Source organism: Salminus brasiliensis, chromosome 12, assembly GCF_030463535.1.
Source record: "Salminus brasiliensis chromosome 12, fSalBra1.hap2, whole genome shotgun sequence".
Lineage (NCBI taxonomy): Eukaryota > Metazoa > Chordata > Actinopteri > Characiformes > Bryconidae > Salminus > Salminus brasiliensis.
The window spans coordinates 9,616,171-9,758,768 of record NC_132889.1 but is presented as its reverse complement, the minus strand read 5'-3'; the positions used below and the strand labels follow the sequence as shown (position 1 = coordinate 9,758,768).

Here is a 142,598-nt window from a genome sequence, read left to right as displayed (position 1 = left end):
CCCCATTGAGAATCTATGGGGTCCTGTCAAGAGGAAGATGAAAAACACCTGACCCAGCAAAATGAGCTGAAGGCGACAGTCAAAGCAATCTGGGCTTCAATAACATCTTGGAAGTGCTATAAGGTGATTGCCTCCATACCACACCACACTGATTTGTGGTGTCAGAAGTTGGACATTTCTGCATTTTACATGGCTTACTGTTTGGCTATAAGCCATTCTGATCACAAGTAAAAGATAAAAAAAGGCTTTGCAACAAAAATGAATACCCCCAGGCAGAGCAGGCATTACGTGCCTCTGATAAGATTGAAAAAAAAATGTGTGTCATGTATTTGCAAACTGAATGTAAAATCGTAGCAGTCGCTAAAACAGTAGTTTAATTTAATTTAATGTAGTGTGAATGATCAAGCTGGACTGCACTATACATTTCAAAGTTTGTAGAACTCTGCTTATCCAGCATTTCTTTTTTGGATAAAGAATTATTTATGAATTTTTTTTTGAGAAGATATTAATAGGGAGTCTGTTTCTGCAATAACAGCCTCAACTTATTTGGGAAGGCTAAAGCAGATGATGGAACGTAAGTATTTGCATTCAGTCACAACAGCAACAGTCAGTACTTATGCTGGACAATTTGACATAAATAATGTAACTGTCAGGATAAGTACTAGGTAACAAAAATTGAGTTGTACACTACAGTGTCTCATGAGGGGTGATGAGTTGTTGTTTTTTTTTATGAATTCCTATAAAGCTCCAATGAAAACATACACTTGTTGGTAGAACATGGATAGATCACTTAATTCTCCTGTTTAATAAATGGGTATGCATTTGTCTGTGGGTATGCATTATTCTGTGTATACAGTTAAACTGCTTCGCTAATAAAAAAAAAATTAAAAATATGCCTGAAACACTGCAAACTCACTGCAGTCAGCTGTTCATTGTGTAGGACACATATGATGTTAGACACATACCATTTCTGTGATAGAGGAAACATAAATGTCGGCCAAAACAAGAGTAGGAGTTCTCCAGTGAAGAACAGGGCGCAAAGATGTCATCTTAATATTGTCTTTGTCCAGGCCAAGGTACTCTTGAACAGCCTGGTAACTGCAATTAGACAAAGCATGCACCAACCCTGTAGAGGCAAGAAGCTTCATATGTTCAGAAAGATGGAAGAGATTGTTTAATGGGTTCAACTACTCCACTGGCGCTTTGAAGGCCTATGGTTGCACTGACTGTGCTCATCAGATGCTGCACAGGTATCAAAATCATTAATGAATAACCAGCTCTTTAGGTGTTGGTTACTCAGATCTCCAAATGATGATCAAATAATACATTTATTTCTTTAAAAGAAACCTTGTCTTCTTCCAAACAGATATAAAATGATTAACTTACCAAATGATGCAGTGAAGAGCCATAAAAGGTACGCTGGAAAAATCATTTTCCCTGCTCAGCTGTGTTAATATTTAAGATTCACAACACTCACTTCATTTAGGACGTTTGCAGATCTGATGTGACATTTATGCTTTTAGCATGTAGATTCTGCCCCACCCTTTCTGCTTTAACAAAGCTCTGTTTGCTGAGCTAACAAGGAGATACTTTGCAAACAGCCGACATCCCTGATGTGCTCACAGTGAAGAGCTTTTGAGTTGTGTACGCAACAAATTAAATGCACACATGCACTTGGAGAAAATTACCTTATAATTACAATACACCAGTTCAAAGTCAAATGGCATTCACTGATAAGACATGAATGCTGTTGTTCATGCTGGGTTACTGGAAAAACATCACATGCAGCTTTGAAGATCTGTGTGTTATGGTGCTACAAAGCAAGTTAACTAATTCTTCTAAATTGGTTCCATGAAGTGAGTTTCTTTTACTAGGTACTGTGCCGCTGATAACAACTCAAAGTCATGTTGTGCAGCCGTTGTGTGCCTCATGGATGGCCAGTAGTTCAGTAGACATCAGTGGGCAGCTTGAACTCCTTGAAGCAATAGAAAGAGATGTCTCCATGATCAACAACAGCAAATGTCACAGGGATGTCCCCGCTCTGCAAGGACAGCTGCTTCATAACAAGGAGGTCAGGCATTGGACCATCAAAGCTATGTGAAGACAAAAAGCCCAAGTCAAACATTACAGAGTAAATTCAACCCACAACTCACATAGATAAGGGACTCCTGTCACCCATATTCAACTCAAGAACAAAGGGTGCATGGCACTGCAAAACATGCACTACATAAACCAAACACCTGCTCTGAAAAATTATATGCAACACAGACTGTGGTCACTCTATCGTGTCTTTGTTTACCTGCAAACACACATGCGGGTATAGGGATTTCCAGGGTGACTCTTCCTAAAGTCAGCCACTGTGTCAGGCTGGTAAACATTGAAAACAATCCTCCACTGGTCTGACTGAGGTAACCTAAGAGCACAGAGGCTGAAGTAAGATGTCAGATAGTGCAGTACACAAGAGCAGGAACACAAGAGCATACATACGTGAATGAGATGACAATAACAACAAAATTAAACATTATTTACTTGGATGCTTCATCCAGCAAATCAGAAGACTGAATAATGCTGACTTCTTCCAGCAGTTCACCTACCAAATAAAAAGAAATAAAAGACAGAACAATCTTTATAAAAGACATAGAAATAAATAGTCCCATTCTGTGCTTTTGGCTCATATTTGGTGTTCTGATATGATGCAATGAGGCATGCATTTTTTTTTTATATACATTAAGGACTACTGCTACTGCTCTGTTCATCTGAAAACATCTACCATTTAGACCATTTATTTGAAACTGAAGTTGTACAGTAGTAGCAGCAAAGTATGAAAAAAAAATCAGTGGTTTTCTTTCACACAGAAGAATGTGCCGGGAATTGTTTGCTTAATTTTGAACATCACTTTTCTATGTGCATTGTTCTGAAAAATGCAAAGTGGTAGGGGTTAATTAGTTTATCGCTTATCCTTCTTTCCCCTGGATACAAACACTCAAGCAGCGAAGAACAGTGCTTTCTGGAATCATGGCATTTCACGGTGCAAACAATGTGCTGTTCTCATAGGTGAAGGTTGAAGCAGTCACGTGCTTGTCACGATGCCTCAGACCGTACAGTGAGGACAGCTGAGAAGATCATAGGGTTCTTTTTCCCCTCTGTCACAGACATTCACACTACACGCCGCACCCATAAGGCTATCAGCATTGTGAAGGACCCCACTAATCCCTCATATGGACTTTTTTCCACTGCTTTCGTCTGGCAGAAAGTACAGGACCATCCGTGCTGTCGCTGCACGGTTCTGCAGTAGCCTCGTCCCTCAAGCAGTCGAGACTTTTAAACTCACAGAACAGAACTAAAGAGACAGAACTAACCCCCCCACCACACCGACTCACGTCATAGCATGTTAATCTGTCTGCATCTTATTTATCTTACTTCTATATTCTATACTTTACTATCTTAGTACCCGTTGTGTTTCATGTTTCATGTGCATTATAAGTTGACTGCATATGTCATAGCATGTTCAATTTCTATGCACCTTATACTTACTACCACTACCTCAATTTACCTAAAAAATCGTATTTACTGTATTGCCTTTCTAGTTTAATGTCACCTACGTCTGCACGTTGCACTTTCTGCAGTCTATTCTGTACTGTATTGTTTTTTTCTTGTTTTGTTCCATGTTGCACCCTTGTTCTGGGAAAAATGTCATTTCATTCCATGGTGTACTTGTACAAAGCTAAAATGACAGTAAAAGCCTCTTGACTTCACATTACTCTTGACTTGACAAAATGAACCATGCAACCCCATACGTGGTTCCGTGAGTAGATAGGTTTCACATGAGGAGCAACAGAGATTGGTTCTCTGGGCTGTTTCTGGGCTTGAAAACAACAGCTTTTACACTTGACCAAATGTACTGAACTCTCAGAGCAAGTGCTCCTGGGTCCGAAATAAAAAAGCTAGTGTGAAATCAACCATCATTGAAACACTGGTTCCAAACTTATGAACAGTGTGTACAAAAACAAAGACTTACGGTGTGAAGTACACTGCCCAGGCTGACTCAGAGGTGTAACATCCTTTTCCCAGAGGTGAGCAGGTCTTTCCCTGCGTTGACGACTTTTCCTCTTCTCCATCAGCTTTAAAAACTCAGCCCAGTTCTTGCAGCGCTGCACCTCTCGGTCATCGTTCACATCACGCTTGTATTGCTTCCACTCCTTCTGCCTCTCTCGCTCCCGTCGGGACAGTCTCTCCTCCTTTAGATTTAGTTTCTTCAGCCAGGGGGCTACTTTACACTCTCCCACCTGCAGAGCCCCTGGAAGTAACATGGGGTTAGGGGCCTCAAGGCAGGTACGGCTGGCCCGGGACGAGCCAAGGTCAGGAAAAGAAATGCAGCTAAAGTCCCACGCCGGGGCTGCAGGCAGGCCTGATGTAAATTGGGATTGGCTTGATTCATTTGTCCACCAGTTCCTCCCAGGAGTTCTGGCCACACATGAGTGGACAGAGTCCATTGGCTTGTCCTGGGGAGTTTGCTCTGTTTTAGGCTGGAGCTGGGCTGTCTGGTCTAAATGTGGGTCTCCAGTCATAACTTCTTCACATGGTCCCGCAGTTGTTATCGTCTCAAGAGGCATAGTAGTTCTGTCTGGCCTAAATAACACAAAATCTATGATTCCTGCCATTGATATGTATGCTGTATATGTCAGTTTAATATTTACTGGCTATAAATCAGTCATTTTTATTTCACACTTCATTTAGTTTAATGTTGAAATACATTAATATAAATACTTTGGCACAAAATCAGGCAACAATATACAACAGGACATCATTGTGCCAAATCCTCCGAATAGGGGAGCAAAAAACTTCCCAGAACAATGTTGTACAGAGAGCATTTCTAGCATTGTGCTGTTTGTATTTAAATGACAAACAAATATTTGGTGTGATTTGAAGAAGACGGTTGCAGCAAGAGGTTGCTGTACTAAATACTAAAAGCACTCATCATGAAGGACTTGAACAATCCTTAAACTGCTGTCCCAAACTGTCCAAATCCAATGCAGTGACTCGGGATCAGGGCAATTATTATTACTACTATTATTATTATTATTTATTTTAACTGACAGGTACGGGGAGCAGTAAGCAGCCAAAACAGTTCTGAAAAAGAACTGAAAAAACAGAAACAGAAAAAGTTCACCCGAACTTTCTGTTTAACAAAATAACTCCCCCCCCGCCCCCATCAATGTGCACTAAATACCTTATAATGTCAAAGTGACTGTGAGGTTTATAAGAGTTAATTATCAGCACGTCTTACCTAAGTTGTGGGGCTGTATTATTCGTATTAACACAAACATCAGATCAGAATCAGAATTGACCGTCAGGCAGCATTAGGGTACTCGGATCAAAGAGTAAAAACTTGATCGGGTGTCATTTTGTGTTGAATTTGGAATAAACATATGTTACATTAGTTGTATTAGCTATGTAATTTTTTTGTGTGCAGTGGAGGTTGAATCATTTCGACTGCAATTGTATTATCAGTATGTTGCGGTGACACTGAACAGATAAATATCTTCACATTGTTTTATAATTATATCTCTAAAATTTTAGTATTTGAATATTGGAACCTGAATATTGTTAAGCAATTTCTTGAGTAGCTGTGCACAACCCTTCTTTAAATGATGTCAAGTTGTGAAGAAACCACAAATGTACCATATGGCTAAAACCGCAGTTGCAGCCACCTTGAAGCATGTACAGAATCTCAAACAACGTCATAAACAAATGAAATGGATTTTTACCCCAACCAAAGGCAGTTACTGAGCAAATTCAGACACATTGTGGGTACCTTGATCCAGGGCTGTGGCTACGCTTCCTCTTCAGCTGCTTATTCTGCCTTTCCCGGTACAGGGGCAAATTCAGCTGCCGTTCATAGAGGGACGGCACTGCACTACAAGAGAAATACTTTTTAGGGGGGGATTACTCATTAAATATGGTGCATAAAATAGATGCAAAAATACTGCATATTTACCTAGGATTAAATCTGTTCACCACATATCCCAGTCTCTTTAAATGACCAAATACCTACAAAAGGAAGAAAAAACACTCTTGGTACCTACAGAGTGATGCAATCACTGTAACTATATACAATATAGTGCATTATTTATAGTAACATTTGATGTAATGCTTTGTGGCATATGCCAGTAAGCGCGATATAGACCAATGTGTTTCTTAATGCACAGCCAAAGATAACCAGCAAACCTTTACACAAAGTAAACAGTGATGGGTGTTAGAAGTCCTTAGTAAAGAATCTTGAGGCAGAGTAGTATAAATAGTATAAAGGTTAAAGTGTATATGTGGATGCATGTCTGTGGACACACACTACTTTAACAATCAACTTCGTGCTTATTGGGAAACACATTTTGTTTCTGTACTGGAGTTTACATTTATGACATAATCCCTTAGATCAATGACTGGAGCCCCTGGACATCACCAAATACTGACTTTCCTTCCTTGAGATGCTTTGCCAGGCTTTAATGAAGCCAACTTCAGTCACTAATTCTTTGTGGGCCCTTTCTGTCTTCAGTTTTGTCATTCTATTCCAAGAACCTTTAGGTTACTTCTGCAGTATGTTTTTGGTCACTGTCCTACTGTACGGTGAAGTGACTAAATTAGACAAAATGTATCCTACTCAAGTTTGACATCACTATCACTTTGCACAACCTGTCAAAAGAAACTCCATCCTGGAGTACCAACCTGGTACTGATGAAAAGTCACTGTTTCTGGGGAAAGGAAGCGTTCATAACCCTCCTGAATGGACAGAGGAAGATCCTGATAGAACACTTGCACACTGCCCTGTTATGTTTAACAGATAAAAAATACATACAGTTTTATTCAGCATAATTACAAACTGAAGGAAAAATTTACAAATAAAAACAAACTTACAAACATTGTGTATCCTCCGTGGTTCTGCACATGCACACATCAAACCATGACATCCCACCCATGATGATTCGGAACGAATACAGGTACAGTTACACCCCTACTACTTACACATTCCATGAGATAGAGAGCCTCTTCTGGAAGTAAGCACTGCTTCCCATGATCTGAAAAGCCCATAGTCTGCCAAAATTTCCCCTGCAGCAAAATCAGTTCAAAATAGTCACCATTATTGGCAGTAAATCAACTGCCGTAACAGGTTTCAAATACTTTTGCTAGAAAAATATAAACTCTTAATACTGATGTAAAGAGTGTTCAGGAAGAAATTCTCAAAAATAAAAACTGCACAATTTCCCCTTATATCCACTGCCGGAAATTAGTGAAGACATGTTCTGTGCCTTAATGCTTTTGGCCCAATGTAGCTAACTAGTAATGAAAAAGTACTGCCACATGTGAACAATGATGTTCGGTTTTTAGTTCTGGTTCGGTATTCTCATGCATACATCTGACACTGAATCAAAAAAGACATACATTTTGACACCCACAATAACTGTAATAATATCCAAAAGCATTTCGAGTGTAAATCAAGCATTTCATAATGGCTTCAAATGTTGCCTTGAGTACATGAAAACATGATTAAACATGCCCAGTGTCAGAAACCTGTCTTCTGCATGTTTTCTGTTTTTCTGGTATGTTGTAGAATGTGAATGGCAGAATTTGGTTGTGTAAATGAGCAGAACTAACAGAGGAATCCCATCAGGTTGCTTTTGAATTAAAACAAAACTTTACACTCTTGCCTCAAACTGTGCCAGGTTAAGCAATCTTAGTTTTTGACATTATCTATCAGTGACAAAGTACAAATACAATACAAATTTCAAGATGGCTGCTGCTACTGTTTGTACACATGGAACATTATTTTGATCACAATCAGCAGTGTGTTACAGTGTCAGAAACCATTCAATCTGATTTATGGCTGAACCACTGTTACCATTAGCAGCTTACTGTAGTGTTTCCCACCTCCCACCCCCCAGTCCTGGATGCCAGCCTGCCCTAACTCATCCGATTCAGTTCTAGAAGTATTTGATAATTAGCTAACAGAGTCAATGCTGTGCAGGTGACCTTTCCGGACTGAAGTTGGGAGAGCTTTTTATGAAAATGCTTTCTGTAAGGAACTCACTGCTGGCGACTGCAGCTTCACTAGCTTTTCTTCTGGAATCCATTCCGCACATACAAGGTTTCCACTACACAGGAGGGAAAATCAGAAAGAAAAACACTTTATCTTTGCATATGCATGTTTGTCAGGTCTAGCCCAGTATTAATAAAGTAACATAGAGGTAACAGTCTCAAAATCACCAAGTTCCATAAGACTGGACTTTGATCTTGGTTCTCACTCATGGAACAAAGTGGAATTGGCTCTGACCATCAGCATTATACAATGATACCCAAAAATGATGATTCCAGTCTAATTAAATCTACACTACATGTCAAGGTGTTTGTGAACATCCCTGCGAAAATGCATTCAGCTACTTGAAGTTGCACCCATTTTTGGCACAGATGTGCAAATGCTTTTCGGAAGAGTTGAGAAGATGGAGATGAAGTGGGGTGGTGATCATCCAACATCCTGACCTCACTAATGCAATCAAATCCTCAAAGCAATGTTTCACAATCTAGTAAAACACTTTCCCTGGTCTGTAAAGACAGACAGTATAAACTTTCCAAGTGCTGACAGGGCCCAGCAGATGATCCACACTTGTTCTCTCTTCCACCACTCAACAATCCTGAGTACACCTAACACAGATGTAGAAGGGCTAATCCAAAGCAGAACAGTGCCCACATACACTGCCCTTAGTTATTTTGTTCGTAATGGGTGTCACTCACAGTCTCTCGACTCGTTCCTCTGCCACAAGCGTCCAGTGCTCATCGAGACATTTGTGCAGGCGCGCCCTCTGCTGCTCAGATCCAGTGGGCAAGAACTCTTTTTGTCCTTTCACGGGAATCTTATGACTTCGAGATCGAGCATGAAACAGCTCTGACGAACTGCGGGTCAAAAGCGGACATTTTATGAACATACTAAACAACTACTGGAACGGACTTCTTATAAGTCTTAGTCAGCATTCCATGGTGGGTCAGACATGCAAACCTGGTACATATTATGCTTTAAAAGTCACCAAACTGATTAGAAGATTTATGAAAAGACGTTGGTTTGTCACACTGAGCAGCCTTATTTGCTACGTACTTGAGAAGGCAGTAGTTTTGTCTTAGCATTAAGTTAGCTAGCTAGCTAGCTAGCTAACGCTAGTTAGCAGTTTTGCGAGAGGTTGAGCCCACATGTGCTTAGATAATGGTCTGAAATACTACTATGTCGGTTAAAAGGGCTGTGTTCAGAAAATCAAAACGGAAAGTTCCTACTTCAGTCACAACAAAACTATCATTTTTGCCGCTTACCTTAATAACTCCTTACTAAAGTCTACCTTTACAGCTTCAGAGTGAGTGTCTTCGGCAGCCATGTTTACAGCTTATTTGGCAGCCCCTGGGCCCTAGTGCGTACTGGCAGGAGGTGTAATTGTATACAGTTACTATTGGGGGCAGCATAATACTACACTTTATTTGACCGAGACACAAGTTGCTCTCTATCTTAGGTTGATGAAGTTTTAGTAGGGCTTCCTACTAGCAAGTACTAACAAGTACTGTGACAGTTAAGGTGGGGGTGCTTTAATTGCTGTCGTTACACAAAAGTATTTGCTTCCAAAAGTATCTGGGCGATTGATATTGTGCTGGGAAAAACACATAGCATTTCCTTTACACAGACCATTCCACCACTGTTATCTTATTTTTGGCAAAGTCTGTTTTTCCAAACTGCAATTAGATTTGCATTTAGAGTGCCTTTGATCATTAAAGTGTCTCATATCCCAGTTGTTTTTTGCTGTAACTTGTTTAAGCAGTATTTCTACTGCAGTAGTATTTAAACACTGTGTTCACTCACTGTCCACTATATTAGACACTCCTTCCTAGTTGGTCCACTTTGTAGATGTAAAGTCAGAGACAGCAGCTTATTTGTAGCTGCACAGTTTGTGTTGGTCATCCTGCCACAGGACGCTGTTGGCTGGTTATTTTTTGATTGGTTAACTAGACAGATAACTTTATTAATCCCAGGGAGAAAGTCATGTATTACAGCAGCACAGAAGTATAGTGGAAATGCTACTGAACTATACGCAATCCAGCAGCGACGCTGAGGTGTTCACCATCTCCAGCAGCACAGCTGTGTCTGATCCACTTGTAACAGCACAACACACACTAACACGCTACCACCATCATGTGTGACTGCAGTGCTGAGAATGACCCACCACCCAACTAATACCTGCTCTTCGGTGGTCCTGTGGGGACCTGGCCTTTAAAGAACAGGGTGAAAGGAGGCTAGCAAAGCATGCAGATGGAAGAAACAGATGGATTACAGTTTGTAATTATAGAACTTTAAAAAGTGGACAATGTGTAGAGACTACTAGGATTACTGATGTTATGGCTGATATATATTATTTCTACTTCTACTAACCTCTGTGGAAGCTGTTTGATGTGATTTTATCATTTTCAAAAAAATTTAAAGAAATGAAGTTACCTTAGGAACATCTTTATATCTTCATCTTTATTCCCTTTAAAGACTGTTGGGACCCACTGTATTATGACTATAATGTTTTGTTTTTGTAAAAAAAAAAAAAAAAAAAAAGAAAACCACTGAAAATCTTTATATTTTCACTGATATTTTACATCAGGAGGCTGGAGACCATTCCTCAAGTCTAATTCTGGAAGATTAGAAACTCAAAGCCTAGTCATGGACCAAACTTCAATATCAGTAGTAATACACCACTGATAAACCTCAGCAGTCAGGCACAAGACTGCCAGTGACAGGTTGAGCCTTCTGAAATACACATCTGTGTCACAGGGGGCCATCCTCTGAGAATTAAAGCTGTGCTGACTCAAGTGCCCATTACACACCCAGCAACCAACATCAGAATGTGTAATGGCCTTTGTTTCAAATGCTTTTTCACGGCCATTCAAGGCAATTCTCTAAATCCTCTAAGGTGTTATTAGGGGTATCAGGTGGAAAGTGGACAGTAACGTGTGTGGCCACCATGCTCAAGCTCTCCTTTGTTTGGCCACAAAGCAAGGCCACCTGACCCCAGAGGTGAGGGATGCATATCAAATGAAACAGTACCTCACAAACCAAAACATGGACACACAGCACAAGGAAGTGAGCAGTCGCTCCTCCCATGGCTCCCCCTGTCTCCCCCGCCCCTGACAGAAAGTCAACAATGCAACCACATTTCCAGTAAGCCAGATAGCTTCCCAAGTGCTACTCATCACCATAGAAACAAACGCCTCAAGCTGACAGTGGTGTCTCTCCTGTGGCCAAATGAGGCCACCCATGCACCAAAAATGTTACTTTTCAGTTTTTACCACAACAATGCAAACTCATGTACACAGGTCTATTTTCTCCTTTGTAAACAACATATGACAGACAAAGGGAAAAACACTTGGTTAGTAATACTTTTGTACCCTGTGTTCTTGGATAAGCTTTTAAAACTGCCATGAAGACATTTATAAAGATTTATTGAAACAAGCATCATAAACAAAAGCGACATTTATGAACACTTTATTAGAACAAGCACTCATAAAGATTTATTTTTTGTAGGTTTTTCGATTGCTAGCCGTTAGGATTGACCCATATAGGATTAGAAACTCAAAGCCTAGTCATGGACCAACTTCAATATCAGTAGTAATGCACCACTGATAAACCTCAGCAGTCAGGCACAAGACTGCCAGTGACAGGTTGAGCCCAAGCGTAGTTAATGTAGAAAACATATTGTTCTTTGACAGCATTACCACCCAAACTATACATGGTAAATTATTTATTAACATGTACTGTATGATTATTTGAATAGTTCAGACCAGAGGAGGATGGGTCCTCCTTGTGAGTCTTGGTTCCTCCCAAGGTTTCTTCCTCCAGCTCTGAGGGAGTTATTCCCTGCCACTATTGGCTTTGGCTTGCTCACTGGGGATCTTAGGTTTTCATGTCTTTTTATTTTGTTGATTTATTGTTTTTTTACTGATTACTGTTTCTGTAAAGCTGCTTTGTAACAACACCAGTTGTAAAAAGTGCTATACAAATTTAATTTTATATTGATTTGGTGATTTAATGTTGACGATCAGACTGACTGGTGTTCTGGGAACATTCATAGTAGCCATAATGTTACAGCAACAGAATATCTTCTGTGGCAACACAGAAAAATTGATGAAACTAATGGGTTGAATGTTTTAACCTTGCAACATCATCCAGCCCATTGTCAAATGTGACAGTGACATGGCGACTTGGTATGACATTCTCCATGTCTTATTCACCCGTGCTTAACCCCATGGTCTGGAGTTGCATGAAGGCCTTTCAGAGTATGTGACTCCTTAATCCCTTGGACCAAATGCAGTGAATTGGGCTCATTGCATCTAAAATCAGCAGAGCTGGTTGACCATTGACTTGCAAAACATGCATGGCCAAGTTCGGTGAGCAGGGTCATCTTAAAGCGTTAGCCTGAATATTAACACTGTTACATGCTGGTAGTGAGGTTGTGAGTGTGTGGATCATTTGATCATCCTTCTAATATGATTTTTTGTGGGTTTTTTTGAGGTTTTTGGACAAAAGGAGCAGTCTGTGTGGGACAGGTCACTGAGTAACCAGAGTAAACACATTTCATATTCTTTCAACAATGTGAAGAAATCCGAGATTGTCAGCTCCTTGGTGTCCAATCCTGATTAAATCAAGTAGGAATCTGTGCACATCTGAAGAGTGTCAAAGATGCTGACACCAACAAAGCCATTAGCAAACAAAGCCACGCTGGGAACTCATCCACAGTTTGGCTTCCTACAACACTAATCTGTTAAATCTTTGTTTTTTTACCTCCACTTTCACTGATACTGTATCTGACACCAGGCTAATCCCCAAACCCCCTTCACCTCATCCCTGAAGCTTCCTGACAGCAGCTGTAGCTAGCAAAGCAACACCATCACACCTGTTAATTGTCTTCTGTAAAAAGCAGATTCCAATAGCACAATTATTTTACCAATTCATTATACCATCTGCCCTCATAACTATACACACTGAATAAAAATAAGAATAACAAAAAAATAGGATATAAATAAGAATGTGTCCACACACATGGCGTAACATGGTGACCTCGTGCAAAACATAGCATCACATTGAGGGTTATACTGCCTTAAGCAGAACTATGTGTATTTGTAGTCACAAAAGGTTGTGTTGCTTTTAGCCATAGGAGGGGGTGATGGTGGATGAGGCATACACCTCCTTCCTTTTTCTTCTTTTTCACTGTGTCTAGCCTTTAAGCTCTGGCTTGTTTGCATTCCTCTCAGTTAATAAGTGTTTGTCTGATCCCTGGCAGGGGCTAAAGATCACCCCACACAAACACACTGGGCTCCTCCCATACACCGCTAGAAAGGAAGAAGCAAGAGTGACGCTAGGCTAATGAGCATCGTAAATTTCATGGGCGTCCAGCTCACCTATTAACCATGTTAATAACCTGAGGACGTGTTTATAATAACGTGTACTTCCAATAAGTGTAACACATTTTACATTTATTAATTGATTTCAACGAGCAAGCGTGCACATGAACGTTTAGTAAGAGTCCAACACTGTGAGGTGATTCCATCAAGCTCTGCTGGTCGCAGAGCAAGTCATGCTGCTAAATCCTTGTCCATGGCGCACAAATTCAGCCTTGTACAGAGAGCAAGAGGGCTGTGAGAAATAGCCATTGAAGTCTCTGTTTCACTTTATCCTCCGTCTGTTCCAATCAAGCCCTTTAAAGGCAAGTGCCCAGCACAAATTACGGGTCTCATTGCAGTGTTTGGTGGCCTCAGAATGCATAGCCGTCGTGTTCAAATTAGCAGATAAAAGCCCTGGCCGGGCTACTCTATGAGGGGGTCCCATTTTGGATCCAACGTTTGGGCCTTTTGTTGGGTTTTGTGTCACCCCCGGCATCTCACCTATTGAAAGGAGAACCTAAGATATGTAAAGCAGCGTCGTTTCAAAGCGTTCACTCTACTGGGAAACAGGCAAAGAAATAAAGAAATCGAATAAAACTTTTTTTAGAGAATGGGAGTCTGAGTGTATGTGGAGGAGGAGATAAAGATGAAAAAAAGAGTGAGTATTTTCTGAAGAAAGTGTCAAAAGGGCCCTGGCAAGCTGTGTATGGGAAGCCAGTGACTGTTTGGTTCTGAGGCAAATAAATATATAAATAAATGAATGAACAAATGGAAAATATGATGCAGGGTGCAAAGAGCTTACTATGGTCTTGTTTGCCTAAAGTGGGCAGCTCTTTTCTTCTTTTCATTGAGGCTTGGCGACATCCTGCAAGCAGCTTGTTATGCCTCCCGCCCAGCATTGAAAGGCAGGCCTGGGCTTGCCCGTCCAAGGTCATGCCATGGCCAGCAGGACCACACTATAAGCTTTAACCTGGCTGCCATGGCCTTTGTTTATGTTTGTTTTGTTTTTTTCCTATCATTCTCTGTAATTCTCTCTCACCACGGCACCCTTAGAGATAGTCTGCATAGAGATTTTATTCTCTCTATGTCTCTCTCTCTCTCGAGGTTAAGATCAGGTGTCAGGTGAGTGCTCCTCTTCCTTCTAAGGTATGTGATAAACTGCTCATGTTGAGTTCTGCATTGTCTCTTTGTCTCCACAGCAGTACACAACTAGCATCTCAGGCTTGGTGCACCTGTCCTGGGAGGTAACAATGGAAGCACTGTAACTGTACCATTTTCCTCCACCTATAGCAGGGATTATCGTATGTACTTTCTCTGTATTTTAAATTGCTGCTGACTTCGAGTCAGACTTGTTGGCATGGAGATGATGTGGTCTGATAACGGAAAGTAGATACAGGCCTCAGGTGCTGCTCTTAGCTAATTATAGTAATAATAAGAATAAAAATAATTAATTAGAGAGGATGATGATGTCATTTATTTATTTTTGTATTGCATACAAATCTCAACCTTTTATGATAATTATTGAGGTTCAGTGTCTCTGATTTGTAATTTCTTTGCAAAAAGTAAGTTTAGCATATTAGCAAAAAATCTAAGTAGGTGGAATTCAGTGGTTAAAATTGCAAAATAGTTCGTTCTGACCCAAGGCACCCTTAGAGATCTACAAGGTTCACTCTCTCTATGTCTCTCTCTCTCAAGGTTAAGATCAAGTGTCAGTTGAGTGCTCCTTTGCTTTCTAAGGTATGTGATAAACAGCTCATGTCATGCACGTGCTGCATTTTTAATTACTAGTGATGTAATGGATCACAAAACTCATGATTCAGATCAGATTAAATGTAAAAGTAATTTTAGCTTTCAGTTCAAAAGTATTTTATGTTGCTGCTTTGCTTGCATTGATGTCTCTTATTTTGGCACATTCTGTTTTTTGTTTGTATCAGTGACTTTTATTTTGTCATTGTCTGAATATAATGGTTTGCCTCGAAACAATTGCCTCGCTCTCACACTTTTTTTATTTTATTTATTATGTCACACATAAAAAGTTAACAGTCCATTATGACTTACTTAAAGATTTCTCCTTTTTATACTCAGTCCTTGTCCATATGAGACATCCACAGCTCACACAAATATAATTGTGCTCTACTCACACACCAGAGTGATGTTGTGCTCAATGTGTTTCCCTATGGCTCTTGTGGCACAATGTTTACAAACTGTAGCAGTTTTATTCATTTGCTATGTTCGATTGACAGCTGCTCAGTCTTTAACTCTGTGTTGAAATTAATGTAATTATCAAATGCACCTCTAAGTTTAGATACGACTAAACACAAGTCAATATGGAGACCATAATATGCTACACTTCACCCAAGAACACTTCACCAAGCATTCTCATAACTCATGGCTTGCTGTCACAATATCCATAGCTCTTCATTATATAATTCTTTCTGTACAGTTATTCTTGTTGTTATATCTGTTAATATATATTATATTATATTATATTATATATTAGCTCCTTTGATGTAAACCTCTTTTACAACAAAAGGTTGAGCACCTTAGTTCTTTAGGGAAACAAAAATGGTTATTTTATGCCTTTGGTAAAAGACCCTTTTGTAGTACATTTCCTGACAATAGTTATACTCTACCCTGTTCATTAGGAAAGGGACTACCATAAGACCACTACTGGCCAGATGTTATTTGGCAGTAGTGTTATCAGATACATAAGCATTCCTGTTTTGTTTGTTTTTTTACACTCCTCAAGATGCCAGTGTAACTTATATATAAATATTTCCTAGTGTGCAAAAGGAAGTGGGAATATTGTTCCAAAATACAAGCACAACATAGGCCACACTAAGACTAGAAAAGTACTGATAGACACTCCCAATAGTGGCACCTGCTTCACAGACACTTGTGGAATTAATTAGAGCTTATCGCTACCAGACACAACAATTCCTATTAATTAGCAATGATGGGAAACGGCTTTGTCATGGCAATGTTTTGCAGTCTCATCTCCCCCTCCTGAAAAAACCTACAAAAGAGCGTCACAGCTTTGTGCAATGAATAAGGGGCCTCCCACTGTTTCACTGGGTATTGTTCCCTCTGCGCCTGCTCACCGTGTGTATTGCTCACTAAGCTGGTGATGAATGTTGGATTACCCTGCTGCTAGTGTCTCACTAACAAAGAAGCACTGGCTCACAGAACACACGCACATACACACCAAACATAAACCCACCACCACCAATTCTGCATACAATAGCTAACAGCTCTGACTCTGACTCTTACTTTTTGGAAGTCCATATGGCAGGGATACAGAGGTTACTTTTCTTTTTCTTTGAATGTATTATGCCAGGAAGTCCCTAACTGATATAGAACGTTTACGCTGGTTTATGTTGTGTGATAACATTGACCAAAATCTGTAAATAAAAGCTCTTTAAATAACCATCAATTGAAAACTTCCTTTATACCATCACCTTAATGATTTTAAGTCTGTGAAAATATAAGAGAATGCACGTCATGAAAAAATAATATGAGGAGGACATTCCTTCCTTTAGGTTTTAACTCCGACTCAAATCTAACACCATTCTGCCAATCAAGGTCTGGTGGATAGGGGCTGGATCCAAAGTCTGCAGGAAGGTAATTCACCAGGAGCTGTGTTTGGAGCCACTGCTTTAGAATCATTCAAATCAGGTGTCATCCAAGTATTCCCATTAACGGAGGTGTATGTGTTTGTGTGAAAGAATCGTTGTATTCTTTATTCTTCAAAAGTGCCTGAACTACTTGGTAAAACAAACCTGGGAGATTTCTTTGTGCTTCGTCTGCCATCTAAGTGAAATAAATCAGAAACTCATGAAAGTTCTACCCACATCACCATACCTTCCCTGCCACAGGGGTTCCTAAGTGGGACAAATGTGTAAGCGTTGGCCCTATCATCGCAATGTTGTGAGTTTGATCCCTGGTGATGATACAGTCATCTGTGGGTGGGCGTCTCAAAGAGCAGTTGGGGGGCTTTTCTTATAAAATAACCTTCCAGATAATGTTTGTGAATCTTTAAATCTAGGCTGAAAACTCATCTGTTTAGTTTAGCTTTTGGTAATGAATATTTCCCCTTAGAAAAAGGTTGTAGGTCCAGGGGTTCTCAGACACAGGGAATTGTAGTACACCAAGCTGTCGTCTCGCTGCTTGCACACGATCACTCAGGTTTGTAAACGGTGGAGCAGATGGATGCTAGGGTTTCAGGGAGCTCCCGTGTCTGTATTACCTTCTGGCTCTCTCCTTTTAATTAGGCTGTTATAGTCAGACCTGCCGGAGTCGTCAGACACACTCTGATACTGCTCAACATTCTCTGCTCTCTATAGAATCCTTTCAGAACTAACTCTGTCTCTTTACCTTCTCCGAGTAAATGGTCACCCAGCCCGACCTGCTGAAAGATTGCCCACTGAGGTCCCCTCTACCTGCGTCAGACCAGCTGCCACCTACCAGCAGGCCCCGCCCCCACCACCATCCATGCCAGATCAGCGGCACACCCTCCTACCACTGCTACCTGTCTAAAGACCATGTTAAAACCTAAATGAAATCTAAACTATCTGCCACTATTAATATTACCACTATTAACTATCATTACTCTGACATTCACTGCCATGACTATATTAAGTTATACTACACTATGATTAATATATTATGATTATGATCAGAGCAGTTTAACAGTATAGATGGTTTGGAAACTTTTATCAATAATTTATAATTAGTTCTGACCAGAGGAGGATGGGTCCCCCTTGTGAGTCTTGGTTCCTCCCGAGGTTTCTTCCTCTAGCTCTGAGGGACTCTTTCCTTGCCATTGTTGCCGTTGGCTTGCTCACTGGGGGTCTTGGATCCTTCATGTTGGATCCTTCATGTTTTGTCCTTCATATTTTGTTTTTTTTCTGTCTTTTACTAATTGCTAATTATGTAACGCTGCTTTGTGACAACAACAGTTGTAAAAAGCGCTGTACAAATAAATTTGACTTGACTTGACATTATTGGCCTTGGTCTCTTTCTGGGTGGTCTCTCTTCCCCCATCACTGAGCATGATGGTAATCATTGTGCTCAGTGATTGGGCATCTGAAATTGTAGAATTTTGACAGTTATCATTCTTCTCCAAGTGCATTGAGCGCTCTATTGATGTATTAGCATTAGTACCAGTTTGAAAAGATGCAGTTGGCTGGCTTTTCGCACCTGCAGATGAGGCATGCACTAGCCTTCACTCCCCCAGCACTGGTACAAATACAACTGTAGACTCGCAGATCAATATTATGCATACTGTGCTGACCTTTTACCAAACAATTAGCGTGCTAGCTTTCTTGGTAGCCTGGTAGCAAGTTGGCTAACTTTCACCTTCTTGCTAAGCTTAATTTGCTAGATTCAAGCTCTTTGAAGAATTCATGAATTTGTGTTTTGTAGAAACATTCACAAATTTCTTAATAGTCACATAGAAATTTGGCTGAAATACAATGAAGTATTGTTGAAATGGTTTGTTGTTGCCATTTAACAGTACTGATAAATATGTCATATTATAGCTGACAGATTTATAGACTTTCAAGTGCGCTCACATGAGCCTCAGTGGTTAAGAGCTGTACATCTAAAAGTATTCTTGCTCTTTCAGTTTGCTGCTATTTGGCCTGAAAAATTGACATTGAACTGTGGAAAATTCACCTTGCCAACTAAGTATGTTTAGTCATACAAATATTCCAAACCTATAAAATGTAAACGAAACTAAACTGTAAACTAAAGCAGAAAAATCTTAGTAGAGCTCTGGGGTTGTGTGATTATGGTGTTGTAGAGTAAAAAATGATTCGCCAAGATTCGTTAGAATTAGTGAGACCAATATTAGTGCACAAAAATCTATCTTCTACAGTAAGTGTAAGTTGACCCACTATAGGTGTTAATTTATTTTTTATTTCTCCTTCTTGCTGAGGAGCACTTTCTCCATTAAAGGCACTCTCTCGCAATTCAGCAGAGGCTCCAGCAAACAGTAAACCTTTGAGTGGAGAAAAAGAAATCCAAGGTTGTGAATCCCCCTACAATGTCTTTAGGGGTTCACATTGGCTAGATAAGTGTAGTGACAAAGCATCACTGTAATAAATCTTGGTTAACACCAGGGTCTTTCTCTCTCTGTGTTCCTGATGGACAGTAATGTGCTCACTCACATTTTGTGTCCAGCCTTCATGACAACAGCACCCGCAGTTACCTAGGAGACTAGGGTTTTTAAGGAGGGGGGTGCATGTCTTGAAAAAAAAGATGTATTCCACCTTTCTTTCCACTTTTACTTTTCAGGAGGGGATAAGTTAAGCTTTGAGGGGATGCCTGAAGCAGTCGCTCTGTGCTTTCCTTGTGTGCAGCACTACAAATAGCAATGGGGTTGTGGTGGCAACAAAGAAATATTCATTCTAAAGCCCCAGCATCCCCTAATGCCTGATACTTTCATCAGTGTAATATTTGTATTTGATTTTATTTAAAAGAACATGCTTTAAGACATTTTTCATTTATTGATTTAATTGATTATTGGACACATTTATTGCTGTGTATGTTCATGTATTGTTGACTTTAAAGGTGATATTTTTTATAAAGTTCACCCCGGGTGAAATTACATATTTTAAAAATTCAGCTTCATTTTTTTCACTAACTATCTTACAATTGGTTCCAGAATGTGTGGATTCAATTATGAATTAAATTATGAAAATTATGATTTGGAGAGGCTAAATCATAATTCAGGCCAATTTGTTTCATTCCATGTGGACTAACTGCATCAGTCCACATCATTTATTCAGATCATTTTTGAGCAAGCAGTGATATACCACCACTCATGTGTCAGCCAAGCCTTCCTGCAAGTCCCTTTCCCAAAGTGTTCCCAAAGTTCTATTTGAAAGGCTTTTTTGGCCTTCTAGATTTCATAGACATTTTAGAATTTGTAGGTACATTTTAGCTTAGTTTTTATAGATCCTCACTCAACTCTGGGTATGATCAGCTGACAATGTCTAATGATTACTCTTGACATGCTCAACCAACCCTAGGCCTAGTGAGTTAATTGCATTCTGAGACAAGTGGAGGAGTGTCCAAACACATGCCAAAGTTAGTACTTATTTAGTTATAGACTTGATAGGAAATATATGGCATTGGCATTTGAAAAAATACCATAATAACAAGCAACACACCAAAAACAAATATATATGCGTTTTTATGCAGGTGGAGGACGATGTTTTATACAACCATGTTGTATATGCAACCATGTTGCATTGAACCATGTTACTGCTTAATAAATCTTATATTTTAAATGCTGTTGTAGCTAGTTTTTGAGCATTGCTGGACTTGGAGAAAAAATGGAGCGGTTAACATTTCATCAGGGAGCTCTCCTTACGTGCAGCCATCAGCAGGGATGGAGAATAATGCCTGCATCAGGTTACCCAGGCATTCTCGTTTGACCAAGCCACAACATTATAATTACCAGCCATGCACACTACCCAGAAAGACAACTCCATTCCAACATAGACTGGTAATCCCAGAATGGAGAGATAACCTAGCCAAGAGACACATCAGTCTTCCTGGAAAGAGAGACATACTGTTATATCTACACTAAAAAAATAAGAGTAATGTAAAATTTACTTATGGACTTTTTAAAAAAGTGGTTTGTTGCAACTTAATTAAATTACTGATTAAATAGGTTCTTAGATTTGAATTAAGTAATTAAGTAATTAAGTAATTAGTCTTTAATAAATTTGAATCAATCAAACTGATTACAGATAAATTACACTAATATTGAATGACATTACATTTACTTCATAAATATATATTTTTTACATTTAATTAATAAAAGCAAAAGAAGCAGTACAAGCTGAATCTGAGTTAGACCTATGCTATTTAGCAGCAGATCCTTAAAAGAGCAGTGTGATTTCTTTGAGTGTCCATTGATGGTCAGATCTGATCTAAAAAAAAAAAATGTTTCTACATGATTTTTGGCTTTGATTAATAACTCTAGTCAAAACCTTAATTGGTGGTATGTTATGCAGTGATGTGAGGTGTGGCAATTAGTTGGCACCAGTGCTTACTGAAAATTAGATTAGCACAGTCTGGAAGGGCTATATCATATTGTGTTAATAAAAAATAAAACAATACTTAAGTTACTTGACTAGCTAACAAGATAGTGGATTTTGCTGGAGCTTCCTCTGTTTGGCTACTGAATAAAATGTTTGCATATTTAAACATGGAAGTATAGCCAAAAATATACCTGCACAAAAGTGACAACGTATTTACATTTTACCACACAGTGAATAAAAGGAAAAGCTTTTTTTAAACAAACTTTTTAAAGGTTTTCATTGTTTAGTTGTGATTTTGGTGTGGTGCAGCAACTAACTGTACAAAGCATAGCATAGTTGAGAAGTTGTGGATGTACCATTTTACAATGACATGAATTTGGCAAAGAAAAAGAAGAAAAAACACAGAAGTTGCAATGAAAGAATACAGTCGCAATGCACACTATCTCAATTATTTTCCACAATGGGACGCACTTTGATGCCTTCATTTTAAAGAGCATATTGTTATTTCATAGAGAATGTGTCATGGGGTCACTTGTATATGCTTACAACATGCTGTTCAACAAGTCAAAATATCATTTTATGAGGTGCAAACCGCAATGAATGTGTGAGTAGATCCATTAAGCTAATCGCTTTCCATCCAACCCCCCCAACTAGGCTGACCTGATGTGGTGTGGAAACACAGTGATATATGAGGGCGTGGGACGCTCGTCCCCACCAGACCCTGCATGGCCCCACGGAGAGGACGACTGACTGCAGCTCCAGGGGGTGCGAGAATTTGACTGAACACAGACAAAGCCCTCACAGCCTCCCTACTCAGAGCCAGTAGAAACAGTCACCTAAGAAATAAGACAACCTAAACAAGCTTGTGTAAATCACACACACAAACACATATACACGATTCCCAGCATAATAAAATAGCAAAGCACTTTTGTAAGTCGCTCTGGATAAGAGCATCTGCTAAATGCCTTAAATGTAAATGTAAATGTAAATGTATATAAAAGCAACGCCCAAAAGAAGCAGAATCAAGCTCACAGAGAGAGAGAGAGAGAGAGAGAGAGAGAGAGAAAGAGAGAAACAAATTGTCTACAGTTGTTGAGAACAGTGAATCTATCTTTTAGGAGCACTTATAAGAGACTGTCAGAATTGTCAGAAGAAACCAGTCTGAAGAGACTGACTTAAGTTTAAATAATTAGACAGGAACAATTTAAATGTCTCTACTCATTTAACTAATTTAACAAGTGTTTTAATTTTCAATTCAACACAAAATGCCACTATAGCAGTCTCAGAATTATTGAATCCCTTCATGTCAAGCATCTTTAGTACATTCAACACAAAATGCCACTATAGCAGTCTCAGAATTATTGAATCCCTTCATGTCAAGCATCTTTAGTACTTAGTAGAACACCCGTTTGCTGTTATGACCTGCTGCAAACAGGGCAGTGTGCTCCAGTTTACTAATGTTCTTTGGGTTTGCAAACTGCAACCACCTTTTGCAAATCTTACCAGACATTTTCTATGGGGTTCTATAGTGTTGTTTAATTGTTTTATCCCAAGCACAACAGATGCAACTAATCAACTAATTTGAAAATGTGTGCTTTTATGAGTGATTCTATTCAGGGGGTTGAATAATTCTGAAACTGCAGTAGTCATTAAAAGTGGAGAAAGTTTGTAGATGTTGCTAATATAAACTTTTTAATTTTAATTTAATTGTTTATTCATTTAATCATTTTAGTCAGCTGTACAAAATTTGATTGCAACTGTAAATGAAAAGGTTATGTATATGATATGTCTGTCTGTTTTGCAATGGTTTAAGATACAAATACAGTATTTCTGTAATCCACTGATGGTGGGGAAATGTATACAGTGCATTTTAAGACATTTTTAAGACATCATGACCCCTGAGTCCCTACCACTGTAAAGAAGAGTCAGTAAGTTTCTCTTCAGGACAAAATCAGAAAAAATATTTCATGCAGCTATGCAAAGGTTTTGTTCTAAATATTTTTGTTGAGTCTGCTTACAGTACAACTGAACTGAGATAAAATATTAACTGGACTTATTGGTCAAATACAGTAAATAATCACAATAATGTATGCTTTTAAACAACAAATGCAATCTCTAAAAAGAATAGAGACTTCCTGAAGCAGTTTCGAAAGTGTATGTGTTTACTGTTGAAATATTTCTTTATATTGTTCTTGTTGGACAAATACATCATGTTTATTACACTATGAGGGAGACATAGCACATCTGTAACAACAAGTGTTAATCAGACATAACTGTCCTAGACTGGGTTTCCCAAAAGCCTTACAGTGTTCAGATTATCTTAATTGACTGGCAGTAGTGGTAGAAGATATTTCATTTATAAATAGTTCACCTGTTCTCAACAAATAAAATTTCCTAAAATAAAATTAGACAAATAAAACTCAAATATAAGTATATATTGTAAACAATGTAAACAACAACTGACAGATTCAAATTATTATTAAAAAGTATAATGGTGAAAATAATGGTGGTAAAAAGTAAAAGTAAAATGGATGTGAAAACATTATACTTATATATGCCACCATCAACTCAGGTTACTCAGTTTTATTCGCAGTTCAAGCTCATTTATCTAAAGTGAAGTGATTAAATCATAAAAAGTATCTAAACAATTAAGTTGTTCATGATGGAAAAAGTCACTTTGCAGACTTTGATAACACTCACAATAAAATGTACAGCAAAGTAAGTAGAATTGAGAAGTGGTTTAATCCAAAGAGCTATCTAAAATGAATTAAAGAGCTTTGAATTTGGGACCTAGAAAGTTTGGCACCTCATTTTTACACAGCATAAAGTAATTATTTCTACTTCACACAATTACATTCTAGGATTCTTAGATTCTCGGATCCACTGTATATGTACATCAGCATTCTTCAAGCACGTAGAATGTAGTATGTAAGCAAGTAATTGCTTTCAGAGAACTATATAAGTGAAAAAGAAAACAATATATGTAGTGATTTGGTTTGTATGAATCATTTGAATAATTAGAAATGTTAGACAGGTAGGTGTAATAGTTATTCTTCATTTAAATGAACAAGGGTCTCTCTGAAAAAGTCTCCCAAAAGCAAGCACAAAACTAATTATAAGATGCTAAGATTAATCTCAACCCAAAATCGAACCCTCTTAGTAAATGTCAGGGTGAACTGAACATTACAATACTATAGAAACTGGACCCAGTTCTGCACAAATACAGAATACTAAAGGGAAACCCTTCCTACTGCAAGTTCATTCTGTAATAGCTAACTGCGGTAATAGCTATAGTAATAGCAGTCCAGCATTGTCATTGTTATGCATGTTTATTTGCATATTTCATTTTGTGATAAAATTACAATAAAAGAATAAACATGTACATGTAATCTTGTTTTGTTTGTCAGTCTTAAATGTTAAGAAGTTTGATTATTGCTAGATCTTTAAATGCAATTAGTTAACATGAGCATCCAAGCTGTGAACAAACACAAACTTGCTCCTGTCTTTCCACATGCGCTGTCTTCATTTGTATTTCCGTGGTTGGTCAGTGTCCAGGGCCCGTTGATCAGTGGCTTTTAGATTAATAAAGGTAGACAACTCGGTGTGCGAAATATAAAAAACCTAATCAGAAAAATGGAAATAAGAAACAAACCCATGCTTACAATGCTATCCTTGTGACAAAAACAGAGTTCTTTGGGATAAACCAGTCTTTAACCCTCTTTGTGCCTTAAAACGTTTCCTGGATTTGGTTGGACAAAACTCACACTTTAAATAAGAGACTCAATTTTGCAGTTAATGTCAAGTGAGTCTCCTAGATCAAACAGCTGATCAAGGTTAATGGTGGAACTGCAGAGAAAGTCCAGACGATTCCCTGCTTCATCCTCTGCCCATGGACTCTGTAGAAATTCTGTGGCCAAAAATGTCTCCTCATCGAAGTCTACGTCGTTGTTTCTTTGCGTTTCTATCAGAATGCTGCTTTCTGCAGTGCCAGCAGAGGCCTCCAGGGGGCTGATGTGAATGCCATGTATGGTGAGGTCCTCTTCTCGCGTGATTGGGCTTAGCGGGCCACCTTCATTCAGGCTCAGCTCCCCATTCAGGGCTGAATCAAGCAGGGCATCCCAGTCAAAGTTGCTCTTGAGGGAGCCTACATCCTTCGGTTCCTCTGTAGCCAGGAATGGGGAGCTAGAGCGGCGCAAAGCTTTGGGACCTCCAGTCCTGTGCCCATATGGCTGTTTTCTTTTGTGGCCCTTTGCCGAGCCCCAGAAACTGAACATTGTGGCGTCGGCTAGGCGAGGGTCCCGGTTCTGATCAACTCCAGTGGCTTCCTCAAACTCTTTTAGGAGCTGCTGGGACTCAGGGCTAACACAGAGACCTCCCGGGGCACTTTTTGGCACAGTTCTATCAGGCTGTAAGTTCATCCTAAGGCGGTTTTGAAGAGCCGGGTTAATCTGTACTGGAGGCGTCCTCCGCTTCTTATAGGCCCCACTGAGGAGACGCTCAGCATACTGGGGGTCAATCTTCCAGAACCCTCCCTTTCCCGGCTCATCCTTCTGCCTCGGAACCTTGATGAAGCACTTGTTCAGGGAGAGGTTGTGTCTGATCGAATTCTGCAATTAAACATTAAGATAGAAGACAAAAGCACCACAGCTTTATTCATAATGTTAATCCTAAAGGCATTAATTTGCTTATCATTCATTGTGTTTTTTTTCTGCAAAGCAAGAAGTGCACGTTTGAAATGCATTCTAAAAGACTCAGCACATCCTGAACTTAATATATAAGACAATAGACTGGCCATCTACCACAAAGCACTTATATTTAAATGAAGCACTGACCCTTTGACCTTAGTTAAACATTGTTTGTTAATGTTTTGCGTTAGAATAACTGAAACTAGAGGAAACATCTGAGTTGTCCTCAGAAAGGCTACAGGGTTATTTAATCATTCACCACACTGTTTTTTTTCCTGAAAATTCCCCTATTTTACTGTAAATATATTTAGTTCATCATGTTCCTTTGGTCAGTACAACACCCTTTCCTTTTCACTATCTTCTGTCTCTATTGGGGTAGCTTAAACACACCGTTCAAAGACTTCTGCTGCCATTCCTGCACCATACCGTTTACTTGTTAATGCTATTTTACAGTGTTGCAGGCATCCTAGAACTTCCCAAACATAAAGTATCTAAATAAAAATAATAATAATAATAATAAGAAGAAGAAGAATAAATTATTACAAATATTTTTAAAAATATTTTTTAAACAATTATTGCTCATTTTCATAGTATTCACTAAGTCTAAAGAGCAAAAACTTACCTGCCAGGTGGGGTCAGCATGGCGGAAGTAGCAGAAGTTCTCAGTTATCCATTTGTAGATGCATGAGAGAGTAATTTTGCTTTTCTTGCTTGCTTGCATAGCCATGCAAATCAGGGTTGCATATGAGTAAGGTGGCTTAATGTGGGGGTTGGTCTTGTAGTCTACCTCGTCTGGGCAGTGGCCATGTGCCACCAAGCCGGGTAAAGCCGACAGGGATGGCCCGCGGCAAAAGGATGCCGCAATGGGCTTACCTGGTGTCAGAGGCATGCCTGTGGAGGCAGGGTCACCCGCTAGTGGAGAGGCGGGGGCTTCTGCACCCTGCTGCTGCCCAAAGAAGGGGCTGTGGTGCTGGCTAGTGGTAGACACATGTTGCCCTCCACTAGCATTGAGGATAGAGAACTCTTGCAGCCACTGCAGGCTGGTAAGGCTGTCATCCAGGTTGTCTGAGCTGTTACTGGTGCTGTTGCTATATGCCGAAAAGCTCTCATCTAGATTCTCGGCCTGAGCAGCAGCCATCACAACCTGCTCCTCCAGTCCCACAGAACCATCAGGCAAAGTGTCTGCGCAACTCATGGACAGCATAGTCCTCTGTTAACCTCTCCCTGCACCTCCCCAGCCAAAACCTGCACAAGGACAAAATAGCAGTGGCAGTCAGTCCACAACCTGTTTTAATCATGCATGAGGTAGGATGTCATTGCAAGGACGAGTTGCAACACATTAAAGTAGCACAGATGAAACTGTAAAGTAGTGTACATAGTATATTATATGGAGTTGTTCGGGGTAGAGCAGCTTAAAAAGTGTAAAACAACAAAAATGCCACAAAAAAACTCCCCCTTGGAACTTCCCCCTGGTGGTCCTAAAAAGACACAGCTTGCAGTTCCACTTTTCCATGATTTTTACAGATACCACAGCAGCAAATATTAGCACAAATATGGTTACAAATTTAACAGACTTGTTTGAATCAGAGCCCTTCCAAACAAAATATAGGACAGAAATGACAACTAATGATGACAACTGACAATTTTGTTTGCAAAAAAACCCCAAAACAAACAAACATTTGAACCAATAGAACTACTACAAGAGACCTCTAGTTTCCTGCATATTTAGATCCCAGTAGAAAAGCATTTACTGTATTTAGAAGCACAGGTTATCTAAACCATTAGAAACACTGGGATATAAAACTATTAGGGTAACACAAAATACCATAAACCACAGAGAGCTATTTTTTTCTGAAGGATGAAAGATGTTATGAATGATAGAGAATTTAATACATAACACAAAGTCGCTTTTACAGCTTTTACACGCATTCTAAAAACGGTTAATGCAGCTCACCTGTTTTTACTAACTTGAAATAACCGAGGAAAACATCCACAAGGCGACAGTTGCGTGTATTTTTAATCCTTATTCGACTTTGCGTGAGTTAACGAGTTGATACGGCGCTAAAATTCCATAAGATGACGTTGCTCCTCAGTTTCATGTCTCCAGGGCCTTCCGACCGGGGGGCACTTTAATACCTGCTGTACGAGGGCTGTCCGGTAACCGTGGCAACGGTACACCCCCTTGTAAACAGCTTGCCGTTCTTCTATTGGCTGGGCGGTTGCTATAGAGCTTCATTTTTAATCAACCCCTTGCACAGGTTTGCTCGTCACGCCAGTGAATCCAGGCTAGCTCGCAAAAGAGGAAGAAAAGGGCAAGAAGAGAATAAAGGTTGTTGTTTTTGGCATTCTGAGGACAATTATAGAGACAGGTGAAAAGAGCCGAATGATGTTGGATGTAGCCTAGGTTAGTATGACATCTGGGCTATACGTTTTAAAACATTAAAAGGCCGTTTTTGTATTTGTAACATAGCTAGCACATAAACCAGCATAGCCTACAAACTGAAACGGCGAGCTAACTAGCTTCTTACGTTTTACTGTTTTGAGAGTTATGAGCATACAGTCAATGATAAGGCTGTATTTATATCTCAGACCAACGCAGATGAGAAAGACTTTTTTTTACACTTGCTTTTGTGAAGTTCTTCAGGAAGCCACTCAACCACACTAATGGAGTGTTTAAGAGGCCATACCGTTTGTGTGCCACCCCCCCCCCGTCCTCCTTTTTTGTTCTTCTGTCTAACTGAGAACAACTTGAATTCCTTTACAGACACCTTGCTTTTACAAGTCTGGGACATGCTGAATTTTTTTTTTTTTTTGAAGGCTTCTTTGAAATGACAACTTTTTAATGCAATTTTCCCAGCTGAAATGTGTCTTGCCACTGAACCTCTCTAGTGAACAATGTGACAATGAAAGTGAGAGAAAAGGAGCAGCAGACAGTGCTTGGAGTACTTTCACCTTTCGGCTTTTTTCCAGCTACCCATGAACTGTCCAAATGTTGTTTTTTTTTGTCCCACCTTGCCAGTCTCCCTTTTGCCTCATTAGGGTTGTTGTAGACATACATTAGAGCAGCATAGTTTATCATGAAGCATAGTTATTAGGATATCAACAAAGTGGCTCAGTTTATGGTATCATGTTTAAACTAGAGTACCTTTTTCAACTCACACACATTTCACAAATTCATCTACATGTTATTGTATAAGTTCATGTGTTTGCTTTTGTCCTGTGAGCTCTACCACAAGCATCAGTTGCTGTTTATTCTTTCTACTTCATTTAAACATGGCAGCTGCCCTTTACATTATATTTTTTCCATTTTTGCCTTCTCCATTAAAATTTAAAGTTTAGAGGTCTTTGTTTCCTTGTTTCTTTGAATTACTTTATTTCTGGCTGCATTTAATTTTTGTTCAAATTACATATACTCATTATTTCTATGATCACTTTTAATAGAAACAAAACTCATTATTAAGCAAATCTCCAGTGCTGATTAGAGCCCTTAAAGGAGAATTCTGCTGACTTTATTATTCAAATTTCAAGGAAATGTTATTGTTAGGATGTAAACAAAGTCTTTAAGAAATATTTAATGTGGTAACGGGATATCCAGATATCCAGACAAAGTCACAGCCAGACATCTAAAGAGTATAGTTGCTCTAAAAAGTTAGTTCATAAAACCTTTAATTTGTCACTAATCTCTACTTGTTTTGTGTAGTAACAATGTCTAAAGTATTTTACTTTTGGCTTATGATATGATTTCGGTCTAAAACTGATTTACACTACTTAGCCATTAGCTACACTATGTATTAAACTCAGAAGACATGTGGAGTCATTTTGTAAGCAAATAATGGTAATAGTAAATCAAATGGTTGTATTTGTGTTGTAGACATTGCAGTCTCTGATTCTTATCACTACTACTGGAAAGAAGTTTGAGTTGGTAAGTTTCCCAATACATTTTACACCATTTATGGTAAGCTGAGATGTTGGTGCCAGTGTTTCAGGGTGCTAGCCACCTGCTAATGTCTATATTCTCTATACTCTAAAAATAAAAAACATAACTAAATCCATTTTTTACTCATAACAATGCACCTATGTGGTGTCAGGGTGACCTCATACCAGTAATTTATTTAAGTGGTTTTGACCAGAGCAGGAGGGGTTTCTCCTTGTGAGTCTTAGTTTCTCCTGAGGTTTCTTTTTCTTTGCCATTGTTGGCTTTGGCTTTCTTATTTAAGTTTACGTGTTTTTTTATTTGTTTATTTATGTCTTATTTCTGTAAAGCTACTTTATGAAACCATCAGGTTGTACAAAGTGCAAATACAAATAAATTTGACTTCTGTTGACAAACCACTCTGAATGACTTCAACCATAGAATTATGCAGAAATGTATGATAACTGTGGATTTTATTTTTAAATTAATTCATTTGGTGGGATTATTGCCACTCGTAACCATGCAAACATAATTCAGACACTTGTCTATACAATGTCTTGTGGCAGTATACAAGAGAGAACAGTAGAGGGCAGAAGTGGATAACGTGTGGCAGCTTGCATGTGATTCTGATTTCCAGCACAGATCTGTGATTTCCCTGCCCAAACTCACCTGTTAATTAAACAGTATTACAGTAGTACAGGTAACTTGGGCAGTGACACTTTTTTTATATATTATGTTGATGTGATGTGATTCAATTGTAGATTTGCAGCCATAATTCAAATGTTTAAAATAAAAATGTTGATGATGTGGTATGCTTCAGATCATAAATTCAACCTTTCCGTTTCCACATTCAAGTTAATATTGCTTTCATCTGTCCAATAAATCTTGTTTTAGAACTGAGTGGGCTATTTGTATGTTTTCTAGTGCTCTAAACTGGCCTTTGTGGTGTGTGGTGCGAAGTGTACTCCGGTAGTTTACATTTTAAAGTAAACTGTCAGCATCGAAATAAATGACGCCTGATGTCTTCCATGGACTTCCAGGCCTTTAGATGTTGCTAAGCCCACCCGTGCATTCCTCCTTTTTAAAGTATTTGATTTGGCTGCTGCTGGTTTCTGCTCTCTTTGATGTTTTGTTGAAATTATTGCCTCCTTCATTTGCATCCACACCTCTTTGGACCACAAATTGAGAGTTTCCATGAACAGCTCCTAAATGCAAATTCCTTGCTTGGAATCAATTCTAAGCCCTTTATGTCCTTAATTTGTTATGAAATAATGAGGGAACGGCTCACACCTAGTGATGAAACTGACTTATCAGTCAATTGTTTGCTTACTTTTTGGCTATATCTGAAAGTCTACAAAACTCTTTACATAAAGTCTGCATTGTTAGACTATTGTGGTGGTAAACAGAGTGAAATACCTAACAATTGGACTGTATTTGTAGCAGGAAAATCATCAAACCGTGCTAAATACTAGCACTACAGGATCACAACAAGAGTTCTGCATTAAGCTGTATGTTGTTAAATATTTAAATAGAGAGCACATCTTATTTACAGCTTACCATATGTGCACATAAAGTAATTCAGTATAAGAATTTTACTATAAGTGTAATTAAGAAATCATTACACAGTGTAGAATTCCACACGGTGTAATGAAAACATAACCTTTTTAACTTTAACTACAAGATGAAAGTACAAGAAAGGTGGTGACTTAGTATGAGTCAGAGTCTAAGATGCATTCATGCATATCATCTTAATTGTGAATGCATTACTGAAGCTTAGCGAGAATACATCATTATCTTCCAGTACAGTCCAAAGTCCTTAATCATTCAATCATTTACCATCCACTCATGTTAACGGAAAAGAAGTAACAAGAGTAGCAAAGACAGCCTGTATATGAGACATATTTTCACGGATTAACATATTTATTTCTGCTAATAAATGTGAAGCACCTCTTTTAAACAATCTTTACTTACTGTGCTATTATTACAGTCTAAACAACATGTCATATGTGTGTGCATTTGGCATATTTAAAATAACAAAAAAGCTGTCTTTGTATTTTAGTTCATGTTGACCTAAATGTGAAATGATTATTTGTACTACTCTAAATTGTTTGTGTTTTGATAGTGTTTCAATAAAAAAGTCCTGTTTGTACAAAGGCAATCTGCGCCTTTGTTTTTGTATGCTCTTTCAGGCCTTGTTTGATTAGTCAGTCAACTGTAAGAGAAATTTTACACATTTGAACAAAACACTTTTCTTTCTTCTAAGTGATTTGGAAAAGCATGACATACTTTTCTTAGCTTTTGATTTTGCATGTTGATCTTATATATATATATATATATATATATATATATATATATATATATATATATATATTTCTGTGGATTCTATTAGCATTAATGTCACTGTATCATCACATCCAACTTAATATGCCATCATTCAGTACTGAATACAAAGGAAACACCCAGCTCCAATACATTATAGATAACCTTCTCCGTAATAGGCTTTCTCCTACATCCAGTCTGAATTATTCAGTTTTACAGCTGGGAAGGTTGACACTCCTGAGCCGGTCTCAAAGTACTAAGCCTGTCAACACACTCTCTGATTACACTGTGTTCAACAGAAATTGATAAAGGAAGTAAACGTCTAATACTGCATGTCTTTATTCTCTGTTTATAGAATTATTTTGTTTTAGTTTGAGAGCAAGTATAAATACTTTCAATCACAACAGTATATCAAAACAAAACTGTCAATACAGATAATATATATATATATATATATATATATATATATATATATATATATATATATACCAAATATTTTTTTCTCTCAGTGTTTTTCTTTTTACGTTCTGGTTTCTGGTTTCGAATTGAGGCGTCTTTATAAAAGCATCATAGTTTTCTGTTAACCAGTCATCATACTGTACTCCAATACCTTTATTCCGAGCTGACCAATGAGGGGGTTTGTTGGATTTTTTTTCAGTATCCAATCACTGAAAGAGAGTGTTTTAAAATTACGTCACTCGAACCGATTAAAACTGTGCCAAGTGGCCAATGGGACACCGGTATGTAGCAGTTACTTTGCACTACGGTCCAATCAGACGCTGAGGTTGCCTTGTTGTTAGTGATGACAAAATATGTGTTGTTAGTGAAGGCGAACGGCAGAGAAGTGGAAGCGAGGCCCTAGTTGACGATTCATTTTGAAAATTGAACCTCATCGAAATACATTTATATCTATTACCCCAAAGGCGTGAGTCCTGGAAGTGTGGAAAGCGGTCATGTCGGTGAATATGGACGAACTCCGGCATCAAGTGATGATTAACCAGTTTGTTTTGACTGCTGGTTGTGCCGCTGACCAGGCAAAGCAGCTTCTCCAAGCGGCGCACTGGCAATTCGAGGTAGCTCAATTAGCTGTGTTTATAATGTCTGACTACTCTGTGGAGGGGGTTGCACTGATCAAGTTTGTTACTGGAAAACCGTATAGGCTACTTCATTCCAACATCAACGCTTTTCCAGAACTTTCCAGAGCGTTTACCATTTTATTTTTACACGTGTAACTAGCTAAGTTTAAAACGAGGCACGAGTATTTAAAGCTAATCCGGAAGACGTACTGAGACGGGAAGGAGTGTTCAGTTCAGAGGTCCGGTCCTTTTCCCCGTTGGTTTGATTGACTTTCGAATCCAACTAAAGTCTGGAATAATTAAGCTAGCTAGCTACAACTGCATTTCTGCAGTTAGTGGAACCATGTTTGACTGCGTTTGTCTTGTTGTGAGCACAGCTAGTTAGCTAGCTTTTCAACGAGTTTTCCTCCATTGGGTTTTTTTTTCCAGAAATGGTCAGCTTTATCGTAAATCATCCACACATTCGCTGCTTTCGCGATTTAGCTATGTAGCTAGATAGCTAAATAGATGATCATCAGCTATATTTATTCATTTTAGCGAGCGAGTAAAGATGAGAGAATGTCATGGAGTTACTCGGCCAGCAGTCGCTAGTTTGAACAGTAACGTTTCAGAAAGGTTAAAAATAAACTTATTTGTGTCGCTGCATGATTGTGTTGTGTGTCCTGCACAGGGAAAACATTCTCGGTGTCTCCACAATTAGCGAGCGTGCTAAACAGTGGAGCCGTTTAATGTTTACATTCCCCACAGGTCAGTCGAATAAAACGTGACGTGCTCTGTTTACTATTGTCACTCTGTTGTTTGTGTACAATAAGTTAGATAAATCGGGAGATGGTTACAACTGCAATAACCTGATTCGCCAACCATGACAATACACGCTTTATTTTTGCTTGTCGGGCGGGTATGGTAAGTTATGTATGAACCTTATAGGAGGCGATGTTAACGTGGGCCTTGTGAACCTACCAACCCCTGGTCTCCATGATGCATTGTTCTCCTACATTGTGAGGGACGTCCCTAAACGTGATTGGTAATTACCTGCAAAATGCATTAAAGTGGAAATGCCAGTCATCACGGATATTTCGATTGATTGATTATAATGGTTTATAATGTAGTAATTTGTGAGCAATACTGAAAAGAATATTACCAAGCCAGATATCAGTCGGACAGGATCAGGAGAAGGATTGATCAGGTATTCTAAAAATCAACTTAAATGTTTATAATAGTTCATGTCTCTTATGGGCTGTATACGTGTTTGACTGTGTTTGTGCATCTTGCATGAAGGACCTAACTGAGGTTTTCTTACGGTTATTTGGGCCATTTTCTGCTTGACCACAAATTGTGAAAGTTTATCTGAGTGTGAAGGAAGTAAGTAAACCACACCTTATTACCAGCACACAGTCAGGGCATGGCGGCTTCATTGTTGCTTCATTCTCAGATCACTCAGTTAATGGCTGATTCTAAAATGTTGTGGCTCTGGCAGGGGTCGGCACAGAAGCGTTTCCTACTCCCAGCCTTAGTCTCCAGATGATTCTTCTAAAACAATGTCTAATAAGGAGTGTGTTGATGGAGCAGTAACTTGTGGAGGTTTTCTGAGAAAGTACTCTCTCTCTCTTTCTGAATTTCTGTCTTCTCATGATAGAACTGAAAGACCTGTCCAATCATGCACTCACTAAGAAGGGTACATGCAAGCTGTTGTAGCTAGCTTTACGCTATACTCTTCCTGAATTAGTGTACTTAGCAGCTTAGTAATCCCCCAATCCAAAGTCTACAGCTGGACTTTTTCACTTGGAGACTGAATTGTTGACATATGGGTCTTTAGAATAGTTTAATGGTACAAAGCATTAAGGATATGAAACTTATATTCTTAACTTTTGTTTGAAGTTCTATATCAAAGCTGATTTATACTTATAAAATGTACAAATTTGGGCCACACTTACTCATTGTTGTTACAGAGCAATGTAACATTATTTTTTACAAATACTATATTAAGTAATAAAATATTATGTCAAATGAATTGGGGAGGGGATCCTAAAATTGAGGAATAATGACAATACAATAAGTACATCTTAATTTCTTTTTGCGTCAAATCAGTCTACGGTATTTATTTTCATATTTCTAATGTCATTGAGCATCTGTTGCGTGCACAATTTTGGATTCATTTTATGCAGCTGCCCTCAAGTCATTATGAAAAAAACCTATAAGTAATCTTTAAAATCTCTATTATTGGATACTGAAATCCTGCCTTAAATTATGAGGTGTTCACTGGGTGGAGTAAATAATGATTATAATGCAGGTTGTCGGGCCTACAGTTTTCTTTTACTGTTGAACTATGGGTGGCAAAATGTACCCTGTGGTTTAAAAAAAAATATTGCTGGTAAAGAAATCAGTTAGCATAACCTATAATAAAACCGTGGTTGTTCACAAAGATACCCTTTACCACATATAAGCAAAATGCAGCCTATTCTCCCAAATGATAGGTTTCACTGCAGTGGCAGGTTTGTGCATGCTCTGTTTTCTCCAGTTTCAGAGACCTTCGCAACCTATTTAATGTGTGTAGTTGTGCTTTCATTCACAATTTGTGCTTGTACTCTCAAACGGACACTTGGTAACGGGAAATGTAAAAGCTGTTGTGACCCAGACTCTGTGTTTTGCTGCGTGTGGTCTTAGGAAGTGAGCGTCAGGCTGGCAATTGAATGCGAACAATTCGCATAAACAAAACTGACTTTGGGGTGAACGAGGACGGGAGAGAAAAGGTTTCATGACAAAGAGGCTCTGTGGTACTGTTACTGCCAGAGACAATAGCGGTTTCTGCGCGTTTGCGTTAACATGTGTGTCACGTCAAGCAGCAGACATTCCTGCACTAGCCACTGCTGTTGTCAAACAGCGAAAGGGGAGCGTGTGGGGTTGGGGGAGGGAGGCTGGCAGGGAACAGGGAGAGCCACCATACACTGCAGGAAGTGTTGGCAGTGGGGGAGGTTTGTAGTGAGAGAAAGCCAGGCATTCACTTAAAGGCCAGTGATGCTTTTAGAACCACAGCCTACATTGGAAAGGCAACTGTACCTCTGTCTGTTTTCAGAGATAAATAGAAGTGTCTTGCTTGTGTCTGGCTCCGAGTATGAATCAACATTCAGTCAACTTCTGTGATGCTGGAATGTCACTATTCCTCAAAATACAGGCAGACTTAAAGGCCAGGCATTATGATGGATATGTAACATTGCAATACTTGTTCATGCATGACAATGTTTACCAGCAAAAGTTTTTTTTTTTTTTGTTATGAAAAACAGTTCTGTTTTTTGCAAATAATATGCTATTTAAAAAGATTAAGAGAAAGTTGGCCAAGAGAAATAGAGAATACAATGATTAACACAAAATGCCTTTTAATACCTTTAATCAGCAACATTTTCCATTCTGCACGTTCCTTTTGCCTCCCAGCTATAGTCTAGAGGAGTGATTCAGAACTTATTTTTTTGTTTCACACAGAAGAATTTCATTCGAACTGTGGACCAATTGCATGGTTTTGATGCCCACTTTAAACAGTTTTTTTTTATCCACACACTTGCTGTTCACCATGTGTCCACAACTCTTTATGCTAAAGCAACAATATTCTTGTATTGATTTCTTCAGCTGGTAGTTAAGGCGTTATCTGTTATGGTTAACGTCTGTAGTGTTGTCACAAATAAGCCTAACCTTGAGGTATGTGGTAACATTTGTCAGTGTTATCTGAAGTAAATTTACACACGCGAGATACTTTAATTCTGAGGCTGACGCTGGAATGCTTTTTGAAACCTGTCACTGTTTTAAGCTTCTTATTGACTGTATTTTAATTATTTTGCTGACCTTTCACTGTTGACATGTTTTTACATGGTTCTCTCTCTTCCCTCTTCCTCCACACAGACTGCCCTAAGCTCCTTTTTCCAAGAGGCTAACATCCCCAGTCACCATCACCAGATGGTAAGTAAATTTGCAACAGTCAGAAAGACCAATTCAGGCCAAATCCAACATCTTCTATTGTTATGTAAGCTAACTAACCGCATAGGGACTGCATGTTTACAAACTTGTATGTACATATATATTCTTAGGTTTGTTAACAGGATGGAATAGACACAGTGTACCAGCAAAACTGCAGTCCATTTTGTTATTTAACAGAAAATATAGCAGCTAAAACAAAAATTGTAGAACTTAAATAAGATGATGGTAAACCTAGTCTCCTTCTTACTGTGCATTTACTATAATTGTTTTTGTGTTTTTTAGAAATAGTGTAAATCTCTATATTGTAAAGCATGTGTAGACTATCCAGAGTCCTAGAAATACTGAACTGTGATGTGTTCAGCAAAGTGCATTGTGACAATTTAGCATAAGAACATACTGTCAAATCAACTACTTCTACTTTTAGTAATGTCTGTCGTTAGTCTGTCATTCAGATGTTATAGTATCATATCAATGCATGTTGTTCATTCAGCCCTTTGCACTGTATACTGTTGAAATGTACTACTTACTAAATGTAGCTTTACAGTTAAAATGAGAAGCAAATTAGCTTGGAGCATTATCTGGCTTGGAGAAGTGTTAGAGCTATTTTCTGTGGACAAATAACTGTACATATGCAGATATTGATTAGTCATGCCCACTGCTTTCTGCCTCAATGTGTTTGCAGCCAATAATGTCCGCTGTGTATTCCTTTTACACAGAGAGGGAGAGAGCTAGACCACAGCCTATTTAAACATCTGTGTGTCTGCTCCAAAGCGTTTGTTTTCATTTTCAGTCCACCCCCCCTTTCCTCTTCAGTGTACGTGCATGTTGGCTGTTCTGGGAGGAGCATACTTGAGCAAGACATTGGCAGGAAGTTTGCGTGTAAACACGTGTGTCTGAGTGTGTATTGGTTGGGGGTGGGAGGGCAATGGGATGGTTTTGTTTTTATTTTGGGTGCAGCCATTACATCATGCTGCCAGAGGCCTGGAGGCAGAGCAGTGCAGGGCAACACAATACGAGATTGGCTGGAGGGGTCTAGAGCTATTGTCTCAGGAAGGTGGTACACAAGCAGGCATAAGCAGTAGCCACTGTTGTGTAGTGAGAAAAATGCTCTCAAAGTAGCGCTTCCATCCAAATTGCCAACATTGCTGGACCTGAAGGAGGGCTAATAGGTGGTGCCTAGCATTGTGTAAACATAAGTGATTGTTAGGCAGATTAGCATTTTAGGGTGCGGTTATCTTTGAACCTTTGCTCTTTGAGGGACACATTTGTCCCAGCGAAGTTGCAATACAAAACTGCTTGGTGCATTACGAAGCTTAAAACATGATCATGGACACACGTAAACAAAAAATATATACTGAACATTAGCCATCAAACTGTTTCGACTGTCATCATTAATTAACTAAGCCACATTAGCTGATTAAAATTATGTAAATTAATTCAACTGTTCTTTTATGGGGATTGCTGATGCATGGATGGTTTACAAATGTACAATTTGAGACAGCATATGGGAATTTTGGGCCCATATTTTTCCAGTAGTGGAGTGCGGGGCACAAACTATCGTTGGGTAAAACAGTGCATTGCATTCTCTGTATGTTTGGTCAGATATTTCATCCATTATTGTTTATATATATATATATATATATATATATATATATATATATATATATATATATTGTCTGTAAGCTAGTGAAGGCACACCTATATTATTGTATTTACCCTGCTAACACCTATTATTTGTTTTAATTTTTTTTTAGCAAATAGCCTACCTCACAGTGAGCTTAATGAAAACAGACAGAAGTACAAAAATAGTTACACAGCTTATTTGAACTTCATATGTGTTTTGTTGCAAATACCCTTTATGTACTGAGATTGTAAACCTTATCTGGTTCAAACAAAATAGTATTAAAATAATTATTAATAATAAAAAAAACATTTTGGTTTCTCTTTTATTTTACATTAAAACACATTTACTTTTGGCTGGTTTATAAATGACAGGTAAGGGATAGGGTCATGCTTTTATTTGTAGCACAGGTTGTATAAAATGCTTGCTCAAACACATCCTGCATATCTACTTATGAACACAAGTTTAACGCCCCAATACATTTTTATCTACCTCTATCTGGTTTAGGATAACAGATCATTTTAAAAGCAATGATCTGCTTAAGATTATTTTCAAAAGTGAGACATTTTATATATACTTCAATTAATTGTTTTTAACTATATAAAATCTTTTTTCAATGAAAGAATTGTGAAGTACTGTATTCTGTGCTACCCTAACGTGTGTGTGTGTGTGTGTGTGTGTGTGTGTGTGTGTGTGTGTGTGTGTGTGTGTGTGTGTGTGTGTGTGTGTCCACTGTAACCTGAGCAGCATGCTGATAGGCCACTAGGGCCCTCAGTCACATGTCTCGATGAATGTTCCTTGAGAAGAACTCTCTAAACTCCGCTCTCTTTCACTCTTAGTCTCTCCACCCCCTCCCTGCTTTTCCTCTGCCAGCACAGGGGCTGTTATTGTCGCAGGCGTGCTCTCCCAAGGTTAGGCAGAGCTCTGCTGCGAGACCTCTTTTAAAGGTCTCCTGAGAGACTGTGTGCAGGTCATGTTTACACTAGCTCATGCACACATTGTTGTGACTGCCCAAGGAAAAAAAATAAAAACCTTAAACTGAAAACATGCCATCGTGTGCCAGACAATGCAGTGCATTTCCATTGATTAAGCTAAGCTTGTTTTGGATTGTAGCTGTTGGGAACTGGCTTTGCTTGACACCATTACAGATTTCGTCAAAAGCAAGTCTGAAGTTGCTGTGGTAAGATTTAAGTGAAGTAGAGTCCCTGCTATAAGTCAAGCAAGTCTTAATTCAAGTCAAAATGATGATGCTCTAACTCCAGTTTCCACATTTAGATCAGATAAGACAGTTGTCATGAAGAGCTAAATTTTATTTTCAACAGTAACAAAACAAGAATTTCTTCATAGCCTTTTAATGCATCTGTTGTCAGTGCAAGGAAAAAAATTGAGATACTGTGTGAAGTCACTCCATTAGCCATACTAGCAATTCCTTCAAACCACGATGTACAGTTGCTCCAGCAAGCCTCTAAACCGCAATATGAAGTTGCTTTGGTGGATGACCCATAAATCCACAGTTACTCTGGCATGGAAAGTCTTAGATGTTCAAACACTCAGCCATGGGGCGACACCAAAATAAACACATTAAAAACAAAAAAGAAACTTTTGTTGGAACACCTAAACCCGCACTCCACTACTAGAGATGAGCCAATCATATTACAGATACCGATAAAGGTTAAGACTGAATGCCACATTAACCTTTTCAGGCAAACGTGGTAAAGCATCATCCAGCAGGTCTTTTGTAATGCTCTCTGCATTGTGTCTGAAGATAATTTTTTTTCTGGTGTGTTCCTGAGTGATTATTTTGTTTTATTTTATTTTTATATTTATGGCTGTCGTTGTATATATGTGTGATAATATTTAAATGAAAAATGATCAGTCCCTAAAATTGGCTATTGATGAGGTGGCCTACTTTTCTCAGTACCACATGGACAGCTATGCAAAGTTGCAGCACATGGTGAGGCCGGATTCATTGCTGCGGCAAATAAAACTTGACCTTAATTAAGATCTAATACTTGTGTTGAGCATAATGCCGACCGCATACATCCTGAGCTTAGGGTAAAGACGAGCAGAACTGAACACTTGACCCTGGTCAGGTTGGGAGAGGGGTAGGAGATAAAAGTCCTTACAATGCCTCATCTGTTTATGCTTTGTGTGCAACCTTGTTAGATTATTAAAAATCTCGATTGTCATCAAAATAAAGTGGAGTCAGAATCTGAACTTGAAATTCACGTTAAAGTTTTAGAACAAGTATCAAGTTGTTTACCTAAAGCAACGTTTATGTAGCCTTTTTTGACCTTTAAAATCATTGTGATGCTCCACTGAGTAATAGGGAGAATAGCTCCTCAATAATTGCTACTTCGGGTTTGAAACACCACTGAATGCACTATGTAACTTTGGAGAGACGAGCAGGAAAAATGCTTGCAAGAAGTGTGACCAAGCTTTCTGACACTGGGCAACACATTTCTCTGTAGAATCCATTGATAGTCTTGAGATTTCATTGTACCCTGCACAGATTCAAGACACCCTGTGCCAGATGTAGCAACGCAGCCCCAGAACATAACAGAGCCTCCCCCATGTTTCCCAGTAGGGACAGTGTTCTTTTCTTTATGCTTCATTTTTTCATCTGTGAACATGTGCCTGAGCTGATGTACCTTGGCAAAAAGTTCCATTTTTGTCCCATCTCCATAGGACATTCTCCCAGAAGCTTTGAGGCTTGTCAACATTTAGTAGTTTGGCAAATTCCAATCTGGCTTTTTATGATTTATTTTCAACAATGGTGTCCTCCTTGGCCGTCTCCCATGAAGTCCACTTTGGCTCAAACAATGATGGATAGTGAGATCTGACACTGATGTTCCTTGAACTCAGCGTTCACCTTTTAATCTCTTTAGAAGGTTTTCTGGGCTCTTTTGTTACCATTGTATTATCCGTCTCTTTGATTCGTCATAAATTTTCTTCCTGTGGCCACGTCCAGGGAGGTTGGCTAGAGTCACATGGATCTTAAATTTCTGAATAATATGTGCAACTGTAGTCACAGGAATATCAAGCTGCTTGGAGATGGTCTTATAACCTTAACCTTTAACATGCTTGTCTATAATTTTCTTTCTAATCTCCTGAGACAACTCTTTCCTTCGCTTCCTCTGGTCCATGTTGAGTGTAGTACACACCATGTCACCAAACAGCACAGTGACTACCTGTAGGCCTATATAGAGACCCACTGACTGATTGCAAGACTGTAGACACCTGTGATTCCAATTAGTGGACACACCTTGATTTAACATGTCCCTTTGGTCACATTATTTTCAGGGGTACCATCATTTTTGTCCAGGCCTGTTTAATGGGTTTATTTTTTTTTAATAATTCTGTTGAAGCATGGTTCAAAATCTTTGTTGGATTTTCATCTGTTAATTTTCATAGAAATTTTATTTATTATTACTTTTGTCAGATCTGTGACCATTGTGGGTTTTTCTTTCATTAACTGAGTGGTATTTTGTCCACGTGTGTTTTTCAGTGAATGTGTTTAATCAGCATTAAACACATCCGTCCCGTCCCTTTAAAATTGGATATACATATATATTATTGTATTTTTTTTTTTTTTTTTTTCCTGGAATTTTCTTTTTGAATGAAAAAAGGAACCAGATTTTTGTTGTTTCATTTTAAAAATGGACATTAATAAAATGGCTTCCCCCCCCCCCTCTGTTTTGAATTAGATGTGCACTCCACGCAACACTCCAGCGACGCCTCCCAACTTTCCTGACGCCATCACCATGTTCTCCAAGCTGCGGGCATCCGAGTGTACGAGCGGAGGTGGCAGTGGTCCAGGCCAGGTCCCCATGGCTTGCTCCCCTCCCCCCGCCTCCACTTCAAGCTTCGGCTCCTTCTGGGCTTCATCGCCGCCCAGCCACCAGCCTGCCTGGCTGCCCCCCTCCTCACCTACGGGCCACCACACACACCATCACCATCACCATCATCACCACCATCAACACCTGCATCAGCCACCCACGTGGCCCCCTGTCTCTCAGCCCGGCAGTGCCCAACAAACCCCCTTTATTTCAGCCCTGCACGGCCAGAGATGAGACTGTACTAATGCGAGTGGTGCTAATAGGATTGGCATTGGCAGGGGAGAGGAGGGGCGGAGCTTATATTTTTCTATTTTGTTTTTTGCAAATGGGCAGGTTGGAGGAGAGCAGGACTGGGCCACAGGAGTGGATGAGAGACAAGGTACTTTTTTTTTTGTTTGTTTGTTTTTGTTTTTTTTTGTTTTCCCTAAAATTATGAACAATCTTTCTTCTGTCTGCAATCTTTTTTTTTTTTTTTCCTTCTTTCTCCATTGTTGATGTAACAACTGCCGAAGCCTAGGAAGAACCACTATGAAAAATCAAGGACATTTGGGGTTAGGGTAACGGACTGCTGCTGCTGCCGAAGAGCATTGGTAATGGTTAGTTTTATACCATGGAGCCATCTGAAGCCAAGCAGGAATGTGTGAAAATCTTACTCCTTGCGGATACCCTTTCCCTTCTGTAGCACTGCGTTAACAAGCACTCAATGAAGCAGCTGGCAAGAATTTAAGGCTGGAACACACATGATTGTGTTTATGCTCTTCTTCTACAGGGCATATAGGGGATTTTTTTTATTTAATTTCTTTTTTTAAGCAAATTTACAGTAGTTTTTTCAGATACCAAGAAAATGGACACTATTCCCCCCCCCCCCGTTGGTAAAACAAAGCCTTGTGTGTTCCCTCTAAGGAAAGCTGGAATAGTAAGTAAAGATTTGATATGTTCTGCAATAATTTTGATGTAAACAGAACTTTTTAGGTGTCACAGTCCTGGTATGACCATTTCCATGTGATTATTGTGTTAGAATGTTGGATTTAAATACAAAACAAAAATGCATAACTGCATTCACTGTGCTGTGCTGTTTTATTAGCCATGTCCTGTTGTGTTGAAATTAAAGCTGAGGGAGAAATACACAAAACCCTCAGATTTCCAGTAGACTGTTTGTACTCTGCTCTGGGTTGTGTTTCAGTAAAGATTGCACAGATGCAGAAGGAAGCCAGAAAGCTCCAGATCCTTCATCCTTAAAGCAATACTCCTGCGCTTCTCACCCTAATCTTTATCTGCTGCATCTTTAGCATACTGTCCATTACCACGGACAGTCATTTTAATGCGGTTTATCTGTTCTCCAAAAAGAACTGAAGACATTGGCTTTAAACACCCTTATAATAAAAGCCAATGTGCAGATGCTGAATTTTGTTTCAATGATTGAAATGTGCAAGTCTATCAAATTAATCTACAGTTCTAAAATTTATCTGTAGTTATTACGCTCTAACAGTTGCCGTCTTGAGATGAGGCAGACATAGAACATGTTCTTACATAAGAACGCAAGAACTTACCAAACCTGTTCTTATTTCGTGTTTGATACGGGTGCAGCACATAGAAATTTGGTTGTAAAAGCTGGAGTAAGCTGGATTGCACCTACCCCTCAATGTCCGCTGCTAGCTAAGGCTTTGCTTTGCATAAATCACACTGAGAAGGAGGTCAGTCATGCTAGCATCTTTTTAAAAGTTGTCTACTGGGAGTATTTCACCCCCTAAAGCTCACCCTTCAAATATGCTAAACCATGACAAACAGTGAATAAAAGCCCAAGTGAGCCTAAGCCAGTGATTTTAGTTTTAGTTTTTTCCTTGTAATCACTTGGTTTCTTCTAATTGTTTTATCGAACGCTCTAGGAGGAGGAGATGCTTGCCAATTCGGTCACGCCTAGCACTGTTTAGCATTGTGCTGAGTGATTGGGGAGAGCGAGGTCCATCTTACAGATCGAAAGAAAGTCCAGTTATGTTCAAGTGGCTGTGGCTATGAGGGGGAAGACATGTTTACTAAAATGAAGGCTTTTCAAAATACATTTAATTTGCTTTCAACAGTCACTACTCCAAATTGGTTTATTTGCCAGCCTCCTTGTTGTTTCCATGACCGTATGAACTACTGATGTGGTTTATGTTCTATGAACTGGACAAACTGTAAAGTGAGTGAATTTTTCAAGCCATTTGGAGTCACTGAGGTCATTTCCTGCTGGGTACATTAGCAGCCTAGCACCATTTCAGCGGCACACACACCCAGCAGTGGAGCTTCAATCCGCTGATCTGTCTAATCTCACCAGGCCACTCAAAACGGGAAACCTGTTCAGAACATCTACTGCGACATTGATGCCACTGCTTTTGGAGGGCCGTTTTAAAGGGAAATGCCACAGATATTTCTTTGTTGTCCTGCAGGATTAAATTAAGATAACAGATACATATTCAGAGTGGTTTACTCATGTGGAATGCAACAATCTGGAGAAACCTACTATGTTAAAATCACAGGACTGATAGATGCTAGTCGTTCAAAGCAATTAATGCCTCCAAAAGCTACCTCAGATAATCTATTACAGGAAATAGTTCCCAACAAACTGCCTGATATTTTGGATATTGATTTATTATAATTTGAGAAGTGGAAGGATGTATATGTGTTTTCTTTTAATAGTTATCAATAGAATGCATGCATTGAAATAAATAGTGGATAAAGGGGTGTAATTTGACCTTTGGTTCCTGTCACCACCACCACCACCTTCAGAGTCAGTAAATTTCTCTTCAGTGAACAATTTCACATCAAACCACTTTGAATATAATTAACTTATGCTGGAATTTTGAAATTGACATTTGACCTACCATACGCATGCCCAGTTACTGATCTCAAAAGTTACGTAGCCCATCTGTTACTGAACAATTCATCACCTGGCCTTTACCCTATTCATCAATTTAAAGGGGCCACCGTAGGGCCACTGCTGTCATGTTGCAGTTGTACCTGTCCACCAACATGCCTCTAACATGGGGGCCAGCATGTATGAGCCACATATGCAGCTAAATGTAAGGTATAACTGATAAAATCACCAATGAGTCTAGCTACAATGTAGTTGTGTTCACCCTGTGTACAAAATCTGTTGTCTTTGTACACACACAGGTGGTCACGCGTTGGAGCACAGAGAGAGAGTGAACGAGAGAAAACTAAACTTCCCAGTTCATTTAGAAGTTGTAACATTAGGAGATCAGGGACACAATTGGCTTGGAGAGATTATCCAGCGGACAGGGATGCCTCTGCATACATGGCGAGTTGTGTGGCAAGTTATGTGGAAAAAAGAAAACAAATCCATCAATCCATTCAATGCACAACTTTGTATTTTTTTCCCTTCTCTCTTGATTTCTATTCTTTTTTTCCCCCTTGTTGCAAAATGTATTTATATTGTTTGACAAACAAGCTATGATCTGCAACTATTTGAGGTCATTGTGGTTTTTATTAAAGTCAAATAAATGATTTAACAATTAAAAGCCTTTTCTTTTCAGTGTGTGTTTGGAAATGATCAGAAATCACATTGCAAGCTCTTTTTCTGAGAAGAACTGCCCATTAAACATACTAAGCATTTCAGAAAGGGTTTGACTAGATGATCATGTTTTAACTAAACTATCATGATGATGTTTTAGCTAAACTAAATAGATGAGTTTTCAGCTTAGATTTAAAGATTGCGACTGTGTATAACGATATGGGAGGAGAACTCTGAGAACTTTGGGCTGGAGTTCGGGTGGCTTCTGCTTTGTGGTGGGAAGACAGTTTCATTCCCACTCTAATAAGAGAAACCGGGAATGACATGAGGGAATTAAAAGGGAGGAGACTTTGTTGTAGACGGGGACCAGCTGAAAAAGGAATTTATAGGACGTTAGATTGGGAGGAGTATATAATAACACTACATGCTGAGTTAAGGGGAGTGTGACACAAGAAAAGGGTCACAGGCAAGGATCACAGCATATGTGGAGGGACACACACTTTCTCTCAATTCTAAAGAAGACACTTTGAGGAACAGGGCATGCTGCAGATGCGTAATGATATGAAATAGCAGTCAGCCACCCCCCAGCCTGCACGTTTTGTCAGAAAACAAACCTCATCAAACCATAGTGCTGATGGAGCTGCTTCAATCTGACATAGAAAGGATGTGGTCAACTTCAGAGAACTGAGAAAGTGCACATGTAACCTGAGATCATTACAGACTCTGGTAACACTATAAAAATGACCTAATCATTCTAACTCATACAGTCTGTTTGTTTGGAACCAAAGTTCTCAACAGCATAAACTCAATTCTGCTGCAGGTAAGCATGCACAACTGACTCTAATTCAAAGTTCTGTAACACCACCTTTTTTTTTTTTTTTTTTGCTGTAAACAAATAAATTAAACATCAGATGCGTTTAGAATTATGAACAAAGAAACTGTTAAAGGCTATGAAATCAGTGATGTCATGTTCTGTTATGCGTTTATTACTTCCTGTGGAATACTACAGTGTAGATCTACACTATATGTCCAAATGTTTCTAGACAACTCTGAATGAATGCATTTAGCTTCTTTAAGGCTGCACCCATTGCTGACACAGATTTTCAAATGCACACAGCTTGTCTCGTCCTTGTAGGAAAGTTTTGCCAATAGAATATACATGGGTCCTCTAGAGCAGATAAACATGAAAATATTGGCACCATGCCTAATGGCAGGCATGGTCTGGGGATAAAGTCTGCTTTATGAGCAATGGCAGAGCAGTGGAAGTAGTAAAGGGATCTCTGGGATGATTTTGCTCTAGCCAGTATTTGTCACTGAATGCAATCAAATACTCACAGCAATTCTCCAAAACTAAGTAGAAAGCCTTCTTCCCCGGACCGGAGAGACAGTTATTTCAAAAAAGCAGGATACACTCTTTTTTTAAATACCCTTGATTTCAGAAGAAACAATGAATGTGCAGGTGTTCATATAGTGTACTTCAGTTGTCCATGATTGAGTCCAACTCAAAAAGAAATATTAAAGGTATTGAATATAAACTGCTTAAAAAATTGACTCATATATCTGGTTAGTGGCTCTATGGGCAGCTGTGGGTAATGTGCAACATAAAATATCAGCACCATATACAGTCTACCATAAAATATATTATGCGAAATACCTCAGCCATGGGCTAAAGTTAGACAGCTAGAACACTGTGCGTATGCTTGCACTGTAACACCCTGTTGATGGTGTCAAACTGACGGGCACTGCCGTTATCACTTGCGCCATTTTATTCTGAGAACACACACCAGCAGCACTCCACCCCAGCCCTCAGACAGGGCACTTGACAGAACACTGTGTCCTTCATGGTATATTTAAACCATACATCCTGCCACAACCTCTCACTCTTCTGAACAGTGTGTACACTTCTCTTCTCTGCTCAGGGTGTCAGGCATCGGCACTTTGCAGCTTTGGGCGACTGACGTGCCAGCACCGCTGTGTGACTGCATCTGTCACAACCATTGAAAGCAATAAAGTCCTTTGTGGGCAACTTGTGCTTGTTTGGCCCTGAGCATTGTATGCTTTAGTCTGGACATGTTTTGTAGTACAAACAAGTGAACAAATGTAATATTTTAGCCATTTCGTAGTAACAGTGCAAAGATTCACCTTATAACGCATTTATTCACATTCAATAAACCAATAAAGAGTAAGGTAAGAACATCGAGCAACATCACATGACAATCCTCCAAACACACAAACCCAATTATCCACACATCCACAAATCATTGCTATTCCCACCCACTACCTAGGACTCCCCAATCATACAATGCTTCCAGCGCTGAAGGGTGAAAGCAGTTCTTAAACCTTCAGTAACGCAGTGTCATTAAACAGCTGAAGGCGTTCGGTCCTGTTACGTCTCTTAACAGACATCTAGCTGGCAGGTGGAATTGGAAGTTTCATGATCTACTGAATTGTCCTCGAATCGAATCATTGTGCATTATTACCCAAAATACCCAGAAAATAATAGTACCTACACACCTGTGTAGTCGATATAATAGTGGCGGCATGCTGAAGAGAATGTATGAAAGTTTTTTTTTTGTTGTTGGTGTTTCTGCTGGTTCACTACAGCAAATAAACACATTTGTCAAGTTGGGGAATCCTATACTGGAGGAGCAGACTCAAAGAACAAGCTTGTCAAAACACTATCAGAAAGTGACTAAAGGAGGTACTTAAAGGCAGCGTCCATGTTCATCCGACACTGTGAGGCTCAAATAAACAATGTGAGGTATTTATTGCCAAGACACAAAGGATGTATCCACACACGGTTTACGGACATGAAGGGGCAGCTGATGTGCGGAGTGCTCCAACAGCTGCAAAAGCAATACTGAGGCATGGAAAAATTATACTTCTGGGAACCTATGCTTGTTTAAGAAAGCACAGCCTGAGTATCTGTGATGCTGTCTAGCTTAAAGCATGCTCATGGAGCATGGAGGTACTTACAGTGAGTGTCTCATTTATTAGATTTACATTAGATGAACAAAGGCCCCTAACAGTTGACATACCTCTACACAAAGTAGTTTTATAATAACTTGTGTATATTTGCATTTGTGTGCAACTTGCATGTATGTGCATTTCTTATTAAGTGTTTACATCCCTTATATTTGAAAAATATAAAACTCAAACTTTACACTGACCATGCACAGACATATGCTCTACACCATAAGAATAACAGCAAAATAATGTCAAGGTGAATCACAGATGATTCTGACTATATAACAGCGCATCAGATTATAATGTAGTTCTTTCCAGATATAGACAAAGGAACCAACAGGCTGCACTCTAGTTCAGGGTGTTCACTGGTCCCATCTATATCTGTATAGTAAAAACTTGATTACCTTAGGAATTAGCTTGATCTGATTTCCAATAATAAGAAAATAAAAAAGCATAGTAGGAATACGAATAAGAAAAGGTATATAAGCTTTTTGTAGTGCACTTTGAAGTGGTAACCAAGTCTTACATGATCTTGAATGACCATAATTGCCTTAATGTCTAAATAGGTGTATGGAAACAGTACTATGCAAAAAGTCTCTCTCATTCAGAAGAAACTTGTCCCACTTTTTGACCAAAATGTTTTAAGTGTAACAAGAAAACGTAATGTGTGACACCTTGAGCAGGTGCAGTGCCTATAAGAAGCATTCAGCCCTTTAATGTTTTCCACTTTTATTGGTTTTATAAATGGAATTTGGCTTTTTTAACAAAAAGAATGAATGTTGAATTAATGATTGTGACCCCAGACAAACATGGAGAACAGGGGGACAAGAATGTGTTCCCAAAGAATCTGTCCCAGCAATTAAATGCATAGTTGTATAAGCTACACATGTGACCTTTTAACATTGAAAGAAAGTTCCAAATCCTTTATTAAGCTTAAATGTAAAAGTAAGTACAATACGTATGCAGAACACAGTACACCAAGGTACATCAAGTCGCTAGTTTATTGTTTTAACTTATAAGGGCACCCAAACATCCTTATGTGTTTGTTAACATTTGGGGCATTTCTTTGGAGTTCAGTATAAAGCCTTCACTCTGTTGAAAACTGTGGGGATATGTCTCCATTCAGGCACAGGAACATTTGTGAGGCCAGGCACTGATATTAGGCAGTAAGGCCTTGCTCTCACTTCAGTTTGCATTCCAGTATTCCTCCTCTGCCAAACTTTACACTTTGCATTCAAGCAGATTGAGCTCTGCCGCAACCACCAAACCAAGATTTGTCCTTTAGATTCTTCAGATAAAGCAGGATTCAATCCAGAGAACCTATTTCCACTGTCCCAGGCAGTAATGGCAGAGTGCTCTGCAATGCTCTGCATTGTGCAAGGTAATCTTATGCTTGTGTTTTGCTGCTCAGCCTCTCAAGTTGCCATAAAATCCCAACCCATGAAGCTCCTGATAAAGAAATTGTGCAGGTGTTTGTTTGAAGTGGATGTTTTTATTCCATGCTTCAGGACTCAGTAGTCCTGTTCTGTGAGCTTGTAAAGTACTTTATTTAATACTTTTATTTAATCTGTGTTCTGTGTCAAACCAATATAACTGGTGACTGTTAATATGTAAAGACAAACATATCATTTATAAACCTTGTTTTTTTATTTATCATAATGGTACAAAGGTTTGCACAAACATTTTGATAAATTCAACTTCAACCTACGGCACAAATTTGTCAAAAAGAAAATTAAAATAGTTAAATAAAACTGACAAGATATCAGTTTTTTTTTCTTAATGAAGCATATGTTTCTGCATATGCAGTCGGTGAAAAATGTTTGGGACAGTACAAATAATAATTAATTAGACACCTTTTGCAGTATACAATTTTTAGACATTCATCAATTTAAGAAGCTAATCAAAACTAAGGCCTTTTGGGGAATTTGTTGCTCTACTATGGGTTCACTTTGTAGGTTTACAGATCCAATTCATTTGCACTGAAACTCTTAATATGCAGTTCAGGGGTGTCGACACAAGTGAAGGAGGACATCTTTAAGCTGCAAAAACAAAGTGGCCAAATAAACAACTGATGCATTCTTTAAAAAGAAGGAATGCACAGACAAGCTCAGCAACACCAAAAGAATCTGGAAGACCATGAAAGACAACTACAGCATGATGAACGGAAAAATCTTTTCTTGATAAAGAAAATTACAATTAACAACATCTAGTCAAGCCAAGAACACACTCTAAGAGGTAGGTGTATTGTTCTCACAATCTACAATCAAGAAATGCCTTCATATAAGTAAATACTAAGCATTTACTTTAAAATCCCAACCACTGGTAACACTCAAGAATAGAAAGGTCAGATTAGACTAATAGAATACCCTAAAAATAGTTCTAGAATACCCCTTGTTCAGTTCTGGAACAAGATTTTTGGCCAAACAAATTAAACATTAAATTGAGTATGGAAAAGGAAGAGGTTTTAAGCATACCACTTCGTCTGTCATGTACTCCCAGATACTTATGAACCTTCCCATGCTCAATTTATGCTGGTCATCCTCTAGCCTAGCCTAAGGGTCATTAGAGGGTCGGGATACAGAAGAATTTGATCATTTCCCTGAACAAACACATCTGAATTAACAATTATATATTGATATATAATTAACAATATCAGGTGATCAGCAGAATTAGTTTGTAGTTTGGTTTGTAAACATAGGACAAACCACCAAACTGTGCTGGACAATGGCCTTCCATTGCAAGAGCTAATGAACCCTGATGTAGCCCTTAATTAGTGATCTCTTTCTGAACCACTGTAGTCTGGATATGTCTGGTTGGTGGACTATTCTCTACCTAGAAGCAAATTCTTAACCACTCTTATAATATCTAATCAGTGATGGTTCTATGGCTGTTCCTCTTCTTTGCTGAGCAGGGTAAAAGACGCCGGACAATTACTGCAGCATTGTTAGTACTGAAGGGTCTTTTTCTTGCATGTTTCTTACAGGACAGTCAGACATGATTACTGCTGTACACCGTTTAATAAAACAATGTAGGCCTGTACTCAAACAGGACTGCAGGAGGTCTATAGCGAGGTCACTGGTGCATTCTGTGATTGGCTGAAGTCTCTATGGAGCTCTCTGTCCTGCAGAAGCTCGTTGTCCGGTTCAGCAGAGGACTGAGGCGCACAAGGCTGAAATAAGCAGTCCATGGAGGGTACGAGTCGATCTTTCACAGAGCTGCTTGAGGCTGGGGGAGGCAGAGGTCAAAGGGTAAAGGTTGCATGAGAGACCAGTCTTGCTTGAGTTACAATCACAACTGGGAGAACTTTTCCATTCCCAGTTTCATAGTGGTATTTTAACAGTGAGAGGAATAACAAACTCTAATGATCAGGAAATAATTTCTACTAGATAATGGAGCACTGCTGTCAGGATTTATCTAACTCGTCTCAAAAGTATTGGAAACACCATCATTCCAGAGAAGATAATTCCACTGCTCCACAGCTCAAGGCTGGGGGGGCTTTATAACCCTCTAGCCCAGACCTGGCATTAACCACAGTGCCAATAGGTTAATGTTTATCTGCTCCAGAGAGGCCTATTCTATTGGCATTATTTCTCTACAGGGACTGGACAAGAGTGTATGTGCATTTGCACATCTGTGTCAGCAAAGAAATGCATTCATTAGAAAGGGTATCCACAAAGAAATAAATGAGTCCTTTAATGTCTGACTCCTCTAACTATGGGCTTGGTAATTTTTACATGATGTTTTTTCATAAAAGTGCTGGAGTTCATTGGAGTCACTCTATCATATAAAACCCTGGTAGAAAATACATCAATGACATCTCCCTGTGATCTTTAACTTGGAGCTATGAGGAGGAGAATCTGCTTACTAAAGGAGGCGCCACAGTGCTAACAGCACTTTTACAGCTAAGTGCTCTTACAACATTTAGCTTCACATAGATTTTGGCCTTAAGGAAATAATTTATCTACAAATGTATAATATTGAATGAAAACTAGTAAGGACCAGTAAACACTGTGCTAAAGATGTTTATAAGGAACATTTATACTTACAAAATGTACAAAAACATAAATAGCTAAAAGTGTAGTTATGCTTTTTTTTTTATAGATGACAGTGTAATAGTGTTGTAAAGCGTCAGAAGCCCATGTGAGATAAGCTCGACATGATGTGAGACAAGTGTGTGATGGTTTAGGAATGCAGTTTGCAAGATGCCAACAGGTGGCTACATTTCGGACACAAATATGTTCTGGCAGACTGATTACGTTTAGGATACGAGCATACCTGTAACCATAAGCATTGGATCTTATTTTAATTTATTTTAAGAGGAACACCAAAATGTGAGCAACTTCCTTATATACACTGCTCAAAAAAATAAAGGGAACACCTAAACAACACAATATAACTCCAAGTAAATCAAACATCTGTGCAATCAAACTGTCCACTTAGGAAGCAACACTGATTGACAATCAATTTCACATGCTGTTGTGCAAATGGAATAGACAACAGGTGGAAATTATTGGCAATAAGCGAGACACACTCAATAAAGGAGTGGTTCTGCAGGTGGGGACCACAGACCACTTCTCAGTACCAATCCTTTCTGGCTGATGTTTTGATCACTTTTGCATGTTGGTGGTGCTTTCACACTCGTGGTAGTGGACGGACTCTACAACCCACACAAGTAGCTCAGGTAGTGCAGCTCATCCAGGATGGCACATCAATGCGAGCTGTGGCTAGAAGGTTTGCTGTGTCTATCAGTGTAGTGTCCAGAGGCTGGAGACGCCACCAGGAGACATGGAGGAGGCCATAGGAGGGCAACAACCCAGCAGCAGGACCGCTACTTGCGCCTTTGTGCAAAGAGGAACAGGAGGAGCACTGCCAAAGCCCTGCAAAATGACCTCCAGCAGGCCACAAATGTGCATGTGTCTGCAGAAACGGTTAGAAACCGACTCCATGAGGATGGTATGAGGGCCCGACGTCCACAGATGGGGGTTGTGCTCACAGGCCAACACCGTGCAGGATGCTTGGCATTTGGCAGAGAACACCAGGATTGGCAAATTCTCCACTGGCGCCCTGTGCTCTTCACAGATGAAAGCAGGTTCACACTGAGCACATGTGACAGACGTGAGCGATCTGCTGCCTGCATCCTTCAGCATGACCGGTTTGGAAGTGGGTCAGTAATGGTATAGGCTGGCATTTCTTTGGAGGGCCGCACAGCCCTCCATGTGCTTGCCAGAGGTAGCCTGACTGCCATTAGGTACCGAGATGAGTTCCTCAGACCCCTGATTCCTCCTAATGCAGGACAATGCTAGGCCTCATGTGGCTGGAGTGTGTCAGCAGTTCCTGCAAGATGAAGGCATTGAAGCTATGGACTGACCCGCCCGGTCAAATCACGTTGTGTGGATGCTTTAGTCCAGGTCTGGGAGGAGATCCCTCAGGAGACCATCCGCCACCTCATCAGGAGCATGCCCAGGCGTTGCAGGGAGGTCATACAGGCACGTGGAGGCCTCACACAATACTAAGCCTCATTTTGACTTGTTTTAAGGACATTACATCAAAGGTGGATCAGCCTGTAGTGTTTTTTTCCACTTTAATTTTGTGTGTGACTCCAAATCCAGGCCTCCATTGGTTAATAAATGTGATGTGTTCCATTGATGATTTTTGTGTGATTTTGTTGTCAGCACATTCAACTTTGTACAGAACAAAGTATTCAATTAGAATATTTCATTCATTCAGATCTAGGATGTGTTACTTGAGTGTTCCCTTTATTTTTTTGAGCAGTGTATATCTTCTAACTAACCTACACTATTATGTGATCCTGTTCCCACGTGTCTCTGGGACCCACCCGAGCGGCTGCCACTCTGTGGCCGCAGAGGGGACCTACGGCCAGGCTCGGCTCCGCTGCACTTCTGTGATTGACAGTGCCTCCCCCAGTTTTTGCTTTTGCAGATGCCTGCAGGGACAAATACACAACATCAAATGTGAAATGACACTGATAAATGACATTAGAACCACATTGGATCCAGGAGTATTATTGGTTGTGCTCAGCAATGAGAAAACACTAAAATATTTTCCAGACATAAAACATTAAATCCAGCAATGTTGGAGACCACTGATATTTCCTAACAACTTCTTCGCATTACAGCAATTTGTTTACCGTTTCTGCATCAATGAAACTCAGATTTCTTAACAATGGTTAACAATGGTCAATGAAACTAATATTGCCATTTTATTTGCTATCCAAAACAACCAGTGGACCTATGTCTTTTCATATGTGATACTTATAGTGGTAGAATCTGAAAAAATAGGTTTTCTCTGAGAGTTGTTTTAACACCCTGTATGTGCAGTTATACCATAAAAAGGTTTTTAAAAGGGCACCTTTATGTGAGGGCGCTTTTAGATGCATTTTAGAATTCAAGGGCTATTCATCTAGTTGGAATGAACATAAAAAATGGGCTTTTCAAAACTTAAGGCAGAAATCTTGAATACCTTTTATATCAAATAACAGAATGATATCTATCCCTCCTTGAATTGTTGTTAAAGTGTTAAGGACACACCTTGTATATAAACCTGCTTCCATTAAAATTTAAGATAGTTGATCTTCAAAAATATGTTAAAACAGAACAAAATGATTGTGCAGTTACCTTAGTACGAGGAATTCAAGAATAAAAGTATTTCCCATCTGAAAGTGGCTCGTTAATTTCTTATCTTATTTTCATTAGAAGAAAATATAATTTGTCTGCCAAATGGGCAAGGGATATTAAAAGCACAGAAGTCCACATTTTTGTAAGGCTTTATCCAGTCTGGAAATGTTCTGAAAAAGTGCAACACAATATGTGAAATGAAAAGGGGAAATTTAATTATGAGTAAAAAAAAAAAAAAAAACCTCAAAAAAGTATGTTTCTTTAAAATGACACATTTCACGTTTATTCACTCTGAATGACTCTAAGACCTATTAATTAAAACACCTTTCCAAAATCTCTTGACTATTGATATAATTTCTTACTGCACCTTCCAGGTCTTCCATTTCCCCTTCAGGCACTCTACAATGAATAATAAGGCTGGTGTCACACAGTAAACAGTGTGAGACAACTATTTGCACATTGCAGGTTTTCCACACCTTTTCCACACAACTTTACAGTAACATGAAGTGATTTAAAAGCAAGCTGCATTCAGGACATTCACTTTACTCTGCCCTTCAGTAAGACTAGTAGCTAAAATTGTCCTATATTGTACCATATATTGTATCTTAGACATAAACGAATAAATAATCAACTTGTGATTCTAAAATATATAAGATGAAAAAGCACATGCTTGTCTTCAGTCTCTTTTTCCTATGTAACAAATAGAACGAAAAAAATGAAAGATTGGCTTGGCTTATATAAATGTGTGGTAAGCACTAGAATATACAAATATATTTATTATGCCCATTTTTAAATAAAAAAATGTGATTATTGTGCATTTTCTAGGCTTTGTGAGCATTTGAAAACAAAAAAAAGAAATCAATCACAGCTGATTGACCAGTGTCTGACTGAAAAATTGGCACCATCAGCCATTCAAACAGCTTTGATGTTAGCTTAACTAGCAATTTAAGCTTCCAGCTGATAGGTAACATTATTTGAAGACACCATCCCGTGTTTCATCCAAGATGTGTCGATTGACATCAGTTAGTTTAAATGTAAATTCACCATATAACGCCAGTCACTTCCAGCTCTGAACTCACACTTCCAACCAAAGGAAACTTAATGACATGTTCCAAAAAATGGAGTCTCAAAGGTATAAGGAGCAAGTGGAAGTTGACTCAGTTGACCACAAGAACTGGCAATGTGGACATGGCTGATGCAATAACAGCAGCTCATGGCTAACTGCTTTTAAACACCCAAGCTATCCGCTTCCATCTTTCCATCACTGGAAGTTAAGTCTTGTTGCAGCTCTAAAGAGAGGGTAGTTTGTACTGTAATTATAATAACTTCTGTTTGCTTTTGTCAGATTCATTTCATAAATGTGATGGCCTTACCTTCTTTGGAAGAGATGGTGGGCAGTCTAGACTCCAATGTCTTCACAGCCCTGGTGTTTAGACGACCCTTATAGATGTGTCCATCTAGGCCCAGGATGTCCACCTCCTCTGGCTAAAAAATCAGAGCAAGAACAGTGTGATATCAGTAAGGTATAGGGATGATACAGCTATGCATTTTCACTCATGTGATCCAATTATCCAGTTTTCATTTACTGTATGTATATGTGTATATGGTCTAAAAATTGTTAGGGATGTAACACTATAATATATTGAATTTTATCACACTGCACGTTTGTATTTTGACTAGCTTAATGTTAGCTTTTGGCTAGTGTTAGTTTGCAGCTATTAGTTTGCAGTATTAGTTTGCAGCTAGACAAACTGTTTCAGATATTGTACTTTCATACTGCTAAATGTGCTAATTATCTGAAACATTAACATTAATGTAAGGCATGTTTTGATTATTCAAAAACTCACATCAACACTCCACTGTAATTTGTCCATTGTATCCAATTAATCTTTACATTTTTATACCCCATAATGTGTAAACAACTGCCCCAAATGTAATATATTGACAGGCTTTTCTTTTCCAATCAGAATTAGAAATACTTTATTGATCCCAGGAAGGAAATTGCAGTTGTTATAGTTGCAACTGTTTGTGTAAGAATAAACACTCTATAAAATAAAATATAAAAAACAGCATTTTTAGCATGAACAAGATACACATTTTTAACCTGAACCCTCAGGCCTGAGCTGGACATGGCAAGGCCATCATCTTCTGTCTGGATCAGCTGTGTAATGTGTTGCAGGCGACTGTAGCGTCGGTTGGTATAGGTGAGAGTGTGACTGCCTCCACAGCTGCGGGACATGGCCAGGTAACTATAGGTGGCCATTTCTGGGATGTGCTCACTGGACGGCAAAACAAGGCAGATCATGGGCATCAGGTTAAATCTTGAGATGTCAAACTGGTGTCATGCTGTAAAAACAGTAAACTCTAGAGCTGTATAACTTCACTGCTACACACAGAATATATTTATACCATTACAATTACCAGTTTTGTTACTATACATAATTAGAATTTATTTGTTTTAAGTTTTGGCCAAAAGTTTTGAGACTGACTTATGTTTTTCACAAAGTTTAACGCCTTTAGTATGTTTATTGACATCCAGTTTAGGTAAAGGCTTAATATTTACAGTGTCTTTACGACATCTGCAATTCGCCTTGGCCTGCTGGATATCACTCCCTTGGATGAAAAGCAACCCCACACATGAACGGTCTCAGGATGTTTCACTTTTGGCATGACACAGGACTCATGATAGTGCTCACCTTTTCTTCTCCATACAATCATTTTTCCAGATGTCCCAAGCAGTCTAAAGAGAGGTACAGCAGAGAAAATAACCCTGTCTTCTGCAGCCAAATCCCAGCAGAATATCATGTTTTTCCTGGAGAGAAGTGGCTTCTTTGCTGCCCTTTTTGACACCAAGCCATCCTCCAAATGCCTTTGCAGATGCACTCACACCTGCCTTCTGCCATTCCTAAGCAAGTTCTGCACTGGTGGTGGCCTGATCCCATAGCTGCATCCTTTTTAGGAGTCGGTCCTGTCGCTTGCTCGACTTTCTTAGGCACCCTGAAACCTTCTTCACTACAACTGAACCTCTCTCCTTGAAGTTCTTGATCAGTCTGCTCTTCTAATCAGCATGACTGAGTGATATCAGCTACCTTGTCCTCAGTAAAACTTCTCCCTGAGCTAACGAGAAGATCACTGAAATTATGTTAGTAGGACATTTTGTGGCAGGGCTGCAGCCATTTTTGTGGTTAAGTTAGTTTTCATGGCAAGGATTGACTTTGCAATTAATTGCAATTCATCTGATGACTCTACACAATTTAGAGATGAGGTTGTGAGAGGTAGATTGCAAATTGCCAGCGAACTTTGTGAAAACCAGGATTTTTGTCAGTTGTAAAACTTTTGGCCACAACTGTTCTCTCTGTCAGTAAATATTTTTGTTTGTGTATGTTCTGTTTGTGCGTCAAAATAATATTTTATTGTGAGCCCCCCATCACCCTTCCTCTTTAAATGACCATTAAAACCATTACAATTTTTATTTAGAATGTATTAAGATTAGTGCTTGTGATTGCAATATTTTTGCGACAAAATGATTTTACTTGATTATGCTCCAAGTCCTGCACCTGGAGTCTAAGGCTACTAAGTGTAATAAAACAGAATGTGAGAAATATCTGATTTTACCTAGACAAAGGTTACAGGGACAAATTTATTAACCAAGATTTCCTGTATTGCAAATAAAACACAATTTCAATATGTGTACGATATTTGCTGTCATCTATGCATCTACTACTTAAAAACAAAACAGCAAACACAAAACTTTTACCTACATTGATGTTGTTTGGTAACTTACTGAAGATAAGCTGTGCACAGAAGTAGAAGTACCTGAATCACTCTTAATAGACAGTGACAAGCTTAGTGAAGAGATAAAAAGTAAAAGGTTCCTTTTAAACACTAAATCTTTCAACTTTTAATGCTGTTACATCTGTTAAGTTTTTAAAGGTTCTACTTGCACAGTACTCTTTACATTGTACATGCTTTCTATAACTGCAGCATCTTATTTAGATATTAACCCCATAAGCCCTGAAGGCCTGAATGTGTACCCACAAATTAGAGACATTGCTGACTTTTTATGATTATCCTTTTCAGATCTGCACTAAGCCCCTTTGGTTCGAAGCTAAGGTCGTGGCTATGATGATGATGTTTCCCAGGATTTTAAACTAAATAAAGTAGTTTTGTTATGGTGTGGTGTGGGGTTTGGACTCAAGTGCAGTTAAACTTTGTTTTATTATAATTAAATGAAACTACCCCTCTTATGGTGTGTGCTTGGTGACTGTTGGGCTTGAACTCCGAACCCTGATAATGGGCGCCCAGTGTATTTCCACTGCGCCACCACAGCTGTGAGAGGTGGCAGTATTAAACACTGATCATAAGCAACATAGAAAACGGCAGGAAAACAAACAAAGGAAAAACCAGGAGTGATGTTTACTCAAACAAAAGAAAACAACTCAAATGCTTTTCTCGTTTCACTTCAGCTTTTCGCTGTTCACAACTTACACTTTTCTCTCTTAACTTCAGCTTTTCGCTGTTCACAACTTAAACTTTTCTCATTTCACTTCAGCTTTTCGCTGTTCACAACTTACACTTTTCTCTCTTAACTTCAGCTTTTCGCTGTTCACAACTTAAACTTTTCTCTTTTCACTTCAGCTTTTCACTGTTCATAACTTGAACTGTTTTCTCTTTTCACTTCAGCTTCTCTTTACTGTTAGCAACTTAAACCCACTGTTACCGTTCGCCCCTCTGCAAAGGTGCGACGGGGTATTATGTTTGGCTGGGTGTATTTATACCATGCCACACAGATGGGTCTGGTCAGCGTTGATTACCGCTGGGGATTCTGGGGCTTGGAGTTCTTTGCTCCAACCCCACCAGCTTTCATACTTTGCTGGCCAGGCCCCCTGCTGGTGGCTGACGGTACATGCTGCCTGCTCACAGTACCCCCCCCCACACACACACACATACCAGGGACGGCACCCGATGGCCCCAAACCAGCCGCACGATCATGCCTGAAATCCCTTATCAGCGTAGGATCCAGGATTTGGCGCGTCTGAACCCAGGAACGCTCCTCAGGCCCATAGCCCTCCCAGTCAACCAGATACTGGGTACCACCCCGGACCGTAAGCACGTCCAGCAAACGCTGGACAGTGTACGCTGGGGCACCCCCCACCATGCATGGGGTAGGGGGCAGGGCCTGAGGTGCAGGGGCCCCACATATGAACGGACGCAGGCGGGACACATGGAAGGTGGGATGTACCTTCATATTTGCGGGCAGTTGCAGCCGGAAGGAGACCAGGTTCACTCGCCAAAGTATCTTGAAGGGCCCCACGTACCTAGGGGGCAGTTTGTGCGAGACACCTTGCAGTGGGAGGTCTCGGGTGGACAGCCACACCCTTTGACCCACATGGAAAGGTGAAGCACAACGCCTCTTGCCCTCGAAGTCGCCAGTAGGGTGGCCCGAGCCTTCTGCCAGGTCCTACGACATCGACGGACAAGCTGCACAGCAGAGGTTGACTGTGGCTGACTGTGGCTCCAATCAACCGGCAGAAATCTCTCCAAAACCGGCTGGCGAATTGCGGTCCCCGATCCGACACTAGGTTGCAAGGAATTCCGTGCACCCTCACCACGTGCTGCAACAGTAGTTCTGCTGTCTCTTGGGGTGAGGGGAGTTTGGGCAATGCCACAAACTTGCATGCTTTGGAGAAACGGTCCACGACCAACATTATAACTGTATTGCCTTTGGATGGTGGAAGACCAGTCACGAAGTCCAGGGACACATGGGACCATGGACGAGCCGGAGTCGGCAATGGGTCGGGAGCAGGCCAGGTGGTCGGGACCGGAGTGCCTTGTTTTTGGTACACACTTCACAAGAGGCAACATAGGCACGTGTGTCCTTGTCCATTCCTGGCCACCAGAAGCGTCTCCGGAGGAACTCCAATGTCTGGACTGCACCTGGGTCGCCAGAAAATAGGGAGGAATGTCCCCATTGCAGAAGTGCCTGGCGAACTGCGGAGGGCACATATTGCCAACCATGAGGACCACCCCCGGGGTCGGGCTCCTGTCGGAGGGCTTGCACTATGTCCTCCTCAATGTTCCAGTGGAGGGGAGCAACTATTTGAGAGGCAGGGATGATTGGTTCTGGCTCTGGATTGGATCCCCGGGGTTCCCACCGCCGGGATAAGGCATCTGGCTTGGTGTTTTTTGAACCCGGCCTATAGGACAGTGTAAAATGGAAGCGGCCAAAATACAGTGCCCATCGGGCTTCCCCCAATGGGATAGTTGCGTTCTGCCTGGGTAAGTCTGTGGGAGTAGAACGCACAGGGATGGAGCTTTTTACCTGGCCCCTGGCGTTGGAACAGGACCGCACCTACACCTACAAATGGTTCATTGGGGTCTGGTAGCTGTAAAACCGGGGGTCAACCTCACTTTAATCTTTTCAAAGGCCCTTTGAGCCTCCGTGGACCAACGAAAGGGGCCTGGGGTCTTTCGAGTCAGGGCAGTGAGGGGAGCTGCCACTGTACTGAAAGTCTGCACAAAACAGCGAAAGAAGTTTGCGAACTCCAGGAAGGACAGCTTCTCTTTACTGTTAGCAACTTAAACCCACTGTTACCGCTCGCCGCTCTACAAAGGTGCGACAGGGAATTGTGTTTGTCTGGGTGTATTTATACCATGCCACACAGGTGGGTCTGGTCAGCGTTGATTACCGCTGGGGATTCTGGGGCTTGGAGTTCTTTGCTCCAACCCCACCAGCTTTCATACTTTGCTGGCTGTGCCCCCTGCAGGTGGCTGATGGTAGATGCTGCCTGCTCACAGTTTACCCTTATCTTTTACCAAAATATGTGAAAACATATATTAACGCAAGTGGCCTTATGAGACAATGATGCTACTTAAGCAATGATGCCAGTTAAGCACCATAAACTTGCTTACACTGACACTGTAGAGTTGGACTGAGAACCAAAATAAGCCATGCAGTGTCAGTGTACCACTACAATCACAGTGACATCAAGTCTTTCAATGCATAAAATGATGGTTAATTTGCAATGTTATTTTTCAAACATATAAATCCACTACAGTCTCTCTTTATTGTCCCGGTTCTCCTGATAACCAGTCCATCCCTTCCAACCAACATGCTCATGTGGGGATCACAAGGGTAGACCGTGGGCTAGGTGGGTTCCAGGTGGGCATGGGCTTTGAGTGGGTTTGTACCCAGTTGGGCTTCCCAAACTTGCCCCATTTTGTTAAGGGCAACTATTTAAAAACAAAAAGTTGAGAGAATGTCTTCTTCCTTTACACCTTTCACTTTAAATGTATATATTTTTAAAGCTTCTTAAGGCATGCTGTTTTATCGATTGGTTTAGTTCTCACCTGAACAATAACACAAAAAGGACTATATTCACTTAATTATAGACTGTACAGTATTTAAGTATTTAAGTATCTAAGTGAACTTGGTATCAGATGCCCCCTACAGGAGAAGCATGTTTCTAATTGCTCTTTACCTCTTGCTGTGCTGACGAACTTGCTCCAGCTCATAAATAGTGTATGGTCGGTTTGACTTATGAGAAGGTAGCCCAGGAGCTGAAGGCACTGTCATCAAATGTCTGAGAGATTTTAAAGACAGAAGGAAAATGAGTGTATTTGGGCAGAGAGCATGTATACAGTACCTATAAAATCCACCCCTTTGAATGTTTCCCCATTGTTTGCTTTAAAAAAAAATAAAAATGTATCCATCCCCTTACTCTTCAATATTCTTTTCTCTGAGTTGTGTGGAGTGTTATTTTGTCTTCATGGTGTATTTGTATCCAGGAATACTGATTAACCAGTGACCGGGCCTTTCAGACAAATGTCCTTATACTACAATCAGGTGATCTCCATTTCACTAGTTGTGAGACTACCAGCAGTCTCTGTTGAATGAGGTCAGTTACTTTAAAGGGACTGAATATTTATGTAATTACTTATTTGTAAATAAAAAAAAAACCAATTATACTGACTATAATTACATTTATAAAAGCAATATAAGGGGGTGAATACTTTTTGTAGGTAATGTATGTTCAAATATAAACTAAACAATACATAAATATAATAAATATTAATCCTAAAACAAAACATTGAGTTTATGTATGCAAATAATTTAGCATTTGCAATTTATGTATTGTATGAATTAAACATTTATTTTTATATATTTATTTTATTTAGCTATTTAAAATGTCACTTTTTATGACTACTGCAATCTCAGAACCCCCTGAATAGAAGAGCACACATTGAAAATCAGGTGTTTATTCATTAGTTAATTAGTTGCATTAGTTGTGCTTGATACAAAAACATAACAAAGGTATTCCTACAGATACAGCTGGAAGTTAAAGGGATATTAACTACACTACCTAGACATGGCAGAAAGAGAAAAGCTATCACCATCTGTCACCAGATTCCCAAGAAGGCAAGTGGTCAAAAACATAGACTGCAAAAAACCTGCAGCAATATTTACGCATACTAAGCACTGAATGTCTCCATGCCCAAACTCCAAGATGTACAGCTCTACTGACCCAAAAGCACAAGAAAAGTTGGCTCCAGTATGCTGAAAAGCATGCAAATAAACTATAGAATTATTTTGTGATTCTGTTCTGTGGAGAGATTAAACAAAACTAGAGCTTTTCTTTTGGATCAGCGGTAACTCTGGAGGAGGAAGAATTAACCATACGTTGAGAAGAAACCTGCAGCAAAGTATCAGGAAATCCTTAACCCCATGGAAAATCCTTAGTAGGATCTGAAGAAGGTGGTTGCAGCAAGCAAACCCAAGATTATTCGCTAAGATTATACAGGAATGCATGAAGGGTCTAGAGTAATTCTGAGACTGCAGTAGTCATTTAAGGTGTCATTTTGTGTTGAATTTGGGAAAAGCATTTGTTATATTAGTTGTGTTGAGCTATTGTTATTTTATTGATTTATTGCAAACAGCTGAAAGTTTGTAAGTTTTGCTAAGTTTGTAAGTTTTGCAATGGTGGTTGAATAATTTTGTACTGTACAGAACTAAAAAATATATACATAATTATCACAATCAATTACTATCCAATACTATTAAAAGGTAACAATACTATTTTGTGAACAAAGCCTGGTTGCAGATTCCTCATGGACAACCCCAGCCAGTGCATGGATTTTTTAAAATTCCATCATCAGCTCATTTGATTTAACATCATTCAGCACTGATATTCCAAACCACGTGCTAGGTAACTATAAATAATACTACACCCACATTATTATAGTTTCTTGTGTTTCTTTCCAAATTATATTTTTCACAATGTTTACTTTTGCACATTAGTAATACATGCAAACATGAATATATATTGTGTGATACATTCAAACTAGTAAAAAGACTTACGATCCTGGAGTTGTCATGTCAACAGGGCGATCACAGGAGATGCAATGAAACCTCGCTACAAGCTGTCTGCGAGAGAATGAAAGAAGACTTGAAAATTATATTTATTGCATATCTTAATATTAAGCTTCATTGGTTTCATTCTGAAAGATACAAAAATTATTTTATAGTATAGTTTTATTGGTAATAAAATATTATACATGAATGTAATAAAAAATTTAATAAAACCAAAAACAAAACATAAAGTTAGAATCCCAGGAAAGACCCAAGTTAAAAAAATAATAATTATAGTTCTGCTATAAATATTACTATAAGCACTGTGTAACTATAATTATTGTTACAAACACACATATATGGACACTTCATATACAGTGGGGCAAAAATATATTTAGTCAGCCACTGATTGTGCAAGTTCTCCTACTGAGAATTTGCACAATCCTACTTTTCTCCTAGTGAGATGAGAGAGGTCTGTAATTTTCATCATAGGTAGACTTTAACTATGAGAAACAAAATGAGAAAATAAAATCCAGGAAATTACATTGTAGAAAAATTTAAAGATTGTATTTGTAAATTATGGTGAAAAATAAGTATTTGGTCACCCACAAACAAGCAAGATTTCTGGCTCTCACAGACCTGTAACATCTTCTTTAAGAAGCTTTTCTGTCCTCTACTCGTTACCTGTATTAATGGCACCTGTTTGACCTCGTTATCTGTATAAAAGACACCTGCCCACAGCCTCAAACAGTCAGACTCCAAACTTAACCTTGGCCAAGACCAAAGAGCTGTCGAAGGACACCAGGAAGAAAATTGTAGACCTGCACCAGGCTAGAAGGAGTGAATCTACAATAAGCAAGCAGGTTGTGTGAATAAATCAACTGTGACATACAAGACCATTGATAAGCTCCCTCGATCTGGGGCCCCAGGCAAGCTCTCATCCCGTGGGGTCAAAATGATTATGAGAACGGTGAACATAAATCCCAGGACTACACAGAGGGACCAGATGAATGACCTGCAGAGAGCTGGAACCAAAGTAACAAAGGCTACCATCAGTAAAAAACTACGCCGAGAGGAACTCAAATCCTGCAGTGCCAGGCGTGTCCCCCTGCTTAAGCCAGTACATGTCCAGGCCCGTCTGAAGTTTGCCAGAGAGCATATATATGATCCAGAAGAGGATTGGGAGAATATCATGTGGTCAGATGAAACCAAAATAGAACTTTTTGGTAAAAACTCAACTCGTCGTGTTTGGAGGAAGAAGAATGTTGAGTTGCATTCCAAGAACACCATATCTACTGTGAAGCATGGGAGTGAAAACATCATGCTATGGGGCTGTTTTTCTGCAAAGGGGACCAGGCAGCTGGTCCGTGTTAAAGGAAGAATGAACAGGGCCATGTATCGGGCCATGATTTTAAGCCAAAACCTCTTTCCATCAGTAAGAGCACTGAATATGGAACGTGGCTGGGTCTACCAGCATGAACAAAGATCCCAAACACACCGCTCGGGCAACAAAGGAGTGGCTCTGTAAAAAGCATTTCAAGGTCCTGGAGTGGCCTAGCCAGTCTCCAGACCTCAACCCCATAGAAAATTTGTGGAGGGAGTTGAAAGTCTGTGTTGCCCAGTGACAGCCCCAAAACATTACTGCTCTAGAGGAGATCTGCATGGAGGAATGGGCCAAAATACCAGCTACAGTGTGTGCACACCTGGTGAAGACTTACAGGAAACATTTGACCACTGTTATTGCCAACAAAGGTTATGTTAAAAAGAGTTTTAACTTAACTTTTATTATTGACCAAATACTTATTTTTCACCAAATTTTACAAATACATTTTTTAAAAACCCTACAATGTGATTGGATTTTTTTGTTTGAACTAATGTTCCTAAAAATTAAGGTTTAAAAAAATTACACTATGTTAATTGTGTGCTACTTCATTGTTAGCAACAGCAGCATCTCCGGCACTAAAATCAAATGTCAACAGTCAATGTCTGATTAACAGAGCATTATACATATGTCTATGTGTTTGAAAAAAAAAGTGTTTGGGTGTCTTACTTTCTGAAACCGGCAGCATCGTCGTGTTCGGGGGCCGGTTGGATCTGTAGCTGCTTGCGAATGCTCTTCCAGCGATCCTCCAGCTGCTTCTTCAGAGGGTCCAGTTCAATGCGGTTCAACTGGAAGCACCAAGCCATAGGTGAAATTTTGATCTAGAGCTTGTTGTAAACAAAGCTCACAGAGGCTACTTCATTAACAGTGACTTAAAACATTCTGCACACAGCACAGACTGTGAATATGATATGTGTGATATATGTGATAACTATGTGTTGTGGCAGTGGTGGCTCAGCAGTTTGAGCACCGGGGCTATTGATAACAAGGTTTTTGGTTCAAAACCTGGGCTCGGCAAGCTGCCACTGGTTAGCACCTGAGCATGGATGTGTTAAAGGCGGAGGCCAAATTCTTTTTTGAACACAGACGGAATACACGACTGGAAGAACTGGGTCTGTATTCATCAAGTGCTGATTCTGAATCAGATCCTAACATTCATGTGAAAAAATAAACCTAATGTGTTTTTTTTTTCTTTACACACTACATGTTATGTTTGTATTTTTAATGTCTCAATGTCCCAATACTTTTGTCCATATTGTATATGAACAAGTTGTATGTGAACGTTTGGTAACATTTAGAGGTAAAATAACTAAACAAATTGAACTAATAGAAAAATAATTAGTAAAATGTTATTATAAGAAATGCAATTCAAATAAAAAAAAAATTACATTACTTTCAAATGCCTAAAATTAGAATCAACTGCAGCACATCAGCTTAGAGGATTCTGGAGGGGCCTGTCTAATTGAAACCTCAGACATTTAGTTTTGTTTGCTCTTGATTGTTGAAGTGAGGGGGGTCACCATGGCTCGATCCAAAAGCTCCCAGAGGCCCTTAGAATAAAGGTTCTAGATGCTTATGAATCAGGGAAGAGGATTTAAAAAGACAATCGGTAATCAGCTGTTCCACTGTCTGATCCAACATGGCCAGGTCAGTTCGTCCTAGCAATTTCAGCCTAAGAGCACACTGCAAGATGTGTAAATATGTCTCCACCAACCCTAGAAACTTATCATGGATTTCACAGGTAGCTCTTGCCATTGTTGATGTCAAGGAGCCTTCATCTACCATCAGAAGGAGACCCAAAAGCTAGATTTTCCATGAGATGTAAGTAAACCCTTGGCACCAAAAACAAACATCAGGGCAGGACTTAGGTTTGTCAGACAAAGACCAGGACTTCTGGAACATTGTGCTTTAGATAGATGAATCTTATCTCTTGACTGGATGCTTCTTTTTGACAGCTCCTATGATGTGCTGCACCTGATTAAATTGTAAGGCATTTAAAGTAAAAGATTTATGTATAACATTTTACAAACTATTTAAGACATTTCATCAGTTTTATTTATTTACTTCTAATATCTCCCAATATTATTAAAGTTTTAAAGTATTAAAGATCCAGTGTCTATATGTTTAAATATGTTAAAATAATATGTTTTTTCACATGACCTTACGGACAGGAATGCTTTCTTGACTCCAAATAGGCTTTATTAAAACAGATATTGATCCCAAAAAGTTTAATTGCAAAAGATTATATCTTCGTGAGTAAAACCATCTAAAATGTGGTCAATATAACTGATATTTATTAGAATGAGATAGTTGTAAGAATATTCTAAGATTACTTATTTACTTATTTCTTGACATTTGTATGTGTTTTAAGTAATGTAGGAAGTAAAATGATCTTGTCAGAATGTGTATGTGTGGGATCTGGTGTTATTCCATTTCAGTGAATTTAAGGAGAAGGCAAGTTATATCAGTAAATTATATTAATAAATTATATAAGTAAATAATACAATTTACTGACACAACATGAAGAAATTACCAAAGTGTGTGTCCTCCAGAACATACGTCACACTTTTGTTCTGCTCACCTTGGACTCCATCTCTGTAGAGATCTTGTTGATGACCTTGTTCCAGTCCTGCTCCTGACCAGTAATCTTACTGAGAAGCTCCTGAAACATCCCATTCAGCTGCTCTGTCATGGTGTCAAACTGTGTGCGGCTTACTTTGCTCTCCAGGGCCCGCTTGTCTGCTTTCTGTATGGGGGAGATGAATTTTAGCTGTGACTTGCTTTAGATTTGACACTGTGTTAGAACATGTTAGTTAGACTTTAGGAAACTCACAATGCCAATCTCCATCTCCACCACCTCTCTATCTGCTTTCTTCTCATCCAGCTCTTCAATAGCCTTGTACAGGTACTAAAAACAAAGTTTTCAGAGAAATTTGACTCTGTCGTGACCTATTATTTAGCAATTGAATTGAATGAAATATATAATTTAAGTAAGACAAGTGTTTACATGCACTTAATAAGAAAATCATAACCAGATTTCTGTTCAAGTGGTCATGTTAACAGCACACTTTGATTTTTTTTTTCGAATTAAGGCCTGTTAGATTAATAAAACCAATACTACCATTAGCTGGATTAGGGAAGCCAAAATAAAAGGTTGAGTGCCCCCCCCCCAAAAAATTAAGTCTAAGTCTACAAAAATCTAAACTAAAAATTAAACTAAAAACACTGCAGCCCCTATATAGCTGCACTATTATCTTGGATGTTTGCCTTTGGGATTAACCCCCAACTTACATCAATGTGGTTTTGTTTCTGGCTGTGATCCTCTATCAGCTGGTTGGCTGTGATGTGAAGTTTCTCACACTCAGCCTGGAGCTGCAGGATGGCGCCCTGGACATCACCCACTAGTTCAGAGGTCTGACACATACACACAAGCAGAAGTGAATGAAAGAATAAAGAAGCTATTAATACCTTTAGCAAGAGAGGTTTAGTGTGCAAACATTCTGGTTATAAAAATTGCAGTGAGAATGAAAAAAGGCTTAAACCTCATACATTATTAATAAGCTTCTAATTTTCTACCATTTAAGAAAAAATCTGACAGTCAAGAATGCTTTTATTTTACCTGTAAGCTATACAAGGTTTTGTTATAACAGCGAAGATATGTTTATTAGTGCGCTTGTTTATCTGTATGCGCCGTACTCACAAAATCAGTGTCCTGTGCCATCCTGCTGCTGGCCTGCTGATTAATGAGGCTACTGACCATGTTGTGCAGTGTCTCATAGCGCTGGAACAGCTGACTGACCTTTGTGCTCATATCCACCAAGAATGAGTGGTGCGCAGGCAAAGTCTGACCTCCCTGACCTGACAGACCACCTTGATCTCTTGGCTGACCCCAGTCTTGTCCCTGACCCTGACCAGCAACCTGACCCTCATCACTCTGGTCTAGCTCAGCTGACCTCTGTTGTATATTTGACAACAGCACAGCAGAGGACGGTGCTCTAATTTCCTCTGGCACGGACTGCAGGTGGTCCAACTACACACACATAGCAAGTACTTTACCTCCATATATTAGCCTAATGGACAAAATCACCCAAGGGTTAGGTTAGATGCAAGGTTACATTTAACAGACAGTCATTTACATTTAACTTAGGGTTCAGTTGCATTTTATACATATTCATATGGGTGGTGCACTATAGACACTATGAGGCATCTATAATGGACCATACAAGTGCAAGCAATACCAAGTGATCCAGATCTAGTGATTGGTTTCTTTTTTCTCTCCCTCTCCCTTAGTTTCTCTTTCTTTTTTTTCTTTCTGACCTGAATCTGTTTATCTGTGCTGCTTTTCTGTGTTAAGCGCACAGATGCTACGTCTTGTTTCAGCTGCTGTCCTTCTTCATCCAGCTTCTGCACAGCCTTCCTGGGAAAGTGTTTGTGTATGTGCACATGTTTAAGGATGAGATGCCCCATCTTCAAAATACTAGTCATTTTACTCCAAATTCCCCCCCCCCCCCCCCCCACATAGTACTGTATTTTGAAAATCTTGCAAACAGACTACCATTAGCCATAAGCTTGCAATCGTTCCGGCATGAACCAATAAAGCTAAAGCAATAATCAAACCACCATGATTTATCACTTATTCTAAATGCAGACAATTAGCCAAGATGCGCTTGACTTGCAACATGTGCTTCTGTAGCTTTCTATGGAAGATACTAGGTTAATGTTTTTACAAACACTGGATCACTGCCTTCAAAAAACCTATATATATAAAGGTTTCGTAAAACAGCCTGGATAGACCCTGTAAAAATACCAAATGTAAGCAACAAATCACGATTGAACAATAAGCACAAATGGTGCCCACTGCTGGCAAGAGCTGGTATTTACCGGAGATTAACAATATGCAGATGCTGTGGCTGCTGCTGCAGTGCCCTGGTGCTGTCTTTGCCCTGGCTGTTCGCTGACTCAGTCTCAATCCCCTCTTCACCCAAATCTGAACTCTCTGACACACTTGCTGTGCCCATGATCAGACTCTTCATTTCAGTCACCTACAACAACACACTGTAACTATTTGCTGTGAGTGTGTGTCTGTGTGCACGTGTTTGCTTGTCCCTTTAATACCTTGTCTCTATCTGTCAGTACAGTCTCCATAAGGCCATTCAGATGATTCACTTGCTCCCGTATATTTTCAGGGATGTCCCTCTCTGCTACACACAAAAATCAAACACAAATGCTACTTTTGAGTTCACACAATTTCTAGAGTTATTGAACAACCAAGGCTTGTTAAATGTCAAAAGTGCTACTTTGGTTTTCTACTGGAGCTACTTCCACCAGGTACTTTACTAGGAATACTGCTTAGGTTCTCATTTGGCTCTCAAAACAGTGTAAATTCTCAAATTCTCAAAAACAATATTTTGATATTTTAATCCATGTTGGCATGGCTGCACCACTTAATTCCTGCAGGTTTTCAGGTGTGCTTTTCTGTGGCTTCTCCTGTGCTCCACAACCAAAAGGTGTTCAATTGGATTAATATCAGGTAACTAGGAAGGCCACTGAAGAATACTGAACTTCTTGACAAGTTCATGGAACCATTTTAAGATAACCTGCATTTTCATGCTGGCAGTAACCTTTAGGAGATGCACATATTAAGGCCGTTAAGGAATGCACATGGTCAGCAACAGCCCTTAAAGGTTGTTACGAACAAGTGCTCTGTGAGTGCATGAACTCAAAAACAATGTTAACCAGTTGTCTTGCACACAACAGTGCATAGGATGTGCACACTGCATATCTATATCATCACATACTTTTCCCAAACCTTAAAAATTTTTTAAAATCCCCAACTTGTTTATGTGGTTTCCGACACTGTTATCTACAACAAAGACAGTGTAGACAGATGATATAATAAAACAAAATTCAGATTCCAATATGTTATTAACAACTATGTTTACCACTCAGTGATATAAATGTGTGATTAAGGCATACAACCAGTAGGCTATAAGCCATACATGCCAAAGTATTCCATGAACTGTTTATCATTAGCCTTACAGCTCCGGTACAAACCTACAGAGGCCAACTTTTAACAGCAAAAGTTAGCAAAGAGAAAATATTACATTGTCAAGTTTGCCAACACAATATCAACACTATAATGTTTCTTATTCCCTCTGTTGATGCCCCAGTGGATGCCTTACCACTATCACTGAGCAGCTCCCTGAGCTGCTGGACCTGGTCACGATCTGCTTTGCACCCCTCCAGGCACTCTACACGGCTCTCCAGGTTCTTGTGCTTCTCCTGTAGACGACCCACGTCCCTTAGAGCTTCCACCGTCTCTGGGTAGCGTTGGGCCCCGCTGCTTATCCGTGACAGGGGCTGGCTGACTAGCAGAGGCAGAACCCCTTCAGACTCCTTCAGCAGACCCTGCTGAGATGGTGGGATTTGTGAGCTACCTAAGACAGGACCATCCGAGCTACGAGACTCAGCCATCCCCGGCAGACCAGCTGCAGGAGATACACAGTTGCCAACGTTCAAGGCCATTCGTGTCAGTCCTGTACCTGTAGCGCTGTCCTTTGGGTCCTGTACATACAGCAATGATACAGTAATGGCCACCTATGTTTCTGTTTTTCTTTTACTGTGCTAAATGCCAAGAGCAACACAACATTAACTGTGCTGCTCCACATCTCGCACCCCCATGACTGCTAAAAGCTGTCTGCAGTCATTACCTCTTATCATTTTAAAAAGAATGGGTGGGTTTAAAACATGCTGTTGACCTCCTGGTCCAAATTATTCATATATGTAATAAAAACTGCAAAAATGGTCTAGAAAAATGTTTTATGCATTATTGGCAATCAGAGAATGGAATTAATAAAAACATAGCTTATCAATTTTGCTTTTGAATAAAGCAGTCGCAGCAAGCTTTGTAAACACCAAAAATATTTCCTGTTGCAAACTGAGGACATGTGTAGTACTACAGCACCAGCATACCTTCTTCGTCTTTTGTCTCCCACTGAAAAGAGCTGCCTGCATAACCTCCCATGTCACACACTGGGTGAGATCTTCAGGTTCAGGGTAGAGTGCTACTTTGTCCTTCAGCACTTTCTATAAACAAGAAAGAGAGAGACAGAAAGAGAGAGACATAGAAAGGGTAGACATAAAGGAATAAACATTACTCTGGTGAGGCAATGACATGGTAAATGGCAAAAGGGACGGTTAAAAGCACTCAGTCACAACCATCCATAGCAAGAAAGACATCTTTGTCCCCATGTCGCTTGCTCTCAGTACACAAATAATTTCACTCACCGTGGCACTCTTCAGGTCTTCCACATGATGGAGGCAGTGTTCAACAGCAGTGACTCTATCAACCAGCTGGTCCACATTAATCTGTGTGATAAAAAGACTAACCAAGTCTCACGTCTTCATCATAGAAAGGATGCAATAACTTCAATTCCAGTCAACAACAGCCAATTCTGGTCATGCAAGTCAATTGGTTGAGAAGTGTTGTAAGACAAACACCGCATCACAACACTGCATGGCATTGCTATAAATTATGAACCAATAATGAACTATTCCAGTCAAGTAAAGTAAATGCCCTGAGCAACAGAAAATAAGAATGACCTTAAACAAAACTAAAAGGATTTGACAAGAAATCACAATAACAAAAAACAAACTAAGAAGATAAGTGGGAAGCAGAGTTTAATTTGGTCTATGTAAGGAGCTGGAGAATAAACTGTGGGCTGTTCAGTGATTGAGTGGAGTTCATTACTGTGACAAGCTGCATGTGAGGAACTATAATTTGGCGGAAGGAAATGCTAACATAAAAACATATTGAATGCTACGTTCATGGTTCAATTAATTCCTACTTAAGTTTTTTTCCATCACAAATTTTATAGAAACTATGTTATATAAGTGAATAACATAAGGAGGGGTCACCAAGGTGCAATTTTTTCATGTTTTTTCTTGGCTATGCTAGCTTTAGTGATAATAAGCTAGCTACATGTTGTAACACATACCATTTGTTGTGAATAACTGCTTTAGGTTAATATGAGAACTGTGGTGCACTATTGTGTTTTTTTCCTTTTTATTTATTGTTAGATGTATATTCTTTACCTTGCTTACTATCAGGCTAACCACAGAAAATAAGTAAAGTATAAACAGCTATTTCATTGCTGTTGTTTCTGGAAAGTTTAGATCCATTTGGAGTTCAGATAAGGGCAATTCTCTGTTTAACCTGGTGCAAGTTTTACGGCTAAACTCTCAAGTGTCTAGCAAACTTCACCTGAGCTAACACAGTATTGTAAAAGCTATAGTCTAACAAGAGACTGGAGCTGTTAAAAAATACTGAAGTGGAAGGATGAGGCAGGAAGGGTTTTCTGTGTGTTTGTTCACCTGGTTGCATTGAATCTGAAGGTTCTCAACTTCCTTCTTCAGGCTGTCTCTCGATTCCTTGAGTTCCCGAATCTCCATCAGTAAGTCTTGGATAAGACTCACACACTGAGGGAGAGAAAATGTGGCCTCTCAGACACTTAATTTGACTTAATTATAAACCTTCTCCACTAAGAACGCTTTTGGAACACCTCCACTATAACCTCTTCTACCAACACTTTTAAAGGAGACAAAATATTTGCAGCACACTGCAGACTGCAGGAAAGTAATATTCTAACTTTTAGAGAGAGGCCCAAGAAATCCTCCTGCCCTCTGACCCTAATGGTCTATTACCAGGGCAACCAGAAGCACAGAGAATGCCATCAGTTCTGGATCAAACACTGCCCACTGTCTCCCCACAATCTGTGTGCGTAACCTCTGTTCTTATTTGGTGCCTTATCTCCCTTTTATTGATGTTTGGCTTCCCTGTGAGATGCGTTTGACTTGGCAGACAGTCAAATTTGTCTTGGGGTTTGGCTCATTAGATTCGTGGGATGGGTCAGGTGCCCAAACCAGAGAAAAGTGATGACAAAGGCATTCCTCTAGCAGCTCTTAAACAACGTCCCTAGCTTGCTAGTGACATTTGTCACAGTCCTTCATTCATGTCCAATGTGTTCTCAATGCTGTGAAGCAGATTGCACAGGCAATCAAAAAGAAATACTTAAATGTTTGTTAGATTTTTTGACAAGAAAATGGTGTAGGTCCTTGATGTCTGCCTAATACTGTATTGTTATTTTTTATTCCTGTACATTTTCCTAAAATTATACAAATTCATTTCTTCCCACACACTGTTGTTATCTACAGACCTCAGAGGTCTCCGTACTGTTTAAATCTAGTGATAATGCTGACACCATCTGAGCTTTCTCACTCCAAGCACTTACATACGTATATGTGAGCAATTCTTTTCAGCTGCTAGTGTATATACATGGGCTTCACCCAATGACCTTTATAATCAACTGTAAGATATAAGTAATCCATCACAGTAGAAAAAAGTCCATCACACTATACTTGATATATTTTCAAAAAAGAGACATTTTACATGTACTTCCATGAATAAAATGCTTTAATTGTGGCAAATAGTTTGTTAAACTATTTTTGTTTTCATTTCTTTTCTATGTTTATCTTGTTTTTTAAGTATAAATAATCCCTGTCTTTATAAGAATTTCTACCTCATGTGTCTTTTTATAATCCTCTATAGCTCTGTTCATCATTCTAGACTTTTTACAATTTTGTGATTTAGCTTTCTTACAGCCTTCTACTAATGAATTGCTATTTGTCTATAGGTAACTTTTATAACAATATACTGTCCAACGATATACACCCCCCTACCCCCCCAGGACCCCCAACTGTGTTTCACTGATGATGCATGAGGCTGATCAACCGGTGTTTCCTACTCTCCATGTCACTCGTACACATACTTTGAGAGCAGTGTCGCCCTGAGCAACAGACACAACACGCCATGCAAGTGCAGCTCCATATTGAGCTGTACACTGGCCTTTCGTTGCAGAACCAGTAGTTCAGACTAGTATTTTCTGGGAGAGAAAAACATGCTTGTTTGATATATTAGAACAATTGCTACTTGGTTCTGCAGCCAGGACCATCTTTTCTGCCAGGTCCCACTCTCCTCAAGAAGAAGCTGCTAGGCAGGTGGGCATGAACCCTAAATGGGGTGATCAGTAACACCCTCTTATTTGGCTTGTCCTCTCTTATTTGGCATTGTCCCTGGGCACAACAGATCACACAATGCTGGCAGTCACACTCTGCACATAATTTAGTGATGGGAGGTATACTGGTATAAAAGTAAATAGGATTATGTTAAAGCTGGAAAAAGTAATGTCTTTCAGCAATTTGCTGATGACATGACAATCGTGGGCCTGATCTCCAACGATAATGAGACAGAGAGGAGGTTAGCTCCTGTCACACTGGTGCCAGAAAAAACCCTGCATTCTCAGGACGTTCTACATCTGCACTGTGGAGAGTATTCTAACGGGCTGTATCACCACCTGGTACAGGAACTGCACCGCTCAAGAGCTTTGCAGAGGGTGGTGCACACACCCCAGTGCACCATTGAGGTTCAGCTGCCAAACTTTCTGGATTTATACACCAGCTGCTGTCTGAGGAAGCAAAAGAGGGTCATCAAGGACTCCACCCATTCAAGACACTGCCTGTTCTCACAGCTGCCCAGTGACAGGGGGTACAGAAGTCTGAAGTTCAGAATCAGTCGGTTCAGAGACAGCTTCTATCCTCAAGCAATTAGGCTGCTAAATAAACAATAGCTAGTGGACTATGGACCTCATCTGTATCATCACATCTCCTCCCTATACAAACACATTCTGCACCCTGCACTTACAATGGAAAACCCTACGCACAGTCACACTGCACCCACAAAGACTTTTCCCCACCCACACTACACCTGAACTCACACCCATCCAGGGGAGTGATTTTTCACTCACCATTACACTTGTGTAATGTGAAGTGACAATAAAAGTGATTTGATTTGATTTGATTAGGAACTGAATGCATGAACCGTGCTTGCTAGGTCTCAGAATTATGTCCATAACAGGGCAAAGAAACGTAACAAAGTTATTACTGGCTCAACAAACACACAAACATGGACCCCATGGCTTTTAATGTAGTTAGCAATCTTTCTGAACTGTCGCTGACACATCATCTTTGGACATCTGAAAGCAACTGGAACAGGACACTAACCGCCAACTGTAGCGCTAACGCTAGCTAACACTAGCTAACACTGCAAGTGATGAGATGGAAAAGAGAGTCATTAATGCTTTTTGAGACAGACACCGGATAGCTATGGCATCACCAGGATAGAGCCAGCAATTTTCCAATTAAAGGGGTGCACCACTCTGAAGCCAAATACTTAATATCTTAAGGAACCAGGGATCAAATAAAGCTCTAGTAAAGACCTAGTAGACCTGTAAGTTATGTTTATTCATCATACTTTTTATAATTTGAAGAACAGATCTGTATTTTGTACAGTAGCAAGTTACTGAAAGTTTCTTAAGCTTTACTGAAAAAAAACGGGCCATGGCCCTCGGTTGCCCCCCTCCGTTCCATTGTCCATGTAGCCAGGGTCAGCCAGGACCAGCAGTTAAGAGCCGCAGATGACTCCAAACACACCCAAAGGGGGCTTTAATGATTCAGAGGGCCTGTAGCTGGACCTCTTTGTGCTCTCGCTGACTGCAACCCATTTAAGCTAAAAGCCATTCGCCGTATGACACTGCTCTCGGCGGGGGGTTAATTACTGCAGGGTTATCAGAGGGAGATGGAAACAGAAGGTAGGAGAGGTATGATCACATTAGAGCATATCCTCACAGACAAGTCTGGGCAATCCCAGGGCTTTGGCTACAGCCCTATAGCTCTACGTTATGTGAAATGTTACATATAGAGACTTAAAAACAATAAACATAAACTAAACCCCATTTTCTATTTGATTCAAACATTGTCACAAATATTAGGTTAGATTGTAACATTTAATGTCTTATTGGTAATCCTGCCTCCAGATTATGCTCAATGAGGCAATGGGTAATAATGTGTATTTCACATGAGAAGAGTTAGCTTACTACTAAATAACCTCTTATGTATATATAAATAAGAGGTTAATTAAGCTGTAGTAATGTACATTATAATGTACATTAAGATGTTAATTCAGCAGCAATAGCTTTAGTGTGTTAATTCCGGTAAACATTGTGTACTAAACCAGGTATTGTAAATCATAATTCTACTATCATGACAACCCTTGTCTGGTGGATTTCCTGAATGCTTAATGCTGTTTAAAGTTTATTTGAACAAGAATAAAAAACTAATATAGGATGATAACCAACTTGTTCTTGATGATCATGACATAAAAAGAATGAAAGAATTTTTGCATGCATTACCAAATGTTTTAAAAGCCGCTGGTGGTTACATTTACATTTACGGCATTTAGCAGACGCTCTTATCCAGAGCGACTTACAAAGTGCTTTGCTATTTACCCAAGAAAACCTTAGCTAGTGGTGTATGGGTGTGGGTGATGGCGCAGTACTGGAAAGACAGGCAGAGAAAAGACTAATTTAGTCATTTGAGAATGCAGCTCAGTGTCAGCTCCTCATTGTTCACGAGTCTTTCATCAGGCACCTCTCTGCCACTGAAACATTTGACCCCATGATAGCTCCCCAGCTGAGGGCCACATAATAGCATTCTATGAGCATGTTACATAATGGGAGGTTCTGTATGTGTCATGTTGAAGAAAGCTATTGGTTCGCCCCTCTATGAAATAAAATTTTAGACTTCTGCCTGATGTTAAAGAGTTCTGTTATAGCATCAACTAATAAAGATGGAAATAATTACTGCCCAGGCCAATGGAGCTAGTGCCCAGGTCATCTGACTACCAGAGACCTTAGGGTAGGTGGATCAAAGACTTGGGACAATACACTGCATGTATTGGAGAACGGGGAATAACGGTGGGAGAAATGTGACATTGACTTTGATGTAGATGTGTGGTGTCAGTAATGACAGTAATCATACAGATATTTCTCAGGATAAACTCCAAAGCCTGTTTTGAGTTGTGTATATGTCACAGAATTTACCCTCTCTGTGTGTTGAATATATAGTATCACTTTGAGGTCTGTAACACAACTACTAAACCTGGCAGTTAACAAGTAAGCTGAATTAGGTGTGCTTGAGTAGGAAACCCCCAAAACGGTACACTAATCCAGCCTGTACTGCCTTTAAGCCTAGATAGCTCTCTTGTGTGTTGTGAGTTCCCACCACTACTGTAAGTAACACACAGTGAGAGCTATCCAGGCTTAAGTACAACCTCCACACAGCAGGGCTGGAAATGTCATCTGCTGTCAATACTGAATACAGTTAGTGCTGGCATTCAAATGTTTTAGATGGTGTGCCATAGTGGTGTTGGTATTTATACAGTCTGCACATTGTGTTTGTCATGATAAGTGAAACCAGCAGGGTGTCAGAATGAAAAAGCTGGAAATGTCTCAAGGAACGTTACGTAAAGGACACCGACAGGACGTTCCTAGAGCCAACTGAACATTTACAGTGTTTTACTAAAGCCCACAGTGTTGAACTGACAGTTGAAGTGCTGAATTAACGCATACAACGTCAAATTACCATGCACGTCTTGAGAAAAGAATATTTACAGCGCTGTATTAACACCTGTTGTGTTACACCGTTTTGAATTAGCTAGTAAATACAGTGTTAAAACACATAGTGTTGACATTTGTCCATAAATCCTGTAATAAAATAATAAAATACTGTGTTTACTCTCTTAACATTGGTTGATTCATATTATGTTTATTTTAGCTAACTGACTTAGTATTTACTGGGGTTTTAGTGCGCATTAGGAAGGGCACTTACTTTGGTAACTCCGTCTTCGCTGCCCTCCACCCTTCTTCTGAGCTGCAGCAGCTGCCACACGTCGTTGACGGAGGCGGAGCGGGAGAGCAGCTCCGAGCCGCTGGGGAGGTGTTCCAGCGCGGCCAGCTGTCGCTCCATGTGCCGTAGCTTGTCCTCCATGCGGCGGTAGGGGTTCTGCGGGCAGGCTGCGGCCAGTAGCAACTCGCCGGGGCCATGTCCGGCATCCGCCTCACTCCACACAGCGTTTACGTTCTGGATCTGCAGGTGCTCCAGAATGGCGTGCAGCAGCGTGTGCAGAGCGCTGAAGTTAACGGCCCCAGGTTCCGGCGTCCCGATGGACACGTTCACCAGGTCAAATAAACTAATATCGCCTGACATGGTGACTCCAAGAGAGCTATTAAATCATTTGTTTAGTAACATGGAGCGCACGTTTCCTCCATCTGACTCTTCTCTCCGAACATTAAAATAGAAAACACATAATACAGAGGACTGTTCATTAAATATGATTCAATACGCACGGTAGTCTATGAAATCCAACGGACAAATGAAGGTTCCATTTTTGTTTTGTTAAAAAAAAACAAACATTTTGAATCATTAAATAAGAAAAACTATCTTATGAACCCTCATGAACGAAATAGAAAGGAATGTAAAATTCCATTAAATCCTTTCACTTTTAACGCCTGTAATCTGCAGCTCTTCACTATTTAGCTAGCTATCTATTTCCATGAACGGCTTTGCTTTTACTTAATTGTTTTAAGATTGTCCGGCGTTCTGTTTCGCTCGTTCCGCCTACCGACAACTTCTATTGGCTGTAACAATGAGTGAAAGTTGTATACAGCACGTTCATTGGGCCATGGTACGCCAATCACTCCCCCACCTTCCCACTTCTTGTGTTACTCATGGCGTCCGCAGTTGCACAGCAACCAATGCCCCTCGCGGCGCACTCTTGCCACGTGAGTAGAGACGGTGCCGCAAACACAGACCCTGACTGTATGCGTGATTAAACAGTGAAAAGGCTTATTTGTCTGTTTCAAATGTAACCGTCACTGCTCATAGACTTCCATACGTCCGGTCCGTTGGCATGGATGTTAGGCAATACAGTGGTCCAGATTCAGATGTCAGTAGATGTCACTCTCCACGGCCCAGCCATGAGCAGTACTAGGGCACAGATGTTATAAATGGGAAGACCGGTCACTGTCTGAAAAATGAACGGGAATTCTCGTAAAACTCAACATGTTTACGGATAAAGTCCCGTCTTCAACAAAAAGAGCCAATCAGCTTGCACGTTAAGCAGCAAACGGAGGTCTTAAGTGCGAACTACCCAAGTGGACTTGAAAGCAGCATTGATTCTGCGTTCACGTGCAGTCGAAATTATGGTAAATACGATGACCTTAAACCTTTCAAGATGTGGGAGAAGTCGACCGAGGTATTGGATGCTACATAAAACATAATTCTTTATATTTAACAGTGCAGTTGCTGTTAATGGTTAATAGGATAATATGAATTGTTTGAGTCATGGATCAGATCATTAGCAACAGAAAAAAAGGAGACAAATGTGAGACAGTAATTTGTTGTATTATTAGTTTGTACGTTTGTACTTTTATTAGTGACTTTTATTTTGCACTCCATTTTTTTCTTTCATTTCTTTTTACATTAAAAGTTAATAGTGGAGTCCATGTTGACTTGAAGAACTCTCACTCACATGCATATTTTAATGCTTTCCATTTGAGATGATCATTTATATTCTTCTTGGTTAGCAGTGGTTTCCACCACACTATTATTCCATGGATCCCATTCTTTTTGATGTTTGAGAACATAAACATTGACCTTAGCTGAGAAAAGAGAGACGTACAGTTCCTTAGATGGTTCTTCGTGAGGTTATTTGTCCATTGTTAGGTTATTTGTTCGTAAGATGAAGCTGAAGTGCAGTTAGGTTATACAGCAAGACAATGAGCCAAAGCACAAAAGTAGGTCCACCACACAACTGTTAAAAATAAGACATTTAAACTTTTGGAACAGCCTAGTCAAAGTCTTGACCTTATCTCTGATTAAATATTGTGGCATTAGCCGAGATGCTTATGCTTTATGCTTTATGCTTATATGTCACTTTGAGTTTGAGCAGTAGGAGTGAAAATGTGTGTAAAAGTGTATTTTTAAAGACAATGGAATGTCCTGGTAACATATAAAAAATTTATATAAATAACTCACCTATGTTTTAGTAGAACATCTGTTAAAGCTTTACTCAAAGACACATCCAGGGTAGTCAGTAGCTGTGTTTAAAACCATGGCACCCAAACAGTAACAGTAAAGTAAGTGCAAGCTAGGTAAAACGTTTAGAAGACATTAGCAGGAATAAAATAATAAAACAAAATGAATATGTAGAGTGTATCACAAAAGTAAGTACACACCTCACATTTCTGCAGATATTTAAGGATATCTTACACTTTGACACAATGAAAAGTAGTCTGTGTGCAGCTTATATAACCGTGTAAATTTATTCTTCCCTCATAATAACTCAACATACAGTCATTAATGTCTAAACCACCGGCAACAAAAGTGAGTAGACACCTTAGTGAAAGTTCCTGAAGTGTCAGTATTTTGTGTGGCCACCATTATTTTCCAGAACTGCCTTAACTCTCCTGGGCATGGAGTTTTCTTTACGCTCTTCCACCTTCCACTTGTGGATGCCCCACAGATGTTCTATTGGATTTAGGTCTGGAGACATGCTTGGCCAGTCCATCACCTTTACCCTCAGCTTTTTCAATAAAGCAGTGGTCGTCTTAGAGGTGTGTTTGGGGCCATTATCATGCTGGAACACTGCCCTGCGACCCAGTTTCCAGAGGGAGGGGATCATGCTTTGCTTTAGTATTTCACAGTACATATTGGAGTTCATGTGTCCCTCAATGAAATGTAACTCCCCAACACCTGTTGCACTCATGCAGCCCCAGACCATGGCATTCCCACCACCATGCTTGACTGTAGGCATGACGCACTTATCTTTGTACTCCTCAACTAATTGCTGCCACACATGCTTGAGACCATCTGAACCAAACAAATTAATCTTGGTCTCATCAGACCATAGGACATGGTTCTAGTAATCCATGTCCTTTGTTGACATGTCTTCAGCAAACTGCGGGCTTTCTGGTGTACAGACTTCAGAAAAGGCTTCCTTCTGGGTGACAGCCATGCAGACCAATTTGATGTAGTGTGTGGCGAATAGTCTGAGCACTGATAAGCTGACCCCCACCTCTTCAATCTCTGCAGCAATGCTGACAGCACTTCTGCACCTATCTTTCAAAGGCAGCATTTGGATGTGACGCTAAGCACGTGCACTCTGCACACTTCTTTGGACGACCAACGTGATGTCTGTTCTGAGTGGACTCTGCTTTTTTAAAACGCTGGATGATCTTGGCCACTGTGCTGCAGCTCAGTTTCAGGGTGTTGGCATTCTTCATGTAGCGCAACAATTCGTCTTTTAAGATCCTTAGAGAGTTCTTTGCCATGAGGTGCCATGTTGGAACTTTCAGTGACCAGTATGAGAGTGTGAGAGCTGTACTACAAAATTGAACACACCTGAGACCTAGTAACACTAACGAGTCACATGACATTTTGAAGGGAAAATGACAAGCAGTGCTCAATTTGGACATTTAGGGGTGTAGTGTCTTAGGGGTGTACTCACTTTCGTTGCCGGTGGTTTAAACATTAATGGCTGTATATGGAGTTATTTTGAGGGAAGAATAAATTTACAGTTATATAAGCTGCACACAGACTACTTTTCATTGTGTCAAAGTGTCAATTTGTCAGTGTTGTCCTATGAAAAGATATACCTTAAGATCTGCAGAAATGTGAGGGGTGTACTCACTTTTGTGATACACTGTATGTATGTATGTATATATCTCCATCCTATTAGTTTCTGTAGAGCAGGCAAATTAAATGATTCAAGTAAACAACCCAATGTTCATAAATACAGTTTATTCAAATGTCCCTCAACATCCTTTAGATTACCCTGAATTAAAGTGGAGCTGATAATACATAGTCCATTCCCAGAAAGAAGACAGACAGCATAAACCTGTATTTTATATACATTTTCCACCAACTCATGCAAATCTAGTCAAAATCAAGGTATTTTGAATTCTGTAAAAATAGGAAAGTGACACAGATGCCATTGTTTGGGTTTAAATTTCACTTGTGAAATGAGTGTTCATTAACTGGAAATACTTTAGATATGGAGTATAAAACTAATTTTAGCATTGTCAGATATATGTGTAGGCTATTACAAGAAAGTACATGCATTACTTCCAGCCTTCTATAAATTATGGAGCATTGAAGATGATAATCTGACTAGTTCTCAAAAACCAACCAAACAAACAAACAAAAAAAAGCCAAGCTAAAAAAAAGCCCTGCACAATTAAATTGTTAAGATGTACATAAAGAATTTTGGGTCAGGATTTGGCCTACATTTAATTTTTAAAAATACATTCCCGGTGGAGAAGTCCATGCAGGGCGCTGTGCAGAAAAATAGTTCTCTAGGAAAAAAAACTCAGAAGACACATTACAAAGGTGTACAAGGATGTAATTTCCATTAATTCTTTGGCAAAATTGTTTCTTTTGAAACTCACTATTCTCCATGTCAAGAACTAAATTTAACATTAAGAAAAACTCAGCTATTTATTTCATATTAACATTATTATAACGGGTTGTGGCTGGAAAATATAAAAAGAAACTAATTAAAAGCACCTGCTGAGGTCTTCCCATTACTCATTTTAAGTGAATTACAGTGCATAATATCATGCAGGGTTTACAGTACAGCAGACAGATTTTTTTTTTTTACTTTGTGTTAAAATGAAAAAGCACTGATATTTTATCCCTTCATATAGATGAGCAATCGCTACAGTGCTTGTACTCAGACAAAGAGATCACCTGGTTTCATGGCATCCTGCTGAAACAGTTGATGATGTTTGGATTGCAGGGAGTCAAGCTCACGATAAAATCTAAAGCTTTTTATTGCATTCTAGAAGTTGAATGTTGGGACCTGCAAACCCTTTGAAGTCATAAAAAAAATAACACTTCTACAAGTGAAAACAACAAACAGTGAGTTTGTAATGGCTTCATATATTTAAAAAAAAGTTCAGCTGAGTCTGAAAAAGGAGAAAGGATACACGCAGTAAGCGTTCCCCATTGCCAAAGGGCTCAAAGTGTCATCAGATGCTGAAATTAATCAGCGAAAATAAACCAGCAAAGCGCAGCCCATTCAACAAAACTCTCCCAGCTCAGGTTCCAAAGAGCAGCTGGGAAAACTGTGGAAGAGGACAGTGCTCCGACAGACTCTTCTGGGACTACAGGATTTCTTCCATCCCCAGACATCAGATGCTGTCGTAATCAGAGTTCCGTTGGCGGCTGACCACCATCCATTCGGCCACGAAGAAGGACAGTGTGCCGGTGAAACCCACCAGCACCATAATAAGCAGTTGCCAGTGCAAAAGGAGATAGTTGCTATAGAAGAAAGCCACTGCTGCGGTGATGGACTGCAAAGACCATGAAAAGATAAAGTACAAGTATTACTATGCACAATGTTTGATAATAAAGTGTCTTTCTTGAAAACATGTAACAAGCATATAAATGCTACTTTGATTCACACCAAGACCAGCAACAGCAGCATTTTACTTGTACTACAGTTGAAATTTCAATTCTGTATTACTATGATACAGTACTAAAACATTCTACAAAACAAATCTCAATCCTTTAAAGCTTTTTGAAATAGCTAACACATAAGCTAAAAATAGCTAACACATTTAATAAAGCCTCTTCTTCAGACACCCCCCCCCCCAGTATCATTTGGTATACAGCACTGTAATATTACAGTTCATATTGGTACCAAAATCAAAATTCTGGTATTAAGAAAACACTTACCTGTACAAACTTGAAGACTGCAAAAGCTGGGGCGCTGTCATTGCGAAACATAAAGCCAATGATGCTGAGCAGCTGAGTGTTGAAACAGCTGTCTCCGAGGCCCAGAAGGAAACTGCACAGCAACGCTACATCCACACTGATCCCGAAGAACAGTGAACGGAGTTACAAAGCCAGTCAGAGTCAAGACAAGACAAAGTACAAAGAGGCCAAGTATAGGATTGGACAAGCTAGTTTTGCTTTTCTGCACTTCAATGATCATACCTCGGAGTGATGAAGCCCTGCAGATCCGTGCCTTCCTCTGGGGCCAGGGGAGCATCGCTGGCAATGTTAAGGAAGATCAGGTAGAAAGCCAAAAAATGGGTTAACAATCCCAAGAACACTACTGGATTCCTACCGAAGCGGTTGCACTGGTTCAGCATTCCGAACAAGGATCCACCTGGCCAAAAGGAAAAGAAGAATAGCCATTATAATTTCTCATACACTGTATCGCCTATACAATGCTAAATGTTAGCGAAGTGGGGTTTGGGACCATGAAGGTTGCTGGTTCAAACCTGATGTGCCCTTGAGGAAACTGCACACCACTCCACTAGTATGAGTATGTATATTTCCTGCCACGGATGGACTAAGCGCACATACTGAATTCCGCTGTACTGCTGTGCAATGGTGGTAAAGTATGCTTAACCTTAAATATCTTTATAATGCTCAACCCATTACCTTATCAATTTCATGACAAATGGACTAATAGAAATGCCCCAAAATACAAATAAAATACTTCCATTAATGTTTTATTTGTAAAGTTGTAACATTTTGTAAAGTAGTAACAGATGCAAAGTTAACATTTTAGGGACACAAGGTTTCTGTGTGATGGTGGCAATATGAACGCGAGGCACAAATTCCTTATTTATGCTGTATTAAATTTTTTTTCCTATTGATACAATGCTGTTTTGTTAAATTTCAAATTTTGTGCATCATTACACCTCTCATTTTTCATTGACCTTTAAGGCAAGTAAACCTGCTACTGTTGACACACAACTTACCAAGTATTTCCCCAATACCGATGAAGATTCCAGAGAGGCCAATGAGACCCTTGGCATGATCCCCAAACAGAGTCATGGCTCCTATACATGTCCCATACACACCACTGTAGAAGGTCAGCTCCAGTCCTGCAAGATGAACAGGAGTTCAAACCTGAAAGTCTGGCATTTTTGTGTGCTCTGTGGAGTTTAATTCTGTGACTTTCTGTGAGTTTAATGCTGTGTTCTTTGCAGCAGACATTTGCAGCAGCCAGTCGCTCGCAGAGTTCAATGTGAGCAACATGCTATGACGTGACCAGTTTCAGTAAGATCAACTAAAATCATCAACACAACTGAGCTTTATGTTGAATGTAAATGACTGTCTATTGAATTTAACCCTACACCTAACGCTAACCCTAGCCTTACCCTTTTAGGGTTAGATTTAAGAATTAGGTTTATGTTAGGGTTAGGATGCAAGGGTAAAGCTAATGTTAGATTTTAAGGCTGATTCAAGGGTAAGGTTAAAATTAGGGTTAGGTGCAGGGTTACATTCAATAGCTAATTATTTACATTCATCTTAGAATTCAGTTGCATTTAATACATATTCAGTTAAACGTCATCTACAAGGCATCTATATTGGACCATCCAATAATCAAGTGATCCCTTAGTTGCAATAGATTCAGACTGACCCCCTACGATGGCTTCACATCCACTTTGAACACAGTGCAGAAACTGTATGGTACACCACTTGCACTCATCGTTGAAGATAATGGTAATGTTAGTGCTAATAATGTGTAATAGTGCAGCTATATCTTAGCATTTTGCTCTCAGATGACAACAGCAGGATGAGAAGTTCATATGTATTTGATTCAGAGTGATACATACAAGAAGAATATGGATAATAGTAACTAGCGGTTAGAGCGCCGGGATATTGATAACAGGGTTGTGGGTTCGATTCCCGGGCTCGGCAAGCTGCCACTGTTGGGCCCTTGAGCAAGGCCCTTTACCCTCTCTGCTCCCCGGGCGCTGGAGTTGGCTGCCCACCGCTCTGGGTGTGTGTGTACTCACTGCCCCTAACACGTGTGTGTGTGTGAGTGTATGTTCACTACCAGATGGGTTAAATGCGGAGGACACATTTCGCTGTACAGTGTACACTGTTCAGTGACAAATACGTGCACCTTTACCTTTTCTTTACCTTTTCGAATAATAGTAAGTAGACTAATAAGATCCAAACTAATAGTAGGTTATGGACCTCGGCATTTTAATCATAATTTTAGCCAACGTTAACTCTCTTAGCCTCCATGGTGACTCTGTGGGGTCATGGTAGAATTTAAAACAAGTCTTCTGTTGCTGTGTTTTGGCAGTGTTGTGGGGACATGCTGTTTGTTGGGGGAAGCTAGTTAGATGAACTAGTGGAATTAATGACGATTGTTGTGTCACGGTCGAAGCTGAACATTCTACGCCGGTCCAACAGTCCAATCCCATGGGTGGGACAATACCAACTAGGGAACAGCAATGGTCTAAGTGTGGAATGTGTAATCAATCATTAATCAAATCAGAAAATGTTAATTTTTTTAATGTGGAGAAGAGGGGCAGGTCAAGGAAAAAAAAGTATGTCTGTGTCCCAAACATTATGGGGAGCACTGTAAACTAAAGAAAGGTGATCCGTTACTTCTGCATATTCAATAAATATTAATCCATAGGTACCTTAAATTACACTTGCCTAATAACAGAACTGGATTTACCTGTGTATGCGATGGATATACTCAGAAGAAGCATTTCTTTGGTCATGGCCAGCTGTATGGCTCTCTCTGTTAACAGAGTTCAAATTAAGAGAGTTAAAAAAAAAAGGGGTGGTGGTATTAACTAATTAAGGTTTTATGATGTGTTACTGTAACATAGACCTGAAACTTACTGAATGCATTCAAAGCTTGAGTGGCAAGACTTTCGGGTGCTCTGTGTTTAAAATAAACAGACATATGCACATGCATACATATTTAAACAGAGTTGATTTATATGTGTTGTATTAACAACCCCTGAATGTACACAATGACTTCCATACTCACACCACGACTGAATCGCTTTCACAAGCGTCTCCTGGCAGCAGTGACTCAGATGCCTCGGTGGGCGGAGCTTCTGGCTCAATCTTCTGAATGAGGAAGAAGAGGAAGTTGCCGACTAGACTTATAACTGTGAGCGAGATGAACACCGTCTGGCGGTCCTTGTCTGACACAACAGGGAAGTGATATAGTGACACAGACTCATTATTTTTGAGACAGAAAGCAGTGCAGCTGTAGGCAGGGCTCCCTGATTAATGAATTAAATGTGAAAAACAGGAAACCTGGCAGCCCTGCAAATCATCGGAAAAGGCAATCTTACCTGTTATGTGAACTTTGTCATGCCACTTAATATATATGTAAAGATTGCCAAAGAATAAGCTAGAAAGAAAAAAGAAAACAAAATCAATTAATTAATTGCAATAAGATCTTCTAACTTCATTGTAGCTAGCAATGAATTCAGTGGACTGAATGTGATTAAATGATATGGCTAGAGAGTGCACACTACATGATTTCCCCCCAACAGTCCGGTCAACAACAAAACCCCTCAACTGAATCACTGCAAAATCACTGCACTCTGCCATTATGACCGCTGGTGTAACACTGGTGTTTCAGCAACAAGATTCTGACAGAAATCTTGTATAGTGTGCTTCTTTAGGCTGCATTATAGTAGGTCAGGGTAAATTACAGTTGTGTAGTCTCATCAATACAGCCATTCTGTGATTTTGAAAGTTGTGTCCACTTAGCATAAAACAAACTACAAGAAAAAAAAGATACATCAGATACAGCACCTAAACTGCAGCAGAGCCCAGAATATACCACTGTTTCGGCCAATGGTGGACTCTGTGGAGTTAATGGTGAGGAGGTTCCCCTGAGCTGTCCACAATACTGTAAAAAAGAACATTACTCGGGTGAAGCAGCTGAAGTGGAAGTAAGAATATCATACAGGTTTTGTGGGAAAAAAAAAAAAGAGAGTAGACACCCTATACCTGCAGCTGCAATCCCAACCAAGACAGAAACGGTGTAGAAACTCCAGGTAAAGGGATGGATGAACATGGCAATGTAGCCACTAAAAAGAGATCACAAAGGGTGTGCATAAAAACATTGTTTTGAACAAACAGTACTATGTCTTAAGAGAGCCAGAGAGCTACTACACTGTAAAATTCTAATTGAACACAGCTAATCAAAGTAATGAAGACATTCAGGGGCATCTGAATATAAGAGCCACGTAAGTTGGAGTATACCTTCATTCTGGAGTATATCTTCATTCTGATCTTACCTGTAAACCAGTCCACTGAAAAACAGCGACAGCTGAGGTCCAATGACAGCCACCACTGAGGGAGCTATTAGGTTGGAAGCTGAGAAGACTCCATAGATAATAGCCATGCTGTCAAGAATTTTGTCAAAGTACAGAGCAACCAATCAGAACAGTACTGTTTTACATTTTAAAGGCACAGCAACAAAAAGAATAAACACTAAGGCTAGAAAATGCTCCTGTAATTATTGTTTAATTCTTAGTACATGAACACCTAAAACTGTAATATAAGCCTTAGTCATGTTCTTAGTTCAATGACAGCCTCATCTGCTTGTGCAAACACCAGCGAAAAGCACTGCTGTGTTGCCCAGAACTAGTCAAGGTCCCTCAGCAAAGGAATGAATTTTCCGATTCATTAGATTACAGCAAACATTTTACCAAGTTCTGGAAAGCTGGACATTTGAAGTCTCAAGGAAGGGCACTTATAAAACTAGGTCAGATGATATCTTTAAATTCGTTTATTTATTTATTTATTTTTTTACCCCAATTCAAAAAATGCAACCATAAAAATCCAGTTTCATAGTTTCATGCAGATTTACAGCTGGAGGCAAAAGCATGATTGACACAGTTAAATATATACCTGTTGTATCCGCTGCCATGGAACTCTGTGCTGTTGTAACTCTTTATCACAGTTTGCTGTAAAAAGACCAAACGCATTTATGACACACACACACACACACACACAATAAATATATTGGAGAAAACACATGGTGGAAAATGGGGGGAAATAATCGTGGGAAAAAGCTTAATCGCTGAAACCAACTAAAAACTAGCTACATACAGTTAAACACAGGGAACTAAATTCCAAAACGAAACTCGCCAAAGAGGTTTTCCTTACTTCTATGTTACCGCAGGTTTGAAACGCGGTGAACATCAGCATGAAACCAATGCCCAAGATAAAAATGTTGATGAGTGTTTTCCTTTCTTGGAGCATCTTGGTGACTTGGTGACTACAGCCTGGAAACAGTGAACACAGAAAGGCCCCTCAGGTTGTCGGGTGACATCTGAAAGACAATCAGGTGACTTTTTTTTTTTTACCTGCAATGCTGTGAGATGCAGCCTGATAACGCCCTCCTCCTGACAAGCCGAAAACCTTCGGAGACACACTAACTTGATCATTTCAAGTATTTTAGCTATGTTAAATTTTGAAGTAATAAATGAGTAAATGAGTTATCTGTGCGGCAATGAAGAACTGTCCGTCAGGTCTAACTAGCTGGAAACTTACCGGCGAATGTCGGGAGTGTCTGTTTCACAGCTCGAGGAACGGCTGAACCATATCGTGGAAATGTAGTGGGGTCAGGCAAGAAACGACTTCACGTCGAACCAAATTAAGCACGACTGTAATTACCGATCCAACTGCAATATGACAATACGTTTCTCCACTGCTAGCAGGTCGTGGCTGTTTCTCTACAGACAGCGAAAAGATCTGTCATGTGAGGAATCAGCTGACCACCCGAGTCACCCATTAGACTGCTTATGGGAAACCGAGTTTTTAAAAGATTGCTTCCGGGTTTGTTGATAGTTTCGTTGTATTTTTACTAGTGCTGTCAGCGTTAAGGCGTTTACGCGTTTTTTTACTCACATTAATCATTTTATTGAGTTTGGCCCCAACTTCCTCCTGTAGGTCAATCTCCGTATTAGCGTTTTTCTAAGCGATGTAAACACAGCGTGGCTAATGTTGCGCTCAGAGGGCAGATTACACTGTAGTTATGCTGAAATATGAATTAAATCTCATGTCTCTCTCTCTCTCTCATAAATCTTCTTTGTCCGAGACTAAAGTTCTCAAAACTGCTACATATACTATAGGAAACATCCCGTTTGTTAGACATACCGCGCATCTAAGAGTTAGTTTAGGGAAAAAGTAGCTAAGAACGTAGAAGGGCTTGAGAGGAAATTACTCTACAATGTTAGCTACGTTAATTATAATAGTGCAATTTTTTTTTTTTTACCTTTAATTTAAAAAAATGTACTTGCTTCCTATAGTAGCAGCAAAGTAAGGTCATTAAACTTCTTTTTTTTGTTTACAATATTATAGTGAGAAGCCCAACTGCATGAAATATTTAACATTCACATGTTCTTCACTGGTAACACTTAAAATGTATGACTGGGTGAATACTTGAGCTTTTTGTGTTTTTTCAGTTGAACCATAACATGATATAATCTTGTTCATTTCAGACATTTATTAAAAGAAAGCTAACCTATATTACACTTATTATGAATCAATTATCAATCAACAGAGTAGCCTTACCCTTTTATACTTTTACTTTCTCACATTGTCCAATCATTATGTGCAGTACTGGGTTTTTCACCCGTTAACTCGCTATAAGGCCACAGTCATTGCTAAATTGATTGCCGGACAGTGAAAGTGCTCCATTGCTATACAATACACCATGGCCATGCATACATGCATAGTACCAAAGTTCTACTCAAATTATTCGAATTCCAATTCGAATGTGTGACATCAAGAAGGCAGCCAAATTTGAACAGTGTGTTAAATTACAAGTTTTCACACCTGGGCACTACTCTATTTAGTGGTAGATTCTGTTTAATATTTGAAAATAATTTTACCTCTTGACTGTTTTATTATTACAGACACTGCAATTACTTGACAGTCACAGCAACAGCAACACCAAAATCTAGAAAAAATGCTTTACTGGACAGTAGGACAAACTTATATATATATATATATTTCATTTTATTTATTTATTTTTGTTTGTAAAAAGACAAATTTAAAATTGTCTTGTTTATCAACAAATCAGGCTTCAACCTTTTGCTGTTACAATCATCATTTGTATTGTATGATTTCCAGGTAGAGTTGATCCAGCGAGGTCGTTTCTGTTTGCATGGAAAGTCTCTAATGGAACATCAGTGCACTGCAGGTTCCACTTGTGCAGCAAAGTCTCCACAGACCAGTCAGTGCTGAAACAATATAAAGCATCAACTAATGCGTTATTTAATTAAAAAAAAAAAAAAAAACAGAACTGCTATAAAGAATAAACCCTTAGTGGAGGTTTATCAACTCACTAGATTTTTACTAGCTGCTATAAAAACTGCCCTGCTTTAAAAACAAAGGAAGTAAACTATTACCTTCTCTCCTGATATGTGGTCCAGAACTGACCACAGGGGTTCTGCTTTAAGAGAATAGATACTGTGACCAGGACATCTTCAAAATCTTTAAAGAGAGAGAGAGATAGAGGGAATTAATTAAGATTAATTATTGATTTATTTATTTAATTAATTAGTTAATTAATTAACATCCAGTCTACACCTAGTTACTTCGTCTTGAGTATCAGGAATATATCTTGATAATGCCAAGCCATGTATGCAAGTGTATACACACCCAAGACACATTTAAAGCAGATACAAATCTAATCACTCAAACCACTTCAGGAGGTGGTCTGAGATCCATTTGAGCACATTACATGTGCCAGACTTTACCCTCCGATACGCTATCTTGCTTTCTAACTTTCTCCATTAGATAATGTTATGTTTCACTGATAGCTATCAAGTAAACCTGGTATAGTACCAAATTAGAACCCTGCTGAAAAAAACAGCCTGGTTGTCACAAGCTGGTTGACCAGTTTAGCTCTTCACCAGCATAGGGTATTTAGTGTTATGGTTTAACTGGTCTCCTAGGTTGACCATCCTGACCAAGCTAGTTGAAGTCATAGTCGAAGTGAACTTGCCATTTAGACTATACAGCAGGAGTGCATAGCTAAACAAGATTGCGTTTATCCAGGCTCCAATGTGCAAATACAACACAAAATGATTAAGCTAGAGAAGTAGACATATCAGACAGCACTGACAGACATACAATATATACATTGAATATAATAAATACATAAGCATGTATAGAAAAATAAAATAAATAAATAAATAAAAAGACCAGTATGACCAGCATGACAATCACTTATAACCAGCAAAAGCTGGTCTTGACTATTCTGTTGCAACAGAATATGACTGAAATGATGGTAAATGTTGGCGGCCAGCTTAAGTAATCCGAATCAGCTAAACTACAATTATGTAACCACCCTGACAGTCCAAATGAAAACACTGGGTTTCAGGAATACTCTAAGATTTGTTGGAACAAGGCTTACCTTCAGGCTCATAGAACACATCTGATCCCAGGATAACATCCACAGGTGGCAGAGACAGCAACTCTGGTGCCACCTGTCCCCAGGTAAGTCCCACCACAGGTACACCAGCAAGTCCATTGACTTCACAGGAATGCTTGCAGTTGTTGAGGCAGTGGGGAAGCTCAGCACTGTCAGACAGAATCACCTGAGCTCCACACTTTGCAGCCACCACACCGGGTAAGCTAACTCCAGAACCAAGCTGAGACGAAAAGAAAACGTATTTAGCACTGCTGCAATTGAAAATGCATTTAGTCCAGCTCGAGCTAGAGCTAAAAGCTTGAACTCCAGGGCTGTAAGAAATGATTTAAGTATTGTTATAGTATTTTATGCAATACTGAACAGATTCTAAAAAAACAGCGTAAATTTTTTATTTCTTTGTGACAGATAGTGGTTAATTTTTTTGTTACCCAGACTGTAGTGTCTACAGACACCACTGTATGAAAAGTCAACTTTATTACTCATATTTTATGCATATGATTGTGTATTTTTTTACAGTGACGGTTTAGATTTGATTCTGAAAACCGCAATATGTCGTCATGCTTACAGTATCGAAATCGTAATACGTGGCGTTTTGCCAGGTTCTTTTCAAAACACAGGTCTACCTCCAGCACAGCTTTATGCTGCAGTTTCTCTCTCGCAGTCCACACATACTGGGCCAACACCACCGCGCAGGGCCACACGTACATCCCATACTGTGGATGGAGAACCTGTAAACACATAGAAAGACATTAGCACTTGCTAGTTAAGAAGTTAATATGCCGTCGCCTGAGCACTTCTCCTACCTCAGGGATATGTACAGTCAGCGTGCCGTCATAGCTTTCAAATGTGAAGGTTTTCTGGACAAAACATTCACTGATGGATTCGTTCATGCTCGTGTTCATATAGTCTACGTTTTCACTGTCCTGCGTAGCATTGCCTGGCAATATTTAATATTTAACAACCTAAAAGCTTTCTCTGGTGAAGCATATCTTTCAAAAACAGATCGCTAACACAACTTCCTAACTACAGATTGTGGTCGATCTTCAAATGGCTCCCTGCTCCCTATGTAGTGTACCAAGAAATGAAGGAAACAACGCACTACCCCAAATATTGCATTAAATGTATAAGAAAACGGCACCAGCTGTAGACTGACACTACTTTTGTGCACTATTTGGGCGCACATGGTATAGTTTCAAGGTATTTGTAGAGCAGGTAAACAAGTGTACACGTGTGTAGGGAATAGGAAGCCATTTGACATTCAGCCACCGTGGGAAGCTCTCATATTGCGAAATGTACATTCAGCCAATCAGATTTGGGGGTTTCGGCGGTCTGTTCTACTATTGCTATCTTATTGGTTTGTCTTTTGAATGACAGACAAAATATTTACAACAACCAATCAAATAGCAGGGGCATAAAGCGCCTAAAAAGGCAGCAAATGCCGTTCTTAACACCGAAGGAAAGGCGGGGTTTAGTCATTTAACAGTAGGTTGCGTTCATCGCGACTTTATTGGTTGAAGTTAGGGCTGTCGCCCGGCTATCTTGGTTCATTTGAGCAGTTCCTTCCTGCATCAACTGTTGCCGAAATAAACAGATTGGTCCTTATTAAAGCGATTGTTTCTAAATGTGAAGTACCAAATTGATGCTCGGCTCGCTAGCTGTAGCGCTTCAGTCACTGGCGTCATTAGCAGGAAGCTAGCCTGCGCGGCTAATCACTTTTGCTGCAGCCAGAGCTCGACACAGCCGTAAACATCTCGAGGGAATGAACCACAAGAGCAAGAAGCGAATCAAAGAAGCCAAACGGAGCGCCAGGCCCGAACTAAAGGATTCCGTTGATTGGACAAAGCATAACTACTGCGAGACATTCGACCTTTCGCATCGGACAGTCAAGGTAACCGAGTATTTGGTAACTAGGCGCTGACAGCTAGCTGGCTGGCTGACTAGCCATCACTAGTCTCTGACCGAAAGCTAGTTAGCCAGCTAGCTTCGCGCGGCATTAGTGCTAACGCGTTTCATGCCAGACGCCCTGTGGCGCGTTTTCCACGTGTGTGTGTGTGTGTTGAGAAATAAGACTGCCCAGAAGTTTGTACAGTGTAGCTAGCATCTACCTGTACCACATTGCTGCTGTTCGGACCGCGTGTGAGTTGACGTTAATGCTGGCTTTGGTCAAGCTACGTTACTTACTGCACGTACACCATGGCGAGGGTTAGCAGTTCTTCCAAATTCACCTCTTCTGTCACTGATCGTGGCTATATATATATATATATATATATATATATATATATATATATATATATATATATATATATATATATAAAATAAATGGAACATCCTAGATCTGAATGAAAGAAATTCTCATTGAATACTTTCTGTACAAAGTTGAATGTGCTGACAACAAAATCACACAAAAATCAATGGAAATCAAATTAACCAATGGAGGCCTGGATTTGGAGTCACACACAAAATGAAAGTGGAATAACACACTACAGGCTGATCCAACTTTGATGTAATGTCCTTAAAACAAGTCAAAATGAGGCTCAGTATTGTGTGAGGCCTCCACGTGCCTGTATGACCTCCCTACAACGCCTGGGCATGCTCCTGATGAGGTGGCGGATGGTCTCCTGAGGGATCTCCTCCCAGACCTGGACTAAAGCATCCGCCAACTCCTGGACAGTCTGTGGTGCAATGTGACATTGGTGGATGGAGTGAGACATGATGTCCCAGATGTGCTCAATCGGATTCAGGTCTGGGGAACGGGCGGGCCAGTCCATAGCTTCAATGCCTTCATCTTGCAGGAACTGCTGACACACTCCAGCCACACGAGGTCTAGCATTGTCCTGCATTAGGAGGAACCCAGGACCGCACCAGCATATGGTCTCACACGGGGTCTGAGGATCTCCTCTCTGTACCTAATGGCAGTCCGGCTACCTCTGGCGAGCACATGGAGGGCTGTGCGGCCCTCCAAATAAATGCTACCCCACACCATTACTGACTCACTGGTATTTGGAACTGTTCATAATTCCGTCCACCCTAACTAAGGCCCCAGTTCCAGCTGAAGAAAAACAGCCCCAACGAATGATGCTGCCACCACCATGCTTCACTGTAGGTATAGTGTTTTTTTGGTGATGAGCAGTGTTGTTTTTGCACCAAATATACCTTTTGGAATTATGTCCAAAAAGTTAAACCTTGGTTTCATCAGACCATAACACATTTTTCCACATGGCTTTGGGAGATTTCAGATGTCTTTTTTGCAAAATTAAGCCGTGCTTGGATGTTTTTCTTTGAAAGATAAGGCTTCCGTCTTGCCACCCTACCCCACAAACATATGAAGAAGGAGATTGTCACCTGTACTGCACAGCCAGTACTTGCCAGAAATTCTTGCAGCTCCTTCAGTGTTGCTGTTGGCCTCTTGGCAGCCTCCCTGATCAGTTTTCTTCTTGTCTTATGATCAAATTTGGACGGACGTCCTGTTCTTGGTAAGGTCACTGTTGTGCCATGTTTTCTCCACTTGATGATGACAGTCTTCGTTGTGTTCCATGGTATATGTAATGACTTGGAAATTCTTTTGTAGCCTTCACCTAACTGATATATTTTTATAATGGGATCCCTCTGATGTGCTGGCAGCTCTTTGCGGACCATGGCTTGTGCTGGAAGAAGTGGTTACAAAAATGTCAGGACAAGCCTACTAGAACAGCTGAACTTCATTGGGTTGATCAGAGGCAGTTTAATTGGTGACAGATGTGTGTGTATGTGTATATGTGTATATATATATATATATATATATATATATATATGTATGTGTATATTCTTCTCATTCCTCTCAAAACTGCCTAAGGTAAACACACTGCCAGGGTCATGCACAGTGATTTCTTGACTCATACAAAGAAAAAGAGGAAAACACTTAGGACATGTGGCTGTGCCTATATGAATGCACAGCCACATGTCCTAAACATTTTACGTGCAAAGACTGCAAAAGCAGCATTTTATTATGGTACTTTATTATGGTTTTCTTTTTAGGTTAGACTGTGAATGAACTTGCTGCAAAGGAGGCTGCCATATTTTCCCAGAAACACAACTGATGTGTTTTTCCTTTTTGTCTTAGGATAATGTGGAGCGAGTGGACACCCTACATCTAAGTTCAGAAGAATTCATCCAGCGCTTTGAGAAGCCCTATAAACCTGTGGTTCTGCTTAACTGCCAGGAGTCATGGCCCGCCCGGGAGAAATGGACCCTGGAACGACTCAAACGCAAGTACCGCAACCAGAAATTCAAGTGTGGCGAGGACAACGACGGTTACTCTGTGAAAATGAAGATGAAGTATTACGTAGAGTACATGGAGAGCTCACGAGACGACAGCCCGCTCTACATCTTTGATAGCAGCTATGGTGAACATGCCAAACGTTGCAAGCTGCTGGAGGATTATCAGGTGCCAGTCTTCTTCAGAGATGACCTCTTTCAGTTTGCTGGGGAGAAGCGACGTCCTCCATACAGGTAAAACACAGGCAATTGGTTCTATGTGTTTGATGGTTTAACAGACAACCTATCAAAAATGTACACTTTAAGTAAAAGGGCTTAACAAGCATAACAAATGTCAAATGTTGAACGCTTTTTAGTGCTGAATAGAATAATTCTTCACAGAACAGTATTCAAGAGTTTTTTTTTTGTTTGTTTGTTTGTTTTTTGTTTGTTTTTTTCTCTCGTTGTAGAATAAGAACCTTTGGAATTACCTAGAAGGGTTTGACTTGGGCTTTGGACAGTAGTGTAAATTTTGAAAAATGATTGTTGTCTGCACATTTATCATGATAATATTATCATGATAGAAATTAAGTTTCAAAATGTCAACATACAGAATATTAATACAGAATAACCTGGTGGAATAGCTAATGATATGTAAGGAAATCTACGTAATACATTTATATGTAACTTGATTAGGATATTCACTATTGGCCTAGTTTGAATATCCATATATTCAAATAATCTTTCCCAATTCTGAAGGAATTAATTCATGAATTATTGTACAAAAATGTGATTGAAGAAATTGATAACATTTTACAGTTAAGAGATGGACTGGACAAAGAAATGTATTAGTGTATTATTAGTATAAATGTATTATTATCTAGTATATCTTTTAATTATTTAATGTCCTCTCTCTTATCCTCAGGTGGTTTGTGATGGGCCCTGCTCGCTCCGGCACTGGCATTCACATCGACCCACTGGGCACAAGTGCGTGGAATGCCTTAGTTCAGGGCCACAAGCGCTGGTGCCTCTTCCCCACACACACACCTCGTGAACTCATCAAGGTGACCCGAGACGAAGGTGGCAACCAGCAGGACGAAGCAATCACCTGGTTCAGCGTGATTTACCCTCGCACGCAGCAGTCTACCTGGCCTGCTGAATTCCGACCCCTGGAGATCCTGCAACATCCTGGAGAGACAGTCTTTGTTCCTGGTCAGTTATTGACTAATCTTTGATTGTGGTGTAAGAATGTTTTTTTTTTGTTTGTTTGTTTGTTTTTTGTTTTTGTTTTTTTCCTTTCCACGCTGCCTCAAACCACAACATCTCCATCTTGCCAAAATTTAGTCTCAATTTAGGCACTTTTTTCCTGCCCTGATGCATGTACTTTGACATCAACTGTGGCAAGAGCTGTCTGTTAGTCCAGTAATGGTCCAGAGGATTGTTGAAGACTTCGTTATGTATCTTGCGGTCTGCTTTTTGGGTGAACTTGCATGAGTCTGCGAAGAGGATTTAACTAGACAGCATCTCCTACATTTCTGAAGGCAGCCATTCAAAGACTCAATCACAAGTCTGGTCACAATGCCAGTTTTAAATCCTTTCCTACCATGTTGTAATTATCTGCAGGCATTTTAAGTAGTATTATGTGTCCTAATTGAGACCCCTACTTTTGGACACTCTATTTTTTGGTGGTAAAGTCTAGTCTTCTTTTTTTTTTTTTAGGTGGCTGGTGGCATGTTGTTCTCAACTTAGATACAACCATTGCAGTCACTCAGAACTTTGCCAGCACCACCAACTTCCCCATTGTTTGGCACAAGACTGTTCGTGGTCGGCCGAAACTCTCCAGGAAGTGGTACAGGTAATAATTTTGCAGGTCTGTTTTTTAAAACCTACTAGTTAGTCTTGGGTGATGATATAAATGTACACTAATTATTATTGTCTGCAGAATTATAATATAATATAATAATTAATTTTATATATATATGTCCTGTGCTAGAGATTAGTAAATCAGTAAATTCTAATGCCCAAATTCACAGCTTTACAAAGCTTTATAAAGACAACGTTTGAAGCATTGCCATCGGGTTACATTTGTTATATCAATTACCACTACAGATCATAGCTATACACATTTAATTTGTTTATCTTCATTTTTTTTTTATCTCTCCCAGAATTCTAAAGCAGGAGAGGCCGGATTTAGCATCCCTTGCAGACAAAGTGGACCTGCAGGAGTCCACGGGCATTGCTTCTGACAGCTCTAGCGACTCTTCTTCTTCCTCATCTTCTAGTTCCTCTGATTCAGACTCCGAGGTATATCCTGCCACCGTGACCGTGTGTGTGTGTGTGTGTGTGTGTGTGTGTGTGTATATATATATATATATATATATATATATATATATATATATATATATATATATATATATATATATATATATAGGGAGCTGAATGACCAGGGAGGTTAGTCAGACTGTTATTTTGTTTGGTAGTCAACTTTGTTTAAATGACCAGTGTTCATAGTGTTTTTAATGTTCTGCTCCTGCTCTATTACTGGATTGAAAGCACACATCCATGTGTGGTTGTGTGTGTGAAAGAGATACACAGACACAAATTTTCTTCTCTCCAAAGGCTGAGACTGGTTCTGAGGGGGATGCCATGGCCCACCGCAGGAAGAAGCGGAGAACCTGTAGCATGATGGGAAATGGTGACATCACCAGCCAAGATGACTGTGTAAGCAAAGAACGAAGCTCATCACGGTGACATACTGCCCCTATTGATCCCATTGGAGCGGCTTTTAATTCCAGGGGAGTCTCCCAAATCTCTCTCTCTCTCTCATTCTCTCCCCCTCTCTTCTCCCCTGCCCCCATCCCTCAAAGACTCTCTGTTTGTTAGAGGTCTGCTGCTGACGTTTGTCTGCTCCTGTTTGCTGTCTCAATTGGTCACTAATGTGCTTTTAATGATAAACAAGTCAAAAGCAAGGAATATCAATATTAGTGTTTGTTGGGCCAGATTGGCTAGCATGAATATGAACTAATTGGGGTGGAAGGTTTGTATATGTGTGGGTGTGTGTATGACCATTGCCTTTACAGAACAGCAGACCTTGGGCTGACAGGCTCATTTGACAGCAATCCAATCAGATTCTGTGATGATAAGGGTGGCGGTGGTAATGTGTTCGAATTCCACACTCCACTAATTCTACTGCGGCAGGTGTCTTAAGCTGTGATGATGCCTTTAGTATGTTTCCTACCTGCCCATTTCATTGTATTGTTCTCCTGTCATTTGGATCATTTCTGTTTATTTCCTTTGTAAAAAAAAAAAATCCTCTCCCCTTTTTAATATGCCGGTTCTAGTTTTGTTTTTTGAAAGAGTCTCTGAGGTGCCCCATCCTGCTATTTTTTTTACAGGAAAACGAAAACAGATATTGCTTTTAACTCCATCAAGTGGTGACACTGAAATGATCTGCGATATCCAACATGATTTTAGAATTCATTGTCGTAGACTTTACAAAGTTTTGTGAATATTTAATTCATTCTCTTTTAAAGACTTTGAGGAACTACTGGGAAACAACAGGTGCTCTATTGAATGCCAACCAGCAGAAGAGGTCAAGCATGCCTATAAAAACTAGATAACATTTTTTGACTTATGACTACTTAATAAAATCTTCAATTTGGAAGTTCAAGACTGTTAATTAGGGGACAAAATAAATAAAAATAACCAAAACTGCAAGTTTAAGCCTGTGCCCTCCATGACACCTTTTTGCATGACATGTTTGTGCACAATGGGGAGTTTAAACTCGATACAGTAGCTGTTGTCTTAAATGGCTGCCCAGATTGTTCAGCTACATTGAAGTTTTGTTTAGTTTTATAGTTCATAGGAAGGCATTTTGTGCATAACTACATTCTGCATACTGCAAACGCCAAATAGGGATATCAAATGTATCTGGTGTACTACATCTAGGTTAAGTGGACAGTTGTAAATTAGATTTTTCCATACCTGTTCTTTTATTTATGCAGTATTAAATGTGTCATAGAGCAAAGGTGGGTAATTTGTCCTGGAGGGATTCCTGCAAGCTGGTGATTTATTCCTGCTTAAGCACACCATTTTCATGAATCGGTTAATTACCAAGTTTAAGCTGCTTTTAGCTTTTAGAGCTGGAAAGTCACTATACTGTATGGGATTCCAGCCCCTATGTCCTCTCCCCTGTCTTACCAAATGCCCTCAGAACGTCATTACAGTATGACTGTTATTTTGATCATGGAAAGTCACCCCACCTCACTCCAGACCTCTGTGTAATTGAGTCTTGAGGCTGTCACTGGAAAACTAAAAATATAATGAAAGTATATCCTAAATATTCAGTGTTTTAATCTTCAGGGAGAAATTAATATCAGACATTGGCGAGAGATCGATTTGGACAGTTTAACTGTGTTTTTTGTCAGATGCTCAGAGCTTGACATTCAGGAAATATTGAAAATGAATGGCGTTTAACACTAGGGGGCAGCACTGCACATTGCACATAGTCAACAGTGGAGCTATCCAAACTTATGAGCAAAGAGTGTGCGTGCTTCATGTTTTCATCATAACCAAATTGGAGATCATGTGAATGAATGTTTGGGATGAAAACCTACCGCCACACTGAGACTGAATTTTAGAGGTAGCAGTGTAAGACTGTCAGATGAAAATGTAAAAAAAAATGTGAATGACTTAAACTGCAGAAACTAAACGGTTATGTGTTTACTTTAGGAAATGCACAAGCTGTAAAACAGCTGTAAAGAATAACCATGGGTGCAGGTTTAAGATAATGGGCCATGTGTTGTGATGTGTGTTGAAGATCTCAAGTGTCTATGATGATATCGGTTCTTGTTCTAAAACTGGTTACATGTGTTCTGAGTGGGACAAAATGCTTTTCTGAAAGTGTGTGTGTGGATTTGTCCCCTCCACCTGCTAAAATAAGTGCCTATTTGTGCCTAACGGTGCTGTCGCCGCTCTTAACTGCAAGTCTGCTTACTGCAAACCTGCACCAGTCTCACATTGCCATGTTGACTGTTAAAGGAATACTCCAGTGTTTTTACCACTAAATCCATGTGTCTTATCTGTCTTGTAGTCCATTGCTGTGGAAAGTACTTTTTCTGGGTTTCTCAGTATCAGCAGGGTGGGAAGGGAATGGGAAAACGGCAACAGTAACAAAGCTAAGCATTTACTAACTTTTCAGCACAGGCATCTGTTAACTGTTGAATTGAAGCTGGGGAGCCGCTCTTTTCTTCAGAGCGTGCTGGCAACCTAGCAATGCTGCATCAGTTTTAAAAGGGGATGATGAGGAAGTTTACATGAACAGGGATTGGGTAATTGGCCTTCCAAATTTGGTCGAAAATGGGGTAAAGGAAGGGAAAAACAATGTCCAGCATCATTTTATGGTCCGCCTCATACCCATTTTAGAAACTCTGGTTCAAGGTTGGATTTCTTTTTGGCAGAAAATAATGGTATTTTTGGAAATGGCTGCTGTGGTGCTCTGTGGAATTAAGAAGGTTCTGTAAATTTTTTCCCCCGAATGCCACTGCATTCTCTGAATTACAGATATGAAATATGAGTAATGTTACTGCGTCTATGCTACAGGCAGGCTAATGCTTTTAAACTTTAATTAGTCAAATGTGCTACACTCTAAACAATGAAACTGCTTCAAATGTTTTGGGGGTTTTTTGCGCAATGACCTTGAAGAATCACTTTTGGTCCCATAAAGAACCATGTTAGTACGGATGCAAAGTGTGATGAACCTTTCCAGACCTTTTTAAATGGTTCTTTATCCTCAGATAAAAATGAAAATCTAATTAATTTCTGTGATTACAGAATATCACTAAGTGCACTCAGAGATGAGGTTCATCACAGGAGTATTCCTTTAATTTAGGAGTCCTTGTGACTGGCCTGGTTATGTTTTGTGTACATTTGGAGGGCTTAAAATAAAGATTTACCAAACAGTCAAAATGACTGGCCATTTCCATGTCTTACCTGCAAGTCTTCAGTTCAGTCTCTACATGCTGTTGTTTTATGATTTAAGGTGTGACAATTGGGAGCCCTAGTCATTTTACTTGTTCAGCACTGTCTCTGTGCCTGGGGCCCAAACACAACACTTTTGGTCCACTGGGTTTTGGGTGTAGAAAAAATAGTGCCCCTTGTGTTGCTTTGATGAAAGCAAATGGATCAATGTTATTCATTATTTGATTTAATAAAGCTTTGTATGTATTTCTGGTTGTAGGTGTCAATGTTTTGATAATTTGACTTCTCCAAATGTGTTTTGCATGCAAATTTATGTTTTTGTTTACAAAGGGAAGGAGGGGATATACAATAAAAATAAAGACCAATGACATGTGACTGAACAAGGTAACAGACCACTAGCTTCATTCATAGTGATTTACTTTCTACTACATGAAAAGAAGTGACCGATGAGGAACATACAGGCAAAAACAATATTATGGCCACTACTAGTAGCTGTGCACTACAGTACCCCTGGAGTGGAGAACCCCTGTTCTACATATTGTAGTATTTTGTTTTGCTAGGTTGAAGTGTGTTCAGGGCTTGGTGAATAGCCAATTAGTTTGTGATTTAATGTGTTCGAGCAGATAAAGGGTACAACCGCTACAAGAGCTAGAAACCTCTTGATAGTAGCAATAGAGTAAATTTTTGCATTTGGACTCCACTGAAACTGCTCCATTGCAAGTTTGTTCACTACATAATAAAACTGACTAACTTAAAGTAATTTACAATATCTGCAATAAGATCTAAGTATGTGGAGACCAGCAGAATCAGGGTTTAAAAGTGCTCATAAAAACCCTTATAGGCTCTTTTTTTTTATCATCTTTTATAGGGTTTCTATTGATCTATGTCTTTAGAAATGTTGGTTCTTAGTATGAACATCATGATGCTCCAATGTTTATTGATATGTTTTCAGGTGTTTTGTTAATTGTTTTATTAGAATAACTCCTCAATGTGAAGCACCCAGTGTATTTGTTGTGCATGGTAGGCTTATTAGACGGGTTAGAAATCTGTAGGTGTGAATAAGTAATTGTCCTCTCTGTGCGACCAATTAAAAGACCTCTGTGAGCTGCTGAAATACGATCTGTACGATTGATAAAATATAGCTGAACAAGTACCCTCGGAATGAAGGTGACAAATTTCTACAACTCTTAACACAAACAAGGCAATGTGAGTCAGCTAAACATAGGACTGGCTTCAACAGGTGTTTCACAGACAATAAAATGTAATTAAATTAAATGATATTATTTAATTGTGGTTAAATGTAAATGGTGGTTTACTGTGCTGTTGCCGAATGCTGTGGTACTCCATAGTGACAGTTGGGCAGATACATACATAATGCGCTCGGCCGCCATGCTTGTCTCGTTCGGAGGTTCGGATCCATTGGTCGTCTTGCTTGCGAATAGAAACCAATACCCAATCGAGAGGGCGGGCTCTGGCCCAATACGGGTGGGGGAAAACCTCTCCACACACAGGGTTGAAAAGGGAGGGAGTGACGCTTGTATGACGCGGCGCCTCCACGGGCAACAGCGCGCGAGCGATGCTGCTCTGGCTCAGTAGGTTAATCTCCACTTCAGTGGATTCATGAGACAGTCGGCACTTATAAGTTCTCATAAACAACCTAACGTTTAATACTCGGCTCTAATTTGTTTTGTGGTTGTTTTTTTTTCCAAGTTCAACTCGGCAGTCATGGCTATCGACGCGCCTGTTATTTTATCCGCCCTCTTTTTCACAATCATTGCTATTATCGTTGCCTCGGCGTTTTTAGCAAAGAAATCTGCACCAAAGAACCACAAGCAGAAGACAGGGGCGAGACCGGAGCCGGCCGCCGAGAGCTATGAGACCAGAGCAGAGCCCCCCAAAGCGGAGAAGAAGCGAGAGGAAGAGCCCGTTTTAGCTCCTGTGGTTGAGGAGATTGGGGTCGCAGATCCGGTTCAAGTCGCCTCAGTACAACCAGCACAGGTCAAGGTAACGTAAAAAACCAACAACGAATGTAGTACCTGATCGATTTCCCACTCCTATTAGCAAATAAGATTTATATTTATATACCTGATCAAATAAGCTAACTCCAAAAAATAAAAACTTTGAATATAAATGAAATCAAGGTCGTGAAGTGAAACTTGGTCGGAAAAAAACACGCTAAAGATCGAAAGAGTGAGATGAGGAGTGAACTGAGGGCAGGTAAGAAGCTTGGCTGACTGAAATTAGGAAAAAGTAGATTCAAGTACTCGTAAATATATTCAAGTGTAAGTAACGCACCAGAAGACTATCACCAGTTAAAACTACACAGAAAAGTACAAATCAATCAAAATGTTCTTGAAGTCCTCATGTAACCAACCGAGTACCCTCCTCTGTGTCCTGATCACTAAAGACGCACCTTAATCCACAGGCATGAGGTGACGGAGTTAAGAAGCTGACTAGTGTTAATGCTGCTGTGAAAATAACCCGGGCTACGATCCGCTTTCCTGTTCACCTGCACATTGATTCAAGAACATTAATCATTTACTTGAACTACAACTCTGTCATCTACACAAGGAGAGACTCTCGAGATCTGCTTTAGTCAGTTGCTCCCACCCGTCTGACAGGATATTTACTTATTAAAGATGATCTGATCTCCAGTGAACTGTGTAAAGTCAGACGGCAGTTGCCATCTATAAAGAGATGAGGTAAAGTTGGTGCATGGAGTAATCGCGTATCTGATTTGTTGCTCTGTCAGAGTTTTATAGCTGATAGAGCAAAGGTAAACCGTGATAACGTCAGCCACCGAGGGAGACGCATGCTTACTCATTAGATAACTCTACTGGATAACGGAGAATCGTTACAGTTTCAGTTGCGCGTTGCGGAAAATGTCATGATTTTGCGTAGTCGGATCATCCGTTTTATCTCAACTAATGTCCTTTCGCACAGAAAATGGGCAGACTTTCTTCTATGCCATCTCTTGTATAGAACTGAGAGACCTTAGTTGGAAAATGTACGCTCTAATAGTAGAAAGTGCATTAGCTGGTTCAAAACGTAATAAGGAGCAGGCCTGAACTGCGTCCCAAATAACATACACCTTTTTAAAAAAGGTACTCTTCATGTATTCGCTAACATACAGTAAACTGAAGAATGAATGGACTAGCATTGGCCTAACATATATTATTGTCCAGATGTCCAGATACAGCCGGTCAAAGTCTGAAGTGTTGCACATCAAACACTACTAAGTTCCATAATACAAGTGGTATTGGTGATTTCTTAACCTTGCACAAATGTTAGACTTTCTTAAACTGAGTAGATGAAGATGCATTGTAACGGCAACTACATTGCTAAAAAATCCAGCTCAATGCGAGCTTTTGCTGGTAACTGGTTTCAGATTATCTAAGCTGGTCCATGATGATCAAGGTGGTTGAAAATCTGGTCATCCAGAGGGAAACATACCCTATGCTGGTAAGTAAGCTGGTTGAGCAGCTTAGTGCTTAACCAGAAAAGCATATGTTTGAGTGCTTAACTGGTTTATCAGCATGACCAACTTGACAGAGCTGGTTGGTCATATTGGATGAACATCAACTGCTACTCAAATTAAACTTGCCTAGTGGGCTAGTATTAGCATTTGTGTTCCTATGCCCTTGCTGCAGTCTAGAAGTGTAATGTATTTTCACTCTACAGTGGTAAAGCAGCAAATCACAGTTCTGAGCTGAGAGAAACAGAGAGAATAGCCAGAGTGGTTCAAGCTGACTGAGAGGCTACAGTAACTCAGACAACCACTCTTAATAATTGTGCTGAGAAGAAACTCTTAGTAGAATGCACAGCACGTGCAACCTTGAGGCAGATGGGTTAAACAGCAGTAGGCCATGTCGGGTTTCTGTCAACCAGTGGGCACAGGCTCACCAGAACTGAAAAAATGGCATTTGCTTAGAAATTGCAAAATTGAATGGTGAATGTATGTTTTTCCAAGCAATTCCAAGCAATTTATGGATTGCATTAGTCTGCTCATCATCCCATGTTCACACAGTGTAACTGACTGATTTCTCTGCCTCAGCCTGTGTCTTTTATACACAGGCATTTCCAGCTCTGTACAGTTTTAGTCCAGCACAGTGTGGCAGCTTGCCTGCTCAAACACTAATGTTTAGTCGGTGTCAGAATAGGAAGATCACCAAAATGTACTGGCTTCAGGCCCTGCAGTACTGTAATCGGATATGCCTGCTTTAAGCCTTTTGCAGGAGCCTGCAGTTTTATTGTGCTGGCCTTTGCTGTATACTGTATGCAGCATTCTTAAGAAACATGAGTTTGCTCTGCTGGCTACTAAATGGGGCCCCACAGTGTGTGTGTGTGTGTGTGTGTGTGTAAATTTGGAGATGGGGCACATTATGAAAGCAGTGGAAAATAAGTATTTGGTCATCTACAAACAAGCAAGATTTCTGGCTGTCACAGACTTGTGACTTTTTCTTTAAGAGGATTCTCTGTCCTCCACTCATTACCTGTATGGCACCTGTTTGAACTCGTTAACAGTATAAAAGACACCTGCCCACAACCTCAAACAGTCACACTCCAAACTCCACTATGGTGAAGACCAAAGAGCTGTCGAAGGACACCAAAATATTGTAGACCTGCACCAGGCTGGGAATAGGCAAGCAGCTTGGTGTGAAGAAATCTACTGTGGGAGCAATAATCAGAAAATGGGAGACCTACAAGACCACTGCTAATCTCCCTCGATCAGGGGCTCCACGCAAGATCTCAGCCCGTGGAGTCAAAATGATCACAAGAACAGTGAGCAAAAATCCCAGAACCACACGGGGGGACCTAGTGAATGACCTGCAGAAAGCTGGGACCAACGTTACAACGGACCAGTACATATCCGAGCACGTCTGAAGTTTGCTAGAAAGCATTTGGATGTTCCGAAAGAGTATTAGGAGAATGTCTTATGGTCAGATGAAACCAAAGTAGAACTGTTTGGTACAAACACAACTCGTTGTGTTTGGAGGAGAGTGAATGCTAAGTTGCATCCAAAGAACACCATACCAACTGTGAAGCATGGGGGTGGCAGCATCATGCTTTGGGGCTGTTTCTCTGCAAAGGGACTAGGACGACTGGTCCGTGCACATGAAAGAATGAATGGGGCCATGTATTGTGAGATTTTGACTGCAAACCTCCTTCCATCAGCAAGGGCATTGAAGATGAAATGTGGCTGGGTCTTTCAGCATGACAGTGATCCCAAGCACACTGCCAGGGCAACAAAGGAGTGGCTTCGTAAGAAGCATTTCAAGGTCCTGGAGTGGCCTAGTCTCCAGATCTCAACCCCATAGAAAACCTTTGGAGTGAGTTGAAAGTCCATGTTGCCCGCCGACAGCCCCAAAACATCACTGCTCTAGAGGAGATCTGCATGGAGGAATGTGAAGACTTGCAGAAAATGTTTGACCTCTGTCATTGCCAACAAAGGATATATAACAAAGTATTGAGATGAACTTTTGTTATTGACCAAATACTTATTTTCCACCATTATTTGCAAATAAATTCTTTACAAATCAGACAATGTGATTTTCTGATTTTTTTTTTCTCATTTTGTGTCTCATAGTTGAGGTCTACCTATGATGTCAATTACAATTACAGAACTTGCACAATTGGGTTACAGCCTAAATACTCCCCCCCCCCCCCACTGTACTATAAGCTACTATATAACTGTATACTGTATTCTTACACATTATGGAGTGCATGTGTAACAACACATACCGTATTGCTACACATGCATGTTACACATTAATGTTTTGCCACGTTACCCATGAATTTATTACCATGTGACAGAATTCTGTGCCTTTTACAAGAAACACAAATGTTGTGTCCCAAACTGCACTCAAGAATACAAAATATTGCACAAAATAGCACATCACCGTTAAAAATGACAGAATGTCCTGAATAGTATAATATAATAGCATTTTGGGGACCTTAGGGAAGCTAACAGTATGGAATTTACAACATACATGAAATTAGAAATTAGATGAAAAAATTTTAAGTATACTCATCATATTGATCTGCTAAAACTTATGAGAACACTGTTTTGCAGGAAAACATGTATCATTATGTAAAGCGTTTTCATCGCAAAAATAATATTTTTATTTCTTTGGACTTGGATCCCATATTAGGAAGCTGAGGAATCCTTTACCTCCTTCTGGCCCGCTGCCCCACACTACCACGTGTGTAGTGTGAGCTACCTCATGTTTAGTATTCATAGCTTGCCTCTTTTATTGCAGCTCAGATTGTCTGCCATTCCATATGCAGTAGGAGACAGGCTATATTTAACTACTATCACCACTAATCATTATCCCTTAAAGTAGTATGATTCGTGTGGAATCCTCTCATTTCTTTCTCTCAGTTCTAAAGCTTAAGCAATATTGCACTAGGTTTTTGCTTATCCACACATTGGAGATGACTAATCATGGATAGGAGTCTTGGAAAGGGTGGCCTACTTAATTAGTAGCACCTGTTTCAATTTAATTAATTAGCAAGGCACGTATGACTTAAATTTACAGTGATAGATAAGGAAAAAAACTTTGTAGGGCCAGGACTTGCATTTGAGAGTCCTGGCCTGTTTGGTTGACCAGTTGCTCTTTCTTGTCAAATATTATGTGCCAACAGCTGCTCAGAATGGTCAGCAGGGCTTACTCCATACTCCACAGAATTCATAACATGTGTGAATAAGTCAAAGCATTGCCTTTGGAAGATACACATACAGAAACACCCAAATTCTCCAAAGAGAAGGGAGAATGATAGACGAAAGACCTCTTTTGGCCTGCCTCACCCGCCAGACTTAGCCCTCCCCCAAAAGGAGTACAAAATGCCAAACCTGGATGTGTGACCTTTTAACATGTCAGCAAGGCATGCTGGCCATAAGGCACTCTCAGGTTTCTATGTTCTCTTTCTGCTCCCCATTCAAAAAGTGTGAGTTAGCAGTCTGAACTTCACTTCAATCCTGGCTTGAATTTCACTTGCCGTTGTACTTCTCCCTATAACTACCAAATCTGAATTTTAAGAGTGAAGATGCAGAACAGCATGGGCTGATTAATACCAAGTACACAAACACAACTTGAAGTATTACAGCAGAATGGAGGCTACAAGATTGCACACGTCCAGTTCCCAAGACAACTCAATGACTTGAATGACCAAAAACATTACAGATAGTCCTGTACAGGGCTCTGTGAGTGCTAACTTGGAACACTGGGGACTTGTCAAAATCACTGGAATAAATCTATTTTTGGTTTTCAAAAGAAAAGACTTCAAATGCAAGTTCAAATCTTTAAACCCTGCAGCTCTTTTGTTGTAGAGGGTACAACAAAAACAACATTGGTGACTGCTGGTGATTTACCTGACTGTTGCTTGTTGCTAAAGTATGACCTAGAATTGTGATTTTAGTCAAGCCACCTTGGCTACATGCCTGACATTACTTCGGTCCAAACAGTTAGATTCCAAGTGCATTCCTATTGCACCACTCAACTCCTACTCTGGCACTTACCAAGTTTGCTTTGCTCCAGAGCTACAGCCTTCCATACAAGGCAATGTGTGAACACGAGGAAGTGGAACCAAAAAAGCAAGAGGCCAGTTTTATCAAGCAGATATTTTCTGAGATGCCGGTCAGAAAATCGGTGTAAATGGGAATGCTACTCTTATGTTCTTTGGTATACTTCTGATTGTTGAGAGAATATATGTAAACAGGCAGTCCCCAGAACATGTTAATTTCCTACATGTTGTCCCCGGGACCCTCTGGAGTCATTTAGTTCACTGGCTCAAAACGATGGGTTATTTTTAAGGCAGGAGACACTGGGTGTTGGATGTACAGACTGAGAGAAGGTCTGAAAAGGGAAAGTCCTCAAGAACATTCCTTTAAGAACTTCCTGTTGTGGAATCTGCTCTCTTTCCTGCAGATTGATCAGATGTTCTTCCCCTGTTCTTCAGACTTTCCCTTCCCTATGTTGGAATTTCTCTCTTGGCTAAGTTCTGTTGCTTTTTTTTTTGCCATATTTTGAGACTGGTAGCTAAATATATCTGAGTGGTGAAAGGAGAGGCTGATGATTAGTACCAAAGAGTGTGGGTATAGTTTGGCATTGCATAACTTCTTCTTCTGCCAGATTTCAACTTATTTAACCAGGTCAGTTCTTTTTTCTGTGTCCAAATGAGGGAACCTTCACATGAACAAAAATTCTTCGGAGGACAAAGTGGAGAATGAGATTCTTGAACATTTCCACTGTTGAACAATGCCTATCTGCTTAAACTCATATGAACTTATATGTTTGGTTAAAGAAACTGAACTGCAGACAAATCACTGACACACACCATAGAGAGAAAGCACCAAGTGTAAGGTTTATATGATTCTCACTCTTATATCAACTATACTTTGACTGCTCACTGTAATGCATGTCTGTGGATTGTTTGCATTTCAGGTCCTTTAACTCTGCCTAGTTCTTACATCATACAGTTTTGTAGTTCCATTGCAGCTAAGGGGAAGAGTGGCATAAATACATTAATTTGAAGGGGATGCAAGGGGTGCCACCCCTCACTCATTAAAGAAAAGAATATAATCATTTGCTTTAAAAAGATGTTAATACCCTTTGCATCTCCTTTGAATTGGTGTCCTCGTGTGATGTTACTTATGTTACTTGATTCCCAATCTCAGTACTGAAGATTTCATGTTTTTTATTCTTCTTATTATTAGAAGTTTAACTTATGAAGGGCTTGATAATTATATATGGCATTTAGCTGACGCCCTTATCCAGAGCGACTTACATAGTTACCCATATTACAAAAGTGGGTCAATGTAGTGTTAGGAGTCTTGCCCAAGGACTCTTACTGGTGTAGCACACCCAGACTGGAAATCGAACCCTGGTCTCCCACATGGTGTAATAGCTCACTGGTAGCTAGGGGTTTTATCTGTTGCACCACACCACACAATTAGCTGGTGTGTTGACCTAAAGTTAGAATGGGGGAAACGCATACAAGAAAAAGTGTCCTAGTTTGTATTGAGAGTCCTCTATAGAATATCTTTAACTGCTCAAATTATTAACAGACCATCTGATGAAACTCAGTTAATTACCTACAACAATATGATTAAAGTTTTGTTTTCGGTTTCAGTTTGAAGTTAAGATTAGTATAAGATGTTGGGTTAATATTAAGGTTAACATTTGGTTTTAAGTTGAACGTAAGGTTAACATTTAGTTTTGGGTTGCAAGTAAGGTTAACATCGGGGTTTGGGGCAAAATTAAGGTTAGCATTAGGTTTTGGGATGAAATTATGCTATGATTAGGCTTTACTATATTTAGTTGAGTGTTAGTTAAATACAAGATAACCACTGAGATACACAGTATCTGTAATGGGCTCTCAAAATAAAGTGTGACTGAAGAAATATATATAACCTAATGAATGTCAAATAAGATGTCTACCAGTCATGGCTGGATATAGAATGATGGCCACTATAGTGTGATAAGATTACCAACAGATGGCAGAGAAATTGTGTCTCGCACAACTGCCGGTGTGCGTGCGTATTTAAATACTCTAATCCCACAGCAGGCTCTAAAATCTCACTGCCTGCCACTGAATTATTTTGCTAATAAAACATCCAAATTCTTCTACATACTGTATAATCCACAAAGGATTAAGTACATGTGCCTGGCAGAAATTCCTTCATAATACTACTTCATTAACACATTTGGCCCTTGACACTAATTTACATATTTAGGAGATATTACTGTTCTCTCTGACCAAAGTGTGAATTCCCAGAAGGTGCCTACTTAGAAAGAGCATCATACTTCACATCATACTTGTTCAGACTAGTTTGAGAGATAATTTGGCACAACGGACATTGATAAGAAGTCAAAGTATTTAGAACAGTGTTCTTGCTACCCCTAAAAACTGACATTTACTGAGGAACAGGGATGAACTGGCCAACCCCAAGTAAAGTTCAGTTGTTCTAGTAGGCTTGTCCTGACATTTTTGTAGCCACATCTTCCAGCACAAGCCATGGTCCGCAAAAAGCTGCCAGTGCATCAGAGGGATCCCATTATTCAAAGATATCAGTCAGGTGAAGGCTACAAAAGAATTTCCAAGTCATCAAATATACCATGGAAGACAGTGAAGACTGTCATCATCAAGTGGAGAAAACATAGATAGCATGGTGGTGGCAGCATCATTCTTTGGGTCTGTTTTTCTTCAGCTGGACTTCAGTCAGGGTGGACAGAATTATGAACAGTTCCAAATACCAGTCAGTGTTGGCACAAAACCTCAAAACCGGCCTTCTGTTAGAAAGCTGAAGATGAAGAGGAACTTCATCTTTCCGCATGACAATGCCCCAAAGCACACATTTAAATCAACAAAAGAATGGCTTCACCGGAATAAGATTAAGGCTTTGGAATGGCCCAGCAGAGTCCAGACCTGAATCCCATCGAACATCTGTGGGGTGATCTGAAGAGGGCTGTGCACAGGAGATGCCCTCGCAATCTGTCAGATTTGGAGCGGTTTTGCAAAGAAGAGTGGGCAAATATTGCCACATCAAGATGTGCCACGCTGATAGCCTCCTTCCCAAAAAGACTGAGTGCTGTAATAAAAGCCAAAGGTGCTGCAACAAAGTATTAGTTTAAGGCTATGCATATTTATGCAACCAGGTTATTTTAAGTTTTTGTTTTATATTTTTTCGCTGTAAAGGTTTCTGTTTGTTTTTCAATTGCATTACACAGGTTATAGGTCACATTAAAGGTGATCCTCTGGGCTGAGTTGATCACTCTCTGTAGTGCTCTCCTATCTATATAAATACAATATACAATGTTGGTCTGACCATAAAACCAGTAGATCAGCGGTCCGATAGGCACAGGGCTGGCCCAACGTCATTGTTAAACACCAAACCCTTTCGTGTTGGTCATACATTCTGGCCTCATCATATCATTAAACACGGTCCCTCTTCCCTCTGTGTGCTGGCATACAGTGCAATGTAGGATAAATGTAATGTTATTTGTTAGGATCTTCTGAGATGGAGAGAAAATGCAAAGGAGGTGCAGAAAAACTGTGAAGAAACTTGCTCTTTAAGCAAACGTTGCCAAATGTGCCAAAATGTTTGCCACAGCAGGGCCTTCATCAGCTTCCGTGGCAGGTTCTGGCAGTGGCATTCAGAGTGGACAGGAACATGTAGTACAACCTGCGGTAAGCTGAATTGCTTTCAGAACACTCAGGCTATGTAATGAGTAAATGCAGGTGAAATAAGCTAATAACTCCCTTACCACTAGCGGCTCTTTATAAGACATTGTGTACACTGACTGGAAGAGAAAATAAGCCTAGGTTAGTACTTCCATCCTAAACTAAATCGTTTTAAATGTGAGAAAACCTTTTAAAACCACCATTCACAAACCAAACAATAAGTCATATGCACACCCAATAGTATGAATGCTATATGTTTTTATAGTGTTAATAAATGCCACTTTTTGAAAGTATTTACTGTCTATTCTGACTGATTCTTGTTAACTCATTGCATGGCTTAAGGTATGTGGTTTTAAAGAGTTGCATGCGGTGGGCTGGTCTGATCTAAAATGCCATGTTTTTTTGTCCCAGTCCGCCCCTGCTGAGGAGTGTGTTAAAGGGTTATCAACTTAACTTCATCATTTGCTTTTGCTGTTAGCTACAGGGTCCCGTTCAATTAAGTTTCAAAAATGTTTAATCATCTGGACATGGCCTTTGCAGCATACAGCCTTGCTTTCTTTAGTGGAGCCTTAACAAACACCAATGAATGAACTACCAACTAGCTTGTGAACTGAAGCAAATAAAAATTCATGTAAATGTATCCTATAGGAATACATTCATGTCTGAAATGTTCTTCACTCAAAAGAATCTGGTCTGGAAAAGGCTCTGCGTGTCTTGCCTAGTGTAAGCTAAGCTTTCTCCATTGAATGCATTCTCCACAAAGCCTTCAGCTCTAGTTCTGGTTTAAGTCTCATAGAACAGGCATTGTGTTCTGTGCTGTGAGTAGGCACAATGTATTGTTAGTGTCTGTCTGACAAGATGACGCATTGTGGAGCGATGGGACCGCCAGTACCCAGAAGGCAAACGTAACTGTCATAGTGTGTGCATATTTAGTTCACCATATCAAATTCTGACTATTCTAGATATTATTTAAAACATTTTAGTTTGTATGTAAGTTTCAAAGTACGGTACTTTATATATTATAGAATAATTGGTCTTTGTAATTCTACAATCATCAGACAGCGGCTGTTAAACAAAATTCCTAATTGCTGTGTCTAAAACGCTGCCCTTTTCACTATACCCTGCATGCCTGCATGACGAGTACCTCGTCTCAGAGCATGTGAGCAAATAGCTGTGCGACAGTTGGGTCGCATAAACATCTTAACATCATAACACAGTCCATAAAGAAAACTTCTACTTATATTTGTAACAGACTAGCCTCTTACAACACGAAATGCAACGAAACATTATTTCGAAATAATGGAAAAGAGTACACAAAATGGACGTTGGACGTGGATGTTTTAAGTACATTGCTTTACTGTTTTACTGTGCTGTCATGGCCAGAGAAAAGCTGGACAGACTGAGGTGGATGGAGGGTGGGGGCTTTGTACTGTTGTCACAAACAGGTGTGTAAAGAGAGGAACATTAGGAAGCAATGACAGACTGCAGATGACAGCTTATACATACAGAACTCAGACACCTGCTTCAAGGATAGAGTACCAGGGAAGACGTGATGTAATCTCAGAAATCCGTAACAAATTAAAAATATATCTAGCATCATTTTTGGAGGAGTTTGAGTTACAGATAAGTTTGCATTTCCAATAGAGCATCTGTATTCTTTGGATTTTTCCACTGACTTAGGTCTTTTTTTTTGTATTATTAGAGGTCATTAAGGTGAATTTTGCACCATTTAACAACCTCAGCAGCTGAGTTCCCTAGAAATGCCTCATGGACCCAAAGCAAATGTCTGTACACAAATCATTATAAAAACTGAAACTGATATAACCTTTATGATGCAGTGTTGCCTTTTAAGAATAGCATACTTTTTTGCAAAAGGACAGGGCTACCTTGTAAATGGGATTTGTATTTTAATGGTGTTTTTTACATGTATCTCTTTTCATTCATTTTTGTATTTTTATGTATTCCTTTTTAATGTAGGGGGAAGCCACTCCTAAGCCCAAGTACTAATAAAACTGTTGAAACCACATGTTTACATACACTATATAAAATATGTGCCTTTTATACACTATATAAACACTATATAAAAGGCACATATGCATTTTTGTTCACTGTCTGACATGAAATCACATTTCCTATTTTAGGTCAATTAGGATTCCCAAAATCATTTCTATTTGCTAAATGCCAGAATAATGAGAGAGGGAGTTTTTAAGGCAATTTTTATTACTTTCTTCAAAGTCAAAAGTTTAAATACATTTCATTAGTATTTGCTACCACTGCCCTTACACTGTATGACTTGGGTCAAACGTTTTGGATATCCTTCCACAAGCTTCTCACAATAGTTGGCAGGAATTTTGACCCATTTCTCCTGACAGAATTGGTGTAACTGAGTCATGTTTTTAGGCCACCTTGCTCGCACATGGCTTTTCAGCTTTGCCCATCTGACTTTGTTATGCCACTTTGACTGCCACCCCCGTGTTTCACAGTTGGGATGGTGTTCTCTGGCTTGCAAGCTTCCCCCTTTTTCTCCAAACGTAACGATGGTCATTATGGCCAAACGGTTGAATTTTAGTTTCATCAGACCACAGGACATGTCTCCAAAAATTAAGATATTTGTCACTGTATGCATTTACAAACATTAATCTGGCTTTTTTTTGTGTCTTTTGGAGTAATGGCTTCTTTCTGGCAGTGTGCCATTTCAGCCCATGTCGATATAGTACTCGTTTCACTGTGGATAATGACACACTCTTACCAGCTTCAGCCAGCATCTTCACAAGGTCTTTTGCTTTTGTTCTTGGGTTGATATGCACATTTCAACCAAAGCACGTTTATCTCTGGGACACAGAACCTGTCTCCTTCCTGAGCAGTATTCTGGCCGGACATTCCCATTCTGTTTGTACTTGCGTATAATTGTTTGTACAGATGAACAAGGCACCTTCAGGCATCTGGAAATTGCACCCAAGGATGAGCCAGACTTGTGCAAGTTCACAATTGTCTTTCTGATATCTTGGCTGATTTCTTTCTACTTTCCCATGTTGTTACACAAAGAAGCAGTGTGTTTCAGGTGTGCCTTAAAATACATCCATAGGTGTGTCTCTAATTAACTTAGATGTTGCCAGTTAACCTATCGGAAGCTTCCAAAGACATGAAATCATCATGTGGGCTGTCCCAAATTGTTTAAAGGCATAGTAATCTTAATGTATTTTTTTAAACTTTTGACTTTGAAGAAAGTAAAAAGTTTCTTGGTATTATAAAGTAAAAAGTTTCAGTGGTATTATAACAAAGTGGAAGTGATTGGGAACGACAACAACTCAGCCACAAAGTGGTAGGCCACGTAAAATGACAGAGCCGGGTCAGCGGATGCTGAGGCACATTGTGCGCAGAGGTTGGCAACTTTCTGCAGAGTCAATCACTTCAGACCTCCAAACTTCATGTGACCTTCAGATTAGCTCAAGAACAGTGCGTAGAGTGACTAATCGCGCTTCTCTGTCTAGCAAATCAATGGACTAGTACTATTTTTTAGGAGTTGAGTTTGGCCGCTTAGTTCCAAGGAAAGGAATTCTTAATGCTTCAGCAAACCAAGAGATTTTGGTCAATTTCATACTCCCAACTTTGCGGGAACAGACCCCACTTTTGGGGATGACCCCTTCCTGTTCTAACATGGCTGCACACCAGTAGCAAGGTAAATGAAGACATGGACGAGTGAGTTTGGTGTAGAAGAACTTGACTGGCCTGCACAGAGTCCTGACCTCAACAATAGAACACCTTTGGGATGAATTAGAGCGTAGACTGTGAGCCAGGCCTTCTCGTCCAACATCAGTGACTAACCTTACAAATGCGTTTCTGGAAGAATGGTCATAAATTCCCATAAACACACTTTTAAACCTTGTGGAAAACCTTCCCAGATGAGTTGAAGCAGTTATAGCTGCAACGGGTGGCCCAACATCATATTAAACGGTATAGATTAAGAATGGGATGTCACTAAAGTTCATATGTGTGCAAATGCAGGCAAGCGAATACTTTTGGCAATATAGTATATTTTACAAATGTTTTTAAACATGCAGCTTTTATTTTTGGGTTAGCTGAAAAAGTAACGGGTATTTTTCTGGCAAGATACTAATAATTAATTAATACTTAAGCTAATAATTATTTTAGCTTAAGATTTGCTTAGCTTTAAAAAGGGGAAACTTTAAAACGTACACTAAAACAGAAATAAAATAATAATAATAGTTTAAAATTCAGCATTCAATTTTTACTGACTCATGAGATTTGAGAAAAAACCTTCAATAATTCAGTAAAATGTCTACTTTGGGGAAAAGGAAACATTTTGTTTAATCATGCAAACATGCATTTGGTTATAATATAGCAAATAATTGTTCTTTATTTCATTATTTCCCCCTCCTCCTTCTCTCTCTCTCCTGTGATTTTCTGCAGACTACTCCAGTGCCCGAAGCTGAACCCTTTCCTGAAGTCAGTACAGTAGAGCCTGTGCTTAAGGCAAAAGAAGCACCTTCCCAAGTTCCAGTTGTGAAAACAATCTCAGAGCAGACTCTTCCTGAGCTCATTTCAGAAACTACCCCAGAGCTGGTCTCAGAACCTGCCTCTCATCAAGTTTCTGAATCTGTCCTTGAGCTAGTCTCAGAAGCTGCCCCTGAGCAAGTTCAAGAAGCTGCCCCTGAGCAAGTTCAAGAAGCTGCCCCTGAGCAGGTTTCAGAAGCTGCCCCTGAGCAAGTTTCAGAAGCTGCCCCTGAGCAAGTTTCAGGAGCTGCCCCTGAGCAAGTTTCAGAAGCTGCCCCAGAGCAAGTTTCAGAAGCTGCCCCTGAGCAAGTTTCAGAAGCTGCCCCTGAGCAAGTTTCAGAAGCTGCCCCTGAGCAAGTTTCAGAAGCTGCCCCTGAGCAAGTTTCAGAAGCTGCACCAGAGCAAGTTTCAGAAGCTGCCCCTGAGCAAGTTTCAGAAGCTGCCCCTGAGCAAGTCTTAGAAGCTGCCCCTGAGCAAGTTTCAGAAGCTGCCCCTGAGCAAGTTTCAGAAGCTGCCCCTGAGCAAGTTTCAGAAGCTGCCCCAGAGCAAGTTTCAGAAGCTGCCCCAGAGCAAGTTTCAGAAGCTGCACCTGAACAAGTTTCAGAAGCTGCTCCTAAAACAGTCTCTGTGTCTACCTATACACTGGGGCAAAAACATGCTCCAGTTGTAAAACCTACACTTGAATCAATTTTACAAGCCACTCCCAAACCAGTTTCAGAATCAGCACCGGAACAACTTTCAGAACTTGCACCAGAGTCAATTTCAGGACTTACTGTCGAGCTTATTTCAAAACCCACAGCAGAATCAATTTCTGAACCAATTTCAGAACCCATTCATGAACCAGTTTCAGAGCCTGTACCAGAACAAATTTCAGAACTTGTTCTTGAACCAGTAACAAAACCTGCACCACAACCAGTTTCAGAACCCACATTCGAACTGGTTTCAGAACCTGCACCAAAAGTATATTCAGAACCAATTCCTGAACTGGTTTCTGAACCTGCACCAGACCCAGTTTCTGAACTCGCTCCTAAACCATTTTCTCAACCTGCACCGGAACCTGTTTTGGAACCCACACCTGAGCCCACACCGGAAGCTGTATCAGAAGTTGCAGAGCATAATGGTATAGTGAACATTCCATATCTATCACAATCTTAATACAATGATTATTACACTTATTTTATAGTAATCCCATAAATGCCTTGTTTTTGTCCATCACAGATACTGACACTCTCCCACACACACAGACACACACAAGAGCCTTGTGTTCACTGGCTGGATGTTATTTATCAGCTCAAACCCTTATGAGAAACTGAACCTTAAAATGATCTATCTGACATTGATTATCACTGATAAAATGAAAGATACTGTCCTTGTTTTAATGTTTTCTTGCCAAGATGGTATAAAATGGTATTATGATAAAAATCATTAGGATTTCTAACATAAATAATTCAATTTTTAGATGTGGCAGCTACTCCAGTGGAAGCTGAAGCTGAGACTCTAAGTTTCAAACCTGGCAAGAAAAGGGTCACCACAATTGAAAAGAGATTGACCAAGGAAGAGCTGGAGGAGGAGCAAAGGTCAGTATTGCTCTGTTTTTGACTCTGAAAAACAACAAACCAGAATCTCGTTGTCAACTTGTAGTTCTGTTCTGGAGCCTTTAACCTTACTATTGTAGACAACAACTACAACCAAATGGATTTAAAGTATGAAATGGGCTAGTCCAATGTAGATGCCTCCTAGATGCTCACCTGACATTCAGCTAACATTCCACTGACTCTTAAATGCATCCTAACTCTAAGTTAATTGTAAATGATTGTCTGTTGAATGTAACCCTGCATCTTACCCTAACCTTAATTTTAACCTTTGAATTTTGGGTTGATTCAAAATTAAAGTTAGGGTCACGTGTGGGGTTACATTCAATAGACAGTCATGTACATTAAAGATTTCAGTTGCATTTAATTCATGTTCAGTTGAATATATATGATCAATAATGGACAACCCAAGTAAAGTGATATCAGAATGACTATGCAAAATTAATAGGAAATGTATCTATAGCAACTGTCTATAACATAAACCATAAAGTGACAAAGAATTTTGCTGACTTTTTGCCATTGCTGTGAATAGCAGCATTAACAACGATGTAAGTAAGCATATATACGAATGAAAAGCAGCGTATTCAGTAGTATGCTACTAGCTAACTAACTAGCTGGCCAAGTCCAAACACAGCCAAACCGGTCTCTGGCGGGTGGGCTACAGATAGCAACAATACAAATTGCTACAGGTCAGTGGAACATCACATAGATTTTAAAGCTGTTTTCTAAGGCCAAAATCCTACATAGTGTTGCTTTAAGTTCCCCAGCATTTCGACATACCACAGTGCTTTTAGCACCGCTGCAAATAAAATACCTTTGGAATAGAATGTGAAATGCTGTTCAAAATGATGGACAGCTAAGGATAGTGGATGATTGACATATCCACTATTTACTTACGTCCACTGGTTCCCAAGCTTGCAAAGTTGCCCATCTTCAAACCTCTAGAGATCTGCAGTTCTAAAAATACTCAATCTGACCGCAACAAAAAATGGCACATTGTTTCCCTATTTTGATGGTACATGTGAACATTACCTGAAGCTGCTGGCTCATATCTGCACGATTTTATACAATGCACTGCTGCCACATGATTGGCTAACTAGACAACTACATGAAAGTCTTTTTTTAACCTCACTCACCTATACACCTATATGGCTCCATCTCCACCTACAGATCGATGCATCAGGATGATGATGATGATACTGATGAATTATCATATCTCTAAAAGCAATACAATGTGCATTATTTGTTTCTGCCCCATCCTTTATCTTTGCAGAATAGAGTTTACAAGTGATTGTACCTCTGTTTAAAAAACAACATCAGAAAGTGTGTCTGTCTGGTCCCACTGGTAAGCCAAAATGTACTTCAGCCCAGCCCCTGACCCTTAACTCCTGACCTCTCTATTGGTCCTCCCCTCTGTTTGCTCTGTCCACATCACTATGTGGTTTGGTGGGACACATGGGCCCTTTTTGGCTTGTGGCAGTCATGTTGAATGCCACTCACCCTTGCTCCTCATTGACTCCTTGTGTCCTGGCATATGAGTTAACACTGATCACCATTCCATATGCACAAGTGTAACCACTGGTATGAATGAGGTGCTTAATTAAGTTGCTTTAATCCATTGTGTCATTGGTGTCTCATAGATCAGCATTACTAAAGTCAAATTCAGTTCAAGCAGGACTCAATCTGGCTCTCTGTGCTGTGAATTTGCTGTGAATGGACACTGAAAACCTGTCTTAATTACACATACATGCAAGTCACTGAACATACACAGAGGAGTGTATAGAGGGCAGATCCTAGGGCGTGCTCTCATAGGCTACTAATTTGATATAACTCTACCAAACACCAGCACATCTGTTCCTCCACATTTTGTTTGAATTCTGTTTTTGGCCATTTGTGTAGCATAGATGAGGGCAGAGATGGTTTGCGGGAGCTAATATCCGGTATTCAATTACTTTTTTCCTCATATAGCCAAAAATGCACAGAGGCTGCATATTTCTATTTGCAGCCCAGCTCACATAGCTTATGTATTGCATAACTAGTAAGCTTCCTGCTGTAAAGACAAGCAGTGGAGCATGTAGCATGGTTAGTCCATACTAGTGCAGTTCACATAGAGAAGAGCATGTAGGCCTGGATAAATCTATGCCTACAAAATGATCAGGATTAACCACATAATGATTAAATGACCACATAGTGCCTAAAGTACAGTATGATGAATTGCATCAAATGATTTGCATCTAAAATTAGGTATGGTCATTAAAATATAGTTATATTATATATTCATATTGGTTCATGAAGATACATTTTTATGCTGTTTTTTCTAATATTGCAATTCTGTGAGCCTAGGTGTTCAGATTTATGAATGTCAATAGGATAACCTGTCTAAAACACATTTCTTCAGTATTGTAGTGGATTTGCCAGGATACGCCAGGATTACAATAAGTTGCTGTGGTTTTAAGAAAATACAGTGCAAAAGTCAGACATATTTATTTAATTCCAGTCAAAAAGTTATTATTTAAAGCTATCATTGTTGTAAGAGAGGAGAATATGAAGCTCCATCCTCACTTGAGATAAAAAAAAAAAAACATCCACTCGTCTTTCTGCCCATCCTTCCAGTGTGGGAAGACGATGCCATGGGTCTGAAAGAATGTGCAGCTGATATTTAGTTGTGGCTTCTGATGAATATAAAGAGGCATTAATTAAAAAAAACATTAGAATTTTACCGTCCTGTCTCCAAGTTTCTCATTACATGAAAGGTTGAAGCTGCCCCAGCCCCAGAGTTCCCATCTACATTGTTAACCATTCATAAGTTTATGCCACCAGTTTATGCTCTCCTGTTCTGGATAAGAGATGGACCATGAATACAGTGCTCCATTGGCAATACTGGGAATATGAGATGGACCATGCATGACTGTGAGCTCTATTGGCAGCCAAGGGTGAGCCAACTAAACCTAAAGTAGCGCTGTTAGTGTCAAGCTAAGGTAAAGGTAGAGAATCTAAAAGACTTCCTGAAACTCAACAGCACCAATCCACAGGAGAGCATAAACTAATGGCATAAGCTCTGGGGAAATGTTAGTTAGTTACTATGGTGGTCTTTTTTGCTGCACAGTAATATTTTGGAGAAGTCAGTGACTGTTTGAGCAGTATGAGATAATCTGACGTACTCTAAGGAGCCATAATGTGTTGGCAGTACTGAATTCAGTTCTGACTTTTAAAACTATATGTAACGGTTACAGGTGTGTGAGTACCTCTGATTTTTACTAATAGAAAAACTGAAATGCATTATGAGCTATCTGACCTACCGTTTAACACTTGCACTGGGCAAATATAAATAAAAATGAAATGAGTGAAATTCTAATAAAAAAATCTTATTTTAGATGCTCAGGGGAGATTCACTTGCTTTTGCTTATTCATGCTGTAGTCAAAAAGATGGATTTTAGACAGAGCAGAAGTGTTTTGTTGATGCTTGATCCTTTGACCTAAGCATGTCACAGACTGTTTTTATTAAGACTCCAGGGAATTGTGTTAACTTATGAAACATGGGTATGTGGGTATATGTCATCTTTATAGATTTTGTGGTATATAGCATATGTTTTTTTTTCTTTCTATTTTGTGTTTATGAAAAAAGAATATTGTAATGTACTTAATGACATTTTAACTTGTAAAACTAAATAATGAAAAGAACATTCTGCATATATACTAACTACATAAGCATGTGCATGATTGCTTTTGTCTCTATGTATCTACATGTATCTGCAGTTTCACCACATGCTCACCATTCCTTCTGGGCAGGATTCATCAAAGTCATTAGAGCATTCCAAAGTGATTGGTACATTAAAGACCATGAAACCACAGTAATAATGTGTTTTGTTTATGTGCCAAAGCCTAAATTAATCTTTCTTTCAACCCATGCTTCAGACAAATTTATAAGTCTTTGGATATGAAAAAATCAGTTGGAGGACTTAGGTTTTGGTGTCATGGTGTGGATGTGGGTGTGTCTTCCCCCTTATTGCTTGCGGTGGCTCTGATCAACTCGACCTGAACAATGCTTGGTCTTACCTCAACTGTTGCAACTATCTGCATGACTAACATGCTCTTCTGCTGATTACTAGCAAGCAACATCACCACAGTGCTAATGGTGAGTGAGCCTTTTTCCTTCTGATTGCTAAACTAATTTATAACTGACATCTAATAGAATGTATTCTCATCATGGCAGCTAGTATCAGGATGTGTGATTAGATTATCAGGTGGCAGAGCTACATTATATAAACATAATTCTTATATAGACATTTTGCCCTTGAAGTGTATGAAACAGTTTGCTGTCAATAAGTTGCATACTTTGTGTGAATGTTATCTTAATCCCCCTCTTTATGGTTGTAATTGAGCACCATTTTAAAGCATGTAAATAACTAACAGGTAATCAAGCTTAAGTCCAACATCCACAAAACAGGGTTAGTTGAAATAAAGTTAGATCTATGCAGTTGCAGCTATTGCTCATGGGGGTGTTTAACCAGCTAATTAAAGTAAGCGAAAAACACTTTCTTCCACAGGGGGATTAGGTGTTGAATATTTTTTTCCCTAATAAATACATATTGTCTAATTTATTTACCATTTTTTCTTCTTTTTAGTAATCATATTTATTGCGATGCAGATATGTCTATAGATGTCTACTGAGTTCATTTGGATTGATTTACCAAATGTTTTGTGACTTTAAACCTGAGCCTCTCTATGCATTACAGTTAACACTTGCACTTTATGCCACTTTAGAAATTTAAATTGTTCACAATTGGTAAATTTAAAAAAGAAAAAAAAACTAAAGTAAAGATTGCTATTATGTCAGTGAGATGTGTAGATATTTTTTTTAGGTTATGCCCTGCTCATCCTTATGGTATGATTTAACAGTACTGTCTATATGACCCTATCTTGCTTTTCAAAAGTGCTGTGCTACCATGTAAAGCTAATCCTTCTATTGCAAGACAAAAAGAAGTAAAAGAAAAGCAAAGTACTGTGGCCTGTAAGTGCAAAACATGACAGCAAATAAAAAAAAACACAGTAAATGTAAAAAAAAAACAAGAGCAAACGTAGACGATGCTTCCTGTCCACCATTCTGGTTTGGTGGTGTTTCAAAATTTGTCGGTATGTTTTTGAAATTGCTGTGTAGTTAAATGCCAATCTAGGTAGCAAAACTGTTCAATCAAAAATATTTTCTTTTTTTTTTTTTCTTCTAGGACAGCTGAGTAAGAAGAACTGGACAAATCTTGACTGGTCCCCTTTGCATTTTATAAGATGTGAAAGTGATCCTCTTAAGGCTTCTGGAAGAATTCCTTTTGTCATCTTTCTGTCGTTAGCTCCCCTCCTTTTGCATTTTTGCTTTTGAAAAGCAAGCTTTACCAAATGACACCAAAGAGCTTGATGCAGTAGAGGCATCATTTGAGTATTTTATCAGAAAATGCTATCTTGTTCATTAATGAAGGGAAGTGACCAGTCATCATTAATTATTCAGAACATTTTTGGTCAAAATATTTGTTTCAAGGAAGGTTCAGACATAGTCTCCGTCACTATATGGTGTCTCTGTAGGGTTTTATTGGCATTTGTCATATTTTAGCAATAAAAAGCCAGGTGGTTAAACCACTCTTTTGTCTCTTTTCTTTACTCATTACCTGCAAACTCTCAATTGCAGGCATGGCCATCATTCTACATATGGGTTTATATAACTAGAGGTAACTGGTGTTGCCACAGCCCACTGCTCATGAATTGAGCATTTAGCTGTGTTGTCATTAGATTTGAGCATTTTTGCCCAGTAGAACAGAAATAATTTGGATCATTGTCCATACATGGCTTTTTTTTAATGAAAAGCTACAATTGCTTAAGTTCACTTTCTTAAGTCTGATGAATGTTTGACCCCATGTGAATTGAATCAAGAGGATCATATGAAGCTATGCAGTTGAGGGGGGTATAATTCCAGTAAGATGCAGAAACCCAAGCTAACAAACACACTATTGTAACAAATGTGGAAATACATTATTTTAGCAAAACCACAAGGTGCAAGTGTGGATTCTCCTCAGCTGTAATCAGGGGAGAAACCCTATGCCAGTGGTTGACCAGTATGGTTGTGTAATAGCAGAAGCGAATGCCAATAATTAGCAGCTTTTGGTAGGTACCGACCCATTAAACCAGAAAAAGTTGTGACTGGGGTTTTAGAAATGCTCTGACCCAGTTGTCTTGCCATCATATTTTGGCCCATGTCAGAGTGGCTCAGATCCTTGTGTTTGCTCAGTTTTTCCTGTTTTAAACACGTCACCTTCAAGAACTGACTTTTCACCTCATGACAGATGCCACTGTAGATTTAGATAATAATAATAATGTTAAGATAATGAAGAGGTATTGTATGGTAACTGTATACATACATTAAACCTGTGTATAAAAAAAAAATCATTAAACAAATAAATACTGCCCATAATAAAAGGCTCCACATACCATTTTGTATTTTTGTACTTTTGCAATGTACTATATAATATGAATAATTTATATGTGGTAATAGAATATATAGAATAATAGCACACATAAAAGTGCGTCTCTCCAGTAGGAGAATTAAAATATACATCATCATCATCATGCAAATTGCCAGTTAATCTCTGAGAAAGTACATTTTATTCAATGTTGATTTTAGTAATTAGGTGAAATGATTGATGATTTGTGAGAGCCCTGTTTCAGATATCTGAGTATACACACCAGACTTACTGTATTTGTTACAGGGTGCAGCGGGAGCAGCTGGCTGCCATCTTCAAGCTGCTGAAAGACAACCAGGACACATTTGGGGAGGTGACTGAGGGAGACATAGAAGAGCAGCTCAAACTCTACTCATGCTAGTGTGTCTTATGAAGCTTCTTGCTGCTGATCTAAATCTCAGGTTTAATGCATGAATGCACTGTTTAACACTTCTCTTGAACATTCTCTCAAACTATTTTTTAAGGACCGGCAAATGTAAGCATGCTCTGTTAGTTTTCTTTTTGTTTTTTTATTGTCTCACTTCTATCCCAAAAACATGAACATATTTTCTTTCAAATGAAAATCAATGTGCACACTCCAGGCCAAACCTATGGAAGAAAGCAGTGCAGTAAAATAAACAACATATTATACACAACAGATGTCGTTTAATCATCTGTTCAATTGGTTTGCCTTGTGCTCTTTCTATGATGCAGGAAAAGCCTGCATACTCTTCATCGCCACAGTTCCTACACATTTACTTAAAATATAATGCACCAAATCCAGATCAGCAAGTTTACATCTGAATGTGAAAATCAGGGGATAATTATTACCAAATAATCACCCAAAGAAAATCACCATGATTAAACCAATCTTTCCTCACGTTATTACTGTTGCAGACATTTAGTCAAACCTTTTGCTCTCTGTTTATTAACACACACTGTCTTTTTTGATTTTGTGTTGCTTGCAAACTTGTACACTTGTATTGTAGTGTACATGGAAATAAACTTACAGCCCTATAGCAGGTCTTTTCTGTACTAGTCCTAGAGGGCTGTCGAGGGCTGTTTGGTGATTTCACTGTTCAAACCACTGTCCTCCAGGTCCTGCTAGTGCCACCGAACACAGAAAAGTACATGCTGTCAGAGGTTTACCTGAAATTCTTGCAGGTAAAGCCTTTTTTCATGTAACTGTTAAAAGCTGACACTGGAACAAGTTGAGACCGCACAAAAACATCTTTGTTACCATACTGTGAAAACAGGCATGCTAACTTAAACTTAAAATGTAACTGATTACAGAGCATTCCTTTAAATAGCTGGACTTGAATTAGTCACAAGTTCTTTATTTAGGCTTTCAACTGCATCTGAGTTCACTCCAAGTTGGCCTACCTTTATTTATTTTACAGTGCATAGTTACTTCCCAGCATTCAGCCTACCTATTTAGTATAAGTCAATAATTATTTACATTTCTACTATCAACAAAATATCTTCAATATAAGAATTTCCAAAAACCCTATGGAAGTTGACAAAGGCCACAAGTTAATTATATTTGGCATATTTCTTACTATAACTAAATTTTCTTGAAGATGTAGATAAGTTGATTTGTTCTCTTTTGATCATTTGTTAGTCTTTTGATCCTAAGATAATGAGTTGTTTTGTCAATATTGTGACCATATTTCAAACAATATTTGTTAAAGATAATAAGCAGTGAGACCACTACAGAGGTTTTAAAATCCTGATGATTGATACCGGTGGACATTCTTTGGAAACAAAAAAAAGACTAGAAAATATGACTTAAAGCTGCTACATGGTATTGTTTACCTTGTCAGAGTTTAGTAGAGATGGCATGCTGGTACTTTAAAAAAAAAGAAATATTGCAGACGAGTAATGTAACTAATGTTAGCTATGTTGTAGTTTAGCTAACCAGCTGGGATTACCCACCACTAACATTATCAATGGGACAAAACAATACTGTTGGTTCTTTGAAACAGAAAGTTGTTACACACCTGTCAAGCACGAACAGAGCAAACTCCTCATCCCTTTTCACACCTCACCAATGTTAACACAGCTCTTTGCCCTTGCCTGATGTAAGAATGTCTTTCTAAGTCTATGGTCTCTAGGTCTTGTCCTCTTTGGTTGCTTTTTCAGCCATCTTACCTTTCTTAACAATGCCTGGAGTTCAGCACATAGACACAGTTCAGACCAATGACTATAGAGAACATGGGTGCAGAGGTTCTGTTCTCTTCCATTTTATAATAAAAAAAAGGCAAAATTGTCCACCATGTTGTCAATTTTGCAACTAGAACAACTCATTTGGTGAGCTTACAGCACAGAAGCAAAGCGTATACCCAGTTTGTCTCCTGGATACCCCCTGGATATCCAGTTTCTCTGATAAGTATGATGTTTCGACAGTAAAAGTGCAGTTCATGTAAGTTCCACTACAGCTCAACTACTCATAATGTAATAACAGAAAACTGTTAAGTGAAAAAAGTGGCAATATTAGCACAGGTAAAACTAACAGTAGGACACCAGAGATGGAAAGTCTATTTAGAAAAGAGCTACACATCATACTGCAACAAGCCAGCAGAGGCGCTAGACCTGTGATGCTTCACTTTTGAGAAACGTGGCACTGTCCATATTTTAAACAGTCATTTGTTCAGACATACAGTTTCTGCTCCTTTAACCTTCAGTGCAGTGTTGCTAATTGGCTGAAATATTGTTTTCTCATTTGGTTAGAAAAACCCTCTTTTTGTCCCATTTACAGAGCCAGGGCTGTGTGGGCACACATTTAGTGAGGAAATATTCACTAAATTTGAAAGAATGTATCTAAAAGTAGGCGTTTATGCTCAAACTACCCAAATACTACTACCCACAGAGAGACATACATGAGATACAACATGACATCAAACAGTGTGTTTTACAGATTATGTCAGATTTGTTTACAGGACTGGGTTGGATTCTATCTTTTTTCCCTTCTGATATGCGATCCAGTATTTTTTTACAGATATAGGACCCATCCCAGGTTTGCATTTGCACTGTTCACACTGTGTACAGTACTCAGAATCTGATCTATAGGTAGTGACCCAATAGTCATTCACCACCCCTTTCCCCAGTTTAGATCTTTACCTGAAATACAGACTATAATCACATTATTCTTTATTGTTTTCTTCTTGACTGTGACAATCAGTAGATCTGTAATATGTTTCTATATTCAAAATAAAACTTAAAAATCTTAATTGTTATCTTTTGTTTTTTTTTATGCACAACAATCCTTTGTGGGAGAACGGAGCAGCCATTTGGTGTTTTTGATGAAGCACAAATGTGTTGCAATGTTGTACAGTTCTCAATGTGAAAACAAGATGCATCATACAATAATTACATGTGCAAAATGAAACTGAAGAGGATATTTAAAAATACACACATGTCAGATGCACACACAGCTTGTATTATTTACCTAGAAAAGCATTATCAAGAGAATGGTACAATGGTACAACCCCCCAGTGTTGGGTTGTAGAGCAGTGGAACTGTGTTTTCTGCAACTCCATCCAATACCTTTGAGATGATTTGGAAGGACATTTGTGATGCAGAACTACTTTTGTGAACTTTTGCACTTGAAGTATAATAGAAATATAGTACTTTGTGTATTAATTCATATATTGCGTACACTTTTGTGCTACTTTATTTAAGATATACTGCAACTAAACTACACGTAAGTGCACTTTACATTGTATTGTATTATCTACATATTAACTACATTAACTCATTTGTCTTTAACATGTCAGTTAGGATTTGTTTATATTTAAAGTTTGATTATCTTTTAATACTTACCTTCAATAACTGACATATTAGGAATTACCACCTTCACAAAAGCTGATGGCATAATGGAAAGAAAGTGGTAGCCTTGTGGGAATGACTACACACAAATGGTGAGTATGCTGTATGCAAACAGATGACACCAGGAACCAATGGGAAAGTTTTATTAATCATTGCACTGCCCAAATAAAAGGCCCACCCTTGTTTAAACATGTTTAGCAAGTTTATCATTAACATGTATTCTTGATAAACATTACATATTTATATATACATTCTTTTATATAATTTAAAATTGCTTGGAAATACAGATAAAGTGTATTTTATGTCTTCTCATGCGTAATCCTCCAGACATCATTGCCTGACCTTGTTAATGTCACTATGTAATGTGCCAACAGGTTTCTAAAACCTTCCCAGAAGAGTAGAGGCTGTCACTTTAGCAGAATTAATTTATTATGTATTTTATAAGCTTTTCAAGGACTGAGAGAGCAACAATTTGTGACTATCCAGACCACAGAAGCTAACTATATTTCCCCACCAAGTAGGTTAGAGTTCAAACATATTCAGACAAAGGTCAGCATTTTTGAAGAAATAATCTGGAGGAAAGGTGTAGGTTCTTTTTATCTATTTCGAAGCAGAATCCTTGTCCCCACAGAAATGCTTGTGATATTTGACCAGTGCCAGAACTGGGTCCTGTGTTTCAAACCCAGGGGAGATGTCTGAAAGCAACACTTCCTCTGGGATTATGTGTTGTTCTGCTCTAACACACCTTCTAAACCTGACAATTAACACTTTAAAGCTGAATCAGGTGTGTTTGAGCAGGAAAATCACCAAGCTGTGCAGAAATTCTCCACTCCGATCTAAGGGAACACTACCAAAGCCAAGATTTATCTTGGTAAAAAGATCACCTTCATATAGTGACCATACGCTGTAGAAGGAGCTTTGTTATGCAAAGGAAACATCATATGTTAGTATATTGTAGTATAAAAAAATTTGGTTGGTTTGTTTTTCTGTGTTTGAATGTATATAAAATACAACAATGATAGATTTATATACTTATAAACAATACAATGTATTTATTTATGTATTTGAAAGCTATGAATATAGAAATGTACAATGCAAACCAACGCACCTCAAGCTCTTCCTCCCGCCTTCCTTAGCTGCGTCCGGAAACACCGGGCTTTCTCACGCTTGCTTTTTGAGAAGCGGTAAATGTAGCCAGCTATTCGTTTTATCCGCTAGCGTTTGATTTTTCCTCGGCATGGAGACTCGCAAATACATCTACATTCTGCTCTTCGGAATGGTCTGCCTTACTTTCACATCCTTTATCTTTGTTAAAATGCAGCGTTTGGTGCTGGTATATAACCGTGCTCCGCACCTCAGGTAGGCACCAGCTTTTGTTTACACCTTCTCTGGGAGAGTGAAAAGCATGACGGCTAAGAATTTTATATCAATAGATTTCAAAAGCAGCTTTGTATGGAGTTGTTTCGTCTTTCAGGATGTATTTTGAAAGTGAAAATGTTGAAGCAGAAGAAGAAGAAGAAGAACGGGTACGTTGGACGTTAGGATCATTGTGCTGTATGTGTTTAAGTTTGAACATGCTTGGTCTCAGACCATGAGAGACAAACCTTGTCCTGTTTTCACATTTAGCCCATACCGCCTTGCTCCTTCCGACGGGTTGTTAAGCAGGATAAAAGTCTAAGGACACGCTTTAACTTCTCAGTGCCTCTTGTGCAGTGGGCTGGGAGTCTTGACCAGTCCGAGTGGCAGCAGCTCCAGTACGCTCCTCTACCGTTTGGCTGGAAGGATTTATCTCCGGATGGTAAGCAGTCATCTGTCTCTCAAATAACTTAACAAACTTTTCATCACTGGTATATATTTTCTGCAAAAGCCCTGCAATTAGCCTAATTATGAAGAGGAATGTGGGTTGTTTTAATCACATCACAACAATAACTACAGTTATCCAACTCTAAACAAGTCTTTAATCTACCCATTAAAACCAAAGGCATACATAGCAGAAGTTACTCATTAAAGTTCCGTTGGTTATTCTTGTATAATTTGCTTTAGGATTTACAGCGTGAAATTCTGTTGACTCGCAAGCCAGTGTTTGCAACTGCTTTTTCTTCTTCCTTTATGCTGTTTACCTCAGTTGCCAGTATACTTAAATTTACATATCCTCTCTGCATAACAAAATCACAGCAAATGGCAGTGGCAGACCTAAATGACCACACAACAGTTTTCAATTTCTAGATTCTCTTTAAACATATGTTAAAATTAGACATGGATTGAAGAGAAATAGAAGAGACATTTTATTCAAGTTTGTTTACCCAACCTACTCCTCTCATATTCCCAATAAACAAGTGGTGAGAAACGCGCTGTCACTGCTCCATCACGCTTCCAGCAGCCGTCTGTTTGAGCGAAGGGCTTCAGATCAGTGTGTGCGCTGTGCTGTGGTGGGCAATGGAGGAATCCTCAAAGGTTCAGGTCAGGGGAAGGCCATTGACAGCCACAAATATGTCTTTAGGTTTGTACTTTTTTTCTTTCCTCATATTTTAGTGTAACGCTTTCTTGAATGTATTTCTTTTTCTTCTTCTGTTGTCTGTTTATGCTAGACTGGGTTCACTGGGTAATTGGAGTGTCCACACAACGATTTGGCATGCTTAGATTATTAAGCATGAATAATGAAACAGAAAAAACACACATTACACAAATACACATTAGTGAAATTATTTACAAACCAAACAAAATTATTTACAACCAAAAACCATAATTTAGGCAGTAAAAATGACACCAGGGGGCCTCATGCATGCACACAAAAACGAGTCTGGATTGTGCAACGTCCCATGCAGAAATCAGGGTTTTGAAAGAAATAGTGCACATATTACGAAGGGAAATGGGCCTGAATCAAACGTTGGGCACCCTGTATGGTCTTTCAATTCTTGTTTGGGGGATTTTTACTTCTTCTAATTCTGCGAAATTTTTAGGCCGTCTACTATTCAGTGCTCTTTTAAGGTCTATGCACAGATTTTGTGATGATGTTTGGGTCAGGGGATGTGAGGGTTATGGCAGATTTGCATTTTTAAGGGAGTCCATTGTGGATTTGAGGTAGTAGCCTCCCTCTTTTGTTGTTTTTCTTTTTCTTTTTTTTTTTTTGCCAAGATTGTGACATTTGCTTCCAGAATGAATTAAATCCATTCTTCCTTCTAGTAGTGCCCTAACAAGCCCCCCTATGATTAACATTTGGAAGTAGGCTATAGCGGTAATATCTTGTCCTGCAGTATAGTTGACGGTATTTCAAAATGAGAATGATATTTCAATATTATGTGTCTGATGTGCTATTTCTGTTTGTGTCTATTCAGTACATGGCCAAATAAGCTCATTCCCACATGGCAATTTAAAAGAGCCAAAGGATTGGTGATGTCACACTTTTGCATTTATAACAAGAGATTGAACTGTGGTGCAAATAAATTAAACAACAAATAAAAAATATAAACATGGGGTGGGGGGTGTATTTAGGAGTTGTCTTCTAAAATAAGAGGTTTCACCCTGTAGCCGGGAGAGAGAGCATAAGCCCCCTGTGAAATGGTGGTTTTGATTAACTGCTCCCTCTGTCATATGGCAGCTGACTTTATGTGCCTTACAGAGCATGTGAGTAAATTCAGGACTTTTGAAGACCAGTACATCTATTAAAGACAAACATTAAGGATTTTAAGCAAGATTATTGTTTTACTTAAAAATCAATAAAGAATATATATTCATTTATTTTTATTCAAAGGATGAGGAAAAGCAGAAGAAGACTATTAGAAGATAGTAAGGCTTTCTTTTATTCCTTTGATAACAATTGGTTAGTAGTTGACAGAAATTGTGGAGGTCAAGAGAGAAAACTAGTTTGTAGGATTGCCAGAAGACAAATCAATTAGGCTTGTGTTGTAGCCAAGTGGTGTTTCACTAGTAGAGGGAATAATGGCTTAATTTAAATACCAGCAAATTCTGGTAGCAGACCTCACATTGCATGTAAAAAAAACTGAAGATGAAAAGAGAATGGCTTTCACAGCAGGATAATGATTCTAAACCTGTCTTAAAAATCACAATGGGTGACCTCAAGAGGCACAAACTGAAGGTTTTGCCATGACTCTCACATGGGATCTAAACATAATAGAAAATCTGTTGATAGATCTCCAGAGAACATTGCTTGCAGGACTGTCCAAAATCTAATTGAACTAAAAGTTTTGCAATGCTGGGTGGCTATTTTCCTTTTTTGCTATTTTAAAACTGTAAATGATGATAAGAAAATAATCTGAACTTAAATGTCTTTTATAGCTATATCTTTTTATATATTTTAACTTATTTTAATCATTTACTCTCTTAGCTGTTAACAGTAACATAAAATTTAACTAGGGATAATTTTGCATGCCTCTGTAAAAAAAGAAAAAAGGATTGATCAAGCTTTTCTTTCTGTTTCTGTTTGTCCCTTCAAACAACAATAGCAAGTATGTCTTATACATTTTAATTTAATTGAACAGATAACATCTATTTTAATAATTAAAAGCATGCAGTGTATTACAATTAGAAAGAATGTGTGTTATTGAAGACAGAGTAACTTTAGGATTGTGATTTTTATGTTTGACTAGTTACAGAGGTTGTGTAGGTACTACTTATCCAAAAAAAACAAACATGGATAAAAACATGTGTCATTTGGCTGGCCAAACTATCACATATTTTCTTTAAAGCAATGAAACCACCAGTTATTAACAAAGCTATAGAAATTAGTTGTACGGATTTCCTAAAACAGCATGGATATACCTTATTTAAACATTTAAGGTAAAATTAGAACTTAATTATTATTCACTTTGTCCTGCTTTGTAGTAGCTGGTTTTCACACTGGTCGTGGAAAGATATTGGTTGCTGTACTCAGGTTAAAGTTATTCCAATCACTTGAAATGACTGCCCCAACATTTATCTTTGTTTTTTAGACCACAGTAAGTACTACAGTAATACTGTATTGGTTTGATATAATGATTAGTTTGGATGAAACCAATAAACAATCAAAGTCCAGTATTTGTCAGCAGTACTTGCCTATCATCTCCCATTCTAAACTAAAGAAGCAAACTTCAGATGCCAAGCATATTCTGGCTGATCAACTAAATATATGGTAAGTGATCAATTAGTAAGCTGATTTTTTGCTGAACATTTATAGTGAATCAAATTGATGATTATTTTGAATCCATGCCTGATGAGAACATGCTTGCAATTTCCAGAATGAACGGAGCAATAACCAAGAACTTTGAAGAGGATGTGGGCACTAAGACATCGTTCTATGGGTTCACCACAAATACTCTGAAGAATTCTCTCAAAGCATACCAGCGTGACGGCTTCACTATGGTGCCACAAGACCCAGTAATCAGTGTTTTTTGTGAAGAAATTTCAAATTGAGTTGCATATTAGTTGGAAGATTTATCCACAGGATCATGTGCTTTTACTTCAGGGCATTTGCTATATCTTCATCCCTTCTGACATCAGGGATTATGTGATGCTGGCGTCTGCTATCAAAGGTGTTTCTGTACCCTCAGGGTATGATAAAGGAGACTGGTGAGTGTTGGTAAGAGGCTCTATGCTGCACCTTCTTCCACTAGTTATTTTCTTATAGTAGCAGCTCACTGAAATTGTGTTTTTAGCCAAGTGTTTAATAGCTGCAGTTCACAAAGAAACCACACAATGGCACTGCTGCACTGTGCTCTGTGTGTCTGTGGTGTGACTGATAAATAAACTAAAAACCTCAGAAAACTGTCAGAATTGCCACTTGTCCAGTTGCCACATGGTATGTCTTACTTTGGTTTTGAGTTGTTTTTACAGTACAAGGTCTTTAGAAGTGTCCTTTATTGCTTTGTTTTTTTTTTTACTTTGTTCATGACTGGTACATTCATGCTTTTCCAGTTATTTACTATTTATACATTCATTTGTAACTTTTAATTATTTTCTTTTTATTTTATGGACAGGCCTTCCAAATATTTTGGATACAAGCTGCCAATTCAGCAGTTCCGAATGATTCATCCATCCTTCATTAAGTATGTAACACAGAGGTGAGAGCATCTCTTTGTTTCTGTAACCAAGAATAATGCGTAGTCGTGATTTTTGGAAGATCCTCTATTTAACATCCAGCAGATCAGTGATGTACTTTATATAATTGGCAGGTTTTTGAACTCTCCATTGTTAAATATGAGGTATGGTGATATGTACATGCCCAGCACAGGGGCACTCATGCTAATGACCGCTCTGCACGCCTGCGACCAGGTCAGAGTTAGTCTTTTTCTTATAAACTTAAAAGTCAACTCATGTGGTTGAGTGTATGAGAACTAAATGTTTTAACATGAAAATATAGTATTTATTGTAGTCTGGAAATCAAAATGTTTTGGTGATGCTGAGCTACCATGTTAAATCTGAATAGGATTCATTTTACTGTATTTGTACATGTTCAGAAATAATTTACATATTTCTCCAAAATTAAGATTCAGTAAATTTTGATTCTATAACCATCTACTAGTCTCTGACATCAGCTGAGTGATTGCATCTCAATAGGACTAAAATCAGTGCTTTGACTTGGCCATTCCAGAATTTCTTGCTTTTGAGCCATTCCTGGGTGGATTTGCTGGTTTTTAATTGGTCATCCACCTCAAAGCGCCACATGCGTGACATGAGGTTCTTGTGTCAAATGACTTCTGTGTCAAATGACTTCTGTTACTGTGCCCAAGTTTGAGTTCATCTGTCCGAAGCACATTGTTCCAAATGACAAAGTCCTGGTCTTTGTCTAGGACCTTGTTTACACCTGGTCACTTCATGTGACTGTAATCAGGATATAAACCAGATACTATTTTAGGCACATGCATTTACACACAGTAGTCAAATGTGTCTCAAGTTAGTCAGACTGCAGTCCAATTGCTGTGTGGGATGGAATGTGCAAATTTGCTCATTGTGTGGCAGTTGTTACAGCTGTTTCAGTTGTGCTGGTGGGGGTGCATGGGTTTTGTTTGAAAAATAGTATTTGAGAGACGGAGTTTGCGTTATAACGTGGTTCAAATGCATCTCAGACCACCTACTGAAGTAGTAAAGATTTGAACTGTTTTAAAGGAGTCTTGCGTGTGTTTATACTTTCATTTTTATGTGGCTTGGCCTTATCCAGATTAGTCCTGATTAGGACTACTTTGATAGTTGAATAATGTATTAGTTATTGAATTGAACAACCAATGAATGATGAATTACTTAATTACTGAGTAACTCTTAAACAGCAATCAGCTTTAATATTTAGCTTTTTGGTTTTCTTATGCAATAAAATGTAACAACGTATTAATATTATTGTGTTAATATATCAGTTTTCAAAGGCAAAAGGGAATCAAATGTGAGAAAGCATTTAGTGTTACTGCTACATTTGTATTAGTTTGTATTGTGTTAATTTTCACCTTCAGCATACCAAGACATTCTGGACAATTGCCTCTAACTTGGGCAAAATGTACCACAAGCACACTCAACCAACTCTATATGAATAAAAATAGACTTATAGAGTTCACATCTCCATAAGAACACAATCATCACAGGGAAGCATGGTGGTGGTATCATCATTGTATTTTGTGCTTTTTATAAGCTAGGAATGAGAGGCTAAACAGGGTTGTGTGCAAAATGGAATGGAAATAAATACAAGGCACCAGGAAAACCTGTTCCAGTCTTCAAGTGACTTGAGAATGGGATGGAAGGTTACCTTCTAACTGGACAAAGGATACTGACAAGGCTACTTTGGAGTGGTTCAAAACCAATAAGCTTAATGTTTTATAATGGACCAGCCAAAGCTCAGTCCTTAATCTGATTAATATCTGTGATTAATACCATTGATAAATGGTGAACTCAAATAATGGAATAGACTCAAAATTCTTGTAGTTCATCCTTATCTTATGCAGCACTTTCATTTACAACTGTAACGAGTTTTGCAGTTACTTAAGCTGTCCCTTCAGGTGTCCGCATATGGCTTCATCACACAGAACTACGAGGACTTCTCTGATCATTACTATGACACAGTAAAGAAGCCCCTTCGTTTCTATGCCAACCATGACATGCCCATGGAGGGGAAGCTGTGGGAGCTCTTGCATTCCTCAAAGGTTTTGTGGCTCTACCAGAGAGACAGCAGGAAGGATTTGTCATTCATAGACTGGCGAGATTAAACATCCCATTATTTGGGAATTTATTATTTATTTATAATGTAAAATGTGTTGATAGTGTTTACATATGTACATTTCATCTTGAGTACAAGGAACAAAAATATTAATGTTTCATGTTGATATTGTTTTGAAAATGATGTTATTGTAATGTTTCTTACTGCACCATGGGGGGGGGGGGGTGCCTGTCTGTTTCTGTCAATAGACAGTATGGTTAGGAAAAAAGGAGATTTATTTTCAATGTAGGCGACCAGACCGCTATTAAAGTGGCGGGGCAAATGCATTTCCTCACCATAGATTTGGCACTGAGAGTTTCCACAGCTGAATGTTTCTCACGCAACGCAGATGAGGTTTGAGATGCAGAAATTGATGTAATCCCCAGTGGGGTAAATGTGGATACTACAGGCCAGGACCTTTCACAGCGTGTTCATTCATACTGTTTTGTTAGAGCAGCTGGCCAAAGGGAGCATAGCCATCTAGTAGTCCCTACTGACCAATCCTTCAATGGAGGCAGGGCCATGACCATGTCACTCTTGGGCAAAGGTCACTGGAAAAGATCCGAGCGGTGTGTATGCTAGAGAGACTACTGTGGACTGACATTGACCTTTTGGCTGCATGAGAAGTGTGGCCATAAATTTGACCCTCCCAGACCACAAAGAGCAACACAAAGTGTGAAACAACTGCAAGTCTGTGTGAGCCCGCTTCAGTGATCTTTCGTTAGCAAATGGTTTCATTACTCCATTATCAAATGAACATGACATAAATTAATTTGGGAATCATGAGTGCATAACACAACTAAGCAGTTAAGATCCTACCATGCTTTATGGCATGTCTAAAGATTCTGAGCAGACCCACTCGACCTTTGTTTTGGATCAAGATCACTAGAGGAAAACATGTAGTGGCTTTGAAAGGGTAAGATGGATAAGACGTCAGGCTTAGCAATTATGGTTGAAAGTAAGTTAGTAATTCAGTAAGGGAAAAACTGAAGATTGGTATGCAAAGGTTTGGGCACACAACATTCCTGTTACTTTTAATAGCCCTGCATGGCCAGTACTTAGTAACACTTCCTTTGGGAAGTGTCACTAACAGTGATATTTGGTTTGGGGGACTGTGAGGGCCATTACAAAATCTTCATCTTATACCTCCTGAGGTAATCCATTGGGAATTTTAAGGCGTGGGATCATTATTCTTCTGTAGAAGCCATTCTCTTTTCATCTTCAGCTTTTTTTCTACAGACAGTGTGATGTTTGCTACCAGAATTTGTTGGTATTTAATTGAACCTGTTTTTTCATATACCAGTAAAATGTTCACCATGCCACTGGCTGCAATATAAACCCAAAGCCTGATTGTTTTTTTTGTTTGTTTGTTTTTTTTAAATTGGCACTGGTTATTGGATACTCCTATTATTCAATGTGTGAAATTAGCTACCTCTTTTTGGGGCTCCAGAGGTCAGTTAGCTGTTTACCAGGAGCCATTAGTAAATTAGAGGCAACCTTTAGTTGATAGCAAATAAGAGATATTTGAGATTAGTGATTCATGTGGAGCCAGTGATATTTGTCTGCAGCAAGTCTGATGAACAATATTCCTTATTCAACCATATTCAGTCGTCATATTGAAATTGTAATAGCAACAATTCAGGTCTAAGGTG

The 142,598-nt window shown here is 39.4% G+C and overlaps 10 protein-coding genes across 18 annotated transcripts in view; 4 read left to right on the top strand and 6 right to left on the bottom strand.

The window, feature by feature from the left end:
• Positions 1-1,601, bottom strand: part of LOC140574434 (5-hydroxytryptamine receptor 3A-like) — a 6,837-nt gene extending 5,236 nt beyond the window's left edge. Inside the window, exons 1-2 of the mRNA XM_072694263.1 lie at positions 1,387-1,601; positions 966-1,126 (exon numbers count right to left, since the gene is read on the bottom strand). Coding sequence (XP_072550364.1) covers positions 966-1,126; positions 1,387-1,432 — 207 coding nt within the window. The 5' untranslated portion in view covers positions 1,433-1,601. The remainder of the gene's footprint in view (positions 1-965; positions 1,127-1,386) is intronic.
• A 73-nt stretch (positions 1,602-1,674) lies between these two features.
• Positions 1,675-9,438, bottom strand: tsen54 (TSEN54 tRNA splicing endonuclease subunit). 2 transcript variants are annotated; one of them, XM_072694261.1, is made up of 11 exons: positions 9,352-9,438; positions 8,785-8,943; positions 8,084-8,147; positions 7,021-7,104; positions 6,724-6,822; positions 5,999-6,051; positions 5,816-5,917; positions 4,019-4,629; positions 2,530-2,590; positions 2,300-2,413; positions 1,675-2,093 (listed from the first exon to the last, which is right to left on the bottom strand). In XM_072694261.1, exons 1-11 carry the CDS (start codon positions 9,411-9,413, stop codon positions 1,946-1,948), a joined length of 1,557 nt encoding a protein of 518 aa, XP_072550362.1. In that variant the 5' UTR covers positions 9,414-9,438; the 3' UTR covers positions 1,675-1,945. The 2 variants fall into 2 exon arrangements, with proteins under 2 accessions (XP_072550362.1, XP_072550363.1); XM_072694262.1 differs by lacking the exon at positions 7,021-7,104.
• Positions 9,439-23,563: 14,125 nt separating this feature from the next.
• Positions 23,564-28,271, bottom strand: foxj1a (forkhead box J1a). Its single transcript, XM_072693735.1, has 3 exons — positions 28,143-28,271; positions 26,811-27,433; positions 23,564-26,110 (listed from the first exon to the last, which is right to left on the bottom strand). The coding sequence occupies exons 2-3, from the start codon at positions 27,390-27,392 to the stop codon at positions 25,271-25,273; spliced, it is 1,422 nt and encodes a 473-aa protein (XP_072549836.1). The 5' UTR covers positions 27,393-27,433; positions 28,143-28,271; the 3' UTR covers positions 23,564-25,270.
• A 4,972-nt stretch (positions 28,272-33,243) lies between these two features.
• Positions 33,244-46,397, top strand: ubald2 (UBA-like domain containing 2). The gene is made up of 3 exons (XM_072693258.1): positions 33,244-33,493; positions 37,388-37,444; positions 42,791-46,397. Exons 1-3 carry the CDS (start codon positions 33,374-33,376, stop codon positions 43,154-43,156), a joined length of 543 nt encoding a protein of 180 aa, XP_072549359.1. The 5' UTR covers positions 33,244-33,373; the 3' UTR covers positions 43,157-46,397.
• Positions 46,398-51,114: 4,717 nt separating this feature from the next.
• On the bottom strand, positions 51,115-81,246 carry LOC140574361 (uncharacterized). Of its 5 annotated transcripts, none has more exons than XM_072694154.1 (16): positions 80,548-81,246; positions 75,139-75,243; positions 74,053-74,133; positions 73,738-73,851; positions 72,948-73,329; positions 71,881-71,966; positions 70,057-70,179; positions 69,599-69,673; positions 69,347-69,511; positions 67,435-67,553; positions 65,394-65,459; positions 63,517-63,618; positions 58,140-58,314; positions 57,409-57,520; positions 55,237-55,344; positions 51,115-52,625 (listed from the first exon to the last, which is right to left on the bottom strand). In XM_072694154.1, exons 1-16 carry the CDS (start codon positions 80,923-80,925, stop codon positions 52,462-52,464), a joined length of 2,355 nt encoding a protein of 784 aa, XP_072550255.1. In that variant the 5' UTR covers positions 80,926-81,246; the 3' UTR covers positions 51,115-52,461. The 5 variants fall into 5 exon arrangements, with proteins under 5 accessions (XP_072550255.1, XP_072550256.1, XP_072550258.1 ...); XM_072694155.1 differs by having other exon boundaries at positions 71,881-71,963; XM_072694157.1 differs by having other exon boundaries at positions 72,948-73,176.
• A 3,256-nt stretch (positions 81,247-84,502) lies between these two features.
• mfsd11 (major facilitator superfamily domain containing 11) lies at positions 84,503-92,256 on the bottom strand. Of its 2 annotated transcripts, XM_072693196.1 has the most exons (15): positions 92,068-92,256; positions 91,881-91,935; positions 91,681-91,799; positions 91,423-91,478; positions 90,807-90,914; positions 90,517-90,596; positions 90,319-90,415; positions 89,850-89,908; positions 89,537-89,696; positions 89,386-89,426; positions 89,216-89,281; positions 87,495-87,620; positions 86,719-86,893; positions 86,458-86,593; positions 84,503-86,072 (listed from the first exon to the last, which is right to left on the bottom strand). In XM_072693196.1, exons 3-15 carry the CDS (start codon positions 91,774-91,776, stop codon positions 85,911-85,913), a joined length of 1,362 nt encoding a protein of 453 aa, XP_072549297.1. In that variant the 5' UTR covers positions 91,777-91,799; positions 91,881-91,935; positions 92,068-92,256; the 3' UTR covers positions 84,503-85,910. The 2 variants fall into 2 exon arrangements, with proteins under 2 accessions (XP_072549297.1, XP_072549296.1); XM_072693195.1 differs by lacking the exon at positions 91,881-91,935 and having other exon boundaries at positions 91,681-91,846.
• Positions 92,257-93,112: 856 nt separating this feature from the next.
• mettl23 (methyltransferase 23, arginine) lies at positions 93,113-96,173 on the bottom strand. The gene is made up of 5 exons (XM_072693957.1): positions 95,761-96,173; positions 95,581-95,685; positions 94,940-95,177; positions 93,930-94,014; positions 93,113-93,761 (listed from the first exon to the last, which is right to left on the bottom strand). Exons 1-5 carry the CDS (start codon positions 95,857-95,859, stop codon positions 93,605-93,607), a joined length of 684 nt encoding a protein of 227 aa, XP_072550058.1. The 5' UTR covers positions 95,860-96,173; the 3' UTR covers positions 93,113-93,604.
• A 264-nt stretch (positions 96,174-96,437) lies between these two features.
• Positions 96,438-105,520, top strand: jmjd6 (jumonji domain containing 6, arginine demethylase and lysine hydroxylase). The gene is made up of 6 exons (XM_072692931.1): positions 96,438-96,845; positions 99,057-99,445; positions 100,116-100,402; positions 100,910-101,045; positions 101,356-101,494; positions 101,810-105,520. The coding sequence occupies exons 1-6, from the start codon at positions 96,717-96,719 to the stop codon at positions 101,939-101,941; spliced, it is 1,212 nt and encodes a 403-aa protein (XP_072549032.1). The 5' UTR covers positions 96,438-96,716; the 3' UTR covers positions 101,942-105,520.
• Positions 105,521-106,730: 1,210 nt separating this feature from the next.
• LOC140573524 (uncharacterized) lies at positions 106,731-132,115 on the top strand. Of its 3 annotated transcripts, XM_072692929.1 has the most exons (5): positions 106,731-107,173; positions 120,785-121,988; positions 122,328-122,445; positions 123,734-123,805; positions 127,686-128,088. In XM_072692929.1, exons 1-4 carry the CDS (start codon positions 106,895-106,897, stop codon positions 123,765-123,767), a joined length of 1,635 nt encoding a protein of 544 aa, XP_072549030.1. In that variant the 5' UTR covers positions 106,731-106,894; the 3' UTR covers positions 123,768-123,805; positions 127,686-128,088. The 3 variants fall into 3 exon arrangements, with proteins under 3 accessions (XP_072549030.1, XP_072549029.1, XP_072549031.1); XM_072692928.1 differs by lacking the exons at positions 123,734-123,805; positions 127,686-128,088 and adding an exon at positions 129,213-132,115; XM_072692930.1 differs by lacking the exon at positions 123,734-123,805.
• Positions 132,116-133,962: 1,847 nt separating this feature from the next.
• st6galnac2 (ST6 (alpha-N-acetyl-neuraminyl-2,3-beta-galactosyl-1,3)-N-acetylgalactosaminide alpha-2,6-sialyltransferase 2) lies at positions 133,963-141,039 on the top strand. Its single transcript, XM_072694350.1, has 9 exons — positions 133,963-134,132; positions 134,248-134,299; positions 134,400-134,571; positions 135,111-135,273; positions 138,008-138,146; positions 138,235-138,338; positions 138,746-138,829; positions 138,941-139,040; positions 140,750-141,039. Exons 1-9 carry the CDS (start codon positions 134,011-134,013, stop codon positions 140,954-140,956), a joined length of 1,143 nt encoding a protein of 380 aa, XP_072550451.1. The 5' UTR covers positions 133,963-134,010; the 3' UTR covers positions 140,957-141,039.
• Positions 141,040-142,598: the final 1,559 nt, after the last annotated feature.

Excerpts from the sequence above, each read along its gene's own strand:
- ubald2 (XM_072693258.1), top strand. The coding sequence starts at position 33,374 with ATGTCGGTGAATATGGACGAACTCCGGCATCAAGTGATGATTAACCAG. Across the intron at positions 33,494-37,387 it reads CGGCGCACTGGCAATTCGAG|ACTGCCCTAAGCTCCTTTTT; the intron begins GTAGCTCAATTA and ends TCCTCCACACAG. Across the intron at positions 37,445-42,790 it reads CCAGTCACCATCACCAGATG|ATGTGCACTCCACGCAACAC; the intron begins GTAAGTAAATTT and ends GTTTTGAATTAG.
- tsen54 (XM_072694261.1), bottom strand. The coding sequence starts at position 9,413 with ATGGCTGCCGAAGACACTCACTCTGAAGCTGTAAAGGTAGACTTTAGT. Across the intron at positions 5,918-5,998 it reads GTGAACAGATTTAATCCTAG|TGCAGTGCCGTCCCTCTATG; the intron begins GTAAATATGCAG and ends TTTCTCTTGTAG. Across the intron at positions 2,591-4,018 it reads TGGGCAGTGTACTTCACACC|GTGAACTGCTGGAAGAAGTC; the intron begins GTAAGTCTTTGT and ends TTTATTTGGTAG.
- jmjd6 (XM_072692931.1), top strand. The coding sequence starts at position 96,717 with ATGAACCACAAGAGCAAGAAGCGAATCAAAGAAGCCAAACGGAGCGCC. Across the intron at positions 96,846-99,056 it reads TTTCGCATCGGACAGTCAAG|GATAATGTGGAGCGAGTGGA; the intron begins GTAACCGAGTAT and ends TTTTTGTCTTAG. Across the intron at positions 99,446-100,115 it reads AAGCGACGTCCTCCATACAG|GTGGTTTGTGATGGGCCCTG; the intron begins GTAAAACACAGG and ends TCTTATCCTCAG.
- mfsd11 (XM_072693196.1), bottom strand. The coding sequence starts at position 91,776 with ATGCTCCAAGAAAGGAAAACACTCATCAACATTTTTATCTTGGGCATT. Across the intron at positions 90,915-91,422 it reads CATGGCAGCGGATACAACAG|CATGGCTATTATCTATGGAG; the intron begins GTATATATTTAA and ends AATTCTTGACAG. Across the intron at positions 86,073-86,457 it reads CAGTCTTCAAGTTTGTACAG|TCCATCACCGCAGCAGTGGC; the intron begins GTAAGTGTTTTC and ends TGGTCTTTGCAG.
- LOC140574361 (XM_072694154.1), bottom strand. The coding sequence starts at position 80,925 with ATGTCAGGCGATATTAGTTTATTTGACCTGGTGAACGTGTCCATCGGG. Across the intron at positions 69,512-69,598 it reads TGGAGATGGAGATTGGCATT|AAAGCAGACAAGCGGGCCCT; the intron begins GTGAGTTTCCTA and ends TCCCCCATACAG. Across the intron at positions 58,315-63,516 it reads GTTCGTCAGCACAGCAAGAG|TGAGCACATCCCAGAAATGG; the intron begins GTAAAGAGCAAT and ends TTTGCCGTCCAG.
- LOC140573524 (XM_072692928.1), top strand. The coding sequence starts at position 106,895 with ATGGCTATCGACGCGCCTGTTATTTTATCCGCCCTCTTTTTCACAATC. Across the intron at positions 121,989-122,327 it reads AGAAGTTGCAGAGCATAATG|ATGTGGCAGCTACTCCAGTG; the intron begins GTATAGTGAACA and ends TTCAATTTTTAG. Across the intron at positions 122,446-129,212 it reads GAGCTGGAGGAGGAGCAAAG|GGTGCAGCGGGAGCAGCTGG; the intron begins GTCAGTATTGCT and ends TATTTGTTACAG.
- mettl23 (XM_072693957.1), bottom strand. The coding sequence starts at position 95,859 with ATGAACACGAGCATGAACGAATCCATCAGTGAATGTTTTGTCCAGAAA. Across the intron at positions 95,178-95,580 it reads AGCATAAAGCTGTGCTGGAG|CTTGGTTCTGGAGTTAGCTT; the intron begins GTAGACCTGTGT and ends TTTTCGTCTCAG. Across the intron at positions 94,015-94,939 it reads TGTGTTCTATGAGCCTGAAG|ATTTTGAAGATGTCCTGGTC; the intron begins GTAAGCCTTGTT and ends CTCTCTTTAAAG.
- foxj1a (XM_072693735.1), bottom strand. The coding sequence starts at position 27,392 with ATGCTGTCCATGAGTTGCGCAGACACTTTGCCTGATGGTTCTGTGGGA. Across the intron at positions 26,111-26,810 it reads ATGCTGACCCCACCTGGCAG|AATTCGATCAGACACAACCT; the intron begins GTAAGTTTTTGC and ends GTTTAATTGCAG.
- st6galnac2 (XM_072694350.1), top strand. The coding sequence starts at position 134,011 with ATGGAGACTCGCAAATACATCTACATTCTGCTCTTCGGAATGGTCTGC. Across the intron at positions 134,300-134,399 it reads AAGAAGAAGAAGAAGAACGG|CCCATACCGCCTTGCTCCTT; the intron begins GTACGTTGGACG and ends TTTCACATTTAG. Across the intron at positions 135,274-138,007 it reads AGCCACAAATATGTCTTTAG|AATGAACGGAGCAATAACCA; the intron begins GTTTGTACTTTT and ends TGCAATTTCCAG.